General features: G+C 40.2%; 1 protein-coding gene across 1 annotated transcript; it reads right to left on the bottom strand.

The window, feature by feature from the left end:
• Positions 1-56044: 56044 nt before the first annotated feature.
• On the bottom strand, positions 56045-115983 carry ntsr1 (neurotensin receptor 1 (high affinity)). The gene is made up of 4 exons (XM_038723712.1): positions 115207-115983; positions 75178-75379; positions 66394-66478; positions 56045-58979 (listed from the first exon to the last, which is right to left on the bottom strand). Exons 1-4 carry the CDS (start codon positions 115867-115869, stop codon positions 58724-58726), a joined length of 1206 nt encoding a protein of 401 aa, XP_038579640.1. The 5' UTR covers positions 115870-115983; the 3' UTR covers positions 56045-58723.
• Between the last annotated feature and the right edge of the window lie 28196 nt (positions 115984-144179).

Genomic DNA, 144179 nt, shown 5'->3' with positions numbered 1-144179 from the left:
TATCCACTCTCTTAAATTTTAATAATAATTAATGATACAGTTGATGAACTGAGTCTATAACTGATCCTCTTCTTTCTCCTCCTCCTCCTAATAGTATGATATTATTGTATTTAATTTCTTCCTTTTTTATTTACTGTAATAGATAGCGGTGTAATGTGCAGATTTTTAGGCAGTTTAGTTTGCTTTTAAAAAGGTTCCTAAAGCCCAATCCATTTTATTTGTATAGCTCAATATCACATATCACACAAATGTGCCTCAGGAACTTTATAAAGCCTACAGCATACAACACCCTCTTTCCCTAGACCCTTGAAGGGAAGCCACAGAACCCAAGAAACAAAAGTGTAGCTTCCTTTTATTGAAAAACGCTTTCACATTGTGCAGCTGCTATCTACAAATGATTACTTGACGCTGAACCATAAATTATTCATTTACACAATTATACCAAACAAAGAATACTTTTGCAGTTACCCTGCCCAGGGTTACATGGCAAGACAGTGGAGCAACTCAACTCATTTGAAAAACAATAATGAGAAAAAGAAATCCACAAATTGCCACATCTTTAAATATATGAACATGAATAGAATATGGGTAGAATTATGACATTGGTGTGAGGTCGATCTTTAGTCATTTCTTGGCACAATAACTAACCTACCAAACTGCCACCTACAACAGACTGACTGTACAGGACACACACGCCTCTCTCCAACATCAGTCAGCTGTATCACCTGAGGCTTGTACTACTAAGGGAGTTTAATACTCAGATTTAACTCAGGGTTTTAAAGCAAACTCAGAGTTGACAAACTCTGACTCCTACACTGGTGTTAAACGGTACTACGATGGTGAATAAGATGTTAGTTTGTTGAGTCTGTGTAAACTTAACTTAAAATATTTTCCCCAGAAGAATGCCAGATGATAGTGTCAAGATATGAGGAGTGTAAAGAAATGTTAACAACAAAATCTAACACTGTGGTGGCCAACAAATCCAGATTAGGCTTGCTGGCAGTGCATTGAGTAAATTTGTAATTATCTTAACAGTGTTCTTGTTGTAATTCTCTATTTGGTGTTTTATGGACTCTTCTTTTATGTGTAATATGATTAATAGGTCCACTCTAATAAAACCAGCCAGGAGCCAGGGGAGTGGGGTAATCTGAGAAAAAAGTGGTAAATTAAGCGACAAAATGATTACAAATCTACAAGTAAAAAAACACTTGAATATTGTCTGAAATAATAATAATCATGCATTTATGAAAGAAAATAGTGCATTTTTTGTCAAGCAACCACATCATTTTGCAAGGCTGCAACATCACACACACACACCTCTGTGGTCAAATGAATAAGTGGTTTGCAAAGGAATAAGCCATTTATATACATACTGTATACATTTTTACTATCATGCACAAAGTGTTGAATATCTCAAAATGATCCATGCTGCCACTGTCCTCTAAGAAAATATGTTAAAAGTTCTAACAAAGACATGCCTAGTCTTGTTCCTTCTGCCATAACAGCCTTGCTGAATAACAATATGTATGAGTGTACATGCTGTATACTGAGGGTGTGCACATGTGTATGTAAGTGTAACCAATAAGCAACACTGCCACTGTAGATCTGCAGTGTGTTGTGGTGCGGCAGATGAAGGGTACAAATACAAATAACCAGCAAATACAACAGACATTAAAAGCTGGAGAGGATCAACCTTACATAAAAATATCTGCCATTTCCTCACATAGAAAACTTGTAGTGAAGGAAATATGAACACGTCTAGTCAGGCCCACCAATCAATGCCTATGCTGTATATCAAAGAGGTGAGCGTCCGTCACACAAAAAGGCTGGAAACCACAGAAATAATCTATAATTCCACTGTGCCTGGTAGTACACTGAGTATAACATTGTTGAGAAGATATTAAATCAAAGCAATGACAAGAAACAGCAATAATATCCTACATTTCTTCCTAGGGTCAGTGTTTCTGTCACATCTTTTTGACATGTCTTTTTTGCATCATCCTCCCCTTCTTGTTTCATCTCTTTAAAGGGTTTGATGTCATGTTGCATCAGTCTGTGGGTGAGTACATTCAAGTTGGTGTGTCTGACATCAACACCCGAGGTTCTTTTTCATCCCTGCACACCTTTTTAGATGCATCCCACCATGTGATGGCAGGATTCAATTTCATGGCTGATGTGTGTTGGATCGGAGTCAGGGGAACAAATCAGTGATTTTACCTCTGTGTATGGGGGTTAAAGGGGCTATCAAAGGTGTGATGGAAATAGCATACCATTACAACAGATGGACACAGGCTCTCCTACACCAAGTGTCTATTAACCTTCTCTTTCTACTTCCTCATAGTCCCAAGGGGCCTTAAGGGGCTACATAAGAGCATTGAGCTGTGGCAGAATGAAAACAAGTGTCTAGTTTTGCTTCATAAAAAAAAAAGACAAGAATCCTCTTTTAAAATGTTTTGCTCTCACTGGCTTTATTGTTGAAATGAATTCAGAATTTTGTTGCCAGCCGTTTAGACATCAATGGCTGTGTGATGTGTTATTTTGAGGGGGCAGCAAATTTACAATGTTATACAAGCAAGGGGGTAAGCCAGATATCGGTCAGTGAAGCCGACCAAAGTCTGCATAGAGGGCTCCATGTAGGCCCAAAAATGACGTCAAAACCCTGTGGCAACTCGTCGCACATGAGAGATTTAACCGCAGGGCTGATTAATCAGTGACGATCAGACTCAGACAAACACACTGAGCCATGAGACTTCCGTTGGCGCAGTCATACAGCTACCAGAATTATAGTGTTTCTGCCGTTGTTCTACGTCATTAAACCACAGTTATGCGATCATGCGCAGTAGACGCCTGTGCTGACAGGAAGTAGCCCTGTAGTAGTATTTTATTGGTCCAAAACTGGCTTCACTGCTCTCCATTCAAACCAGCGGGGCGGCTTCGTCCAGTAATATACTGTCTATGTATACAAGCTGTACACTCACTACTTTACATTGTAGCAAAGTGTCATTTCTTCAGTGTTGTCTCATGAAATGATCAAATATTTACATAAATGCGAGGAGTATACTCACTTTTGTGAGATACTGTATATGTATCTATGTGTGTGTATGTGTGTGTGTGTGTGTGTGTGTGTGTGTGTGTGTGGGTGTGTATAGATATAATTATTTAGTTATTTAATATACATTTTTATATTATTTCAGTTATTTGTTTATTTTATTTATTAGTTACTTTAGTTTGTGTTTTATTACTATAATTTCCAATATTATTACTATTATTGTTGCTGTTGCTGTCATTATATTATTGTAGTTATTATTTACTCAGTTATTCACTTATCCCACCTCTCTGTTTTGTTGTCACCCTCGACTTATCATCTTTAGAGTGCGGACAAACGGCTGGGGAGCAGCTGGGGTGGGTAGACTCAGAGACACCTTTGGATCTAAAGCGCTTTAGCATTAATGAAAGCTAAATTGACTCTCACAATCATCTGATTCAGCTGTCACATTGGGACTGATAATGTGCAATGAATAAAACTATACTCAGCAAAAAATAAACGTCCTCTCCCTTACAACTGCTTTCTTTTCCAGCAAACTTAACATGTGTTAATATTTTAACTAAGACACAAACTCATAATAAACTAAACAAAGTGTCTCCTTTTAGTGCTTTTATAGGCACCTCACAGTACAGACATTTCAAGTTATTGCCGTGGCAACATCAACAATCCTAATGCTTCCTTGCAGCATGCCTAAGGCCCATTCACGAAGATGAGCAGGGAACCTGGGCATCTTTCTTTTGGTGTTTTTCAGAGTCGGTAGAAAGGTCTCTTTATTGTTCTAAGTTTTTAGAACTGTGACCCTAACATGTTCATTGATTGTTCATGGTTCATCGAACAAGCATGAAAAACATTTTTACACCCTTTACAACAAAGATCTATAAAGTTATTTATTTTTGTACATAATTATCTTTAAAATACAGTGTCTTGAAAAAAGTTCATTTATAAAGAGTTTATTTACATTTCAACAAAAACTGTTTGATTATGTCCTCTCCATTTGGTTTGCAATGTTATGTAAGTATTAAACTGAAAATGCTGAGTACCTACAAGTTCCAGTGCTGGTAAACAGAGCTGAACGGTTGACAAACAATGACATCCTGCGGCAGCTAATAATTCATTATGGTGTATTTCTCAACTTTGATGTGCTACCAAAATAATATACTAATGGTCGAAATTCAATAAAGACTTAACCAACCATTGCACCACCGCGCCACCCATTTATTTACATTTACATATGAATATGTATTTGAAAGCAACACAAATTTCCTGAGAGCCTAAGTGCATCATATTCTTTTGTTCCTTTGTATAAATAAATAATAATAATATAAATTTCCACCATAACTGGATGCAGAAAAGTCAGACATTGGTGCAGTCAAAAATCACCAGAATGCAGGAAATGTTTAACACTCACAATACTGTTGTATCCAAAACCAACCACCAGAGGGCAAAAAGAAAACTCTACAAGCCATTTCAATAAAACATGTTTTCAAAAATGCAAAATAGTAGTAGGCAATAAAATATTATTAATATTCATGATAATAATAATGTTTTGCTATTGCCCTTATCTCTGCTGTCTGTCTCATGTTCACCCATGTCAGCGATGGTTCTGGGGCTGCCAGCAGGATTTTAAAATCAATTCTCTGACATACAGGAAGCCAATGTAAAGACGTCAGAACTGGAGTGATGTGATCCACTTTTTTGGTCTTAGTGAGGACTCAAGCAGCAGCGTTCTGAATCAGCTGCAGCTGTCTGATGGATTTCTTAGGGAGCCCTGTAAAGACACCGTTACAGTAATCGAGTCGACTGAAGTTAAATAAGTTGTCCTCTAATCCTTGAGATATTCTTCAGGTGATAGTAGGCTGACTTTGTAATTGTCTTAATGTGGCTCCTCAAATTCATGTCTGAGTCCATGACTACACCAAGATTTCTGGCTTGATTTGTGGTTCTTACCATTACTAATTGAAGCTGAGCACTGAATTCTAATCGTTCTTCCTTGGCTCCAAAAACAATAGTTTCAGTTTTATCTTTGTTCAATTGAAGAAAATTCTGGCACGTCCAATCATTGACCGGCTCAATACAGTCACTCAGTGCCTGTATGGGATCATTGTCCCCTTGTGATATTGTTATGTAAATCTGTGTGTCATCTGCATAATTATGGTAACATATTTTGTTGTTTTTCATAATCTGAGCCAGTGGAAGCATGTAGATGTTAAACATTAACCACACACTAGGGGCCAGCTGATTATGGCACCTATAGATTTTGAACTGCAGTTTTTTGTCTCCATTTTAATACTATGTGGCCCAATTGTCCAGTGGCCCACCAGGAAAACACCTGGTACTCCCAATGGCTAATCAGCTGTAATGTCCCCTTCAGTGTTGAAACGAAACCTACTCCCTTGCTCTATAGTGAGTAAACTGAGATTTCAGACACTTAAGATTCATCATCATTTTGCACAGTTTAATCAGGAATCAATTACAATTTACTTGCATGCAATGAAATTTATTCTCATAAATAAGGTGAAGAGTAGGACAAATACAGTTAAACTAAATTTAGTTGAGCATAGTTACAAATACTTTGCTCGTCTTTTTTTGTTAAACGCTGACTCTGTGACGGATGCACAACAATTCCAATGTACCGTCTGGTAAAAATGGCAGAAATATATAATCTCAATCTTTTTGAGATTGAGCCATACGCTGTGTGCCAGCGCTGCGATGTGATGCAATACATTTTTGATCTCCTGCTATGTTTTCAGGTGCTGGTCTGCTTATTAGTCCCAGGGTCATAACAAAGCATGGAGAACAAGCTTTTTGTTTTTATGCTCTTCATGCCTGTAATAAATGTCCAGAAAATCTGAGGTCTGCCTCCACATTACAATCTTTTAAATCAGGGCTTAAAACGTTTCTATTTGCTGGTTTTTCTATTTTGTGGATCTCTTGTCTGTATGCATAACACATGGTCTGAACTTGGCTTAATAAAGAGCAAACGTGAGTAAGTGGGAAACAGCTTCTGGACCATTATCAGAGTCAGAATGGTGCACAGTCCAAGATTCAACAAAAAACAACTTTGCTGGGAGGAAAACAGGTTACATAAACTTTTTAGATTTAACTGCTCTTAGTCCATAAACACATTATTACAAAGTCTAGAGGCTTTGATGACAAGAACCAGGTAACATTTTATTTTCAGTGCAGACTTTAGAACAACAAACCTCTCCAGCTAAACAGAGACTCAAGAGGCTTTGGAGCAATGTTTTCTGATTATAATAAGTTTCTGTATTTATAGTTTATTAGAAACAGAGAAACACATTTTATTCAGATGATATTTGTACATATAAAGTACATTATCTGTACTGGATACTCGTTTCAACTGAGTACTCACTGAACCCTAATATATATATATGTTTTATATTTGAAAACACACCCCAAAAAAGGAGCAGGGGGAAATTCTTTCTAATGGCTGCCTACCAGGTAACTGTATTCAGCATAACCTTGACAGGCTTTTCTTCATTAGAGTTATACTTAATGAAAACAAGGACAGCAATACAAATTCCTGTCATACAACATGAAAGTAGACAATGGAAATGCAATAAAATTGTTAAGGATAGAAAATAAAACTGTATGCAATGCTGTAACCACACTAACCTTCAAAATTTGTGGCCTTCTGACTGCCTCTTTAACTTTGACGTCTTGTCATGGAAAATGTGTTTCCATGGTAACACCTCAAAAAGTTTTATATTCCTCAGTGTCCCTGAACAAACCTAAACAGTGGGCTGAATTGCTAATGAGAAGTGAAAGCAGAACTTAATGGTGAACAGGTGCATGTATTAATCTGCCTGTATTTACTCTGTGTGTGTGTGTGTATGTGTGTGTGTGTGTGGACTTACAGAGGGGTCATGTGTGTAAGCACAAGGCATCATTTAGGAGAACAGGTTATGTTTAAAGTCCCAGCAAAGTGATAATCACCCTTAGTCTTTTCTCTCAATTATCAACTCTTTTCAGCTCTTTTCTCCAGCTTATGCATAAGTTCATTCGTCTCAGGTGTTATGGTGTGTGTGTGTGTGTGTCTGTCTGTCCGTCTGTCTCTTCTCTTTAAACTCCCATTGCCATTTTTGCCAACTGAACACAATTTAGGGCTGTTTTCAAGCACTGCTGAGTATACTGTAGACTTGCGTATGAAGTGGTACATGATGTCTTTTTAACAGTAATTGATGTTGTTAATGTGATGTAGTGTGTGTCTGTGTGTGTGGAGGCATATTTGACTTTTGGCAAGATTTACAGAAGCTTTGAGATGGCAAATGTTCTTTCTTTCTTGGGGTTTCTTTCTTTCTTAGGGTTTCTTAGGTGTTAGTTTGTTCTTTTTTAGATATGATGTTTCTTAATGGTCCAGAATTATTTATACATCCGTCAATTGGAACTCTTATATCAGCATCACACTTTTTATGGGCTTTGATTTCATAAACTATAATGGAAATCATGGAGCAACTGAACAACATTGATTTAATATTGGTGGGGAGATAAATTGTAAGCTTTTTAATATAATAATAATAATAATAATCCTTATTTGTAGAGCACTTTTCAAAAACAAGTTACAAAGTGCTTTAACAAGTGTAAAGAATAATACAAAAAACAAGATATGAGCATGAAAAATTAATATAAAATTTGTAAAATACAATAAAATAAAAGGGATAAAATAAAGTTAAATAAGATCGGGAAAGGCTCTCCTATAAAAGTATGTTTTAAGAAGGGACTTAAAAGAGTTCACTGACTCAGCCGACCTGATTTCCTCGGGCAGGCTGTTCCAGAGCCTCGGGGCCCTGACAGCAAACGCTCTGTCCCCTTTAGTTTTCAGTCGAGACTCTGGAACAGACAACAGACCTCTGCCCGAGGATCTCAAGGTACGTGCTGGTGTGTATTGGACTAAAAGTTCAGAAATATAACAAGGCGAGAGGCCATGAAGAGCTTTAAAAGTGATCAATAGAATTTTAAAGTCAATTCTAAAACATACTGGGAGCCAGTGTAATGAAGCTAAAATAGGAGTAATGTGGTCATATTTCTTTGTTCTGGTTAAAAGCCTGGCAGCTGAGTTCTGGACAGTCTGGAGTCGATCAATAGATTTTTGGGTTAAACAGGTGAAAAGGCTGTGGCAATAATCCAGGCGTGATGAGATGAAGGCGTGTAAAATGGTCTTGGTGTCCTTAAAAGTTAACATAGATCGAATTTTTGCTATATTTCTAAGTTGATAAAAACATGATTGAACAAGCTTTGTGGTGTGCTGCTCGAAATTTAAATTACTATCAAACCAAACACCAAGGTTCTTTGCCACAGGCTTAATGTAATTTACTAGGGAACCAGCAGATGGCAGTATTTGATTTGCCATCTGCTGAGACCCGATGACCAGGATTTCTGTTTTGTCTGAGTTCAGCTGGAGGAAATTATTTGACATCCATTTTTTAACTTCACAAAGGCAGTTGTTAAGTGAACTCAGCATTCCAGGGTCTGTGGATCTGACGGGCAAGTATATTTGTGTGTCATCAGCATAAATATGAAAAGAAATGCCATGTTTATGGATAATATGTCCAAGGGGAAGCAGATACAAGGAAAACAAAATGGGTCCTAAGACCGACCCCTGAGGCACACCATATTTAACTGGACAGAATGAGGAGACATAGTTGTTTACAGACACGCAAAACTTCCTATTTGACAGGTAGGATGAAAACCATTCTAGGGCAGTACCAGAGATCCCCACCCAGTGCCTCAGTCTGTCTAACATGATGTTGTGATCAATGGTGTCAAAAGCAGCGCTAAGGTCCAGGAGTACAAGGACTGAGCACATGCCTTCATCAGCAGACATTAAAAGGTCATTGGTGACTTTAAGCAGGGCAGTCTCAGTGCTGTGGTACTTCCTAAAACCAGAATGTAACTTTTCAAATAATTTGTTATTTTCCAGTACAGTGAGCAGCTGTTTGGACACAATTCTTTTTAGAATCTTTGCAATAAAAGGCAGTTTTGAAATTGGTCTAAAATTATGTGGGAGGGAGGGACCTAAACCAGGTTTCTTTAAAGGTGGGTTCACGCAAGCCGTTTTAAAATAATCAGGGACACAACCAATAGATAGGGAGCTGTTAAAAACAGAGATCAAATGGGGCCCTATTACTTTCAGTAAAAACTTTGTAGGTATTACATCAAGTGGGCTGGAGGACACTCTCATTTGTGATACTGTTTTTAAAAGCTCAGACAAGTCGATGGGATAAAACTGGTTAAAACTCTCTTGTTGCTGGTGAGGAACCTCTGAGTAAGAGGCCACGGGGGTAATAGAGGCTCTGATTGACACCACCTTATTGGTAAAATAAGATAAAAACAATTCACAGTCATCATTACTTCCAGCTGAGGCACAAGGAGGGGTTGGGTTTACCAGCTGATCCACAGTCTTAGTAACAGGTGAATCACAGCTAAAAACAATACATCTGTGGTCAGATATGGTCATGTCCACCAATTCCACAGAGGAAATGCTGACACCCAGGGTAAAAACCAAGTCCAGTGTATGACCACGGTTATGGGTTTGCCCTTTGACATGTTGTTTGAAGTTAATAGAAGTGGCCATATTTAAAAAGTTAGTTGCATTAACATTGTTGGGGTCATCAACATGAATATTAAAATCGCCACAAAGAACAATTCTGTCATAATTTAAAACCAGAGTAGATAAAAATTCAGGAAGTTCTGATAAAAATCCTCCAGGCGGTTTTGGGGGCGATAAATTATAACAAATATGATAGGTTGCAGCCCTCCAACTTTAAGAGTGAGTACTTCAAAGGAGTTAAATTCATCAATGCGTACTTGATGACATTTAAAATTTTTCCTATACACGCTCACTAGCCCACCACCACGACCACTGACCCTTGGTTGACTAAAACAATCATATTGAGGCGGACACAGTTCAGCTAGCTGGCTATAGTCATTCATCTGCAACCAGGATTCAGTTAAAAACATAAAATCTAGATTTGCAGACAAGATAAAATCATTTAAGATAAAAGTCTTACTTGAAAGTGATCTCACATTGAAGAGAGCCATTTTAAATGAGTTTGTTCTGGGTGCTGGAGTTGGTGCAGTTGTCCTAATCCTTAAGAGATTACTATTATTTCTGTGTGGGATGTGCACATTTCGGTTTACTGGTCTATGCGTGATGATGACAGGAATAGAAGTCTTTGGAACAGCGCTGGGAGCAGATGGCTTTACATGCCAGCAGGTGGAGACCTGTTGTTTGTGGCAGTGAGGCAGAGTTATGTTCAGTGACCGGTGGTGTGTCCAGGTGTGCTGCATGAATGATTAGTCATTCACGTAAATCGTGTGGACCGCACCACATGCTGTATGTGAGCAGCTAATATTTCTTGGGTGAAGTCCGTCTGTCTTAAAAAGAGACATTCTTTGCCAGAAAATATTAAAATTATCCACATAACACACATGATGAGCCCTGCAGGCGGACTGGAGCCAGTCGTGGAGGCCAAGGAGTCTACTGAAGTGGCCAGCACCGCGAACAACTGTGAGAATGGGACCAGAGATAAAAACGGACTTTCCACACTGCTTTAAAAAGTTAAAAAGACGGTTAAAATCTGATTTTGTCAGCTCAGACTGCTGAAGAGCTGTGTCATTTGTTCCCACATGGACTATCACTCTTCTGATGGAGGACGGGAGCGATGGCATTAGGTCCTGGAGTTTTTTTAAAATGTCAGCTGTGGTGGTAGTGAGTGGTAGCGTTAAAGAAACGGAGGTTTCTGGTTATGGAGTCACCAATTATTAGTGTGGTTGGGGAGAAAAGGGGACAAGGAGATGCCGGTTGTGGCGTTCCAGAGCAGGACTGAGCAGAATCTGCTTCAACACTGTGTGTGGACTGAGGATGGAGTGTGTGAGCTGCCGAGTGTTGTGTTGGAGTAGCAGTAACAGACCTGAGAGAAGGGCTACCCGACGGTGCAGGGTAGAGACGGCCTCCGGAGCGTCTGAGCACAGCCTCCTTCAGGATCCTACGTCGGGAAGCGGAGGTTTTTGACCAGGATGACGGCCGCTGATCAGGCCTGGCGGCAGACCGGGCGGCCCAGTGCAGGAGATGTAGCCGGTGGAGGAGATGCAACAGTGTCGGCAGGCACTTTGCGCAGAAAGAGATCCGTATCAGGGAGACTCGAAGCCGCAGGTGCATCCGCTGGTTGGACCGGTGTGTCGTTAGACAGGGCTGCATAGCGGTTGGAGAGGCCGATGTGCGGAGGAGAGGCAGCCCCATCCGAGCCTCTCTTGCAGCCACGGACCACCACTTCAGCCCAGGTTGACTGATGCTTTGGAGTCGAGCATGAGGAAAGCCTGGGAAGGCTAGCGGGGTCCCAAAACACGGTGTCCTGGATGTTAGCGGTTGCGAGTTAAGTTAAAAGCTTAAGTTAAATAAAAAGGATATAAAAAATGTAACGAAAAAGAGTGGATCGGTTCGGTTTAAGACGGAGCTTCCGACAGGTGGCTACAGACGCGAACGCATGCGCAGAGTGCAGATTACGTCAGCAATTACGTCAGAGATCTTGTGACAAGATGATGCACCTGTTAAGCTGAAATACACAAAACACAAAAATAACTATTCATATTCGTTTCTACATCTTAAGACTAGAAATCTGAATAGGCATCATAATGAAGTGGTCTCTCTATTGGCTAGTGTAGGAAGTAGTTATAATGTAATTGTCTGTAGTGAAACCTAGCTTAATGACACATCATACCTGGAAATTCTTAATCTCGACGATTAAAAGCAGATTAGGTAGACCAGGTGTTGAAGTGTGTCTGCATGTAGATTCAGGACACTCAATATTGAAGATGGTCACTCAGATTCTCTATTTATTGAGATAAATGTAAAAAAATGGTAAAAATGTCACTCTGAACTTTACATCTAAAAACAACATGAAAAGTGGTGCTGTAGATCGGGAAATGTGTTGTAAACCAGAGGTATTTTAAAATTCATCAAAACAAAGAACAAGCTGTATAAGTGTTATATTAAAAATCAAAGTGATGCAAATAAGAAATCATATACGAAATATAGAAATAGGCTTACACATGTAATACGAATGGGTAAGCAAAGTCATTGCACCAAGCTTATAAAGGCTGCTCAAGGTGAAAAAACTATCATGAAAGGTGCTCAATGACAACCCCACATCAAAATAAAATACAATAAAAGAAATGCTAGTAGTGATCTTGGCAGTCTCGCTAATAGCCTTAACAATCACTTTATCTCTATAGGGAAAGACTGCTCCAAATAAATTGGACAACCAAAGGATGCTACTTTCATACAATATCATAAAGGTAATTCAAAGCATTTGACACTATTGACTTTGAAATTCTTCTTCGCAAACTTCAACATTATGGTGTCAGAGGAACAGTGCTCAGCTGGTTTAGAAGTTATATATATATGTATAGAAGGGACCAATATGTTCACAGATCTCAAAATAGAACCATCAAATATGGGGTCCCCCAGGTATATAAATGATTTTGCAAATTCCTCTAGCATTCTACGTAAAGTTTTTCCTGCAAAATATTATAAATGAGGAAATGATTAAGGTGGATATATGGCTTAAATGTAATAAATTATCCCTAAATATAAACAAAACAAATGACATAATATTCTGTTCTAACAGAAATGGACAAAATGTTGACCATGCTTGCATCGAAATAAATCGAATTATTGAAAGAGTGAAGTCCACAAAATTCCTGGGGTACATATTGATGAGCTCTTAAAAAAAAAATATGTTGGCTTATTTTTAAATTGAGACTTATTCTTCCATTCAAAACACTCATAACTCTGTACAAGTCTCTATTTGAGCCTCACCTAAATTACTGTAATTTCATATGGTGTAATACCTTTCCAAGTTACCAAGTGAAATTACAGATCTTACAAGAGAAAGTTATACGTGCCATCTCATGGTCTAAGATAAATGCTCCCATTGATCCTATTTTCTACAACTACAGCCTTCTGAAGCTAACGGAATGTAATATCTTTCATAAAACCTGTATGATGTATAATGTAGTACATATACTTAACTATGGGACCTTATTCCAATTCATTCCACTTCGCATACATATAAGACGAGGAAAAAGGATCTTATAAAGGGTTAAAAACGTAAACTGAAATGCACAAACTTTAGTGTGGTTTGCAGAGGTCCACGAGTACGGAATGAAATTGACTATACCATAAAAATGTCTTTGTCCGCAGCTGCTAGAAATATATGTTCAAGCTACAATTGCTTAACGGCTGGGGACTAAAACTAGATGATAATTCACCTTTTGATTTTGGAATCTGTTTAAAATGTATTTCAAATCTTATCTGTCAAAGTTTCTATTCATTGCACATTTGCCTATTAAATTAATGATAGACTGATGCAAAGATTTCTTATTTCCTTGTCTGTTTGTTTAGGCACCATTGGGAATTTAGGATTATGGTTGTTTAGCTTTTAGGGTTTTTTTTAGGAATATTTTGAATTACTGTAGATTGTATAAGCTCTACTTAATTGTTGTATTTATTTAGATAATATCTTAATATTTTGTATATATAATAAATTATTTGCTTATTGTCTGGGCCCCCATATACAAGCTTGAGATTGTATACCAGGGTGTCCCTATTCACAAATCAGTATTATTTTTTATGATTGTACTTGTAATATAATGTCTTGTTGTTGTGAATAAAGTATGATGATGATTCTGTGATGTGACATCTTTCCCACAGTAATCACAGACAGCAAGGAAAATATGTCAGAAAGACCAGATTAATTGACCTAGGGTAAGTGGACCCAAGATTGGACCCAAGAAGCCTGTTAAGCTTGTCATTCTTGCACGGCATAAATGAAATTTAAAATGACATGGGTGGCAGATTTACTATAAAAATTCTGACTTTTCAAACACTGTGTCAAACAATTTCCTTGATTTCAGACAAAGGTAGACAAAAGTGCCTTCTCATTCAAGCCGGCACCCATCAATTTTGCCGGCTGGTGTAGCAATCCACAGAAAGAAGGGAAACAATCCATGCAGGGAAATCAAGGGATAGTCAAAGAGAGAGAGAGAGAGCTGCAAGCTGCAAACAGCTATTCCTACAGGACTCCCCTTGCTGATTTTTACAGACCAAACTGTTATCTCTAACATAAGCCTGTTTGGCTGCCTAGCTTGCATAATTGATGTGTTTGGCAAATGTAACAGTACTTACACAAATCACAATCAGTCTGAGTGTGGAAAAAGCAACAGAAGGAGGGGACCCAGACGCAAACTCAGCAGGCAACGCAGGCGCAATTCAATGTTTATAATAGTAAATAAAGGAAAACACTGGCTTAATGCAGGGAAAGGCAGACAATGGTGCTGGAAAGGGCTGGAACAATTGAGATGTAGACAAAGACAAACTCACAAAAGACAAGGGAAGCACACAGACTAAGGGTGCTTCTCAAGTCTCTTAATTGCATCTACCTTTCCCTCACTTGCGTCTTTTCCTTGGAAATGAAAATGAAAATGTGCCAGTTGGTGGAGGGACAGCTTTGATGTAACATCACCAGTGACATATTTTGATAATATATTTATTAAAATAGTCCCCAACCCTAATTCAAACATTAAGCAAAATAATGCTTTCCCTGAGGTAACACAGCTGATCTCCTCATTTTCTTGACAACAATAGTTTCTCTGCTGAATAAGTCACGAATGGCATTTCTAGTGTTCTCTGCATACTCAGGTTCTCACATTCTGTTGTGTCATTTTACATCCTTATTTGCAGCTTGGTTAGCTGACACAGTGGAATGTTTATCCTTTTGTTTTGAGGTCCAGTCAAACAGAGAATCTGTAAATGTGTGAGGTCTGCGTGATGACAATGGCCAATGACGTCAAGCTGTGAATCACATTCATGGACACACACACACACACACACACACACACACACACACACACACACACACACACACACACACACACACACACACACACAAAGATATACAGGCCAGACCTAGATAGCATGAGAAAGGACACCTGCTCTCAATTTTCCTCTGTATATTAGCCAGCTGACGGCCAGAAGATCAGAAAAAGGAGCATTAATTCTTCTATAGATCTGTCAGCTGTACAGCTCTGGGCTATAGAAATGATGAATGTGTTGACAATATCAAGTGCTGTCCCTCTATTCAATTTCAGTGTCTGGCCCTTTGCTTGAGGGCTGTTTTAAATCACCAAACTCCACAGAAAGTGGGGGAAATCAGGAGCTCAATGATAGTCTTCATTTTTGCATTTGCATTATTCCAGGCTGCACAGCTCTCTTTTAAGTTGCCAGGAATGGAGTAGGAATAAAAATTGACCTGGGACTTTTGACTCAGACCGGCCCACACAAAACCCCACCTGGAAACACAGCACCACGGTCCACGTCACACTTTAAAATAATTAAAGGTCCAGTGTGTAGGCTTTATAGGCATCTATAGGTAAGGTTACAGATTGCAACCAACTGAATAACCCTTGCCTCACCCTTCCCTTCTAAGTGGGAAACTCAATACCTGATAGCCTAGCTGTAGAGCAGGGAGAGACAAGGAACACACATACAAACACACACACACACACACAATTGCTGGCCACACTGATGGTTGAACAAAAGAGGAGCATCATTTGAAGCATTTTTACTGCTTTAAATGAAAAATGTACAAACTCCCAAGTACGTAAGAGGCTGTTCGCTGTTGAAATTAAACATAAGTAATACTATAAATATCAAATGGTATTACTATTTGGTGATCTTTCTGCATCATACTATATTATTGTAATGTGTGTACAGGACATGTATTTCTTTCTCTCTATATATGAGTATCAATGCAAGATTAGAATTTAAACTGGACTGCACAGCAGCAAATATAGCACCAACATGATTAATTTTAATGGCTTTTCTCCCTTAATTGAATCCTTCTGTGTTGTATAACTTATAAGCTATCCATCCATCCATCTCCATCCGCTTATCCGGGATCGGGTCGCGGGGGGAGCAGCTCCAGCAGGGAACCCCAAACTTCTCTTTCCCGAGCCACATTAACCAGCTCTGACTGGGGGATCCCGAGGCGTTCCCAGGCCAGTGTGGAGATATAATCTCTCCACCTAGTCCTGGGTCTCCCCCGAGGCCTCCTCCCAGCTGGATGTGCCTGGAACACCTCCCTAGGGAGGCGTCCAGGAGACATCCTTACAAGATGCCCAAACCACCTCAACTGGCTCCTTTCAACGCAAAGGAGCAGCGGCTCTACTCTGAGCTCCTCACGGATGGTCAGACTTCTCACCCTATCTCTAAGGGAGACACCAGCCACCCGCCTGAGGAAACCCATTTCGGCCGCTTGTACCCGCGATCTCGTTCTTTCGGTCACAACCCAGCCTTCATGACCATAGGTGAGGGTAGTAGCGAAAATCGACCGGTAGATCGAGAGCTTTGCCTTATGGCTCAGCTCTCTTTTCGCCACAACAGTGCGGTAAAGCGAGTGCATTACCACCCATGCTGCTCCGATTCTCCGGCCAATCTCCTGCTCCAGTCTCCCCTCACTTGTGAACAAGACCCCGAGGTACTTGAACTCCTTCACTTGGAGTAAGGACTCATTCCCTACCTGGAGTTGGCACTCCACCGGTTTCCTGCTGAGAACCATTGCCACAGATTTAGAGGTGCTAATCCTCATCCCAACCGCTTTGCACTCGGCTGCGAACCGATCCAGTGAGAGCTGGAGGTCACGGACCGATGATGCCATCAGGACCACATCATCCGCAAAAAGCAGTGACGAGATCCCAAGCCCCCCGAACCGCAGCCCCTCCTCGCCACGACTACGCCTCGATATCCTGTCCATGAATATCACAAACAGGATAGGTGACAAAGCGCAGCCCTGGCGAAGGCCAACCCTCACCTGGAAAGAGTCCGACTTACTGCCGAGTACTTGGACACAGCTCTCGCTTTGGATGTACAGGGATTGGATAGCCCTGAGAAGGGCCCTCCTCACCACATACTCCCGCAGCACCTCCCACAGTATCTCCCGGAGGACCCGGTCATATGCCTTCTCCAGATCTACAAAGCACATGTAGACTGGATAGGCATACTCCCAAGCCCACTCCAGGATCCTTGTGAGAGTAAAGAGCTGGTCAGTTGTTCCACGACCGGGACGAAAACCGCATTGTTCCTCTTCAATCTGAGGTTCGACAATCGGCCGAACCCTCCGTTCCAGCACCCTGGAATAGACTTTACCGGGGAGGCTGAGAAGTGTGATATCCCTGTAATTGGCACACACTCTCTGGTCCCCCTTTTTGAACAGGGGAACCACCACCCCAGTCTGCCACTCCTTGGGCACTGTAACCGACTTCCACGCAATGTTAAAGAGACGTGTCATCCAAAACAGCCCCTCCACACCCAAAGCTTTTAGCATTTCTGGGCGGATCTCATCAATCCCTGGGGCTTTGCCACTGTGGAGTTGTTTGACTACCTCAGTGACTTCCACCAGGGAAATTGACGAGAATCCCCCATCAGCCTTGAGCTCTGCCTCTACTAAAGAGGGCGTGTCAGTCGGATTTAGGAGTTCCTCAAAGTGTTCCTTCCACCGCCCAATTACCTCCCCAGTTGAGGTCAGCAGGGTCCCATCCTTACTGTACACAGCTTGGACGGTTCCCCGCTTCCCCCTCCTGAGATGGCGGACAGTTCTCCAGAAACACTTTGGTGCTGACCGAAAGTCCTTCTCCATGTCTTCTCCGAACTTCTCCCACACCCGCTGCTTTCCATCTGCCACAGCAGAGGCTGCAGTCCTTCGGGCCTGTCGGTACCTTGCAACCGCCTCTGGAGTCCTCCGAGACAACAAATCTCGGAAGGCCTCCTTCTTCAGTCGGACGGCTTCCCTGACCACTGGTGTCCACCACGGTTTGAGTTGAAGATCTCACGGATAGGGGCCTCCTCCAGACGTTCCCAGTTCACCCGCACTACCCGTTTGGGCTTACCAGGTCTGTCCAGAGTCTTCCCCCACCCCCTGACCCAACTCACCACCAGATGGTGATCAGTTGACAGCTCTGTCCCTCTCTTCACCCGAGTGTCCGAAACATGCGGCCTCAAATCAGATGAAACAATTACAAAAGGGTGCTCTGGTACCATGTACACTTATGAGCATCCTTATGCTCGAACATGGTGTTCGTTATAGACAATCCATGACTAGCACAGAAGTCTAACAACAAACACCCACTCGGGTTCAGATCAGGGGGGCCGTTCCTCCCAATCACGCCTTTCCAGGTATCTCCATCATTGCCCACATGCGCGTTGAAGTCTCCCAGCAGAACTATGGAGTCCCCTACTGGAGCCCCATACAGAACTCCATTCAGGGTCTCCAAGAAGGCCGAATACTCTAAACTGCTATTTGGTGCATATGCACAAACAACAGTCAGAATTTTCCCCCCTAGTACCCGAAGGCGTAGGGAGGCGACCCTATTGTTCACCGGAGTAAACTCCAATGTAGCAGTGCTCAGCCGGGGACTTGTGAGTATCCCCACACCCGCCTTGCGCCTCACACCTTGAGCAACTCCAGAGAAGAATAGTGTCCATCCCCTATCAAGGAGTACGGTTCCAGAACCGAGACTGTGCGTGGAGGTCAGCCCCACCAGATCTAATTGGTAGCGCTCCATCTCCCGCACAAGTTCCGGCTCCTTGCCCCACAGAGAGGTGACGTTCCACGTCCCCAGAGCCAGCCTCTGCTGCCCGGGTCTGGTCCGTCGAGGACCCTGACCTTCACTGCCACCCATGTGGCAGCGCACCCGACCCCTGCGGATCTTCCGATGGATGGTGGGTCCAAAGGATGGAGAGGGGGGTGCCACGTTGCTTCTTCGGGCTGAGCCCGGCCAGGCTCCGTGGCAAACCCGGCCACCAGGCACTCGCCGACGAGCCCTCCCTCTGGGCCTGGCTCCAGACGGGGGCCCCGGGCTTCCTCCGGGCAGGGTCTCTCCTCCTCTTCCTCGATTTGTCATCAAGGGTCTTCGTGAACCATTCTCAGTCTGGCCCCTCACCTGGAACCACTTTGCCTTGGGAGACCCTACCAGGAGCACTAAGCTCCCGACAACACAGCCTCCAGGTTCACCGGGGCACACAAACCTCTCCACCACGATAAGGTGATGGTTCCCGGAGAGGACTTATAAGCTAAACACACAAAATACTTGGAAACTTAGTAAGCAAGCATATTAGAATTTCTGATGAATTAAGTTTATCCCCATTATTTTCTGCCTACCACATCGGCTGCAAGAGCCTGACTGTGTTGTCACTGAACTCAGTTGGCTGTGCACACTGCTGCTCTGGTCCTCCTCTCTGCTCTGGTGCACAGTGTGCTGCTACTAAATGCATGTTTCATTTTTTTTTCAAGATTTTAAAGGTGATTTCCACACATCAAAGTCTGTTTACAGGTGTTGGGGAGTACTACTGGCTATGGGGAAAAAAAGGGGGAGTTGTGTGAAGTCTGATAAATTGCCTCAAGCGATGTCCCTTGAGTCAGCGTCGAGGCTAAAGACAAAAAATCTGGAACCTTTTTTTCAAAACAAAGTGATGAGAAATAGGAGCTGAGTAAGGAGGCAAGGACAGAGAGAAAATACTATATAACAGATTTATGATAAATTCCCAGATAGTTTGACAATATCACCAGTTACATCTCATCAGTTAAGTCTGTGATGATTCCACTGTCAGCATATCAAATTCTTTCTATTCGCCAGTGAAGTTTCCAAATGCAAAAGACAAGCAAGCAGGGTTTCTGCAGGTTTCACCTTAAAACTTTTTCACCTTAAGAATTTAAGACATTTTAAGACCACTATGACTGAAATTTAAGACCTACATCACAACATAAAAAAAAAAGAAACATACAAAGTAAATGCAGTCACAAAATTACTTGCAGAATAAATAAATGTATTCAAATTAGGGTTGAGTGATGTCTACAAAATTGACACTGGATGATGTCAACAATGAAACACCAGGATGGACGATGACATTGATAAGCTACATCATTATCAAGCTGGCATGAGGTGCACCTGCTGCCGCGAAAAAGGATCACGGGTGGAAATATCCAGAAACAAGACGAGTTAACTTACTGCTGATGGAGAAACTCAGGGGAGCAGACAGGGAGAGAGAGACGGAGGCAGGGAAAGCCAGTGTGTTTGCAGTGAGAGACCGGAGGTAAAGGTGTGTGAATGAGTGAGTGCAGGGAGAAGAGAAACCGAGGCAGGTGCAAAGCAGGTACATTTACAAATAATAATAAAAATAAGGTCCATGGGGATTTAAACATGCTTTCACAGGGTATAATGTAAAAAATTAAGATGGTATTTTTGTGTTGGGGGTTTGGCGGTCATCCCCCAAGAAATTTTTTTCCAATAAAGAAATATAAAATTCTACATAATTTTGGGACATTGCTATTACCACATCTGTGAATAATAAGTAGGATAATCTAGAGCAGATTTTGAACTAACTCAACCCCAAAAGCTAAACTTGTAAATACATAATTATAAACCATTAGATCTGGGAAAATTCATGTGATTAGGTTTGATGCTCTCCACAATCATGCCGCAGCACCACGCAGCTTGAATGGCAGGAAAACACTGTTAACATGACCTCAGAATTGTTACAGATAGGATTATTCATGTTTGCCTTTTGTGTCTTAATTTACTGCTTTATACATTTGTAGAAATTAACATAAATAATATGTAATGCAATATGAGAACCACCTCCCTTCTGTATTACAAGCATTTCATTTGTACATCAAAATCTAAAAGACTAATCTCCTCATTAGCTTAAAAGGACTAGTTTGCATCCCTAATTTGCTTTAACGTTACGTAAACGTTTAACTAACCTCAGCTCTTCCGTGGTCACCACCGTCCCTAATGTAATTTAACTATCAAGATGTACAGTACAGGACAACTTATCTTTGCTCCCTTAACTTTCACCGTCACTTTCTGCTCCTCTCACCCTCACATTCACTCGAAGAATGAGGAGAGGGAGACATGCGTTGCCGTAGCTTACTGAAAATCATGTGTGTATGTGTCAGAAATGCTTCGATGACATGTATTTATTATCCATAAGTACATAAATCCGTAACTCCAGCACGATAAACTGTAAGTTAACTTCACTTTGAAGTGCAGCAAAACAAAGGGAGGGTACCATAACCATAGACCTTAACTCAATTTGAGCGTTCCAGAGTGCATCAAAATAAAGGCTTCTCTGGGGCTTTTAGAAGTTATGGCAAAAACAAACCACTATTTTCTCCAAAAAACAACAAAATTGACTCTAGATATTTGTCCAAATGATAAAGCAGATATGTAATGTTCCAAAAATGACAATAACTAATTTTCGACCAAAATCGAAGTTACAGCCTTTTGCTTTTGCACAACAGTATGTCTGTATGTGGGTGTGTTGTGGGGTATGGGCATAACATATTAGTTTGCATATTTTATGTACTACAGTCTTTCCTTAGGTGGCAGAATAACACAGTGGCATTTCTCACTATCTATGCTGATGCACCGTCTTTTTATTCATTTCATTTTGCCTAAAGAGAACTTTTTCAGTAATGTAATGCTCCAACACATAACCAAATATTGTTTTCCCTGCATTTTTCTCTTGTATTCTCAACATGTGTCTCTGCTGCTATTATAACCCATACTGTCTTAATGCATGCAGTTGTACCATACAGTGTTTACTGCAACTATACTATAGTACAGAGTGATATACTGTGCAGTATGTGTTGCACTACATGCCAAGGTACTTTTCATGTGAGTGCCAATTCTAATTCTCTGCTGATAAAAATCATCATAAATGACAATCATAAACATTTTGAAATACCTCTCTCTGGCAGCAAGTTGCGACCTAAACAAGAACAGGTTCTTCCCTACTGCTACAACACTTTTGTGCATGAAATATGAAAAACTTAATAAAACTGTATGGCAAAATGCATAACAAAACAACTGCCTAACATGTACCATTTTTAACACTGAAAGCTAATTCATTACTTTTCTGAATAATTCTCCCAGTTTTCTACTACTGTAAATATTCTCTTAATCTATTACAACTCATACACTAATATTAATATAGGAAAAACACAGCAAACACCCCAAATAACCCAGCATTACCTTCATATTTTAACAACGGCTATCCTGGCACTGAAGGTACCTCTACCCTGTAGATGATATTGCAGTTAGAAGCAGAAAAGGATATAAGTGTTGTCATAATAATAAAAGTAATAATAATAATCAACTTAAACATGTCAGGAGGCACTGAGGCAAATGTAAATGTAAATGCTCCATATTTGTATAGCGCCTTTCTAGTCTTTGCGACCACTCGAAGTGCTTCTACACTGCATCGTATTCACCATTCACACACATTCATACTCTGAGCCTTAGTGCTCAAACAGAAACTAACATTCACACACATTCACACACTGGTGGAACAGCCACCAGGGGCAATTTGGGGTTCAGTATCTTGCCCAAGGACGCTTCGACATGCAGCCTGGAGGAGCCAGGGATTGAACAGCCGATATTTTGATTAACAGTCAACCCACTCTGAGCAACAGCCCCCCGCAAATAAAACCAGACAATTAAAAAATACAAAATTAAATGGAACAAAATATCCAACAATAATTTTAAGTTTAAGTTTTAAGTGATTTAAAAGATTAAGCTGATTTTGCAACCTCAGATCTTCAGTTCCAGATCTGAGGAGCCCTGATTCCAAAGGCTTGGGAACAGCCAGCAGAGGATCTGATGCTGAGCTCTGGCTTATAGGGGATCAGCAATTCAGCAACGTAACAGAGAGCTAAACCATAAAGTGAACTGGTAACTAGTGAAGAGAAACTAAAACAGGGCAATATGATCTAGCCTTCTAGTATTTGTTAAAAGTCAAGCAGCTGCAATTTATATCAGCTGATGGCTTCGCGCTGAAAACAGTGATTTACAATAATCTAACAGAGATAAATTAAATGCATGAATGACCTTCTGGAGCTCAGGAAGAGAGAAAAAAAAATCTCATTAATTGCTCCAAACATAACTTAACGGCCCTTGTAACTTGTTTTTCAAATGAAAGGTCACTGTCAAATATTGCACCAAGGTTTCTGGCTGCAAGTTTGACATTTGTAGAGAGGGTTGGAAATTAAAATGGTTGAAAGGGAACAGAGTTGTGTAGGTGCAATCAATAAATTGTATTAATTTTCAATCAGAATTATCAAAGATAATTTTAAAAAAGCAACCTTTACTAATATTAAAGTTCCTCTGGGGCACAATCCCTTAAGAAGATACAAAGATCGACAATTATTTGTTTGAGTCTGTACTAAAACATATATTTGTCCCTGCTGCTGCCACTTTAACTAACTCAAAAAACTTCTGATCAGGCATAAAGAAGTTGTTTAGTAAATCATTTGTAGACATATTTGGTGTTTAGCTATTGCCAAGTGCAGTGATGAAAGCCTTATGAAAGCTGCTAGCTTTCAGAGTTTGTATTGAGGGCCAGAGATGGAAGGAGGGCCTTAAAATGTAGGATACGGTGGATACAATCACGGAGCAGAGAGAGACAGAAAGAGGCGGTGAGTGTAGGCCTCTCCGAAACTGTTTGCTACTCCCTACCTACTTCTGGTGCGTTCCATTTGACATGGGAAGTCAGAATTTCCTAATTCAAAGTCGGAAATTTCAAAGGGAAAGACCCTTTTTACGACTTGGAAAGTCGGGAGAACCACACTACCACAACTTCGTGATCCAACATGGCTGTTCTGAGTATCAACAGTTAGTGAAAGCTGTAGTTTATACTCTTTACTGTAATGTACTTTCCACTCTGTTTGCGCATTCATGTGGAGGGTCCGCCACATTTAGTGCCATCCGAAACCAATGGGGGCGGAGTGGTAGTGGGTTGTTGAGTGAGCACTGATGCCCCGCCCTCTTATGCTCTGATTGGCTAGTACTTGTCACTCACACACGTCCTTGTGATTGGATGCTAGCTGTTAGGGCTGTCGCTCTTTGTGATTGGTTGTTAGCTCTACAGCAGGCTACTAAGCGTGCTGGGTATGATCATAACCACAGAGCCAACCTCTGTCGCCTGCCGAAAGGTGAATAGTGTAGTCAATAGTGTGAACCTGAGCACTTTCAACGGCTCTGGTGTCAACCGTAGGCTACAAGCTAATCGCAGCACAGTAAGGAAAGACTCATAGCTAGCATCCAATCACAAGGAGGAATGCAAGTGACAAGTAGTCGAAACTCTGGCAGAAATAAAATATTGCCGGCTTGTTGAAGGTGTGTAACACCCTTTGCTGCACTATGGCGGACCTTTCTTTCTAAAGTGAGTTCCGTGTGACTTCGCCGGTTAACATGGATTATTTTTAAATTCCAAAACTGCACTAACATTTCATATCACCATTCACAGGTTAACAATGTAGCCCAAAGGTTGTATTGTCTTTAATAAAAAAAATGCTCTTGTCTGATAGACAGTACAACTGTTGTTTTTATTGAATTATTCATCTCATATGAAAATCTTCAGCCAAAACTAAATAACCTTCTGCGTCACCCTGGTCAGTGGTGGCAATTGTCAGAAGAGGTTCAGTTGGCTCTTACAGCTCATTCACAAAACACACAACTATCGAAATATTCTCTCTGTATGTCGGGTCTTAAGTTCCATCCACTTTTATGGTATAAATTGACTAACCAACCTCTTTCACTGCTCCATGATCAAAGTAATCATAATCTCTATTAAACTGATTTGAAAATCATGGCTAGCATTGTGTAGGATGCGCTATCTTGGCCAACACAGCACATTTCAGTAAAGTACCCTCAAATGATCTGCATCAATCTCTAGCCATGCAAAAAATGTCAGAATTCTGACTTTAATCTCAACTCAAAATAAAATTTCACATGTGGCCCTAATGCTCTTCCGTACCATTGTACCTTTTCAAGTGAAATTTTCAGGATTAAGGGTTAATATTTCAAGGGTTTTTTTTCTGTGTGGATGTAAATGCTCTTTGACTCACTTTGACTTTGCCATTTACTAATAATATAATTTTAATGTTAATTGTTTTTTTTTGAAAATTCTGTCTTATTTAATGCAATTTTACTGCCACTGTGTAAGAAATGTACTATATGAACAAATCATGCTTGTTAAATTACACAGTAAAATGTATTTGTGCTCCACCTTCTGTAAAGTTTTAAAACAGAATGCCTACATCATCAAATATGCTGAGATTAATTAATTTATTAAAATTATTTCACTCTGACAGTCAAACTTATTTAGTTGGACAACATTACTTGATAAATTTAATTCTCTTGTAACCAGAAAAAAATTATTTGTTTAAAAAAAAAACAAGAGATAAAAACAACTTGCTAATCTGGCTCTTATTCTGACTTGGACCAGCTAAGAGGAATTAAAATTATGCTGATCCTACAACTGTGGGACCAAAGCCTGTTTAAATGTAAAAAACGTTCCAGAAAATATGGTTCTTCTTTACTGGGATCTCAGCAGACTATGAGGTCTATTTATTGCATTACCTACAGATAAACACTGCATGTTTATCTGATCTTCCCAGAAATAAGGTCTGGAGTGTTTAGTATAAGCGTCTCAGATGGAATCACACAGTCCTTGACATATGTGGATACACAAATATGACGCACATAAAAGCATAAACATGCTTCATGTTTCACGAAGTATACATAAAATGAATCAGTTAAAATGTAATCTATGCCTACTCAGAGCTATGTCAAGGAAAAAAATAATACATAAACCAAAGCTGACATTACATAATAGCTTTCAGTTGTTAATGCTTATGTGGACTGAAGCTGCTGCCTTAAAGGGAGGTATGTAGAAAATCAACATTTTCTCATATCATGTCTGTAATTCACTGTGGCTTGAGACACATCACACACAGATACACACACACAAAGACACACTGCACCATGGTAAATCAAAATTATTTCAGTATTTTTCTTCGTAGTCAGTGAGAATTTCAAACTCAGTAGGAAGAACAACTTTCTGTGCGTATGTACCAGACCAATGCAGTCCTTTTATGTAAAATTGACTTAGGTAGAATATTTTTTTGATTTAGCTTTTTTTAAACTCTGATCGTTGGAACTGATGTTGCCATTCAGTTTCTATTGAAGGTTAATGGAGACCACTGCTGTGCTCTGTAAATGTCTGTGTCCTACAAGCACAGCTGTGTGTCTATTTCTCTTTCTTCCTCTCTCTCTCCCTTCTCGCTCAAGGCTCTCTGTGCTCAACTTTATGTAAAATTTATTTGACCAGACTTGCGAGTCCTAAATTGTTGCTGCTGTTTTGTGCGCTTTAACTTTTTGTTCATACTGGAAACAGCCATAACCATGGCTTTGGTTCAGCTGTACATGTTAAAGCCTGAGTCTGATCCCAAAACATGGGCAGAACAACTTGAACTGGCTTTGCAACCTAGATTGGAGCAAGACGTTTCAGAGTGATAATTTATTAATTTGTTAAAAATAACATAACATTAACATTTTAAGTCTCTACATCACAGTTATAACTTTATGTTCATTTACTTAAATTTCATATTTAGTTTGAGGGCGTGTAACTGCTAGGCGAGCTTTATCCTGAAAGAAATTCAATTCATTGTGCTGTGTATTACATGTGACGCAGATAGGTTATAGAAGTAATGGCAGAACTACAATTGCGCTGTTTTCAGGCAGTTCAGGAGCAGTGTTTTCTGTGGGAGATGGTAGCTCCGATTGGGGTGGACTTTTTCACTTTGCAAGCCTATTACGTGAACAAGAAAAGAGATATAACACAATAAAAGAAAGATAAAAAGCCAAAAAGCATAATATGACATTTAGTGAATACACACAAATATTTTTACATTTTTCCTGTGGGATTCCTGCAGGATGGGAGTCAGTATCACTATTCATCACAGCACTGGGATGGGACAGGACAGGAAAAAAAGTCAACGGGAGCAGGCAGGACTTCAGTCCGTTTTTATATTCAGATATAAGGTTCCATATGTGTCATTCTTACAGGATTGTAATGGGACAGGAATCTTTTTGTTGGAGTGGGACGCTGCAAGAGTGAAAATCCCCTCCCATGTCACCCTCTAGTGTGTAGTGCTACAACTACAGTTAAAAGAGGTGAGCTATTTGTTAGAGAGGCTCTACATTTTTTACAGTGAAATATGTACCGCTGCCTCACTATTAGTAGTTACTTCTCATGCAGTGAGTTCAGCTATTCAGCCTGGAGTGCCTGATGTGTGGTTGACCTACAGTGAAATACTGGCCTGCTTGGCCAAATACATACCTGCAGGACAGCTGATCAACGTGCAAGTGTTTGAGCATCTAATACACATTCGAATGTGAAACAGCTGTTTGTGAAACCAGACATATACACTGTTCACTTATGTGCATGTAGATTCCTTGCTGCCGTATTTGTGCCGGTGTACATATTTGGTATTTGTCAGATGAAACAAGTATAGTTTGGAATGTAAGAATAAAGACATTGCTCAATGACGTCTTCTAAAAGTTTAGGATTACCCAGTTACCCCACTTAACAGATGATTCAGTCATGCTTTATTTACTCCTGTGAATATATCCATGGCCATGAAATAGAAAATGGACAAATACGGTGACAACATCATTAGATAGGCTATTACGAATGTAACAGATGAGTCACTGCAATCAATCAGGTGTTTACCAAGACAGTGAACTAATAATGAGGCCTTCTTACAATCATGATAACAAAAGATGATACATTTGCAGAAAAACCTTTCAACTGCTGAGTAGTGTAGGGGGGAGGGAATGTACGGTACTTGAAAGATCCAAGGCAATCTTTACGAAGCTCTTGTCTTACAATATGTTAATTTTAAAGATATACCAAGATAGCCATACACTTAAGGAAATACTTGAGAAGATTTTAGTGATGCCATCTAGAAATAGAAATAAATAAGCAGTTGGCAAAGTAATGTTTGCTATTTTCAACATGAAAATAAACAGGGTTATAATGTGTCTTTAGTCAGACTGTATGAGCAAAACAAAACCGCATTAATAGTGAAACCTTTCATTCAGTCAGCTCTGTTCAACAACTCCTCAAGGTGCCAACAGTAGTAGATTTTTGTGTAGCTTTCATTATGTGATATGTCAAATGTAAAATGACTTGAGTTTAGAGAGGCACGTACATTTTAATATAAAGGCACCAGAAATTTGGTGTCTCTTTTGATAACTTGTGTCGTAATATATATGACTCATTGGCTCAGTGTAGAAACAAGCAGAGGCGCTCCTGAGAGCCATAAAGCTCAGCACTTTTGATTAGACTTGATAGCTAAAGAATGAAATTTAGCTGCAGGGAGTAAAGTACATGGCGACTTTTAACATCAGTCAGACAGCCTTGATTTGGCAAGAGGATAAAATCTTAATCCTCTTCCCTGTCTGAGAGTAATGAGATTAGAGAAGCTGAGATGGAGCGTGGTGTGACTGTTAGAATTCCTGGCTAAGATTTAGCTTTTACTCCCCATGAGACTCTCAAACATTTTCATTTCCTTCCGTCACTCATTATATCTCTCGTTTCCTACCAAATGCCCCCCGCCCCATTTCATTCACTCACTCAGTGATTGTAATTTTGTTCCTGTTAGTCCTGTAGGGCTTAATGGCTCAAACCTTTTTTTTGTCTTTGTTGCTTTGCATGCTCATAACAACCCTGGCATGATTGGTTGGAGAAGGTCAGATTAACTGATATAGAGAGAAAAAGAGTTATTCATTCTCTGTTTAGTCCTTTCCAGCGTGGACATTGCATAGAGTGAATGTGTTTAATTAATCAATTTACTTTTAATGTGTTTGGGGTGGGTGTCCTTTTACTAAGCCCCACACCCTTAGTTACCATTGTACTAAATGAGTAGTTAAACCTTGTAGGTAAAATCTGTGTGTGTGGAAATAAACAAACAGCCCAGTTCAAAGCCGATCTGATGGGTCTGTGGGATAAATGGCCTTAAACATGACGCTGGCTGCAAAGTCAAGACACCACCGAGCCAAAGGCTGAGTGTGGTACAGTAGCCAATAATGGCAGCTGTCACCATCAGGAATAGAGACCACAGCAGCCCCATGATCCCAGACAATCTCACTCCAAACTGCAGCACCCACAGGTGACCAGCAATGACTCTCAGCAGAACTATCCTTGCATCTGCATATATTGATATTCTGTTTGTAAAATCAGTATTTAATGGTAGGATCTGATAAGAATTTCTCGTACATTGTAGAAATGATTAAATGATTATGTGAATGTATCTCTACCTGATACAATCACACAGTGTGTGTGTGTGTAGTTTAGGTTGACTGGATTACATGTGCATGTTTTAGCACTTCCCGACAGTCCATTCTGTAGCCTACAGTTACTATCTTAACTTGTAAAATACCTGTGCTTGAATTGCAATGTCACTTTCCAGTGACTGGTAGGCCTTTACAGCTCTGGTCCATTTCTCTTTTTCTTTATCTTAAAGCCCACTGAGCTTTAAACTTAGCTCTCTTTGGCTGCCTGTAAGAAACCAAGTCACAGTGCTCCACCTGCTGCTGATTTTCATTTCAATAACGTCATCAACATTACTAATTTGATGTGAAACTTTTCTCTTGTACATGTTTTACTTTTCTTGAGATATTATGTCTTTCTTCTCATAATATTATAACTTTTTCATCATGTGAACCGGATCGATGTCTGAGTCACACAAGGATCAAGGAGTGAGGAATGATGAAATTAGGGAATCAAGATATACCCAAAGACTGAAATTCCACCGGGGAATTGACTGGGACGTAGCATATGTGTTTTTGTCATTTGTTCATGTCATTTTTGTTCATGTCATTTAGCATACTTATTTTAGACTTGAAAAAAAATCTCAAATATTTTAGGTGGTTGTTTTTTTTTTGTTTAGTGTCTTGAAAGAGTCTAGTAGTTGTTGGTAACCTTGAAAGACGGTCAATGGGGAGTCATTTTCCATAAATACATTTTTTCATTACTGGTATTTTAAATAGTGGTTCTTAACCTGTGGCCATGTGTTTGCTGTAAAGTAAAATGTTGTGTTAGGAACTGCTTCTCCCAGGTTGGAGCAGAGGTGGATGCAGATACAATTTAATGATGGTCTGCACTGATGAGCTGCAGGATAGTAATGACTAGGCTATATGAAAATATTAGGGCATCAAGTATCCATCTTGTTCTTGCCTGAGATGGTGTCCCATAATCAGAGCAGAGTGGTTAGAGAAAGCTCCTGACAGCTTTGCAAATGGAGCATGATTTGCATGTTGATTAAAAACATCAGTACTCCATCAGTGGCCTTTTATGTATTTTTTTTATGTTTTCGCTGCATCTGCCTGTACGTTATATTGCTTCTTTGTTGATATACAACACTTTAGATAATGTTTGTACACATTTAAAGAATTTGGCAGGGCACTATCCAACATGATAAAATCCCCAAACACACCTCCAAGATGACCGCTGCCTTGCTAAAGAAGCTGAGGGTAAAGGTGATGGACTGGCCAAGCATGTCTCCAGACCTAAACCCTATTGAGCATCTGTGGGGCGTCCTCAAATGGAAGGTGGAGGAGCGCAAGGTCTCTAACATCCACCAGCTGCATGATGTCATCATGAAGGAGTGGTAGAGGACTCCAATGGCAACCTGTAGAGCTCTGGTAAACTCCAAATACCCAAGAGCGTTAAGGCAGTGCTGGAAGATAATGGTGGCCACACAAAATATTGACACTTTGGGTATCCTCACTTTTGTTGCCAGCGGTTTAGACATTAATGGCTGTGTGATGTGTTATTTTGGGGGGACAGCAAAAACCTGAAGCCATGCTTTTCTCAAGTTCTCTTTAAGATGCACTTGACTGTCATGTAAAGCTGTATGGTAAAGAGAGACAATGATACCAGAGAAGTAAAAGAGAAATCAAAACAATTGAAAAAGAAATGTTAGATTTTCATGGCCATTATTTGTTAAGCGCACTTGCCACTTGGAAACATTATAACCCACCTTCTGAATGTCCCTTTCTTAATGAGCTGCCACAAAAATACCACATTATAGCATATTCTACAAGCTCCACTTCTCAAAATGTCCTTAAGGGAACTAATTCAGAGCTTGTATTGTTGTTCAAATCTGTCTTTGATCAGTGTAGTATCTCATCTTTTGGGCTCCCTTGATGTCCACCCACACCTAATTCATTTTTCCCCCATTTAATTTTTCTTCTTTCTTTTTCACTCAAGCGAAGTACGAATGCAATATCATTCTAATTAGCAATGAATGATAATGCCAGAAAATTACATTTAAATGCGTGCTTACAAATACCCACAACAGCCACTTATGATGTTATTTGTCTGAGTTACATTTGCGAGTGTGAAATCTGAGCAGCACTCCTCCTACTTGGTTACATGGGCTTTTATAATTCTAATCACTTTGAGAAGTAAGCCCAGTCTGTAGATGCATGTGTGTGTGTGTGTGTGTGTGTGTGTGTGTGTGTGTGATTGTGTGCGTGCAAAAGTGTGTGTGAGTGTGCTGGCCTGCTGTCTTGCGATCTGAGAGAAATGTGATAAATTAACGTACATGCCATTTATAGTGGCAATGCTGCCATGTGACCTGTTATATAACGTCACATAAAAACTTTTTTGGAATTCTGACACCTCTACTCAAATACTGTTTGCATTTTGGCCAGATTGTCAGAGAATTTGTGACATTTCTTCTTAACATAGTTCAACCTATTCTGAATCATAACAACAGAAAAGTTCAAAAGAGACATGCTGCACTTGTAATCAAATAGATTTTTCAGAATTGTGTTTTCCTGTTCCAAACATTTAATGTTGCTTGAAGCCGGGGCAGGCAATTTATTTTAGAGGTATTTTGTTGTATTTCTTGAAATTGTCTTTACATCTCGACAGCAATCAAATGCTCAGACACAAAAATGATAAAAAATCGAGTTTCTGTGGCTTTTGCAGAACTATAATAAGCGGAGCCAAACATTTTATTCGATCTGCAGTCTGCAGAGGTTACAGTGATGTTATTATTTCCTGTGTCAGAACGATTTTCACGGCAGTGTTTTGAGACTGAATGACGTCCACATTCAAACAGACAACCTTCATCTGTTGATGATCAACCCAACCGTTCTGCTTTCTGTAGGTGTAAATATGTTTAAGTTCAACTGTGCAGTCATGACATGAGACAGCAGAATCCATAAATCAGCCCACAAAGTAGTCTAGAGAATGACAAAACATACATACATTTACAATAATAACATTACAGTCTTACATTACATTTGCATTTAGTATGGATCTAGAAGCTAGAAGGTGCATTAGCTTGTTAAAGTTTACTTTAAAGTTTAAAGTTCATTGGGACATTAGTTTGCATTCAACAGTGCAATAAAAACTTTACAGTTTCCTAACTCTACTGAGGTTGTCTGTTCACCAAGTGTACTTGAAAAGAAAACTGCAATAAATGCTTAGTCCACCAAATTATTAGATAAAAAATCCTGACATACCATCCAAGTCTTTGAAAATGATTGAAGCAACAGTGCTTGCTGATAAAGATAATTAAGTTGTCCTCGTGATTGACGCACCACCAGAGACTACTGAGATAGAACATCACAGCTTGACTCTGTGTGTGTGTGTGTGAATATATTTTTGATGTTGTACTGTGCAGTTTCAACATCACTGCTACTGTTGGTTGTTGTTTATACTAAAATATGTTATCTGTTAATTAAGTGAGCAGGGGACTGGAGAGGCAGAACATGCTGACAAAATGTATGATACCATCTCTTGGTAGATAGTCAACAGTGCCTCTTTGGAGGTGTGGGAATTTATGCATCTGTCTGGGCTCAGAGCCAAGGAGTGGATTTCATGTTGCTAGTTCACTGAAAGCTCTTGCTTTCCTGTATTCAACAAAAAATCCAGACATCCATTAACCGTAGGGATTATCTCCCTGCTCCCTGGATGTGCTCTGTTTGTCTTTCCTTTTTGCTCATTTCCTCCTTTCTTTCTCACAACCACTTACCCTATTAGGTTTCTTGGAGAAAATGAGGAAAGGAACAGAGGAAAGTGAATGTGATTAGGAAACAGAGGTTATATCGTTACATGTGTGTTCATATATTCATATATAAATTTGAGCTTGTGTCTGATAGCTTGGGGGGGAAAGCTGCTCTGCAGTCTGGTGGTGGGGCAGCAGAAATTTCTCTTCCAAGAAGGCGGCAGGGTGAACAGGCTGTGGCTGGGTGGGTACTGTCCTTTAGTGTCCTTTGGGCTCTGCGTAGGTACCTCACCAATATCACTGATGATCTTCTGAGCAGTTTCAATCACTGTACACATCCCATGCAAGTTTGAAATGTTTCCAGTCAGGATGCTTTCTATTGCTCCTCTGTAAAAACTTGGCACATGAATTTAGACTTCTCAAGCTTCCTTAAGTTGTTGGAAGTCGTTTCTGAGCTTTCTGCACCAGCGTGGAGATGTGAGGCGACCATGTCAGGTTCTCTGTGCTGCTGATTCCCAGGAACCTGAAACTGTTCACCTGCTCCACCTCAGCACCACTGATGTAGACAGTTATCTCCTTTTTCCTGAAATCAATGATCATGTGACGTCAACTCGGATCTATCAAAATGTTCCTACAATTACAAATAGCATTCCTTCCAAAATCATATACCATACCCAATGACCCGGATGTAATTCTCCATAAAGGTCATTCTAGCTAGCTGCTTTCTGTGGTCACTTTCATATGTACTCACAGTGATTCATATAAAAATCATGTTGATTTGGGATGCTAGGAGGCTGGCCAAGTTTACCCCGATTTAAGTTTAATCGTTCAATCTCTATCTACGTACAACAGAAGTGGAGTGTGCAAAGTAAGCATGACGTATAGCATCACAATGGCTAAACTGATAGGAAATCTGGCAGGGTTAAATATAGCAAAAATATACATTAATATACGTTGTGCCACAAGGTTAAATCTTTGGTGCAATCATGCTCTTTGTGGACATGCCACATCATTTATTGATTTGATATATCTTCTTGTTATGCTAATGACACACTGTATGTCTAGATTAAATTAAAATCTGCCTTAAAGGCTGGTCACACCACCACATGCTCGCTTGTGCTAAAACCCCATTGATCAATGCACTTGTAATGAGAGTGAGAATGACAGATGGATCAGATACGGCAGGCACGGAGAGCAATGTGAGCAGGGAAGAGGAGGTGGGAGTTTCAGGGCTCAAGAGTGGGGGTGCATGTGCACAGGCTGTGGATCAGCCCGCCGCAGACGTGTGCAGAGCTGGTCAGGGGGTGGGCTCCAGTCTGGTCAACGCCGGTCGGCAGGCTCACAGAGGAACAGAGCTGGCTCCAAGGTGTCACAGCCAGTGCTGTGACTCTGGGTTCTTCTATGTGTTTTCCCAGTTTCTCCTGCTCCCCTGTTTGTCCTGAATATGTGTGTGTGTTGTGGGCTAGCTTCATTCTGGGCACCTGACAGAGCTTTTCACCTGATACCAATCATCTCATCATCCCTCTGGTGAAACCTGTCGGCTTTTGGGTCTGCCTACAATGAAACAAAACACAAGGTCTGAACCTCCTGCTCAACCCACTTTGGCAGATCGGACAGGCCCCATTGCACCGCATGCTGCACACACCACAAGCAGAACCCCTCAAAATGAAGCTCTTAGTGACCTTATTCCCAAGTCTAGATGGCTCCAACTCTGAGAAGGATGCACAGACAGATAGGCAGGTCCTTGTAGATATAAGGTAGGTGTTTGCAGTACACTGTTAATTTGAAACTAGCACAATTTGTTTAGGAAATGATAAGCTTTCTTAATGGCATCTTTGGAATCAGGTTTTTGGAATTTGTTCTAATTTGAAATAAATAAAATGAAAAAATCAATGCTCAACCCTACCTGCAAGTAGTCACCTCGTCACCAAATAAAACAGGAATTCTTCTTGCACAAATCACTCAAAAGCAATTGTCATGCTTGGCTAAAATATTAAATCTAAAATGTAAAACAAAATCTCTGTTACTTTTGATTCTATTCCTTAACTTGCAAAAATAAGCCTCAGTTCAGCCTAAAGACTTGACACCACCTGCCAAATGTGGGTAACTTGTTGACGGACATGGAGAGAAAGACACACGTAGTAAGGTTATCAATGTGGTGATCGGCACACGCGCCTGCATCACACACAACACACACCCACCAGTCAGCTTAGGGAATATCTATGCCACAGTTTCAAACCAAACTCACCAGTTGTCCTGAGTGACAGGTGGGTAGCTTGCCAGCAGCGCACTGGCCGGACTTGGCGGGACTGCTGGAGGTATCTTCAGTGTTGCTTGTCTATTAGACAAAGAGGCATCGCTTGGGTTTATTCAAGTGATGTAGTGAAATTTGATCTCAACACCAGCTGGTCCAGAACTCTGCAGCAAGGTTTTTAAGAGAAACTAAAGAAGGATCTGATGTTGGGAGGAGCGTCCGGTCTCCACAAAGACTCACAGAATCCAAATCCGTGTGCATGTTTAAACTTATTTGATTTCTTTGGCTTTCATCTGATTTCATAACCTTTTCTCTGTGGGTCATCCTTTTTTATATTTTGTTTTCTGTCTCTTATATCTCCCTCTTTCTGTAAAATTACAGAGCAGTCTTGTAGTCTATTTAATAAAGTCCCGACCATCCATTTGTGAGAGGCATTTTACTTTCGAAGCTGGTAATAATAATCTGTCAGACCAAATGGAAATGGACCCACTTACTATTCTATGTCCATGTCTATGTTAGTGAAAATTGCATAGATTATTACACAGCTCTGCTTGTGGATGGCCTTCTATGAAGGATAAAAGCTAAGCTTTAGTAAACGGAAAACCTGTTCTCATGGTAATGATTCCTACTTTCATTAAAGCCAAATAACAAATATTTTATTACCTTCTATATAATTTCCCTCAGCTGGAGGCTTCCCAGCTTAGCAGTCTAGAGTATTCGACAGTTTAGAGTGTTCAGTGAGTGTTTGTGTAACGTTTAACCTGAAGGACAATGTGACACTGCACCCTCCAGAATTCAAGTCCTATTATTGACTCTCCACTTCCGCAAGGCAAGGCAAGGCAAGGCAAGGCAAGGCAAAATAAAAACAGGCTGAGGGGTTGACCAAATAATTGAGTTACAATTATTTTGAAAAGAGAATAAACAGAGAAGTACACTTAATCTTGTGTGCACAGCTATTACCCACTTCATACAAACATTCATTTTTCATTCATTGGTTTGATCCTGCCACCCTGCATGCTGTTTATCTTCCTCAATTCACTGATTTATAAATCTGCTTTTGTTGTTTTTTACTGCATGTTTTTGCTCTGCTGGACTGTTTTTGCCTATCATATAGCCTGGTTTGTGAACACAATGCCACACTACAAAATCCATCACACCCAGTCACTGTCTCATTAGTGCCATGTGAATGTGAAGCATACTGCCATAGTGAAGGTCAACCAAGCATTTCATACCCAAGGGTTAGACAAGATGTGGCATGAATGGGCCTCTATAATTGACTGATGGATCATCTGGACCATCTGTTTCTGTCTATCCAACCTTCTTTGCATTGTTTACACAGTTATATGTCTGTTGTTGCTTTGTTTAACTGCACTTGATTGTGATTTATAGCATACTCACTGCCTTCATCTGTTCATTTTTATGAATTTTCTGCAGCTTTAGCGTCACACAAAAAAATCATTGGGTCAAAATGTACCCAGTTTGAGTCAAGATAGCATCAACACAATCCTGTGTTAACTTCAGCTAGGACCCATAGGTAGGAAACCTTTGGGTCACCAATCAAACACATGCCAAAGGGTTGATTTGAGTCAGTGTTAATTTTTATAGGGGCTATGTCTACCAAAATGTTTTTTTCTGAGGCTGAATATTTACTCCATGCTACAAACGCCAGCAGTGTGATGAGGCACTAGGAGTCTATTCTGTTCAAAGGTTTTCTGGTCGCATACAGTTGAAAAATGCAGGTAAAATGCTGGGCTCGTCACTGTCTCTTTTTTCACAGACATACAGTCAGGAGGGGAAGGGGACAAATACCAAAAAAGACTCAAAAACAAGTGTCACACAACCCCTTAGTTTTAGGTTATTTGCACAAACTAAAGAGTATAATAGTTGTGAACTGTTATACAGAGTCCTGACGATGCGTCCAGGCTAGACTCTGTTCAACTAGCTTCTGTTACCCAGTGCAATCTCTCATTCAGCATTTCTTTTAGTGGATTTTTGGGACAAATGAAGCGTGATCCGTGGCTTTCCTTTCCATATTCTATGAAAAATCTGCATCCACCTTAGCACTGGTTAGAAATTGAGATCTTTCCGATTTTCACAAATTTAAACAATTGTTACTTTGTGAGCACTAGAAAAAACAGCTTATTATAACTTTACATAACTTCTGTAACAGATAAAGTAGTTCCAGCTTCCCTTCAGCTCTCTTGTACTGTGCTGAGGCTCTTTTTAAACTTATAATTTTACCTTCCTTTTGCAGATTTGACTGTAAAACTGTCACAAACATTTGTAACAGTATTAAGGTAAAACTTGACAGCTTGTTGTGTCTAACACTGGGTCATGAGTTTGAGTTTGATTTGATGATTGGTGACTCAATGGTTTTCTACCCATGGTTTTACTGGCTGTTTTTTGTTTTGTTTTTCTCTGTGCAGAAGTGCAGGCCGGTGACGCAGATCAATGACGTTACTCTGGCGGCATCGATGGCATTACCTTCCCGTGGAGATTGCTGGGAAATGCAGTCCAGTTGGGAAGGGTTCCATTCGTTCCTCTGCTGCCACAATCTTTCCCTGAGCTGGGGAAGGCACTGGGAAGCATCCCAACCACTCTTGTTAAATATTTTATTGCAGGATTGGTTCAGGGGCTCATAGCTGGCCTGACGAGGTTGCTAAGTGTCATCTGCTGAACGCTACTTTCCGCCCAAGAATCAAGCCATCCTCAATACTCAGGGCCACGAGGGCCCCATATCTGTTTGCTCATTTATTTATGTTATATGTGGCCAGGCCAGGAATGATGAGGCCAAACACACAATAAATTTTATGGGTTTTTATTCTGTGACTGGAAAAGAGAACAGCATTAACATGTAAAGACGAAGGTAGTTGGTGGTTATACAAAACACTGGAATAACTTACTTACTTGTCCTGCTTATTGCATCTGATCTCAATTATGTCATTTAACAATACGCTATAGTACCCCAATACCACAATATGTAAACAGCTGCCATAAACTAGTTTACACTCACTCTTGTAGACTTCAGTTACTTCTGAGCAGGAATTCTAGACCTAAATTCTTAACAACAAAAGCTATTAAACAGTCAAAATCTGGACAACACCAAAATCTGAACATCTAGACTAGACAACAGCCCACTCTAGAAAACAGTCAAGACTAGACAACAGTAGTGGCCTTTTATAAATAGAGAAAAAAAACAATATAAATTAATACATTCACTTAGCCACACAATGCGGAGTTCATAAACTCAAGGTGAAATATTTGAATTTATCATAAAACATAAAATACATTCGTATGCAGAATACAATTTGCCCAACACTTTATATCAGTAACTCACTGTTCTAATGTGCAGTGTGCGCCCTGAGGACACGCCCACACACACACACACCAGGAACTACAAGTATAAAATAAACATTGTTTATTTACAGCTTCAGTATACACTAATATAATAAATAAATAATGTGATTTTGTCTGTTAATACACTTTGTAGTCACTCACGCTGTTGCCGCTGGTCAGAGTCTCCTCCTCTGGTGGCGAAGATACACCCGCATTCACTCGATCGTTAGGAATCAGCTGGGACACCCAGGTCTTAATGCATCTACCTTGGTCCGCTAGCTAGTTCACTCTTCCATCTACCGATCTCAAGGATTATCAATGTGTTTTCCCATGGTTTATGGAGATATCCTCCTTATTGATGAACCAAAATGGACCCACTATGTCATTTAGAGTAACTTGTGTAATAAATGTTTATTATTAAAGATTTTAAGGCAGAATAACACTGCCACCACCTTTGTTTACCTGGTCTGCTGCATTCTGCCTTGAGCCTTCCATGTATGCACATGGATGGGTATGGCTTTTCCACGTAGGTACGTGGAGGGGCAGGGTTCGGAATCATAGTGGGAAATGAATTTAGCCGATAAGAATCAAACAATGCTAACATGCGGCGCTGCGGGCATCTTATTGCTAGTAATGGATAGAGCCACACAGACGCAGTGCAGGCAGCTAGAGCCAAACAAACATGTTGTCAAGGTTCGGACATTTTTCACTGTTTCAGAAGAAGACAGGTCATTGTGCATGGCATCAGTCCTTCCTCCAGTCCTCCTTCCCTCTGTTTCATCTGTGATCAGTGCAGGTAAACTATGTGCCAAATTGAAGCTACATGGCAATCTAAGCTAAACAGTTAGATTACAGCTTTCATTTAACTAGTTGAACATCTAGCTAATTGCCAACCGTTAGTGAGGCGTGCTTTTATAACAGAGGATGAAAGACGTGAACAGAGCAGATTAAATAACACCTTCTACATGTTGTGCTTGTTAAACTACGACAAAGGAAATTGCTTCATAGCAACAAAAATGGCAAAGCCAACAAAACCAGGTTGTCATAAGACAATCAGAAGGACTACGATAAACTATTTACAATCTAAGTTGAATATAGTCACAACCGTTCACTATGTACAATAAACACAGACATAACACACAGTCCTCAGGCAGGTTGGGAATGGCAGAGAGAGGGGGAGAGTTCCTGTCAGTAGGGCTTAAGATGGCTGCTGTCATCCAGGTACCCAATCAGGAGGCTCCAATCAGCTCAACCGGACCAATCTCGTGTGTCCACCTGTTCTCCAGTACCTGCATACACTCACACACACACTCTAATGGAGGAGAACAGCTGACAGTGCCAGGAGAGATAAACAAACAACAAAATATGACCCCAGGGTCATAACACCTCCCCACCCAAGATCAAACATTTTCCTCTTTAGAAAAAGATTTGATTCAATGAGACCTAGAGAGAGCATCAGCCATAACATTTTCTAAACCCTTTTTGTAACGAACCTCAATATTAAAGTCCTGCAGTAATAGGGACCAGCGCATGAGACGCTGGTTGCTATTTTGCATTCGAGTCAAGAACACCAGGGGGTTGTGGCCAGAGAAGACGATGGTTGGCACATGGCTAGACCCAAGGTACACTTCAAAGTGTTGTAATGCTAACAGTAATGATAAGGCCTCCTTCTCAATGGTGCTGTAATGCAGCTAGTGTCTTTTGAACTTTTTGGAAAAGTAGCAAATGGGGTGATCAATGCCTCGCACATCCTACTGCAGGAGCACTGCACCCGCACCAAGCGCACTGGCATCTATTTCCAGCTTAAATGGACGAGTGAAGTTTGGGGCGGCGAGCACAGGCTCACTGCAGAGGAGAACTTTGGCAGCCTCGAAAGCCATCTGACATTCTTCTGACCTCTGGAAAAGAGTTTTGGGACTTGCCAAACTGGTTAAAGGAGCTACCACATCAGCAGCAAGTTTTTGCAGAACGCACGGTAGAACCCAGCCATCCCCAGAAAATGACGGAGCTCACGACGTGTCTGAGGAGCTGGGAAATCTAAGATTGCCTGTACTTTGGCAGTAACTGGGCAGACACGACCTTGAACTACTTGTTTACCTAAGTAGGTAACAACAGCCTTCCCGAACTCACATTTAGCCAGATTGAGTGTAAGGGAAGCAGTGCACAAGCATTCAAAAATCACTCTGAGGGTCCTCATGTGATCAGACCAAGTTGGCGAATAGGCCACGATGTCATCCAAATAAACTTCACAATTTGCAACCCCACATAGGACTGTATTCATCAACCGCTGGAAAGTTGCAGGGGCATTTCTCAGACCGAATGGCATGACTGTATACTGGAGGAAATGATCCGGAGTGACGAAGGCACTTATGTCAGAGGCGCGCTGAGTAAGTGGGACCTGCCAGTAGCCTTTTAGTAGGTCCAATTTGGTGACATATTTTGCTGACCCTACTCGATCCACACAGTCATCCATGCGTGGAAGTGGAAAAGAATCTGGTTTGGTAACAGCATTGACTTTTCGATAATCATTACAAAAACGTGGGGTCTGGTCAGGTTTGGGGACCAGCAGTGAAGGGGAACTCCAGGAACTACTACTGGGGACAGCGAAACCGTGGTCAAGGAGGTACTTTACCTCCTGCTGCATTAATGCACATTTTGTTGGACTTACGCGATATGCATGCTGTTTTATGGGTTGATGATCGCCCACATCAACATCATGACTTAACACATTGGTCTGCATGGGGATGTCCCCAAAAAGAGTTGGATGGGCCTTAATGAACTCACTAAAATCAGCCCTAGCAGAATCAGGCACCAAATGTGTGTCTAAGTCTGTCAATATTTCAGAGTTTCTAAGGCGCACACAGGAAACAGAACTACACCGGTCATCCAGCCCATCATCACTGAGACTGTATGTAACAACTGACACTAAGGCCATAGGTGCAACCACGAGGGGTGAACTAACAGAATTATTACGGTCAACATAGGTTTTAAGCATGTTGACATGACACACATGAGTTTTCCTTCTACGATCAAGGGTCCGGATTACATAATCGGTGTCACTAAGTTTACGATAGACCACATAAGGACCAGAAAACTTTGCTTGCAAACCAGAACCAACGACAGGTAACAGAACTAGTACGCGCTCACCGGACTGAAAGGTATGCACCACAGACTTTTTGTCATAAGTAACTTTAATTTTTGTCTGGGCACTTGAGAGAGTGTCACGGGCAACATCACACGCCCTGGCTTTCTGGATGGTAAGCGCTGGAGGTATTGTGTGTCACATGTAACTCTGCCATAACCTGGGCGAAGATTTTGGACATAAAGTTTGATCCCTGGTCACTTTGGATGCGTTTAGGAAGACCAAAAGTGGAGAAAAACTTAAGAAGTGCTTTCACAATGACACGAGCCTTCAATGAGCGCAATGGAATGGCTTCAGGGTAACGAGTGGCAGAACACATAATGGTGAGGACATACTGGTTACCGGACTATGTTTTAAGTAAAGGACCAACACAGTCAACAATAACGTGCTCTCTTAGCTATTACCCTGATCTTATAATCCACCACGCCACCACGTGGCGTAATATGACGAGTTGCTATGAGTAGGAATATGGCAGTTCTGCAGTTAAGAAAATGTGGTTTCAAAGGACATGGCTGTCTCACAGCATATTGACTTTTTGCGTTGGGTCGTCTTTTAGGTGGCTAAAACATGTTAGCTTAGTGTTTCTCAATGGGGGCAGTACCGCCCCCCAGGGGCTGAAGCCCTGACTTGCACTGTTGGGGATTGTAAACTGAAGTTAACGTGTGTGGAATTATTTGTGAGATTCATGAATAATTCCTGATCTCTGGAGTTGTCGGTTAGTTACGTTTTCCACCGGCATGAGCACCTCGTCTCATCCAGTTCTGTGTCTGTCAGACAGTCTAGGGGATACTTCCAGCGAATCAGAAACATAAGGCAATATAGGGCATACTGTAAAATATTATGAATTCTCTTTAAATAGGTTAATGAAGTTTGTCTCCTAATATTACGACTTTTTTTCTTTACATGTCAGAGAACACAGATATGTGGGAGAGATTCTGAATGTGCAGAAAGTTTTGAACATGAGCAGATAAGTTACAGTGTTTCACATACATTTATTTGTAGTTAAGACTAAATCACGTGTGTTGACTCAGCAGGGATGATATTAAATAAGTTGATCTACAGGAGAAAAATATTTAAAAGTAGTAAAGAATGCCTGAGAGCCTCATTACATTATATTCTATTGTATGTATATATTTAGAATTTTCACTGCCCACCTGAATTTTGTGTTTCCCTTTATATAATAAGACATTTCTACCATAAATTGGTGCAGAAAAGGCAGAAATTGGAGCAGAATTTTCCCCAGAATGCAGGAAATTAAGTGTTCGATGCTCAACATCTTTTGGGGGAGGACCCCCATACCCCCCATTTATTAAGTCCCCCATCCAACAAAACAGTCTTTGACTTCACACACAGTTTCTGGGAGGAAAATTCACTTATTAGTTAAATATAATTACTTTTTACATGGCTTTTTTGTTACCTGGGAAAGTAATTAATATGTTGTTTGTCATTTACTTATGTGTTTTTCCCATGTTTTTAATAACATAGTAACAACAAGAATAAAACAATAATTAACAATATTCAGGGAAAATAGGCAACATTTTTTTTGATGGGGGGCGGTAAGGGACCTGGATAATGGATAGCGGAGCGCTGGCCCAAAAAAGGTTGAAAACCACTGTGTTAGCTGCTGAACCTGTCTAAAGAAGTACATTGCCTAGTTTCCATGCTGGTACGACTTTCTGCTTCTCCAAACTGAGTATGTATCGATCGACATCTATAATGAACTCATACAGATCCCTAACTATCCCTTTGAGTTAAAAAAAACACATGAAAAAGACAAGATGGTGCAACATTGAGTAAAACAGAGAAACTGAAGGAGTTACATTTTGAGGGGGCAGGTAGAGAATGGAAAATACTGGATAAACAGACATTTAACAATTCACTTTTTCAAAAACTCAACTCTTTTACAAACAGAAAATTAGCAATTAGCAATTTTAAACTGACAGAACCGAGAAGGCAAATGTAATGCTACATTAAACAAGAGTCTCAAGCATGCATAATTTAAAGGTGAGCTGAGATCCTATTTTAGTCACTTCTTTGCCCTTTTGATTCTTTGCTACATTTTCAACATTTCCAATCTGTGTTCATGTCTTTACATTTCATGCACACAGTGAGAAAACACAAGCACAAAAAGTATGTAGGAAAACACAGATAGTACACATACAGACTGACAGGTGGTAGAAGCTGCTATTGACCACGTGTCAGATTACAGAGACTGGTGACAGCTTTCACCTGCCATGTTGACACCAAAAATCATGTCACCTCTGTCTACATTTGAAAGTGATTGACTGATTAGTCTTGTTGCAAACAATTATCCCTAAGTGTTCTTTATAAATGGACCTGGCAGGGTAACAAAACAAAAAATTCCCCGAGCACAGCAACAACAATGAGGTGCTGGTAGATAGCAGGATAAGTCTTCAAAAAACAAACTACTGCACACTGATCTGACTTACTACTTTATTTCTGAGCAACGCGTTTCGCCCATTGCTTCTTCAGGCTCACAGTGAAATTACAAAAGTACTTACAGGTGTCCTGGCAGGGCAGCCTGATAACCACAGAGCTGGTCTGTTAATCTTTCTGGTCTGTTCTGTTTGAATTTTGAGGAAGAAATGTCAGAAAGAGCTGTTTTATAAATCTCAAATTACACAAAAAGGCAGTCAGTAATAGATAGGTAGTATCTAGATAGTTTTTGTGCTGCAATTACTATAGGATTAATTCTTACCAAATGTGTAATTATATTTATAGCCCAGTTATAAATGTATATTTCATATGTATATTATGAAAACTGACCCAGGATGTGCACATCTCTGCTGAGATTTCTTGCGACAAGCCACTGTCACTCCATTACTACCATTTCTTTCTTTTTAGCTTTCATTTGTTTAATGCTGTATTCTAGCGGTGGGGTACTGTAATTTTTGGGGAAGGTGCTGATAACTTCAAGAGTAGAGTAACTGTTTTAAACGCATAGATCTACATTTTGTCATCATAACGGTATATACTGTGACTTTCTGTTATTAATCTATTCTGTACACACAACATCTATTTCCTGTCTGTCCTGGGAGAGGGATCCCTCCTCTACTGCTCTTCCTGTCTCAAGATTCAGTTGTGAGCTCAGGCAGTTCCAGACTTTTAGGACCCCAATGTCCTATGTAAGAGTTTAATCATTTATTAACAAAAGTTTACACTTACAGGTCCATTCTATTGACTGATTCAATATAAGATCCATAACTATGTTTTCAGTGGTGTATAAAGACCTTATATAATGACATATTATGTTTTTATTACCTTAGAATGAGTCATTTATATCTACATAACCGCAGGTCCCTCCTTACATGGACGTCGCCATTTTGCACCGTCATGTTTTGCATCGGAGCAATTTTTTCAAGCAGATGGTGGATGAGAATATAAAGCATAATATTTGAAGCCATTGTTACAGTGTTTGGTCTGCTCAGTTGGTAAATAGGAGGACTTGGCCTTGAGGGTTGTGTGTTTGATCCCACCTTGGGGGAATTTTTTTTCCTTCTCTCTTCAACAAATGGATTTTACAGCGACTGATTCTCACATACGGCCTGTGCTGCATTGTTTGTGTTTCGGTGTTTGATGCACATCCATCAACCTACAGATGCTTTTTCTTTTCCCCAGTACCTCCAGGCAGAGGACATTTAGGGGAATCACGTTATCTGACGTCTTTTTCAGAGGGTTGTCAAGCAGGCTACAGGCTCTTTTAATGTCGTTCCGAATTTTTCAAAGTAAAAGCAAAAGATATAAAGCATTGCAGCAGAAAACATCTCCGCGCTGTCTTTCCTGGCAGGCAGCTTGTGGCAGTGGTCCATGACCACAGTTTCCCTTGTTAGTGTTTGGATAAAATGTATTCAATATGTGGTTTATAATGGACTGTGGTGCAGAAACTGTGACAGTGTTTCACACTCTTGTCTTACATTTTCCATGTTATCTGTCAGTGGCCAAGTCACAATAACACATGGTTTTGCTGAATAATTAAGTAAATATAATCTCTTAATATATCTACCTAAAGAAACCTCATTTCTTTACTGGCCACACTCTGCTGTCTCAGAAGACAACACCTTTTGTGAGGTATCAGCCAAACCAGGAACCAGGCTCAACAACACAAAACAGATGAGCAGACAGACCATAATCAAATAAACAACAAAACAGGCAGAGATATTAAACAACCACCAAAGTCCTACAGAGCAGACAGAATCATGACATCCTGAGATTTCTTACAGTTTTAAAGTTATACCAGTGATGCTGAACCTGGGTAGAGGTGAGTTGACATACAGATTTCTAAATCTAAAAAATCAGCTTCCAAGTGTAGAGTTGGCCTGCCCTGACACAATGTATATACTTATTTTTTAGGATATAAATGGTACACCAAATTTTTTATGTATATATGTCAACAACAAAGTGTGTTTTATTGCTCTCATCTTACCCCCAGTAGCCACTAGCACGGCATCACCAACCTAAATTCCCTCATTCAGGTAACGGAGCCTTCTCGTTCACTATAATCAGCAAATGAATGATGACCAGTCCTACCATCATTACGAGGCAGAACATCACAGTCCAAACTTGGAGGATTTGGATTTGAGGACTGTATAGATGATAATAGAGACTTAGTGGACAGCCTATATTAATGAATCATTACATAATGATTAGTTCTTGAATATCTGTGAATCTCTTCATAAATCGTTTCCTCTTATCTCTGAATCAGCCACTTAGTGACACATGCAGGGATTCAAGTAATTTGTTCGTAGGAGGAATGCGGTGTTTTCAAGACTTGAGGCTGTGACTACAAATTGCATACTTTCTGTTTGATGAAACCTCTAAACATTATGCAGTGTGAATTTAGTCATTCGAAAGCAAAACCCCTGCACAAACTCGTGAGGGATTGTGAGAGGTGGGTCTCCGCAATTTTATCACCCAAATTCTGTGTGGGAGTGACATATGCTGATTTCAACTGGGGTGCATTGCTCAGTAATGCATTTGCAATAACTGCTTATGTTCACTACATCAGCAGTTATCTGTGTGTGTGTGTGTGTGTGTGTGTGTGTATGTGTATTTGTTATTTTTTTTGTTTGGAGCTGTTGATGAATGTGTGCATCAATAAAATGGCTTCAGCAACGCTGCCAAGCTAAAAGACATAAATTAATCCTGACAGATGAGCTTCCTCTATCTTGTATTGTTGTGAACACTTGACTTCCTAAAAACTCCGGCTGAAACGATGATCAACATGGCACTTGCTGAGACATTTATTACAATGTATATCATGGACCAGGATAAAGGGAAGGGAGAAAAGATAACAGAAGAAAATCTCTAACAATGTATTCATGACTTGCAGTAACATTGTTTTTCTGTTGATGCTGTACATAGCCACAAAAACAAGTGACCATGAAAAGATGAATGTCTCACTCTCTAGACTGGCAGAAATTCTAAGATCTTTCTAACATGATGCTGAAGTCCTTGGAGGATGTGAAGCTTAAGCACTCTGCTACCAATATTCTGTCTCTACAGATAAACTCCCTTATCTGTCAACTCATGATATATTGAGCCTGCTACATCCATTTCACAACCAGTTTATGTCTTCCAAGAAATGTAATATGGTACTGATATTTTGGTGTTTCAGGGTGGGGAAAGAAAAAGTACCTAATCTTCCATTGATAAAGTTTTCTTTTCTTTCATGTTACTCTGACTTCTTAAGTGGTTTTGTAAGTTTTTAATATTAACAGTTAATGAAATGACCACATGTAATGTGAAAGGGATCGCTTTTAATGGCAAATGCATACAGAATTATTAGCCAACTCTACAGCTTCCCTCCCCTCTAACAGAGCTTTATAGTGTCTTTTATCCCCTTGTTTTGGTTTTCCTGCCTGCACTGTTGTGATTCAAGTGCAGTTCAGTATCGTTGTAGCCACAATAGCCAGCTACTACTTTTGTTATTTAGTTGGCTTCAAATGAGGTTCAACATTCACACAGTTTCTCTGGATTGTCCCTCAATATTAACCTATTTGTCCAACATCGCCCCAGCCTGTGGGAGTACCACTCTAGCCTATAGCTATTACTTGTTGGCCAAATAGTGTTAGGTGACAAAAATACTTATTAAATGGTCATCTGCCCTCTGGGCCCTGCAGGTATTTGTTGTCTTTTCAGCAATATTATGTGAGAGGGTGTGCTTTACTGTCATTATTGGCACTTCAGTGATACTCACGGAACTCCCCCTTAATATTGTGATCATACAACTGTCACCATCATATTAAGATATAATCAAAATGTATTCATATTGTAGGGCAATTTGCTCACTAAATAAAATTCTTGCTAGTTATTTCCATATCCCTGGAAATACATGTAGTCTGATTGATAACTTGAAAACAATCAGTCATGTCAGTCGACTCCTATGTAATGAAGCCTAGTTTACTACTTTACTACTACTACACTACAGCTAGTAGGCTGACCCTCAGTAAAGAGCTAGCAACAAAGATGATTTTTAGTCCTTGTTGTGTCAGCCAGCCAATGTGAGCTAAAGTTAATGCTTTCTAAAGATGTGGGATTTCCCGAACTAAAAAATATCAGACATATAAACAGCTCATTGGGTGGTAATAGCTGCAGGTCAGGCTCAGTGGATTGTACTTGCGTTATCCCAAAAATTATTGTCACCAAATGAGTCAATTGCTGTCAAATGGAAATTGTTTCAACTGTGAACAATATCATAAAGTTGTGGAAATTAAGGAATATGTTGATATAGTCACCATTGGAATGAATGGTATAGTGAAATATCATGTGAAATTGTTTTAAATACAGACAAGTTGAATATAAAAATAGTTAGTATACCAATAGTAAATAACAGTCAATTTCAGTTACCTTACAGCTGCAGGCTGTATGAGGCATTCTTGGCACTCCTGCTCCTTTGAGGCTGTTATAGAGCTTGTGAATAACCTCATCACATCATCGAGCAAGAGATTTTATGTATTGTTACACAAATAGAAGTGGTTGTATAGGCCATTATTTAAACTGTTACACTCATGCACAAAAAAAATTGCAAAAGAAGCTTGTAATATGAGGGAGCTTTAGCTGTGGGAGTGTGTGTGTGTGTGTGTGTGTGTGTGTTTCTGACTTATGGCCTTTGCACAGCAAGTCTGTATTAATAAATTGCTATGTACAGAAACCTCGCACACTGAGTATAATCTGTTTAATTATTTTGTTCATTGTGAAAATTCACACTGGGAGACACAATAGAGTCGTCAAGCAGAGCAAGGGTGATTTTGTGGACACCTGTCTGTCTGCAGCTCCTGCAAGTCCGGATGCTGGTGTTGCTCTGTCTCTCGCTCCGTCTTTCTCATTTCCTGCCTTGAAGGAACCTCCCAAGGCTGTCGCCACTCTCTGCCTGCTCTCCTCTGTCTCCACACTGTCGCTCTCCCCCTCTGTCTGTGTGCTGTCCTCGTGCTCTATTTCATCTTGAGTGTAGGTATAGGCTATCTGAGTGCTGACGCATAAAATTGAACCTGTTCCAAAAACTTTAATGATGGACAAAGGTTTTGGAGTCAGTGTGTAAACATGACTGACACAACGTGATGTCGAATATATTTTTAAACATGCTACAATTTCTGACGAAAAATATGGACATGGTGTGGAAATGCCTTTAGGCTGACTTATGTTGGAAAATACTTAAAATACAATAAGCGAAATACATTATAGTATATATTTGTTTATATGTAGGCAATGTACTTTCTTTATTTTAGGACATCATTGTATTTATTTTAGAATAAGTAAGTAAGAATTAGTGCTGTTTTATTTTTATTTAATAGTAAAAGAAGCAAGTGAAGAAACTGCTCCTTGTGTGAAGACCTACTTGGGTAAAGACCAGCAGGTCTACCTGTGCGAGTCCACTGAGCAAAGCCACCTACAAGTAGTAGAGTAGCTTTTTACAGGCACTCAATCCTTTAAAACAGACATCACCTACATCTGTTTACTTCTCTGTTGGGTCATGTAACTGCCAGTCTGCAGTCAACAAAGCTGACTTTATCACTGCTTATGCAAACACGTTATCTCTCGGGCTACTGATGCTCGGTGAGATCTGGCTCAAACCAGAAAACTGCTACTCCCGCTGCGCTGTCCACCAATTACTCTTTCATCCAAACTGGGCTCTTAATTTCCAACAAATGGAAATTCACACAGCTGCTACCCCTGAATCAATGTGCCTCCTTTGAATATCATGCTGTCTTAGAGTCCGCTCCAGTAAAGGTCTCTGTGATTGTCATATACCGTCCACCAGGTCAAATAAGTAACTTAGACGAGCTAGTCACACTGCTGTCTTCAGTCCCAGAGCACGACTGTCCGTTACTTACATGAACATTCACTTAGAAAAATCAAACTCTGCAGACTTTCTGTCTCTGATTCAGTCCTTTGATCTAACTCAGGTTCTCTGCCCCTCGACCCACAAAGCTGGAAAGGTGCTTGACTTTGTTCTTGTCCGAAATTGTGCCACCGAATGCCTGTCACGCCTCTGCACATGTCTGACCACTATTCCATTCAGTTCACGGTATGCCTACAGGAACAGCCCATTGTTCCAGCATCATATGTCTCACACTGCTGCAACCTCTGCGACCTGTCTCCCACTCACTTTGCCTCAGTGGTAGCTTCCGCTCTACCTCCCCTAAACACATTTTCCTCACTTGAGGTCAGTGATACCGCACAATCTCTGTGCTCTACTCTGAGCTCGTGCCTTGATGGCCTGTGTCCTCTAGCCACCAAGCCTGCTTGCCCGAACCAGTCCCACCCGTGGCTAACTGATACCATCCGTAGGCTGAGTACTGATCTCAGAGCCACTGAAAGGAAATGGTGAAAAATCATAGACCCTACCAACCTTAAGGGCTACCAAATGCTCCTATCCACCTTTTCAACCAGCATCAGTGCTGCCAAAACTGCGCTCTATAATGACAGAATTAGTAGTGCCACTGACTCAAGTAAATTATTTTCCACTTTTAAAGCGCTTCTAAATCCTCCTCCACCACCCACCAACCTGTCTGCCAATATCTTTGCCTTCTTCACAGGTAAAGTGGCGGCTATAACTAGCCAGTTCTCTAAATCACTCAAAATCAACTGCTCTACTCCCGCTCCGGTTGGCTCACACTCTGTGAGCAAGGTCATGTAGCAGTCCTTATACATGTCTCATTCTATCTCCCTCGGGAAATGGTGCAAAAGGCTTGACACCAAGCCTAACATGTAGCAGTCCCGCTACACCTTTTCCTTTGTCTTCCCAGGTCAATGGCACTAAACTCTACTCGTTTATTCCTCTCACGGAGAGTGAAGTATCAAAACTCCTGACCCGCAGCCGTCCTACTACATTCTTACTTCGGGAGCCTTCCCAACCACTTTCAAAAGGGCTCAAGTTACACCTTTACTCAAAAAGCCCTCCCTCAATTAAAGCTAGAACGGGCAGTTTTCAAAAAGGTCTCAGAATTCCTCTCACCAAATGACCTAGAAACAGCTCTTGTGTCTGTAACAGAAGCCCTAAGTTCAGCTAAAGCTGCAGCCCAGTCCTTGGTTCTTATCCTGCTTGAGCTATCGGCTGCATTTGACACAGTCAATCACTGCCATCCGCACTCTCAGCAATGGGCATCTCGGGCAAAGCATTCCTGTGGTTCGAATCCTACCTATTGGGGTGTTCCTACAATGTTTTGCGGCAAGGATAATTCTCTTCCTCCCACTGCCTCACAGGGGTGCCCCAAGGCTCGGTGCTGGGGCCAATCATTCGCTCGCATGGCTTCTCTTACCACTGCTATGGCGACAATACGCAACTCTACATATCCTTCCCACCAGATGACCACCGTCTCGGCACGGATCACGGATTGTCTCTCCGACATATCTGCATGGATAAAGGCTAAACCTCTGTAAGACTGAACTCTTGGTCATTACAGCCAAGCAGTCTATCCACCATAACATCAAACTACAAATTGACTCCTCAACCATCACTCCAACCAGGGTGGTGAGAAACCTGGGTGTCATAATTGATGACCAGCTATCCTTTTCAGACCATGTTGCTGCTGTCTCTCACTCGTGCCGCTTTGCTCTATACAACTTAAGAAAAATCAGGCCTCAACCAATCAAGCTCTTGAAAACTCATCTCTTCCAACAACACTTCCTCTTATAACACCTCTAACCCCTGACCTCTAACATGTACTTCCTGTGCTCTTCTTCTTCTATCCCCTTACAATTCTCTTGTATTGGTTGCACTTTTTTGTTGACTCTTACTTCCCTAGGTATTTACCCTATTGATGCCATACGTGCTATTAGCTCTTGCTAGTATTTATTGCTGCCCTTACTAGTATATATTGCCAGTTGTAGATCTTGTACTGTATTGATGCTTTGTTGATGCTTGTATGTTGTTCATCGCTAAGTAAGTTGCTTTGGATAAAAGCGTAAATGTAATGGAACAATACACAACCATGAATTATGCTAGTGTCAACATCTTAGTTGGCTGTGTCCAAGAAAGGTTAAAATCATGGGCAACTGGACTTGGTTGAAGATACTTGGATAATAGGCTTCAAGTATCTTAAGCCATGTCCAGCTGTCCTTGATTTTAACCTTCCTTGGATAACCATTACCTGGATGACAGATGTAGTTGGCTGTGGTAGCCACAACCAGTTTTTTGGTTTATTCTTCATCTACATATTCTTTGCTGCTAGGAGTACTGCTAACATTCGCTTGCTTAGGCTTCTCAATAACAATATATGTGTATCATTATCACAAATATTTGGTATACCATATATTATTTTGTAAAATTGTTCTATATATTTTTTATATTCTGTTTTTTTCTCCAACCTTTAGTTTTGGCAATTTGTGGAAACCCTGTAGGCCAACAAAAGGTGAACTAGGGAAAAAAAAGAGAAAGAACAGTAAGGAATGTTTGGAGTCTTTTGTCCGTGACCCGGCCATTCTGTCTGACTGCTTTCTCTCCTCTGTACAACTGCAGCTAATGAGAGCGACGGCTCCCTCATCAAAACCTGTGGGAAAGCCATCCCTAAGCTCCTGTGTTGGCTCTAAAAACAATTTGTTGTGCACATTCTCAGGGACTGGATTTGGATACCTCCTGTGTTGGTTTACCTACCTCCAGTGACGGGGCAGTAATATGCTTTTCATACGCTTGACCAAATCTCTCTTTTTCCACTTTACAGTTTATCAGTCTATCTTTCCTTTTTCACAAACTTTGCCTGTTTCTCGTGTTTTATCCTCTCACATGCCTCTTTGTATTTCTCTGACTGAGGCAGTTTTCTGCCAGGCTGTGTGGTTTTCTTCACTGTGAAGAACTCTACCCAGGAGGATGAAGAGAAAAAGGAGAGTCATGGCATTCACTCTGCTAGTGAGGAAAATGAAAAAGAAATCAAGAAATATGGGATGTTGCTGGCTCTACTCACCCCAAATGCATTTTATGACACAATGGGCGGCCTAGTTGGACTGGATCTGTAATTATGATATTTTAAGTATCGTGCAGGACAGGATCATTTATTTACCCACCTCAACTGCACAGTACTTGCATCTAAATCAAAATCCAAAACCTTCACACTATTTATAAAATGATAACATATTTGTTTTTTGGAAATGTTGAGTAATTACTGTAGACTGACAGCACATTATTATTTGGTAAAGTGATAAGCTATTAAATGAGAGAACATATTGTGGACAATCCTGTGAAAGACACACAGCCCCTATAGATGAAAATAACTCTTCTGATGTAAGATTCTGGACTTTTTTAATGAACCTCTCCTTAAAGGGTCATTTTTAAGCCTGGCCCTATGGATTTGGTCCAGTAGATTGCCTCAGCCGGCATCCACAAAATGGGATAGTTGCAACATAATCCTTGGGGCAATTGCGTCTTGAATGACTTACTAACTCAAGTGTCCACCATTGTCTTCCTGCAGCAACACCCCTATCACAAGATTTATAAGCGAGACTACTCCTTGAGTGAGACTTCTATTTCTGGTTAAACAAAAAGTATCTTACTTACTTTTTTGTTCTTTTTAGATTCCTGTGTGCTGCTGTGCCAACTTGAATCTCTCCTATGGAGGATTAATAAAAGACCATCTTATCTTATAAAAGATGGCAATGGCATTTGTCTAATCCTCCATAACACTTCTTGTGTCTGAGCTGAAGAAGAGTCAGATCGTTTCACATCTTCATGTTTCTCCTGAAGGAAGCGTTTTTTGTCTGCCTCTGATTTCTCAAACAGCAGCAGGTGGGGAGGCATTAGCCCTGTGTCTCTTGAAGTGCTCCTTTGTCTTCCCCCACTTCAACATAAATCTGCAAATCTCATCCAAATGTTTTACATGCAGAGACTTACCATTTGAACCTGGATCTGACGTTTTCAGTGTAAGCAAGCACACTTATATTTAAGAAAACTATATATATACATATATGTTTTTTTTTACATACATGAATATAAGAACATTTACTGATCTACAACTGGGGATTAATTAAATGTTAGAAGGGGAAATAAAAGCCTGTGCTACAGCTCTTTTATTTAGTGTGAATTCTCTGTGGTAGTTGGATGGATTTGTATCACTGAACGACAGCACTCGCTCAGCCTCACCGGCTACAATGCATCATCATGAGCGTCACGCCTCAGTGTCTGAGAGACTACAAAGTGCAACACTGCTTACTGCCTGCAAGAATGCTTTGTACTTACATGCCATTTATTCTAACCAGCAGGCCTAATGTGTTAGGGTGTTCCCAGAGCTGTGTGAGTAGGACTAGCCATGCAGGTGACAGACCAAGAATGGACGGATTAAGGTTTCTCCTATCTAACTAAGAAGCAGGTTCTTTGCAGCCCTCAAAGCTTTGATCCACATTTCCTTATATGTAGAATTTCCCCCAGAACTGATCATTTCCAGAGAGCCAGATGGAATGTATGCTGAAGATCAGACGTTAGAATAGTTGGTTAATGGGGAGAAGCAATGAACTCTCCACCCCTCTCCTCCATTGCCTTAGAACTAAATTATAGATTTTTGTAGTGGCACATTTTCTTGTATTTTATACCATCATATGCTCAAGGATGCATGTGTACACATGGTGATATAATACACATTTCTGCAGTTTGCAGACGCATGTTGAATGTAAATCTTACCTTGTTTGTTTATGAGGAACAATTTAAATTAAAAACGAAATCAGTTTGAGACCTAAGGCTAACTAAGGGAAAATAGTTAAAGAGATGGGAAAAAAGAAAGCAAAAGACAACAACATAAAGAGGGAGGTGTTTTTCAGTTGGACCAAATGGTTTCAATTAGAATCCCTGTTGCGATGGATGTAATTGAAAGCTCTTCTCCCACTTTCTCAAAACATCAAGTCATGTGTGTTTGCATGAATGTCAGCCTGCTGTGATAAGCTTCAAACGCAGCCACTTGTATTCCGCAGGTGGTCATTAAAGGATGTATTCTCCCACTCAGAAGTGATACATGGACTGGTTAGTGTTGGGCTGCCATGTGATTAAATTTCCATTTGGCATAATCTTTTTTTCTGGAGTGGCAGAGAATGAGCACCCCAGTGCCTAAGGTGACAGTGGACACCTAAAGTGAGGCACACTGCATTGCTTTCCTCCCCTGCAGCTTGGATCGCGATCACACTGAGACGTTTTTCAGCAGTGACAGGTGCTTTGCTGTTGCTAGGAAACATGTACTCGTCACTTGTGTGCTATGGGACACATATGATAACCATGAACAGTAAGGTTCAGGAAATTAAAAGCAGTAATAACAACTAAAATAGACTTGATTCAGGCTTCCAGATAATATTTCTCCAAGCTGAATGTGATAACAAATAGCTCCAGCTAGTCAGCAACAAGAAGTATGAGGTTTTGCTTCATTGTATTTTTTTGTCTGTGGTTTTGTCGGCCAGGCCTGCTGCTGCTTTCTTCCCATTGGACAGCAGAAAACATCTAATATTCAGACAATACAGTATTTCCAACTCACTCACTAAACCTAAAAGAAACATCAGCTGCAGAAGTTTAAATTTACTGCAGGCTCTGCTATAGGGTTGAGTCCCCAGTAAGACATATGGCTTGTTTGAGGCAACAGGCTTCAGTGCCTAGATGCATGTGCTTTGTGAGTGACATTTCTTTTTTTCAAGCGCATAGCTGGTATTTGTCATGAGTCTACTTTACAAAAGGTCAAACACTGTTCTGCTAAGTGTTGAGTGTGTGTATTTGTGTGTATGTGTGTACTTCTAATTGTTTGTATATCCTTATTTACCCGCGAGAGAGCCTGTGTGGCAGGCATAAGACAGAGGAGAGGCATACTGTAAACAGCAATGTCAGTACATCAGTGTATTATATATTTTCATTCTTTTATTTCTTTTTATAATGAAATGAAATAACATTCTGTTTGAGAAACACTTAAACATGGCTGATCTGAATCATCAGTTAAAATAAGCAAAATATTTATTTGATTTAAATTCAATACACATTCAGGTTATAATATCCATGTACAGGACTGTACAGAAGAGTACAGAAAACTCACTGCAGTTTGAATGGTTTGCAAAATTAAATGAATATACAGTAATTTTCATATATTTCATTCAGTATAGCTGTCTGGTGGATCTGTAGGTTAGAGAATATATAAAGTGGCTAACGAGTGGCCTCCACAGATTAAACAACACAGACACAGTACAGGAACACAAAGCCATAATAGACTATACAAAGCACAGCAAGTAACGGTCACCGATAATAACTATAGAACATTATATTAAACACAACCAGTCATTTAATAAAAATAATATAAAGAGGTTGAGCTCTTTTTTTTTGGCATTTTACTGCTGTGATATACATTGAGAAGGTGGGAGCAGTAAGGATTTTTACAGTACAACAAAAGTAAGTGTAATGCATAAAAGGTAGTAAATACTGAATACACAGAAGTGAAATTGCTGCTGATCTTTTTGCATAACTGTAGCTTTTTGATCTAGTTATTTTCTTTCATTTTTTTTCTTTTTTAGCAATGTCACGTTAAATATGTAAAGAACTTTTGGATGGATTGAAATTGGATGGAATGAAATTTTGTACAGATGTTCTTGGTCCCCAGAGGATGAAGCCTACTGATCTTGGTGATCTGCTGACTTTTCTTCTAGGACCATCATTCAATTTGTCCAACACTATTAATAAATACTTCCAAAACTAATGACATTCCTTTTTAGTTACAGTGAAAATGGGCAACAATTAGTGTCAAACTGTGTGTTGACATTGTTCAACTGAAGTCAGGTATGTCTGTGAAAATTTAGCAACACCCGCGTATGTGTTGTATGTGTGATTAGCGGAACAAAGACTGGAAGATGAGTCCTTCTCAGTGTCCAGGCAGGCTGTCCCTGCAGATTCAGACTGTGTCAAATTAACAAGACATGAGAATACAGGATTTAAATACATGGTCAAAGTGCTTGAGCCCAGTGTAGTCATCCTTGTGTTGCCCTGTATAAATGAGCATAAGCTGCAGCTGTTAAGAAATTATCAACAGGTCAGAGATGGAGCATTACTGACATTTGTGCTATTAAATTTTTTGATTTTTTGAAATGTTACTTTCTGCATTTTTTTGTCTTCCCTGCTGTACCAAAAACGTACTGAACTGTGGCCCCAAAACTGAGGTACATACCAAGCTGTGAATTGTGTGAACCATTACACCTCTTCCTGACAAACATTAAAACAGGCTTTAGAATAAAATGAAAAAGTGGGACAACAGCAGAGAGAAATGAATGATTCATCTGTGACCCTGTTACTGTAACATTACTACAGCTTTTTAAAATAAAATCCATTGTGGTTTGAAATCTGTGAAGGCATGATTCAGAACAGAGTACAAGCTCCATTTTCTTGGCCTTTCAAAATGCTATTGCTGAATCATGGATAAATGATACTCTAATCCTCTTTAGCACTTCTTGCGTGTATGAGCTGAAGAAGCGTCCAGATTGTTTCTCCTGAAGGAAACAGTCCCAAGATCTCTGCCTGCCTCGGATTCCTCAAGCAGCAGCTGGTGGGGAGGCATTAGAGTGGGAGTGCTGTGTTTCCCTGTGCTCCTTTGTCTGACCCCACAGGCATGTCTATGCATCAATTAATTTCCAACAGGTGTTATTTACGCATTGGTCAATGTACAAATGTACAAATTAGTCAAACAATCAATAATATTCTACCCATTATCTCACAGTTTAAAAAGGCCGTTATGGATGCGGAAAACTATTACCAGAAATAATCAGAATCTCTGTCTGCACTATTTACAATCCCTTGGACATTCATATCATAGAGTCTAAGCAATGTGACAAGGGCTCCCTATTAGCTGGACCCTTTGTTCAACAAACATTTTTCTGAAAAACTACTTGAAACAAAGCCAAGAGAGTCAATAGATTGTTTTCTTTCTATACAGCTGTCAATGCAACTTGGATTCAAGAAACAGAACAAAGAGGAGCACGGAGTAGGTACATCAAAGCCAGGTCTATCCACAAATGCTCTCCCAACAAAGGAGGATTACATCAGAACTGTTGTAGTGGTGAAAGTACTGCCAGTATGGCCATACCTAAATAGAAGGAGTTTTACAAGTTGATGCTTAAACTGACTGAAACACTAGAGTCATTTACATGGTACAGCACCAAGCAAGTACAAATGTTTTGTCCAATTAAACATGCACATAGAAATATACTATATAAAAACATTTACATATCAGATCAGATCCCATTTTAAAAGAGGCTCTTTTGTTTATGCCCATCCATCCTTTATGTTTTCTACTCTATATAATCATGTTAAACTAACTAAAGATGCAACACACATGTAATAAAAATGTGCATCTGAAATGAAATGGTTTGGGAGTGGACACTTGACCCCACATAACAATGATGGTGACCACCTACTGGATCGGATTGTGCCTACAGTCTCTTATCCAGTCCCAGATTTTACATGATGAAGTTGGATAAGTAATCACAAGGTGGCAGCGGATGGGTTTTATAATGAGAAAGTGTGTTCCATGGCAGCCCTATCAGTAAGCTGTCTCTTTGATGATGTGGGTGGAGAGGGTGTGGTTGCTGGAGATGCTGATGGAGTGGCGGGTCAGGGGGTGGGAGTGCCTCCTGGATGTATGGCGGCAGGGCAGGCAGAAGTAGCGCAGCGTGGAGAAGAAGATCTGGCGGTAGGTGGCTGACACCAGGTTGTAGAGGATTGGATTGATGGCCGAGCTGACGTAGAACAGGACGTTGGTCAGCATATAGAAATAGTGGTAGAAGTCATACAAGTCGCTGTGAGAAAACAAAGACAGATAGCGTTGTTATGTGTGGTAATATATTTTATAATATATATTAAACATCAGCGCATGATTACTTACACACAGACAGGCATTTTTGGCTTGTGGGAGATAAATGACAAATTACTTTGTATCTTGACATTGTTTTAATATTATTAATTTTCTCTCATGAGTCCAAAGGACACTTTTGTCCCAAAAAAATCTGCAATTAAAAGAAACAAATCTAAAATATCTGGAAAACTGTTTTTATCATTAAAAAAAATACCCGCTCAAATAGAGACGGAGTTTACTGGAATTGTCACAATCGGTTGATTTGCTTGTGTGGGGCAAATTAAATCAGATCTGGAGAGTTCATAACAGAGCACGCCACCATAGCTTATTAGCTGTGTTGCACCACTTACTTTTATGCTCCTCTACCGACGTAGCCTGACTGAGCCACAGCCTTTCTGCTGTGGCCAGGACTTTAGTCGGATGTAAATGATAACAGTAGAAAACTGTTTCTTTCCATTTAAAATGAATTCTGTGTCTAATAAATACTGACCCTGTGGTCATCAAGGTTTTATTGAGTCTACTTTAAAGGATTATTCAGTGACTTTTCATCTTGCTGATTATTTTCAGCCTCACGTAATTTCAAACCCGCTTTATGCACCCGCACACAGGGCACTTTCATTTTGACTTAGGCGACACGTTGAAATTGGTTAAGATGTTGAAGCAAACCTCTCCCTAGGGATCATAAAGGCTAAGGCCAGCCTGTGAAGAATGTACTGTATAATGAAAGTGGAAATCATATCTTGCTTTATTCCACTGGCCAGAATTTTTATGTAAGAGTCGACAGGCTAAGAAGATTTGTTCAACCAACCAGAGAAAGTGACGCCTGGTGAGTACTAATGCTGTCTAAGAGGAAGTGACAATTTTCTTTACATTCGAAGTCCATGTAGAACATATCTAGTATTCAGCTGCCTGAAAAGGATACATAAAATTGGATATTTCTCTGCATGGACAACCATAAAGAGAGCAATACTGCAGCTGGAATTACATGCTTTGTAAAATTTAGCATATTAATTTTAATGGCAATCCAATAAGGAATTGAAATGTCTGATACCATAAAACATGTAATCATTTTATCTTTAACAAGTTATTATATCCAGTTTAAAACAGTATTGTTTGCTCTGCATTGCAATACACAAGTGAGGTTTAAAACTATGTTTTAAACTGACGGCTCTGACAATGTCCCTTTGATTGCTGTTGGACAGGAGAAGGAAGAGGGAGATTATGCTACTCAGCAGGAGAGGAGAGGGACATTAAAGATATAAAGATTATGGGACAGGAGCTGGGAGACGTACAGAGATAGTAAGGTAATTTCTTTGTGAATAATTTGACCAGGAGGGTATGTCACACAAAAACAAGAGGATATACGATACGACAATAAAACACATGCAATAAAATGATAATAAAGAGAAAGCAAAAGGTCATGTGCTATAAGTCATGACACATCAATGTGTCCTAACAAAGTGTAGCTAATCCCGAGTGTCATCTCAGTTACTGGAATCTGGTGTATTGATCTCTCCTGGTCTTGAAATGGACAAGGGTCACTGAAGTGTGCAATGATGTGTGTGTCTGACTGCATACATGGATACCATTAAAGATGAATGAGGATCGGACTGAAAGGGACAACAGGGATAGTCTTGAACATGACCTTTTCATTATATATCCTCAGGTATTTCTGTGAGCTCTGTTTAGCTCATGGCTCATGTGTCATCCTTCATTACATAGTCTTTGCTCAAGTAGCATTTTTGACTTTCATTTAATTACACGCGACGTTGGGCAAACTGGGGACCACAGGTGCAGCATTTTCAAATGTGGCAATTCTGTTCGTCATGCACATCAGTCATTTTCCTCCTGTGGCAGGCTCACTCAGGAACAATCTTGTTGTCATGAATTTACAAGAGTGGATTTCTATTACCAGGAAAGAAAAGCTAAATATTTACCATGACTGCTACAACACTAACTGATACCCCCTAATCCCAATCCACAGCCATTCGCATGCTTCATGCTTTTTGGCACAAAATCAGCAATATTCAGTCAATATGCCCAGAGCCTCCCGTGAAATTATTATTTTCTGTGATTTGCGCATTGCTCCACTGATTTACAATGGAGCCCCATGTCAGTCATTGTCTCACATACAAACACTCCTGAAATTTTTATTTGGGCTAGTCTATACACATACATTAAATGTGTATAGACTCATGAATCAGTTATGAGTTACACGTTAAATTAAACAAGCGGCCCTCATTCACTGGGTTGAAAAACAATCAGGCCTCACTGTGCTCACTGCGGCAGTGCTGAGAGCTACCTGCCCAGACTATGTAAGCAGTAGGTACGTGTCGATTTTTCAGCCGGAACAGAAAGTTAGTATGACACATTAAGAAGAACTTTCACATTTTTTTATGTTCTTTATCCCCCATTATGTTTAAATCACCTACCTACAGCTGCATTTGAAATGTCCATCTTCCTTCGTTCTTTTGCAATTTGAACTGCGAAGACAGCCCTTACCAATCTCTTAGCATATTGGATGAGCCCATTGTCAGCTAGCCATATTTAGCCTATAGATACAAAGATGTTCAAGTGCTAATCTGCCCATCATATTTAGTCTCATCAAATTTATGTCCTGGAGCCGCTTGCACCAGCAGGGCTTTACTAAGCCTGGCCCTAGCTGCTAAGAAGGTCTTAGTTAAGAACAGTCTTTAGAGTTGACCTAACGTCAGTTGCACCAACCAAACTTAAGCCTAGGCTTAACTACGCCAATCTTAGCAATGCGCTTTTACTGGTTTGGTCGGTGCAGAAAATTGAGGTGCCAGAGGCCCGAATATGCCCCTAAAAATCGATACGTGCAAAAGACCCCCACCCCGAGTAGCGGGCGGGACGCAACACAGACGCTTTTTTTTAAAACATGTTCAACTTTTGATAACATCGATGTGCTCATCGATTTCACTTTTCATCAACTGATTAATCACAGCCTGGAAAAAAAAGTTTGAAGTGCTATGGTAAACTTTCAAATGTTGAACTGAGACCAATGTAGGCAATTTTTCTTGCTCAACAAATTAATGAAACATGAAACTGCTGTTTTGCCCAACTGGAATTAATATCATAGCCTACTAGTGAGCTGTATAGTGTACTATTACATAAAATGAAATGTAGTAAAATTTTACTTTTTATCTAATGTCATTATAATAATATAAATACTAATACATTCATTTAAACTAGTTTCTCCTCCATGTTGAGTGAAATAGCCTGTTCAGTGGAAAGATGCAGATTTCCACTGCACAGGATGCCGGTGTGCCAATATGTGCTCCTTCTAGCTTACTGAGAGCAACACCTTCCCCTTGTTCTGTTTTACTTAAGTTACTGTAACACTGTTCAGGAGTCTTGTTTACATAAGGTGTGGGTTGTTTGGATGCTGCTGGTGTATCGTGAATCCGTCCCTGGTTCAAAAACTACACAAGCACCAATCACACTAAAGTTTTTTGTGATGAGTGATCAGTGTGTTAAAAATTTTCAAAACATCTGTTTCAATATTTTAAAACACTTTGACAATATTTTAAGGCCAATGCCGAGTGTCCAGATACAAGGGTCTTCACTTTCAGTACTCCAATGTTTACACACCACAGTTGAACACAAGGAGAAGGAGCACACACGTAGCATAAATATCTTGAACATTTTTCACTGTGCTCCTAAATTTCTTTGTGTGCACCTAATTTTTTTTAATTTTGGAGCACATGTGCTCCTTGGGAAAAAGGTTAGCGTAGAGCCTTGCTGGATGGTGCAACTGGCGTAACTATTAGGTTGGACTTAGAATGCTGAGTTAAGACCAGGCGTAAACCCTGTCGGTGCAACTGGTCCCTGGAGGTTGTGCAGCATTATTTGGTGCTGTTAATATTTTGAACCTGTCTGGCCATGTGATGAAGAGCAACAAAGGGGAGTTGGAGCATCGCAAATTTAACTGAAGGCATTATTTTGTTGTAATTTATATTCTGTTTAAATAATGTGTTGGTCAAATACCAAATGTATAATTCACTCATTAACATGCTTGATATGAATTTGCACTTATTATGAGCCACACCAGTAGTTTAACACCAGTTTGTTATAATAAAACAAATATAAAAAACCATGCATTTTTGTGTTGCGTCATTTTGTAGTGATTGATTGTTAACACATCCAATAATCAATTAAGGGAATTGCCTCTGTCTGTCTCCATAACTGTCTGATAGCTGAGGCTTTCCTTTCCAACTGACTTTGACTGACCTTATTTTATTGCTGCCTTTTACACAAAGAACAGAAATATTTCCAAAATAACAGATATGTAACAAAAGTGAAGGAGGCAGTCCTTTCATACTACAGGAGAAATGATTAATGCCGCTTTTAGGACACCCATGCAGATGCTGTACTCTGGGTTTTCTTGGGCGTCTGTAGCAAAAAACCTACTGAAAGAATAATAATAGTGCCTGTCTCTATATCATACCTCCACTGCAGGTATGATGCAGAAAATACACCAACAAATCAATACAGTATTAGCATAATCCACTGTTAACTGCTGCACACAACCAGTGTTGGATGGCAACTAGTTGCTTAGCGATGTGATACAATAATCATACCAAATTCTCATGAGTAAATAAACAATAAATAATGTTAACTAATTGAATCAAATTCCAGTAATATTAAAGTTGTGTGGCCTACCAGGTAAGCCAAAAATGTGAGTCTCTCTGTGTCATTTTAACAAAAGAAAGATTCCTTGCTCCTTCCTTCCAAAAATGGGAAATTATAAATGTTTAGTTACACACAAATAAACAGTGCATAAAAACTGAAGTCAAACAGAGAAGCTTTAAGCTACAGTAGCAGGTGGATAAGCAATATGTTTTAAGCTCAGTGTTCATCATCAGGCAGCGTTGGAGAGGAACTGAGGAAACCCTATAAATAATAAACATGACATGATCTTATCTGAGACACTTGCTCAAGCTGAATCCAAAAAAATAAATAAATAAAAACATTCATGCAAGTGTAAAGCACAAATAAATTCTCTTTGCAATGAGGGGCTTCCAATCATTTTTACTTTAAAATGTTGTGAAACAGTTCTTGCTATTTTTGCTCAGATGAGCCCTCTTCTTCATCTGAGTCAAAATGATTGTGTGGCCCTCTGCACAGGCGTATTACACGTCTACAACGGAGGTGTAACGTGGGCAGCACTTTAACAGTGCAGCAGCTTCAGAGCCCGATACACAATCACCGTATTTATGTGCATTTGGTGGGAGTGAAAAGTAAGCTGTGTGCACGGCGGTACACTATCACATTTGTGGTCTGATAATTACAATGGCATTGAAGTGTGTCCTCTTCATTGTCTGATATGTAGACATTCTGAACTGAGCTGCATTCATTTTTTTATCTCTGAAAATCTGAACTGTAAGTTATGTTTGTATTATTAATTATATTGAATATAATGTCAGTTAAGAGGGAGAATGTATTTCATGATCATAATTTCAAAAGTTACTTTTTTTTGCATTACAAATCACAGTTTCTCAAACCTAAATGGGATTGAAGGAATAAAGAAACATGGCAGATTGAACAGCTGTACTGTGTCTCTCTGTCACGATTTGAGAAGAAGTGCAAACAGGAGAGAGCCCAAATGCAAGACACTGGAGAGCTAACTGAAGGAGCACAGGTTTTAATTCAAAAACACAAAACTGGCTTACATGCAGTTTGGGTGTAAAACATCCAAACCAATGATCAGGCAGAACACTCCAAACACAACAGAGCATAAACATGCTACAATGACCGGACAGGGACTGAACAGAAACACCAAACATTTATACACCAGGGACTAACGAGCAGGCGGGAGCAACACAGGTGAGAGGGCTCAGGACTAACAGACAGGCAGGCAGAGGGCTTCTGGAGTAACAGACAGAATACAAGTTACTGAACGCTAAACACAGACATTATCAAAATAAGACATAACAGACCAGAATAATATAAATAACTTATTAATCCAGACACAAGCAGATCAGACAGATCACAAATAAACTACAACCAACAGGGAAAATAGACTGAAGCTAGGATTTAACAGAACACAGAGCAGACAATGCTGAAATAATGCAAACACAGAACAAGGAGTAAATCCAAAGACTTAACTAAGACACAGAACTAAAATGCAGGGCTAACAGAACAGAAATAAGGAAAATACCAAAACACCACTAAATACCAACTGACAGATCATAATCAGATAAATAATAACATCAGGTAGAGGAAGCACACTGAGGTAGCAAGCAAACTATAAACTAAGTCTAAACGCAAGGCGTTAGCAACAAAACAAACAGGGGCCAAACTAATAACAGAGTGGCTAAAGGAGACAAGATAACAGAACAACACAGACAAACTCAGACAACAGACTATATAACAACAGATACTGAACTGACCAAATAACCAAAACTCCCAGAGAGCTAAACTAAACAAAGCAGACAGGCACACAGGTGACACTCTCCCTGCATAAAAATAAACAAGGCTTCAATTTTGTCTTCTTGGTAACTACAATTGTGACCAAATAAGTACACAATGGGATCAAGCACCAGCAGTTCAAATTTCTGAGAATTTATCTCATCATACTGAATGACTGCCTCCCAGATGTAGAATATGTAATGACTATTTGGAACGGAATAAGCAGTAAAATATTGTTCATATTTACATTTTCATCATCTGGTGAAAACAACTCTGATTTAATTTCTGGTGTGTCAGGAAGTGCACACACGTTTGATAGACTGAATAGGCAATATTAATTATATTATTAATAATATTACAGTAACCATATGTTTATAGAAGATGTAGGATTTTCTGTTTCCAAATTTCCTTCATATGGAGTAAAAGAAAGAGGCGTTCCCAGCACTAACATTCATTTACCGTAATTGTTTCTGTTTGATTTAATTAGGGACACGATATATAGATTGTAAGGGCTAATCGAGAGAGAGAGAGAGAGAGAGAGAGAGAGAGAGAGAGAGAGAGAGAGAGAGAGAGAGAGAGAGACAGCAGATGGGAGGATGAGAACGTTAGATGAAGGCAATCTAATCAGGAAGATGTATCTGTCCTGCTCCTCTTTGTCAGACGTTCTTAACTGATGACCCTCTAAATGATGGCTATAGTCAATACTTGTGTTTATGTGTGTGTGTGTGTGTGCGATCGCATGGGGTTCTTTGTTTGTGCATATATGAAAGATTGTATAAATGATCATGTGTGTGTGTGTGTATGTGTGTGTGTGTGTGTGTGTGTATTTAATATGGAGCATCGGTGTGTTTCTGCAGAGATCAAGTGAGCAAATAAACTACTGGAGATTTCTTTCGCATGAGAGGCTGAGAAGAATCGTTACTCACTCGGACCAGTAAGAGACGTAGCAAAACATGAGGCGGCGAGCGTGATAGGGCAGCCAGCAGACCACAAAGGCTATGACCACTGCTCCTAGAGAGAGGGAGAGAGATTGCATCAGAAGCCAAACATATATAGTAGACAGACAGGGATCAATATGCACATAAAGCCTAAAACTGATGCATGCTTGAACAAATACTATAAATGTAGATTTGTATTGAGAAAGCACACAGAAAGAATCCTGATATCTTTACATGTTTGATTGAAGAGACATAGCGTTATGCTGTGTATAGGATATTGTCTGTATTTCCCGGTGTCTGGTGTTCCTCCCCTACCTTGTGTTCCTGTTTTCCCCTGTCTGCTTTTGCTGTGTGTTTGTCTGCTTGAGTCTATAGGCATGCCTTCCCTTCCTCTCTCTCTCTCCCAGCTCCTGGCTCCTCTGATACCACACACATGGCCTCAATCCACAAATCATCCCACCCAGTCTACTCACCTGCCTCTCATCATACCTGCAGTGTGTGTCCTGGCTTTCCATTCACCTTGTTGTTCAGCCTAAGTGGTAGTCCTCTGGGCCAAGATTCTGCTTTTGTGTGTTTTTGCCTCATGGTATCTTGTGTTTGTGCTCCAGGATCACTGCCTGCTTCCTATTGTCCTCCTGCCAGTCCCTGTCACTTCCCGTCTAGACTACTGCAACACTCTCATCACCTGTATCCCCACCAAATTCCTGGGGAGGCCCATCTCCCACTTTGAAAACCTCTGCTTTAGCCTATTTGATGTTGTTGTTGTTTGTTGTCCTGTTTGGCATCATGTTGTTTCTAAAAAGGATTTGAGGATATTGGCGATCCTACCACCGCAATGCAGCATGAACTCAACAAATTATGGCAGTGTTCATATGTTGTCTGTGTTATGACTGTGTAAATGTGGTATAACAAATTGTATCAATCAGTTGACATAAAAAAAAAAATCAGATGCTGTTTTTATTTGTTCATATCTGAAGAATGTATTAGTATTAATTTACATTCCGAGTAGATGCCCACATGCATGACAGCATTCCTCATTTAAACAGAACCAAAGTTAAACCAAAATCAATAACACATCAAAAATAGCCCAACTCTCTTTAGCAAGGCAGAATGAGCAGTTTGGGTAGAGAACGGCAGAAATCATTCAAACAGTTGTGTTTCTTTAACAAGATTATCCCGTACCCTGGGGTGCTTCTTTCTTTCTTTTTTCCCCTCTTCTAACATCTGTCACTGCATTTTTATCCATACTCTTGTGATTGGATGACAAGGCGGTACACTCGTCAGAGGACAAACTGTCCTGCAGAGGTTTTACTGTCTTTTCAACCTGAGCTCAGTCCTCCTAGTCTCTACAACACAGAGTCTTCCTCCTCTCATCTGGCTGAAGTTTTGCGCTGACAGCCCAGACACGGGCCGCCTGCTGAGTGCTTGATCTGGGAAGTTGATATGCAGGTCTCTGTTAAGATGTGCGCACAACAATTTTTGATTTCTTTTGCTTGGCCTAAATGAGTCCCATTTTGTCCAGACAGGATCTTCAGGAGCAGCCTTAAGTCAAAGCTGGGCTAACATGGCTCCCCTCCCGGCTCTCTTACCTCTCTTCTGAGCAATCACAGCACCTGCCGCGGTGCCTGGTCCGCTGCTCTTTAATCCAAAAACCCTGTCTTTCATTTCCAATTACTGTATTTCTGTCATAGGTAACACGAGTTTCAGCAATAAAGCCAGAAAAAAACAGATAAAAAACAAAAGTGTAGCAAAGTTTAAAGGAGGTACCAGCTACTACTTCTACAAGTGGAAAAAGTGAGTAATGCTGGCTGCAGAACAGCCTCATCTAGTGTCTATATTAGATTATATCTTTGGAAGCATCTGTAATTGAACTGCAGTCTCTGCAAATGTAAATTAGTGCACGTTACCTGCTGTGTAAGAGGAAACATTCTGAAACTTAGGAAAAACACTATTTCAGTTTGTAGAGTCATTAATCAACTAAACACTGACTATTTAGCTGCCATAGGCTCAAATTAATGAAGACAGGGGCTTTAAATAATTCAACTGCTTCCTGGCCGCAGCCACCTAGCTAGGGAGCAAATATCCACAGGCAATTTATAATGTCATTAAAACCATTACAGATGTTTAAATTAGGGATTCTAACTGAAGTCTAGTGTGGATGTAATCAGCCACAGAGGACAGACAGCGGAGTAGGGAAGTTAGAACAAAGTCAAAGTTCGTCTGTGGTTATTTGTGAAGATCAGCCTCATGTCTCTATAAAAATCCATAGTAGTAGTAGTAGTAGTAGTAGTACTCGCTAGTACTCGCTGTGTTCCATAAAAACGTGTTACCTCTTAGTCACAATATGTTTGAATAGTGAAAGGCAGCCCATGGTGGTAATGGCTACTGCTGTAGTGGCAGCTGGATCCCTAGCAGCTTCTTAAAAGAACCCTGCTATTATCACCAGAATTCAAAGCAACACACGGCAGGTTATAATGACATTTCTAGCCCCACTGAATTGTTTTTAAAAAGTACACTGCAGAAAATGACAAAAAATGTGCACCTCGATGGAAACTACTGGGTGAACAACAACTCAGTTCTCTTAGATGTTGCTAATTTGGTCTTGGACATTGCAGGATGCTCATCCGGTACAACCTTGAAAGGGGCTCTTATCACTGCATCATAAACCAGTTACCCAACTGAGATTTAACTTTTGGTCCCAATTTGAATGCCTGTCAGGATTGAATACATCTTGGTCTAACTATACATTTCCTTTTCTTTTGTCTTGTGGCTCTGTGGTGAAGTACAACTTAGCTATCCTTCAGGCGACACGTGCAGTCAAGAAACACTCAAACAATTTCGCCAGCACTGATTGTTTTCTATTGTGTGGTGGATGTACGAATGTGTGTGTTTGCTGGAATGTCAACATATTTTTAAAAAGGATTTGTTCATCTGTTACCACGAACTGTCAGAACATCAACAGATACAAATGCTGTACAGGAATGCTTAGATACACACATACTGACAGGCAGCAAAGACAGTGGTAGAGGACAGCATCAGAATGGGTTCCAAATGTGTTAATATGTGTGTTTGCGCTACACTCATGTAATCCATCAACAACTCAGGGGCAGACATGGATATAATTTGTCTGGAGTCTATTCCAACATGGCAGTCTTCAGCTCTCTGCCTATTGCTATTAATCATTGTCAGTTGGTCATTTTACACACACACACACACACACACACACACACACACACACACACACACACACACACACACAGACTCACAATCAGATGTCACAGTTCACCTTTCAGTCCCTTCCTGCAGCCACACACTCATCCTCAGCCCTCAGCATTACTCTCAGTCAATGGCAACCAACTGAGGGCTGGATTCACACCAAAAATCAAAGTAAACTTTGCGAGACCTTCGCCACAGCAACATATTGTGACTCATGTATGACTCTCACGTGTCTGATACACTCCTCACAACGTCTAGGCATGCTCCTGATGAGACACAGATGGTGTCACGGGGGATCTCCTCCCAGACCTGGATCAGGGTATCAGTGAGCTTCTGGAAAGTCTGTGGCGCTACTTGTTGGCGTCAGATGCACAGATACATAATATCCCAGAGGTTCTCAATTGGATTCAGGTCTGGGGAATGGGAGGGCCAGTCAGTTGCATCAATGCCTTCAATCACCCAGGAACTGTCTACAAACTGTGGGTACATGAGTCTGGGCATTATCCTGCACCAGGAGGAACCCAGGATTGACTGCACCAGCGTAAGGTCTGACAATCCCTGAAGTTTAACTGACATGATGAATGTGATGATTAAGTGTACCCTTTATTTTTGTTATACCCTTATTATTGTTCTCTACAATGACTTGTTTGGTTTAAACAGTCTACAACCACTATGTAGCCACTTGAAAACAGCTGTTCTATAGTACATAAATGCTGTAACCGTTTAAGCCATACCTGTACCAATGTAAACTATTTTAAAGGGCCCAGTTTTAGCAGCAGAAGAGTATCACCCCTGATTGATTTGTGTGTATGGCTGCTTGCACACTGCCCCGACAAACGCAGTCCAACTCCAACCCAACACCAACTGTTGGATCAGTGTGCGCCGCCAGTCGGTATCAGTCAGATGGAATGTTTAGAGTTTGACTTGTCGAGTTGCGTCGGGTCGAGTCGTAGAAAGTCGGACCAATGTGCGCCGTTTTCCAACAAACTGCAACATTCTGAGAGCGTTCCCTTGACAACTAAGCCTATACTTACATGCGGAACATCAGCGCATACGACTTTCTTTGATGTCAGTGTAGGTTAGCACATCTCTCTCATTGACAACGGACCCGTATGTGAACAATCTGAATCAGAACCTGCGCTGGAGGAAGCGACAGGTGTCGTACCGAAAACTGAACATCCGACGAAAAGTGATTGCCCTCCGTGGGCAAAGCTGAAACACCCTATATCTACAGCTGCTTTTATCTCAGTCATAACGTGAAAATAAGCATCACTTTATGTCCTTGGTAAGCTATGTCTTTGTGAAACGTTCATGTTTCTTGTAATGGAATAATCACAGTTGAAGAGGTTGCAGTTTATCAGGCCTGACAAAACGTTATTATAAGCAATAAAATTAGCCTATTGTTGCAAATGAAATTTGTGTTTGGTAGGCCTATGTTTAATGTACTTGTTTATATTTGGAAAACAGATTGTAGTCATTATTTAACATGATTCAAAGCTGGGTTAGGCTATAAATAAAATAAAAGTATCTTTCTTGCAATTATCCTTATGACATTAATTATGCTTGCTCTGTGCCAACCAGTCCACCTTTTCCCAGTTGAAATATGTAGTTTTTAGTATTGCACTTGCCAAAAAACTGATTCCACCTCCTACCTTGTGACTTAAAGGTTCTCAAAAGGAATTGATTTTAGTCATGATTGTTATATTTGAGTTATGGCTGATTATAGCTCACCAGTCCTTTTAACCTGTTGAAATCCCTTTAAAGGGCCAATGCAAGCAGTAACAGGTAGTTTTCCACTTGCCAAAAAGTGATTGCAGCCTTGACCTTGTGACATAACTAAGAAAAAATAGCCAACAAAAGTCTGAACTGATGCATTAACACAAGGTAAATCGTCAAGAAGAAAAGGAAGATATTTTTTGGCATACAAATTTCGTTGTGTGTTTATATACTGAATGAAAATCAATTAGAACACTGTGCATATACTCCACAATGAACAAACATCCCTGCAGCACAGAATTAGTGTTAAACAGACTAAATGACCACACCACTTTGTGGTGAAAAGAAAACTGTGCGGGGTAGCTATTGTCTTGAAGTCTGGCTATTTCTGGAAAGCATGACTTTCTGTGAACAGCTGTCATTAATGAGTGCAGTACAGTGATTAGTAAAGTCTAAAACTGCCAAATGCTGAAACAGCTGGACAAAGAGTCAAATTATGAAACCCTGGTTTTATAATTGAGATCTATTGGAATCATTATCATCATTATAACACGCACAAACACACACACTGCTAGTCTAATTTGGTTAAAGAAAGACAGAGAGAGGAGGAAGGAATCTGTGCCCCATTCTGGTCTCATTCAACTTTTATAGTTCAGTACAGAAAGTTTGTCTCTTCATTACATCTGTTTGATAAAGATGGTATCACAGTCTAAGTAGTGTGAGAAATCATTTCAAAATCATTTTTCCTTAAGAGAAATTGCCTGGCATTATCACACCAATCAGATTTTCACTAAAGTTCAGCACTACTCTTCGGGCATCAGGACAGATCTCAGCCACATCTGCTGTAACTGGGAGTATTAGAGAGAAAACTGGGCTCTACATTCACCTTGATCCAATTAAGTTTCAAATTCAATCTGTGATATGATGACAGAGGTCAGAACAATGAATGGCGAATCATTATAGACAAACACAGAGTTTTATTATAAATCCCTAATGAAATGCCAGAAATGTCAGAGAGAGAGATCTGTGAGTTCCTCCCTGTCCTTTCATTAAACAGAGAAATGTGCATATTTGTATATGCACAATATAAAAATATCACATATTAAAGTAGAGTTATTCTAAAAGAAAATGCAGAGGTATTGTTGCAGTCCCAAGCTTTTCGTCTTTCAACATCAGGGGCAAGAAGGGTCAGGAAGCATCAGCTAATAAATACCAGGTGTACCAGCTGATTGCTCAGGTGCATCACTTAGGCTGATGTCACAGAATTATATTATTCTATTTGTCCCGATGCTGTCGCTCTGTCTCTCTCATTTCCTTCCTTGTTTTTCTCCACTGAAGGAACCTCCCAAGGCTGTCACAACTCTCTGCTGTGGCTGAGCTGTCTTCATCCTCTATTTCATCCTCATCCTCGTCATCATCATCCCTATGAATATTGCTATCTGACCTGTTGAAATCAAACTTGTTCCATGTTCTTGAATGACAGATGAATGTTTCTGAGTCGCTGTGTAAATGTGATTGACACAACATGACGTTGTGACAGACTTGGAGCCGGTTGCACCAACAGGGCTTTACTAAGCCTGGTTCTAACAGCTAACAAGAAGGTCTTAGTTAAGACCAGTATTTAGAATTGACCTAACGTCAGTTGCACCAACTGAACTTAAGCCTATAGGCCTAACTACGCCTGGTCTTAGCGATGCGAGTTCATGTGAATGGCCACGGAACTATAGCTGTTGCCTAGTAGTGTGCGTTGCTAGGATACGTTGTAAACTATCTTCTGCTATTTTGTTAAATTGCAGCTGTTTCAATGGAGGATCAAAGAAAAAGACAAGGAAATTTTACTGACTGGCAAGCAATCAAACTTAATAACTAACAAGAAGAAACAAACAGCATGGAGACAAATAATGGAGGTGATTAATGATTGCTCTGACTCAGACTGCTTTTGGACAGAGAGTGATGTGAAGAAAAAGTGGAAAGACCTCCTGAGCAAAGCAAAAAAAGATTTGACTGGCGGGCCTCCTCCCCAAAAAACTTCCGTGTATAGTGAAATAACTGTGGATGTTTTCAGAGAGAATTACTGGTTTGGTTGGTGCGGAAAGTGGCAGTACTCTTTGGTGGGTGTGTCACAGGTGTTACCCAATCAGCTGCGAGACGTTTGTAAACACAACGGTGTTAAAAAGGCAGGAAAATGCAGTGCGTTTGCATACTTTACAAGGTGTTCGAGGCACCACTGTTTTTGCTGAAAAAAACGTTTTGCTACGTTTTGTCGGCGCTGAACTCGCCCCTGGACCACCAAGCTCCTCACCTGAATCTCATTCCCTCGTCAGCCACACACCATTTATATTAGTTTACTGCCTTTCTTTCTCTGCAAGATAGTTAAGTTTAGTTTCTGTGTACTTCATGTTACTGTTTTCAAGCCTCTGAGTATCTAAATCCTGTAACCAGCTTTTTTTGATCCTTTGGCTAGTTTATTGGATTTTGTATTTTTGTCTTTTAGGACTTTTCAGCCTGTGTTGGACTGCTGCCATTTGGTTTTGACCCTTTCCTACCTTACCATAAGCCGTTGTACCTCCATTTTGTGTTAAATCTTTGAACTGCATCTTTTTTCTACCTCAGTCATCTGCATTTGGGTCCTTCACATGTTACTGTTACTAAAAACTAAAAACTCTGTTGCATGTTATCTCTCTCAAAACTTTCTTTTCACTTCAGCTTTTTAATGAAGTCAGAGAGAATAAATATTGTCATATCAAAACAAATGTGTATTTATATGCAAATGTTGTGGATTAATACTTGAAAGCAACCAATGTGTTGAATCACTGAAAATCCATTAAAAAATGTCAAGCTCAAACAACCAACAGTCTCATTTAGCATGCTGATTTATTTTTCCAAATTAACTGTCATTCAATGAATAGATAACACTAATGAATACGGTGGTTTTGCAGCATTTACTCAGTTGGAGTGAATGAAGTGCAGATCACTGACAGTTGGATAGAGCAAACAAGTTAATTAACGAAGGGCTTGATATCTTTGAACTGTGTGTGAATGTATTTATGATTGAATTCTGAGTGTGTTGTCTGTTTCTACTGCTGCACGGTGGTGTGGGCTCAAGAGCAGACAGGTTGAGGTCAAGTTAAAAGCCTTTTTACAAGTAGATGTTTAAGGTTGAGGGTCTGGTCACACCAGCTTTTAAAACCAGCTGAATCTCATAATGAAATCAGTTAATTTCAGCGGAATCGGAGTAACTGTGGATGTGCTCGCAGGGCAAGTAAATCCTTCACAGCTTGGAGAACCAAACTGGAGCAGTCTTGCTAAATTCGACAGGCAGCCTGGAACTACTTTACTAACTGACAGTTAACAAACTATAGCTCAAAGAGCTATTGTTACTGACTAAAGCTAGCACGTACTGGCTGGCTGGTGTGTAAGCGGTTAGCTCGCAAGCTACAGTAGTTCACCAACTAGCCCTGTGAGTACTCAATACGTCACCAGACTAGTGGGCTATTTCGCACTGATGTTCAGATGCTGTAACTTTCTGCTGTGAGCTGGGCTTTACAGTTAGTGACATGTAGGCAATCAAACTGTCACATAAGTGGCAAACATACAATACATTGGCATCAGATATATAAAATCAGGAAATGTAAACATAATAGGAATTGATGGACCGCACAAAGGCATCATACCGTAGTGGATCGGGTCGTTACAGTGGCCTTCTCTACTGTATTCATATTAAAAGATTAAATGATGGACTACGATGGAAAATAAATAAATAAATTACCAGATTTCCTTCTGTGTGTGTGTGTGTGTGTGTGTGTGTGTGTGTGTGTGTGTAGGGTGGGTGGCACTTACGGAGAACAAGAACTCCGTGGCGAAGCGACTGAGCACGGTTGGGCTCCATGGTGGCATTCAGGATGGTGGGATTTCCCCCACTGATGCTGACACGGTTGTCTTGCTCTGCCTCGCGGAACATTCGCAGAAGCTGATTGGCTATGACCCCGTTCAGTGCAGATATGGCCACCATGGGTATCACAAAGGACAGAAACGCATTTACCTGTGAGGAAAGGCAAAGGCCGTAAACACTAGTTGGAAAAATAAAACATAATACATAATAAGAATGTTCCTTTCAACAGCTGGTGGTGCAAATTCTCCAGGCAGGTACTCACCACTGCCTAAGAGGGCACAAGGAGATCTATATTACTCAAAAAATAAAGGGAACACTTAATCCTCACAGTATGACATCAACTTCAGGGATATCAATCAAGTGGTCATAAAGTGGTATTAGTTGCAATGGATGGCAACAGCAAGACAACCCTCAAACAGGGAATGGTTTTGCAGGGGGTGGCCACAGACAATCGCTCGTTCCATATTCTTCCTAAGTGATTGTTCCCTAGTTTTGCTAGTGTCCTCGTCACTACCGGTAACACATCTATACTGTATGTGCCATCGCAAGAAGGTTTGCTGTGTCTCCCAGAACAGTCTCAAGAGCATTGAGGAGATACCAGGAGACAGGCCGTTATGCGTGGAGAGCTGAACAGGGCTGTAGAAGGGCATCAACCAAGCAGCTGGACCAGGATCTGCTCCTCTGCGCAAGGAAGAACAGGAGGAGCACTGCCAGAGCCCTAAAAAAATGACCTCCAGCGAGCTACTGGTATGCATGTTTTCACCAAACTGTCACAAATAGACACCTTTAGGGTGGCATGAAGGCCCAACACCCTCTAGTAGGATCTGTGCTCATAGCACAGCACTGTGAATTGGTAGGTCTGCCATTGGTGCCCTGTTTTCTTCACAGATGAGAGCAGGTTCACACTGAGCACATGTGACAGACTTGAAAGAGTCTGGAGACGCTGTGGTGAACTTTATGCTGCCCGCAACATCATGGTCTGAGGAGGCATATCCTTGGAGTGTCCTGGTTTGGGCGGCTATATACAATACATCACAATCTATCCTACAGTTACCAGTAATGAACTTCACATTCAACAGCAGGATGACGATTCGACAGCAGTTTAAACAGCGTATGTGGTCCTTCGGCGCCAGCGAGAAGCATCAGCAAAGTCGGCATAATGTTGAGAGGTTAGGGCACAGAGTTTATCTTATTATTCAGCTTAAGATTCACAGCTTAAGTGTGAATTAACTGCCAGAGGATTTTGGTTTATTTCTTTTGTGTTCCAGGTCTTTGTTTCAGCCGTTTTTAAGTCATTTTGTTCTCAACGGATTATACAATTATTCAGTGGAGTGGAGTCTTCATTGATACAAGTCACATGCTCCATGATTTATTGGCTATCTATTTAAGTCTGTTTCCATTGCTTGCACACTTTTCTTTCTTTTTTGTTGTTCTCGATACATCAACTTTTCTACCTAAAAATGTTTTTGCAATATTTAGACTTTTTGTTCAAAGGTCTGTGTCAATTTATTTACAGTGAAAATGCACATACAACCAGGTGGATGGACATTCACTTATAGACATATGCAACATATATGAGACAGCTGACATATGAGAGGGAGATTGACAGCTTTTGTATGTTTTTTTGGCCAAAAACAAACAAAAAAAAATCCCTGGTTGCAATTACATTTTCTGTTGACTAATAAAACTATAAACGCAACATAATGTTTATGTGTATTTATATGCAGATTTTGCGGATTAATACTTCGCGGCAAGTGCAGAATCATTGAAAAGCCATTAGAAAATGTTGAGTTACACCTAGTGAGAGACAGAGACAGAGATGATGACAGAGTATGAAAAGAGTGGTGGAGAATATCAAGTAAAACAGAAGGAGACTGCCACCAGTGAACTGGGTGACAGTGGGATGATTCATACCTACGAGAGAATATTAGGGGTGCAGCAAAGCAAAGTAAGTGGGCTACTTTGTGTTTTTCAAAACCTTTTTCCAACCAATATAATGCAGTCCTCATTTCATTCAATTAATTTAGCAGACTTATAAATCAATAGTTTTCCGTTTTTGCTTTGTTTTCCCTGGCAAAGGAACGATGAGAACTTATTGACATCCCAGTCATTTTCTAAGCAATTCAAAAGTGCCATCGAGAAACACTCAAAAACACTTGATGAAATTTCATTTTTCATTTTGAGTGCCAACTTTGATCAAATTTGGAATGGAAAGTTTGGTGCAGATCATTTCCTTGACACTGTGCTGCCTCGCTCCTTATAAAACATAAAAGAGAGAGAAGAAAATGAACAGGAAAGATTAATGAGAGAGAAGACTGAAGCAAGAGCGAAAGGGAAAAAAGACGAGAGAGGAGGTGCTGCTAAACATCAGTTTTGACAGCTGACTTTTTACTAGTGCTACTGTGTAACTGAGTGAAGCCTGTATAATAGGTTGGCGAGAGAAAACATGCATGGATGTGTGATGTGTTAATTTGTGTAGATATTTGATTAATCAATGTAACTGCAACTGCTTTTACATCAGTCCTTCCCTAGTTGATTCTCTCTTGACCTACTACACACTCACACAGATGAAGTGCTGTTGTTTTTCCAAGGGATAATCACAGATGAAAAATGTTAATGCCTTTAATGAACAGGCTGTCTGACTTCTGAGGGTTCCCTTGCCTCCTAGACGTTGATGACTGATTAAAGTTGAAAAGGAGAGCAGAAGAAAAGCAGCAATGCAAACACCGGCTCTAGGGTGAAAAGAAACTCCAGCTTGGGAGAAAAGAAAAAAATTTGAAAGGCAGCCAAACTACTGGCAGAGCTAATGTGGATAATTGGGACTGAAGTGTGAGGAAATTGAGATATTAGGCAATAATGATTGGAGGGGAAAGGGTGACACACACTGTGAAAATTAGAACTCAGTGAAAATTAGAACTTAGTGTGTGATATTTAGTCATTTTGATGCATACAGAAAGAAAATCTATTTGTAAGTGTACAAAATCTTAAATGAATAAATTGTAGGTCTACAAAGACTACAGGACTTTGATGGCCCATTTCCTGACTGCTGCTGGGGCTTCAACTGTCTATAATATATAACTCTTATCGAGTGTCAAGAACCTATTTTTCTAATTTACCTCCTTGTCACCATAGATTTACGACTAACTGCTGTCACACCGGAAAAGACACTTGTCTTTTCTGTGGGATGTGACTGAGTCTCCGGCAGCTTCCCACTCTGATAAGAGCACCAATATATTTTAAATTAGATGAGACACATTGTGATTTGCTAAAGTTTGGTGCAGGAAACCCTGTGTGTTCACCATGGAGACAGGTGAAACCACAAGGACATGCTACAAGACAAAATTCTGAACAACAGAACTAATCTCAAGCCACATTGAATTGGGGAACTGCTGGACCTCTATCTGAACTCTAGCTATTTGCAATATAATGATTGTTGATCATTATTGAACAATTGATACAAACAGAAGCATAACTGCAGCAGGGGCTCACCAGTATCCCATATTGTGGCCAAAATCTACATGGAAGAAGTAGAAAGAAGAAGAACAGCACTGAGCCATTGGTTCAGAAGAACAGCACTGAGCCATTGGTTCAGAAGAACAGCACTGAGCCATTGGTACAGATATGTGGATGACACATGGGTCAAAATTAAAACTCAGGAAGTGCACGCCTTCACAGAACACATCCACTTGGTGGACAGTAACTTTGTGCTGTACACACTGAAGAGGACAGGAGCCTGCTAATTGGAGTGTACAGGAAACTAACACACACAAACCAATACTTATACAAACTTACTAATACTTACGAATAGCTTAAGCTAGTGTCATCAGAGCCCTGCATCACCGAGTTGATAACATACCAACAAGTGCCCAAGCACAAGAGAAGGAGCATGTGGCAAAGCTTGTGGATGTGTTTTTTAAACCCAAGAACACGCTAAGACAGATACTGGTCCACCCGAAAGACCACACCCAGAGCAGAGTATTTCTGAGGGCCAGCCGGGCCTCACCGATTAGCATCCAAAAACACAATTTTATTCAGTGATATAGATGAAACTGTATCGTATTTTATGGCGAAAATATTTACTGGCTTTCACTCAATGTCCTCGGCTGCTCTGCCTCAACTCAGTGATTTACAGAGTTTCCCGATGGACAGAAAGCTTTACTTGTTGCTAATGTAACTGCTAACTTCTACTAACTAGCCGACGTTATCTATTTGGCCACTTAGCCATGCAGCTAGTGGTCAATTTAGTTGACTCTGCCCGGACTGGAAGCACGGAGCACAGGGACAGTGTTAGTACAGGAGCTTTGGACCGCCAGGAGGAGGTTTTCGGCAGAGTGGGGACCCAGCAGGGAATGCAGGCAGTGGAACTGATGCATTAGATAATACACATGTCTTTGGTGTGAGAGACTTGGATTTGTTTCCCACTGCCACACAAAACAGAATTTTAAGCTTGATGATTGGATGTTTCTTGCTGAAGTGCACATTGGCAAAAGTGGTTAACATCTCCCCCAATGTTTAATGCACCAAGGCTTGCACTTTTAACTTTTATTTTTATTATTTTTATTTTTACAAACATCCAATGATGTTGTTCATCTTTTGTACTGATGAATTAACTAGGAGAGTTTCATGCAGATCGATGCTGTGAAAGTGCTCCAACTGTGAGACACCTAACATTGTCTTTGGGAAAAATGAATGGGACTTTTACTTACATGGGGCGTCCAAAAAAAGCTCCATAAGCTTTATGAGCAACAGGATGTCCACAGTAAACTCTGCCACTCAGGCTACATTCAGGTTCTCCTAAGAGGTCAGTATGTTTAAACTGAAGTACTTATCAAATGGTCAAACACCTCTATCCTTACACTTTTCCAACATAAGAATTCCTGACAATCCCACAAGCACACCCATCGATTAAGGTTGTTGCATCAGCAGCCTGGAAGGAGGAGCTGAAAAAAGTACTGCCACCTCCTCCGCCTTCCTCACACATATGAGGATTACACTTGATGAGTGGGAGTACAGTGTCATCCTCACCACTGATAGCTACAGTTATATACCATCCATGTTTATGTTTATGTATCACAACTATCATACCTGATGTGGCAAATTACTGTGTCTCCAATGTTGAGAAAACCTGTAGCATACAAGCCATGTTCACTCACCATTCCTCATTGACCGTGACCCTCTAGTTGGATATAATTTTTACCCATGATACCTTCTAAAGGCAGGAGGAGTAATCGATGGGGACAGTAACAGAGTTTCAGGAGTGCTGCCTGAATACTGAAGTATCCTGGTGGATCTCACTACCTGACCATTAGCACTATGTCCATCATCATTACCCCATTATGCTTGTGTGGATGTGCTTTTGGACGTGCACAACAGCCTCCAGCTAAGCTGCTCTGCTATGAAAACTGAAAAAGATCAATAATGTTCACATCATTTATATTCACAAGATCTTGTTGACACTTTAGCGGATCAGTTTTCCACATTAAAGTCATTTTTCTTAGTCATGCTTTTGTAAAGCACACAATAATAATAATAATAATAATACAGCACACAGTAGAACAGTATGGCAGAAGGTCATAAAAAATAAACTGAAAAACACTATAAGCTGAGATTCTTTCATTTAGGGCTGTCCCTGACTATGGATTTACATAGTCAAATCAGAATCATCCTGCCTATAGTCGACTGATACTCAGTCTCTTCAGCACCGCCATCACATGCCATGCGCACTGGCGACCCAGGGTTAGGATTACAATTTTCGATTTATTCACGTACTTTTTTTACATGTTTATTTACAGCATTAAACATTGAAATGTATATTGTAATAGGCTGTATATTAATTTATTGTGAGAAAACTGGTAGTTCTGTGTAAAATCAGATGTTGAGCAAAATGGCATGATCCTTGCTTTGATGTGAGATTGACAGTCGAATCAGGCTCTGCCCATTGAAAAATCAAATCTTTGACTATTCGGGGTCAGCCCATCCTTTCATGCATTAACATTTTAAATGTTTACATTTAATTTAAAGCTCTTATGAAACAGTGAGAAAAGTATTAGTATCAGAAAATACTTCTGTACTCTTACTCAAGTAGTTATTTTGATAACCACTTTTACTTCTGCTTGAGTACTTGTTTTTGCAAAGTAACAGTACTATCGCTTGAGTACAGTTTTTAGTTACTCTACCCACCTATTGTTTTGAGACAGTAGATTTGGACCTTTATAGTTAGCAGGGATTGAACATTATCTAAAGATTGCACCATTTCCACTTGCCAACAGACACCTTCACTTTATTTTTCATCAAAGCAGAACTACAGTAAAGGGGAAAGCATAGGACAGCTATGGTGGCCTACACAGGACAAAAGATGTCGTCGTCTGAGACAGCAGAGAGTAGCCAGTCAAGAAATGAGGTTTCTTTAGATAGATATATAAAGAAATTCTATTTACTTAATTATTCAGTAAAACCATATGTTATTGTGATTTTTGTTACTTGTTGATCAAACAACAGCAACATCAAGAAATGAAGTGTTATGAAATGATGTTCCATACTACTATATTATTTTACTACAGTAATACATTTTGTTTCATCTTGGGAGGGTTGGCTCATCTGGACTAACATACATAACAACGTAAATGCACATCTGGTGCAAGTATGATCTTGGCCACTGACAGATAACATGGAAAATGTAAGCCAAGAGTGTGTAACAGTGTCACTGTTTGTGTACCACAGTTCATTATAAATCACATAATAGACGAGGTTTACAAAGCCATAGTCAGGTGGGGATCAAGGGTCCTCTCCACTTTGTTCAATTAGCAAACTGAGCAAAGTCTAAATACAACGTTGGAGACTAATGTTCCATGAAATTACAATCTAACTGCATATTTTACAACATTGACAAGGAAATTACGTCACTTCTCTCTGTGATTATGGCCCATCACCAAAACCGGCCGCCTGTAATAATATCTGGCCCACGGCAAGATTATGGTGTTTTGATAGCGGTAAAAAATAGATCACGCCAAGAGTCTCCGACCTGTTCCATAACACATTATAACCACCGACTCTGTCTCGTTATAAATACACTTTAGTCACCATTTAGAATTAGTGATATAAAATGGATTAATAGTTTATAGTACTGTTTAATGTTTGCTTTAAGTAAAGTCTTAAAATATCTATCACTGTATAATATATTACAGGTGGACATAATACCTTATGAACTAATTATAAGACCTTATAACACGTCATTGTTTGCTTTAACGTTAAAGTTTCACACATTTTGAGCAGGAAAACAACTTTTATTTATGTTTCTTCACTTTATGAACAATCTGTATGAATTTTGAACATTTTGCAGTTTAGCACAAAAACACAACATAATTACATCAAGGACACTCATTCTCAGGGTGGTGAGAGATTTATAATGAGGCAGAGTCAGTGGTTATAATGTGTTATGGAACATGGTTGGAGATTTTTGGCGCATGTTGATCATTGATATAAACTGGTATTACTATTAGTTATCAAACATTAAATTAAAAGGTCATAATACTTTATGAACTTTGCTATAGCGCCTAATGCATGTTTGTAAGTGATTATAACAACTGTTATAATGTCTTATGGATGCATTATATCATGTTATAAATATATGCATAAGTCATTATAGCGATGACCTTCATAGAAAGTGTTACCTTGTATTTTGCAAACATGTAATATGTTATAATGGTTAGTTTGCTGTCCATGTAGAGTGAACTTGATGTCTGCGTGTTGTTTATATGCTCTGGTAATGATAATCCAACACATCTTTGTAGTCCATGTTGATTCCACATTCTGACTTAAGAGCACATGCACACACAGTGAAGTCGGAAGAACGACTTCACAACTTGGGAAATGGGACCATCCCAAGAGCATATGAACATTAAGCCGTTGTTTGCAATTCGTAACCCTCACCACTAGATGCTACTAAAACTTACACACTGAACCTTTAAATTATCCCGTCTTATGTTCTAATCTGCCATCTGATAGCTTAAAAAACATTGGCCCAATGCAAAACTTATTTGCTGACCCCTGCTGTATAAAATTTCTTCTTCTTAAGAAGAAGAAGAAGAAGAAGAAGAAAATAGTGATGTAAAACGCTCTATGTTGGTTCTTAATGAAGTTCATGTCAGAAAAGTTTGATTCATACAGATAGGCTGAATCAAAAAGACAGGCAACTTTCAAAGCTGCTGTGCATACATCTTTGTACTTTTCTGCGTCCACAAGGCACCAAACCTTTGGAGAGCCCTGGTGGGTTTTCAGGTGAATGTCAATTTGCAACTTAAGAATTTTCATTTCCATCTCTACCTCACCGCACCAGTCTATTTATGATTAGACGGTACTTTTATGCAGCCCTGTCAAAGGCAACAGATGCAGAAGCAGTGTCAATCTGCACTGACGTCATTCAGATGGAAAAGTGCAGCATTCCCTTTCTCTGTAAATGCACAGAAAATGTTCATCTTGACATTACATGGGTTGACAGCACTGATCATGTCAGATACAGTCTTACCTTTTCCTTGCAGTTCACAGTTCAGATGGTTCAGTTTCCAAGTGATGTACTATCCACTCAGTGTCCTGAAGCAGCGAGACATCCTCCCCTCTGGGTTCCATGAACTCTTTGATTTCACCCAAAAGTGATTAACCCGCTGCAAACCTTTCCCCTGCTGAGCCATGGGATTTCAGTGTGTAGTGACAGGTCACCATATTCAGCTGACAGCTTCTCCAACAGAACCTTGAATGATATGTTTTGTTTAGTTTTGGAACGGAGGCTGTTTATGAGCTTCACAACCAGAGTCATTACACGATCAGAGCCCATCACTTTTGCACATATTGCCTGCTGGTAAATGATGCAGTGGAAATGTAGAAATTAACCCTAACCCTTTCAGTCCATTACCTTGTTCTTTGTCATAAATTTGCCTTTTGCCCAAAGCTGCCTTTAACTCACAGGCTTTCAGGCTTTGTCTACCCATAATGAGCTACCTGGCGAGTAGCTAGTATTGAAGGTCTTGTGGAATGTACTAAAGTCTTTTACTGTTGTGAAGAACAACTCTTCCTCCCACTGCTCATTACAGTACTGCTTTTCTGCTATTGTTTCCAGCGTAATGCTAAACTGTTAAAAGCCAAATTAGCTCATCATCATATCTGTGCTAGGTAGACGGCACGGGATGAAGGAGGGAGAAGAGGGAATGCGCAATGTAACGTCAAGCTTTCTCAAAGTAAAAAATTACGTATACATACACAAAATGTTATATGCAATGTTAAACTAGTTATTTTCTACATTCATGCAAGTGTTATTGAATTTTTAGACTGACCAGTGGCTCCCTGAGGGCTACCAGGTGCTCGCGGGCACGTGTTGGCTAACCCTTGAATTAAGATGATATAATGCACGTATTTTTAATCCAGCCTGTTTTACTTATGGGTGAAGCAAAACTATTATTGTACTGCAGCCAATCAGCAGCCACAGAGCTGCTGCCTTTGCTTCGTTTGCTTATTCAGTGACAGTAGCAATAAGTGTTAAAAAAAATAGAGTGCAGCTGGACCTCCTAACATGTGATTGTAAAAATGTAATGTAAAAAAACATTTTTCCATTAACATATTGAGTTTAAAGCAGGGGTTGAGAAATTAGGACAGAAAGTGTTTTTTTTTCTAAGACAAAGGTAGGGTCCAAAGCAAATCTTAATTATGGGGAGGGTTTTGTTATTTAAAAAGTAAAATGTACATGGTGCCTGAGAGGGAGTGATGGCACTGCTGGAGAACAACTGTGAGTTGGAAAGTCGTAATATGAGGAAATATTTCATTTTCTTAGAGTGTTGACAGTGCACAAGCATAGAATGACAAGACGTTGTAGGGATTAATTCCTAATTCGTCATACACTATGTGTATCAACAAGTCTTCTAAACATGTCCAAAGCAACACAAACATTTTCTGAATGGACTTGCTACATCATCACATGCTTATCCCCTTGTGCCTCAAACACAAACTCAAAAACAAAATACAGGCACCACACATTAATAAAAGAACTGGTCAGTCCGTTACATGGTGTGTTAAATGGGGTGATGTGCTGTGCTTTACTATTGTTTACATGTCCCAGTTGATTTAATTTGCATAAAAGAAACCTACTATGCTGGCTTTTTGACTTCCTTTTAGAAAAGCCACACTCTTTGGTGAATTTTTAAGAGTTGATTTGCTATTTGTTGTAACTTCAGATGCTTGGTACAGTTTGTATAATGAAATAATAAAATAAATGGTAAATGTACTGTACTTGTAAAGTGCCTTTCTAGTCTTCCGACATCCATTGATGGCAGAGGCTAAGATGCCAAGTGCTCATCAGAAACAGAAACTAATCATTTACACACACACTCACACACCGATAGCACAGCCATCAGAAGCATTTTGGGGATCATTATTTGAACACTTTGACATGCAGACTGGAGGAGCTAGGGATCAGAACACTGACCTTTTGATTAGTGGACGACCCACTCTACTCTTGATCCATAGCTGCCCGGTCACATCAGAGATTGGCAGAAATGTAGCAGTATTTCTTTGTGAAATATGTGATTCTGGAAGCTTGGTGATTTAGTGACCAGTTGCAAGGGCAAGTTGAAAAACTACGTTAGCTGGTAAGCTAACTACTAAGATGGGTGGTTCTCAAATGTTTTCTGTTATGCCCCTGTAAGAAGCCACAGAGTAGACTTACTTAGGTCTTTTTATGTTGAGACATTTTTCATATTCATGCAACTTTAGTCCCACTCAAAATTCTTCCCCCTGGACATCCATGCCATCTGCCCTAGCTCTGTTTGCTCTCTTACCAGGAGTTTGATGGAGGGTTGACATCAGTTTGTCGGTTTGGAATGGGTTATGTCTGGTTCAGACTACACAGTATTTATGTATTTTAAAGAAAATGCTCTGGGCTCCTATTGTTCAACGTTTGAAACACAACATAAAAACTGTTGAGTCGAATGTGAAATACTAGCCTTTTTGTATCATTGTGAGGGGTCTAATATGCCAATTGTTCACTATGATACACAAAATGCAACAAGAAATATGCTTCCGGGCAACTCCATAGTTGTCTTATTTGCACATTAAGGTCTCTTCCTTCTGCGTCTTAGTCTCGCCCACTGGAGATGCATGGAGAGACGCAAGGAAACCAAGCCAGGAGAGAAAGGACGAGGAAATCTGTTTTTAGAGACATGAGACGTCCTTTCCTCTGAAGCGTCACTAAAGCGACGTCCGTTTCTGATGATGGCGGCAGCTGATCACCGCTGGATCAGCTGTTAGTCAGCTCTAACAGCTGGAGAGACTTTTGATGGAGTTTGTGTCTACATACATGTGCGCTGTGTTGGTACTAATAAAGTGTCACAGTTATCAGTGCAGAACAGCATGATTCTCTGTTACCTGTTTAATAAACACCTGCACATGAATAATTATAGGTTACTGATGTCCTGCTCAGAGGCACAGGATCATTTCTACTGGCACAATGCTGATATTATCTGCATTTATATTTGTTGATTTTGATTGTAAATTCGTTATTGAATAACTCAGAATATGATCATGGTGTCTTGGGATTTATTAGCCTAAATGTTTCAGGGAAATTGTAATGATGTAACTTGTATCAAAGTTGACGCTCAGTTTTTGGCTTTCCGTTTATTTCTTCTTCTGATATCCTTTAACACTACTGCATACATTTTATTTGCTAGTCACATCACTCGTTACCGGCCGATCACTGCGTTCCATCATATCAATCCAACATTTTTTTTTTTTTAGCACAGCTGCGCTTTTATTCATTCTTTCATCAGCTAATTTTACTCGCGGAGCCGGCGGCTACTTTCATTAGGTACTGGTGCAGTTTAGTGACTTGTCCGACTCCTTACGTGTGCTATGTTTTATCGTCGTCTATTTGGACTAAACACAGGACTGACCCACCTCTCATGTGACTCAATAGGAATGACGATAAATGATGTAAAACATGTTTCTTGTTGACAGACTCTCCGACTCTCTCTGACTTTAACTGTCTCCATAATAAAATTTGATGGGAGAAATAACAGAAAGAAACATCTTTCTAATAAATAAATAAAGTTGTGTGTGGGGTAGGGTCGGGCCGATAGATTCCATTGTCCATCGGCGAGCTGACCAGCTGCAGTAGTGCATGGATCACGCGTAAAATTCATCCATCCAGAGGTAACATCCTATTGTATGTATCGATAGGGAACGGGGCGTTAGGGACAGGAGATAGCGGAGTGACTGGGCACGTTGCGGACGGTCGGTGATCGTTCCCTCTGGTTGGATGAAACACGATCTACTGGCATTTCCTTGTGTCTGGGTCATTCCAGCATACTGTAGCTGTTTCTGCTGGGATTTCCCAAAACAGTTTTCTTTTTTTTGAAGATTAGAAAATTCAGCGCATGCCTTTTTCAATGAGATGTTACGTAATGATGCAGCACTAGACCCAACAATTACTGAAGATGAGCAGTAATGAGAACAACATAGACAAACACAGACATGACTGCAACATACACACAAAGCCAATACCCCACCTGCCCCTGGTATAGTGTGTTTTGATCACAGTGCTTCACGCCTTCTGCAGATGTTGCCACCACACAGCTCAGCTTTCACCTTCTATCAGTTTGACAACTCTCATGGGAGACGGCGGATGTTAGGTCGTTGTTAACAGAGTTGCTTTCATAGCTGTGAGCTGTCCATATGGATAAGTCCATGTTAATATTTATCTATCGGTTAGAATGTCTTGAATGGACTGTGAATACCTTGAGAAATGAGGCCAGGGCTAGAGCTAGACTTTTCTAATTGTGGAAACAGCTGAACTCATATACCCAACAATGGTATATGTCTAGTCTATTAAATTTAAATATAACCATTGTAATTTCAGTAAAATTAAAAAAGCTTGAAATAGGAACATAGTGTGGACACATGTAAAAACAAAACAACCATTACCATAACAACAATGGGAATTAATGTATAGCATTTTGTCTGAAATGTGTCTCACCATAACTGTTTGCTCCATGTTCTCTATAGTCACATGGTCAATCATATTAAGTTTATGCAGAAGGCAATAACAATATGATAAACAGACAATAAACAACATGTACACAATGTCTCAGATCAAGAGCAAATAGTGAAGAAGAATTTCCCTCTGCAATTGCTTTTTTATTTTACTCGCGGAGCCGGCGGCTACTTTCATTAGGTACTGGTGCAGTTTAGTGACTTGTCCGACTCCTTACGTGTGCTATGTTTTATCGTCGTCTATTTGGACTAAACACAGGACTGACCCACCTCTCATGTGACTCAATAGGAATGACGATAAATGATGTAAAACATGTTTCTTGTTGACAGACTCTCCGACTCTCTCTGACTTTAACTGTCTCCATAATAAAATTTGATGGGAGAAATAACAGAAAGAAACATCTTTCTAATAAATAAATAAAGTTGTGTGTGGGGTAGGGTCGGGCCGATAGATTCCATTGTCCATCGGCGAGCTGACCAGCTGCAGTAGTGCATGGATCACGCGTAAAATTCATCCATCCAGAGGTAACATCCTATTGTATGTATCGATAGGGAACGGGGCGTTAGGGACAGGAGATAGCGGAGTGACTGGGCACGTTGCGGACGGTCGGTGATCGTTCCCTCTGGTTGGATGAAACACGATCTACTGGCATTTCCTTGTGTCTGGGTCATTCCAGCATACTGTAGCTGTTTCTGCTGGGATTTCCCAAAACAGTTTTCTTTTTTTTGAAGATTAGAAAATTCAGCGCATGCCTTTTTCAATGAGATGTTACGTAATGATGCAGCACTAGACCCAACAATTACTGAAGATGAGCAGTAATGAGAACAACATAGACAAACACAGACATGACTGCAACATACACACAAAGCCAATACCCCACCTGCCCCTGGTATAGTGTGTTTTGATCACAGTGCTTCACGCCTTCTGCAGATGTTGCCACCACACAGCTCAGCTTTCACCTTCTATCAGTTTGACAACTCTCATGGGAGACGGCGGATGTTAGGTCGTTGTTAACAGAGTTGCTTTCATAGCTGTGAGCTGTCCATATGGATAAGTCCATGTTAATATTTATCTATCGGTTAGAATGTCTTGAATGGACTGTGAATACCTTGAGAAATGAGGCCAGGGCTAGAGCTAGACTTTTCTAATTGTGGAAACAGCTGAACTCATATACCCAACAATGGTATATGTCTAGTCTATTAAATTTAAATATAACCATTGTAATTTCAGTAAAATTAAAAAAGCTTGAAATAGGAACATAGTGTGGACACATGTAAAAACAAAACAACCATTACCATAACAACAATGGGAATTAATGTATAGCATTTTGTCTGAAATGTGTCTCACCATAACTGTTTGCTCCATGTTCTCTATAGTCACATGGTCAATCATATTAAGTTTATGCAGAAGGCAATAACAATATGATAAACAGACAATAAACAACATGTACACAATGTCTCAGATCAAGAGCAAATAGTGAAGAAGAATTTCCCTCTGCAATTGCTTTTTTATTTACAGCACAGTGCTGTACAATGGTGAATAAAATACAGAGAGGAGTAATCCAGAAAGAATCTCCACAAACTTTTGGTTTGTATGGATCAGAGGTGGACTGGCAATCTGGCATACCGGTCAAATGCCTGGTGGGCCGACGCACCTTTGAGGTGTTAGCGGAGCAGGGTGACAAAGTGACAGGGCCGAGGGAGAGCGCAGGAGGAGAGAGGAGGTGAAGCGGAAAGCATGGTGTAGCTCAACCTGTAGGGAAGTAGCAGGGAGGGAGTGTCATTTAAACTGAGGACTCTGGGGACATGTAGGCTACCCACCACTTTTTAAAAGCATTTGTTAAAAATATTCTGAAAAATAGCTTGCACCAAGTAATGTTAATTAAGAAATAAAAATTCTATGAAAAAGGTTTATTTGCACAATAAGCCTGCATTGCAATGTAAATAAACCTGACGGCCAAAAATGCCATGGCCGATTTTTTGTTCATCACCAAACATCTACAAAAACTAGTGCACAAAGATGTGCAGATTAATTTTCATCGATCAGTTTCTGGTTTGACTACACCTTAAAACATATCTGAAACATCACATTTGTTAGGACTGTATGTATGTTACATCCATACAGTTTATCCACTTTAATATTCATCGCTGATAAGTAGAAAAGTCTGCTCACTAATTCATTTGCTCCGGCTGTTTGGGTTTATTGACACAATCGTTGCCTGACAAGTGCCACGGGAAGGCAGCTGCTATCTAGTGTTAGCTACCCAGCAGAAAGGGTCAGATTGAACAAAGTAGAATCCACACATTTTAGTTGACAAGAGCTGTGGCGTCACTTCTCCTAACAAGAGCATATAGCTCTTCAACCACCAATCGAGAGCACAGATCAGTCTGCAATCCTTTTTCATTGTGTCCCTCTCATGGTTGCGACTGTTAAATTTATTTCAGGATTGCCATAGCCAGACAGCCATGTGGAGTTAAAACAGTCCCATAAACTGCGGCATGTGTGTGTAAAGTGTGACTACTCATGTCACAGTTTACTGTTGTGACTCAAGACAGCTGGCCAGCTACCATCTGTTTTACTTTTTCACATGATGTAACCTTTATGTGCACATTACTCTGCACATTTTCTGACTTATATTTTTATCTTTGGTAACTGTCTACATTATTTGTCTACATTATTTGTCATGGTCATCCAGCCACACACCTGGCAGACCTTGTGTAAGTTAATGTACAGTTGCACATGACAGTGCCATTGTCCTCTTGAGAAAGTGTGCCAATTTTGTTATTTTATTAAAGTGCATACAGGTCAACTCTTCATTTTTTCTTTCTTCAGACAAATAATCAATTTCTTGGCATTGCAGTGACATTCATCTTTGTACAACAGAGACAAAGTAACCAACACAAGACACACACTCCCACAAGCTCTGCCTGCCATTTAAAATAATGTCTTACTTCGTTTCTGCCATAGAAAAATAAGTCCAAAAGTATAATTTAGTTTTCTACTTCTACTGTCATATTCAATTAAAGTATCTTAAATGACTGATGTTGTTTACTAGTAGCTCATTCTGTATGCCATTTATTCTGTAACCACATATTGTGTCACATAGTGTATGGAATCATTGCTCAATAACACAATTTCAGTGACAAGTCAATTGGATAAAAGGACATGCTGTGCATTCCTTAGAAATGTTTTATATCCTTGCTTACATCATTCTACCTGAACATTTTTATCCAAAATCTCCACAGTTATATAATGGCCATCATTTCTTTCTTTGTCATCCTCTAACTCTTTTTCCTTTTACACATTCAGGTGCTGGCGAGGCAATGAAACAGCTGTAGTCTTCAGCTCATCATCTAGATTTTCTCAGTCTTCTTCCTTAGAAAGTCCGTTCTCTACTCACACTGATTGTAGCCCAGTTAAGTTAACAGTAGGATGTTACTTTCTTTCTCTCTCAATGAAAATATGTACGTCAGCAGTGGTGTTCTCTTTAAAAAGTCTAAAGTGCATACAGCAATACATTTTTAGAACTGTTGCATCTGCTCAAGTTTTGTTGTAGACTTTTCTAGGGAAACAACAATATTTAAAGGTTCAGTGTTTAAATTTTAGTGACATCTAGTGGTGAGAATTGCGAATTGCACCCCCCTCCCCTATCCAAGCGGGTAGCATAGCTAGCTAGATGTCATTTATGAGATAGCAGAGAGTATAGCCAGTACAAGAAATCAGGTTTCTTTAGATAGATACATTAAGAAATTATATTTACTTAATTATTCAGTAAAACCATATGTTTTTTGAATATTATTATTACTTGTTCATTAATAAACAACAGCTACATCGAGAAATGAAGTGCTAGATGATGTCTCATACTCCTGTAATACAGTATTTTACATATTGGGAGGGTTGGTGCATCTGGACCAACATACCAAAGTAAATGAAGAACATCTCAAAACATCACATCTAGTGCATCAAGTATGACCACTGACAGATAACAGGACAATGTAAGCCTCAATACATGAAGTTTACAAAGGCATTGGCTGTTGAGGATCAAGCCCCCTCTCACTTTGCTTAATTAGATAGCAATCTGCAAATCTTGTGAAAAATGTAATTTTTTATTTTTTAAAATACAACAGAAACACAAAGTAGTACTGACAGCCATAATTTCAGCTTGTGGTAAAACAGTGCAACATTTTTAATGGGCATTTAGCATGTGAAAGTACAAATTACACATTTGTGTGCACAGTGGCGAAGCAATATCCAACAAAACAGAAATGGAAAGTATTCATTATTGGTCACTTGATAGGCACACGGTCTTGTTATATATCACCATTAGCAGTAAAAAGAAATACATGTTTTTTTCTACCAGCGCGGTATAAGCTGGTTGATCTGAGCTTCATGGTGGAAGCTGCCTTTTAGTGCCAATTAGTCATCAGCTGATTGTCTCACCAATGTATCAAAACCAAAACAGAGTGCTGGAGAGAGAAAGTAACTACATAAAACTAATCCAACAACATATTTTTTCGATCAGGGCAGTAAAGGTTTAGCTGTGTGATCTGAGTTTCCAGCTGTAAGATACCGTTTTATTGCCATTTAGTGACCAGCTGATTGTCTCACCACCGTAACCGACAAAGCCAAAACAGAGCACTGGAGAGAGAGAGTAACTACATGAAACTAATCCAACTACATATTTTACACCACAAGCCAAATCCAGCGCTGGAGAATAAACCAATCCAACTAACCGTACATGATTTTTCTACCAGGGCAGTAAAAGTTTAGCTGGCTGATGCTTCCATGCTCTAAGCTAAAGTTATGGTTTTAGGTTTTATTGCCAATCAATGTTACTGATCAGCTGATTGTCTTGCTAACGTAAACGGCAAAGCCAACCCACAGGCTGGAGAATAAGTAGGCGACATGAAATTAATGCAACTACATATTTCACACCAGGGGAAACACCTCACGTCTCTCGGTGATTATGGCCAGCTTCAAGCTAAAGCTAGCAAACAATCGTTTAGCATAGCTAAAGTCTGACAAACTTAAGTTAATTACCTGTCCAGCAGAAAACAGACAACTTCAGCACCGCTTTGAAAACATCTGTCCCACATTATAGCCTTCCATTTGGGAAAATCCACAACATCCGTGATTTCTGCCGCCAGCTGTTTGTATCTGTCCCGACTGCGTCTGGCTTCATGGTATAAAGATCCACAGGCTGTCGGCTCTCGTGCTAAATAACACGTGTGTACTCGTTAATTTGTCCAAATGTCACTTCTCTTCTTACTTCTAATAAACCAAAAGACTACTCAGAGACTGTGTATTATTATTATTGTACTGTTCTATATTGTTTGCAGAGTATATGTTGCTATGTTTTGTCTCCCCCTAGTGGTATGTTAAAGAGTGCATGTTATCAGCTATTGTTTACTGAATGGCACCTTTTGATGAGGTCATCAGGAAGCGCTTAGGAATGTCTCCAGACAGGCATTCTTTCTGATTTGTAATAATTCGAAGTTCATCTGCTCACGTTTAAGCCAGAAACGAGCATCGTTGGTACGCAAATGTTCTTTAAAATATCATCTATCGCTTCACAGGGATATTTTCATGCCAGTTGAATCGATTGAGCATTTATTTTTCTACATGTTAGCCTATGCTGGTTGCTGAACAAGCTGGATAGCCCAGACTAACCTCATAGCTAAATACCTTTAAATAACTATTTCATTGTGTTGAATTAATAAGTTAATTTACATGTGTATTATGTGAACAATGTGAAGGTTCAACGAAACAACTTATAGCAGCCATTTGTTCATGTCTCTTTTTTAGTTTTACCCTATCTCTGGTTAACAATAAAGAAGTGAACGATTCACCTTCGTCCGCCGTGGTGATTAGAGGAGTTAAACTGCCTGTCAACTAGCACAAGGGGTTGTAAAAAGGACAGAACAATTATGTTTATTCCCTCTTCTTCTTCTATGTATGTATTCAATGTAGTGATGGGCATCTACACTGCCGGACGTAAACATGCACAAGAAGAACGATGTGATGACGAAATGCGCTATAGCGCTGTTCCTTGTCAGCTATAGTAGAAACATGACGACCACCATAGAAGAGGGTGTCCGCGGTTATGAAGATAAAAAATTACCCATTCTAAGGTAATAAAAACACAATGGTTCATTATGTAAGCTCTTTATACGGCATTGAAAACACAGTTATGGATTTTATATTGCATTTCTGTCAATAGACCCTCAGAAATATTACACACTGAACCTTTAATTGGATCTTTACACAAAGAGAGTGACATAAAAACTTCCAGAGACAGACAAACTAATCATCTGGATAAAAAATTGAGCCTCACGGCCTCATTACTCTCACAAGTCTATTTCTGTTTACATACTATATCTGTTTACACTCTCTAAGCAAAATTCTGCAAAAGGGCCCTTTACCTGATCCATGTAAACCATTTGCCATTGCTACACAGTCACACCTGTCACCTCAGTACTACAATTTTCCCTCCTTTTAAACAGTTAGGTCCATTTGCTGGTCTAAAAATAAGTAGACCTCTACAGTACAGAATGTGGTATAAGAAAACAATATTTTTTTAAGAGGATGAGAGAATATTACTAATATTACTGCTGGCTGATGATCCAGCATCTCCTCTACTGTCAAACGTAAGCATAGCGCCTGTGAATTATAGATAACAATACTATTATTAATTTTATTAGTTGCATCATCATCTGCATTAAAGAGCAGAGGGGCCACGATGCACCAGCCACATCACCAAACGTCAGACTTTTAAATGTGAACATAAAAGCATTTTATCATCTTGTGTATCATCTACTGTTTATATTCTTCCCAGACACAAATTTAAAAAATGCCCTAGAATGTTCTGGGCGTAAACTATACAGCCTATTAATTTACTTAATTTAATTTATATGTTACTATAATTTAATACACATTTAATTATCTGTTAAGTTATGTTAAGTCATGTGTGTAGCATGAAGGGACTACCAACTTTTCATTATACAACCTTGTGATATACAGTGACAAATACATAACCTTGTATCAGGCCCATTCAAACGGGCTCCCCCAGATTTCCTTTTATACATTTTCAAATATAAAATACAATTCATTCTGTGGCTTGGATGAATAGACTGAAAACATAGACTCTATTATTATTTTTGATGTCTTTAATTTGGCATTTTGGCTGTCGCCATGTTGCTTTTTTGGAAACCTGCTTTGACCATATGTGGACGAGAGGGTGGAGCTAGTTATCTTGGCTAGTAAGGTGCATCTGTAATTCACGTTAACTGTGATTTTAATTGGTATGTGAAACAGCTGACTCTTTTGAGTGTCTTTTAGTGCAACTGAATGCTGGACAAGAAGTTTGTAGGTGACCAAAATGTTATAATTAAATTTCAACTGAAAACACACTGTGGAAAGGGTCAGAGTTCTTAGACGGATATACCAACATGGTAGCAACTTCAATTACAAAGCAGCCCTTAAGTATACTTGGCTTTCTTGTCTATTTTACTCTAAATGGGACCATACTTTACAAATTCTTGCTATATTGAAAAAAACTTAAAACTAGTGATTGAGACCATAAACTTATTAGGAAAGTGTTTACTGGGTAATAAATCAAGTGATAGTAGGGTCATTTTGTCATTGCTATAAATTGGATTTCTTTATCCAACCAATGGAGTCGCCCCCTGCAGGCCATTAGAAAGAAAGCAGATTTAAGTCACTTCCGCATTGGCTTCACTTTTCAGACCCATAGTATTATAACTATAGTAGTAGTTAGTATTTACTGAGAGATATGCATCTATATTGCCCAGTATTCCCAGCAAATCAACATTTTCAATTCAATATTTGATCATTACTCAGTGCCAATTCATTGCTGTCGATCTTGCATCCGTCCATAGTTCTAACCTCAAATCTAGATTGAGAGTTGACTACATTATCATTGTCTCATTTTAAATGAAATGTGCCAATATATTGATTGGACTGGTCCCAACAGACGTTGCTGCTGGAACACCCAGGTTCAGCTGTTGTTTGCTGACATCAAACTTGGAGAAAACACAATTTTTCCTGATATTGCTGATATCCGCAATTCACTGTAATTGGGTTTTGTTTTCACTTTTTTCATGACATTTCCGCCTCATCCTCTCATCAAAGTTGTAAACATTGAAACATGTTTTGACACAAGGGGGAGGGCAACTTTCCAGTGAAGACCAACAGAGAAAAGCAAGCATTAGAGAAGAGGAACAGATGAGTGTTATATATTGCCCCCTGGGTAATGCAGTTTATTTAGGGCCATTATGAATTGCCCAGAGAACATGATGTGCAAAGGGCAGAGAAGAGTACTGTAAGCCAGCCTGTGAGAAGTGCTGGTGATGAAGAAAAGGTCATCGTACACCATAGTAAAATGTACAAGTGCCAGTATTGTGTACTGGTGAGTAGCAGCCCACTTCAAGCACTGATTAAGGGGGAAGCAGGACATGCTGCCTCATTAGGTCCGTCCTGTATCAAAAGCAAAAACACATCCCACTTCAAAAAACGAAAAAATAAACGTTCCATGCTCCGTCATTGTGTAATAATGCCGTGTCATGTCTCTGCTGCTGAAAGTGTTCTCACCAATCATTGCGGTGCTGCTGTTGACCGGTGGAGCACAAGGAATGCAGCAGGCAGAGCCCAGCCGAAATGACATCTGTTGTTTTCGTCTTTCTCTGACGCCAATCACATAGTATCCACCATGGAATGAAAATGTGGCCAGAATACAGCCATCCGGGCTGAAGGGAGCCTTGATTAGAACCATGTAAATGTTAAACAGAAGAGGAATAGAGCTTTGGGGAACTCATTTTTGTCATAGTTTAAAACAAGATAAAAATTCAGGGAGCTCCATCAAAAAGAAGCCAGCTGGTTTAGTGGGGTGATAAATAGCAGCAATTATGACTGGGAGTGGGCCACCAAGTTTAAACAAGATTACTTCAAGGGAAGAACAATCAATGCAAGCTATTTGGGTGCATTTGAAATGCTTTCTATAGACAGTAACAAGGTGACCACCATGACCACATTCCTTATGGGGGCTAAAACAGAGGTGCACAATTCAGCAAGCTGGCTGTGATGACCAGAATGTAACCAGCATTCTGTCAAAAACATAAAATCTAAATCAGTATAAGATATAAAATCAGTTTTGGAGCCGAGCCATGGATAGGTAGGATCATTGTACATTACCGAAGTGGAGCAGTCAGTGGAGTGTGATGAGATGGCCGCATTTCAGTTTTCGCAGTCAGAGGAGTCCAGAATCGCAAGGTGTTTTGCCTGGGCTGTGGCAACGGTGGAAAACTACAAGATGAGCTTATCTTTCTCGCTGAGCTTCATACAAGACAACCTTTCAGGATCCTTGGACTGGAGAGGGTAATGGAACTGCCACTTTCACTGTCCATGATGATAACTATGGCTATGACAAAGATGGCGATACAGATAATAATTAGCAACGAGAACCCGTGAGTAGCAGTCCCCCTAATCAATTTGTTGTCCTTAAAGATGATCCAGCACTCTTTCCGAATCATCTGTCAGACAAAGAGCGCTGCTCAACAGTGCAGAGACCACAACAAGACAAGGACAGAGTTTTACAAAGAAATCTATAGGGGCCTAATTTGCAAACAGTGCCTATTTGGAAACAGAGAAAAGAGCACTCTGCTAAGTGCAGATGGGTTCAATAACTAGAAATATCTTTCAGCTCACTTGAGACAGCATGAGAAGTCTGCTGAACACATCACACATATGGATTTCTGGCGCAGTCTTTCATAGAAACTACAAACAAACACAACTATTGACCAGTTGAACCAAGATCTACTTGCTCTGGATGTAAACCGTTGGAAAGAAATTTTTAGAAGATTAATTACAATTGTGAACCTTCTGGCAGAGCGTAATCTTGCTTTTCCTGGCCACTCAGACAGGTTGTTTAAGTCTGGCAATGGAAATTTCCTTAAGCAATTAGAACTGATGGCTCAGTTTAACCCAGTCATGCGAGGAGAATTCAGGCAAAAGAGCTCAGTGACACTTATTTAAGCAAGCATATGAGCACTTTGTTGGTTTACTTCAGGCACTTGACACAAAAGGAAAAGGCTTATGTGAGTCATTTTTAGGGCACCTATAATCACTAGGTTTGGACCTTTCCAACTGTCGAGGTCAGTCCTGTGATAATGGGAGTAACATGCAGGGTAAAAAGCAGGGAGTCCAAAAGAGAGTGCTGGAAATGAAACAGCAATGCGTTATGTGTTGTTGTTGGTGATGAAGCCAAGTCATCTGTGACATCCATCAGCTTCCTTCGCCTGTTACAGCGACTTCACACTCTGTTCATCTCCTCAGTTCACCACTGGACCATTCTCACACAACATGTTAAGAACTTTACACTGAAGGCACTGTCAACAACCAGGTGGGAATGAAGGATTTGAAGCTGTTAAAGCTGTTTGCTACCAGCTGTCTGAAATTATGAAGGCATTGACTGCTTTAAAAGGAGTACGCCACAGAGAATAATAAATAAAGTGAGCAAGATCCTGCAGAGCCCCAAAGTTTCAGTCGAGACAGTGATCATGTATCCATCAAATTGTCCCTCGAATCTTAAGCGTACTTTTGAAAAAAAGAGATAAATTGCGAAATAGGTGCGTTTCCATCAGCTGGTTTGGAGCGAAAAAAGCAGGCTACGGTAACCGTAGTTACGTCAGTAGTTGACGTTACACATGGCTGTAATAAACAAGACGTAGGGGTTCCAAACCAGAAACAAAACCAGTTGCATGAACCTGATGGCCATTGATCTTAGAAATATGGAGAGAGGTCCTCAGAAATGTTTTTCAAGCAGGCAAGTTGCTATCAGCCATGTCTCGGTACGTTATGGGAATATCCGGTGTTATGCCGAGTTTTGCATGCCTGCTAAGAATTGCACGCCTCCAAATAATGCTTTTAAATTATTATTTTATTATTAATTATAATAATATAATAATATATCAATGGTGATAAATGATTCAAAATTGAAATTTTATGAATGTTTAGAGTCATTAATATTTTATGACACTCAGCAGAAGTATCATTAATTGAGATTCAGCAAAAATATGCGGTGATAACCCTGTTTGATCAGTGTGCACAGCAAAGTATCTGAAAAGGACCTTTAAGAAGTGAATGCATAATTCGGCAGAACAGATGATGAAGGCTACCTGCCCAGATTTGCATCCACCTCTTTTCTCAGCACAAAAGAGCGTTACCAGCCGCGAGGTGCATGAAATTCTCGGGGGCATGCAGAGCGGCCAAGACGCCGCCAGCAGAAACAGCTGATCAGTCGTGAGTTACAAGATCGCTACGTCAAAACTTATTCGGGAAAAGTGTTTCCATCTCCCATTTAGCTCATTAACTCTTTTTCGACAAAGGCAAAAACAACCTCAAGCGAGCGTAAAAACTTTTTGTCATTTTTTTCCATTTCCATCAATCTTTTCTAATGCGATACTTCAAAATGCACATTAAAAACGCTGATGGAAAAACGGCTAGTGAGGGAAGAAATCAGCGATCGACAGAAATCCTTCAGGAATTTCGCGATCATGGATTCAACTCTGCCAAAACAGATGCCAGGCAGATAGGCTAGAATTGCCCAAAGTTGTGTCAGAGAAGAACAGCTAGGCAGTTTGAGTATGAAGGAATAGAGCAAACTCAGTTACCTGTAGAACAGCTCTTCCAAAGAGTTTTTTCTGCTTCTTATAGATAGAGCCCTTGTCACATGAAAGGGGAGATTTTCACACATGGAAACCTTCTATGAGCTGTATGGATTTCTATGCTCCATTCACGTAATGAGAGACACTGACAAGTGAGGGAAGCTGGATGAATGCTGTCACAGACTGGATCAGAGAATGGACATGACATTGATGCAGAGGACCTGAAGCTTGAAGTAAAGGGTGCAGTTAGATCCTTCCTGACAGGAGAATATCCTTGACATCTGTCCAAATTTGAGTTTAGCTCTCAGACTTTTTCTCACTGTCCCAGTGACAGTAGCTACAGGTGAGAGAAGTTTCTCCTCACTGAAACTCATTAAAATGTACCTCAGGTCAACTATGTCACAGGACAGGCTGTATGAAACTTGCCGTTCTCTCCATTGAGCATGAAGTCAGCATGTCACTGGATATGAAATTAGTGATCACAAGATTTGCTGAGGCAAACTTTTGTATGGCCATCTAAACTGTGCCTCCCAGCTGTACACAATATAGCCTCATGGCATTTGACATACCACAACTTCTGAGAATCCATGAAAGAGATCTATCAGTTCTGATTATTAGATCCAACTATTCAGTGACTGCCCAAGATTACCTCCATATCCGTTTCCCACCCACCAAACCTGAGTTGATTATGGAGAGAAAGCAAGGCAAGGGAGAGGAAGAGAAAGACAGAGACAAAGAGAAAAGGTGTATTGTTTTGTGTATCCATAATTGACCTCTAATTGTTGTCTTAATATATATATCATCTTCTCACTTTAGGAGCACAATATAGAAGACAGAAGACCATTGCAGTGTGAATAACAGTGTTATGTGTGATTAAACATTACTAGTTACTTTTTTTTTCAAGTAATGCCTTACTTTACTAGATTACTCACTGCTGAAAATAAGTGGTTACATTACTTTTGGATTACTGCGTAACATCAGCTGTGATGCACAATAAAAATATAAAGTTACAGCTCATATATGCTCAGATCAACACAAATCCTTATTATAATGACAACATACACAGGATCTCTCTTTTATGCTCTCTAATACTACGAGAAGAACAAGGCAAGAGGACAGTACTATAGTACTTACAGCACTTAGAACTTTAATTGGACATTTCATTGGAAACATTTATTTTTTAAATAATGAATTTCATTACAATACATCACAACTTAAAATAGGTTGTCCTTCCAACCATCTAGTGCAAATATTAATTTGTTGAAAATAATATCTATAAAAAAATAAGACACTGGCCGTCATCAAAATATCAGATGATGCTGAGACTTCAAAGGAAAAACGTATATGAAATGTACTTTGAACTGTGCATTTAACAGACCAAACCCACACAACAAACTTACTGTAGCTCACTAGCCGAACTATGGCTTTAAAGTAGATTTTTCCCTCTTACTGGGCATGCTTATCATAGTGGTTATACCTCATGGGCAGGAGTCTCTCTCAAGTCGTTTGTCAGACAACCTGTTCCTTCTCAGAGTCAGCACAAGACTGCCCAGGCTAAAGAGCCTTACCACAGGCGCACTGGAGGGAATCGCTGTTCTTTCGCTGAACAATATGAAGTAATACCTCCACCCCTCGAAAGACGTCTTTAGCAGCACTGCCATTTCTGCGTCCTCATGAACTGGCGCTAAAGTCAAGTTAGGTCAGAAAAGTGTTACACGCACGAAAAGGGACGTTTGATTTATTTTTCTCTCCTCCCGTTATGTGGATAGTTCAAAAACCAGTTTGCAAGTAACGCGATGATTTTGTTATTAGTTATCAACAGTAATGCGATACATTACTGCGTTACAGACAAAAGTAATCTGGTTACAGTTACCCCCAACACTTGTGAAAACTTGTGAAAAGTTACAAGTAGGTCTTTTTTAGATAAATAAGGATTGAAAAGGGGGAGAAGGGTTATGAAGGGCCATATGCCTGTGTTTGCCTTAGTCCTCAAAATGACTAAATCCGCCCCTGCCTATAATCATTAGTGACGTATCTGGATTGATGTGATGACTGACTGCAGTTTTTCGGGAGACCTTTTGGCAGAATATCAAGGCAGTAAGAGTCCTCCAGGTTTTTATGGTTGATCAAATTGTGTCATGCTATTTGAATTGATTTTAAGTGGGCATGGAAAAAACACCCTGTACCAGATATAGAGGCACTGACTGCCTGCATAATTTTTAATATTTGGTTAGTGAAGAAGAAGGCAAATTCATTTCATGCCCTGGTAGATAGAAGTTGAGAGGCTAATGACAGGAGCATGTTCATTATTATTGTTTTTGGCAATGATTTCAGAAGGACTGCCTTGTATTTCTCAATTCCAAATTATAAATGTGAAGTCTCTCTTTATAGATGTTGTTTTTTTCCTTTCTCCTTAGTGGGTGCGATTGAATCAAAAACATTTGCAATTTTACAAGTCAAATTATCTACAAGCTCACTGATGGAGACCCAAGAGAGCATGGGTGTGGAAGAGAAAACCTGAATATTTCAATGGTGTTTTCAGTGATATATGCTGGGTAGAAAGAGCATGTCAAAACTGGCTTAGGACTTAATGCCAATGGTGTAAGTGGACACCGAGGCGTGAGGCAAGGGGCTTGGGGTAACTTTGGTCCCAGCAGGGACCAGGGGTCTCATTTATAAAACTGTGCGTATACGAAATGTGACGCATGTGAGCGAGCTCAATGTACGACCCTTCAAACGCCCATAGTATGGTCAGTGAAACACCCCTCATTAATATTAATACTTACTGACAGCAGGAAGAAAAGGAGGCAGAAATGCTACAAAACAAAAAGTGTGACACTGACGTTCCTTTTGGTGAAGCTTAAGCATGTTGTTTGGTGGGTAAAAAACCCATTTTCACGCAACGCTTGTCCACCGGAGGAAAGGGGGCACCACCCCATTCATAACCGGTCTGCAGGACGGACATCCCACTTGAGTAGTGACGATGCTGGCTGGAGGGGGACATACACACGCAAGACGGGATGACCCAAGTAATAAGTTGGATTCTCCCGTTTGAAAAAAGATTAAACCAAATGCATTCCACTTGTGTCTGAACATTTATTTAGGCTACACAAACAGCCCACTCACTAAACAAGGCTGCCGATGAGTTAAAAGAAATATGAATTGTTGTAAATGACATAAAATAGAGTTATATTTCCATAATATGTTTTTACAATAAGCGCATCACATCCACACGCTGGCACACAGCGTTAGGCTCAAATACCATAAGGCAACGAACATCTGATAACAATAGGCAATATGAAACTATGCTCTCGTATTTGCTCGACTGCCACATTGAAAACGGCATTAATTTAAATGTAATCTGTCCTCCTGTTCACTTTATTTATGAGAATGAATTACACTGCATACAAGTATTATTTAATATGATTCCTATATTAAACTGTATAACATATTTGAGGCGTTCTTTTGCAGAAACAGACATCTGCGTTTGCGTTTATTATCCTAAATCTGGATCTTTCTGTGTGCGCTGCAAATGATCTTAAATTGTGTGTTTTTTTGCGCACTGCAGGAAAAGTTAATCAAACGGGTGTTTATTCAGAAAGGCTTTAAGCCTATAATACTCAGAGGTAATATTTCGATTTCTTTACACAATAGTAGGCCTATTCATTTCAAAGCGTTTCATCCTCCTGCCATGTGAGTCGCTGTTTCTCATTTCTCCTCTTGGTTCAGAGTTTACTTAGAGGACCGCACATTCTCCTGTCCTGTTTGTTTTTTATAGATCACAACCTTTGCTTGGGAAGTGGTGTATGCAAGTTTCCAGCCCTGTTTTGTATAAATGAGACCCCAGCTCTTTCATCTGGTCAGTGACTGGATGGAGTTTTTTGGGGGGGGTTAAGAAGGTGAATCCTCAAGTGTTTGTTACAGAGGAGACTCTTTCAGTTCCGATGTCTCCCATGATCAAACAAGGTTTCTGCTGTGCTGTTTTATGTCTTCTTTTAGTTTTGATTGCTCTTGTGTCTTGTCCTTGGCAGAGGGAACAGATTAGTGACGCAGGCAGTAAAATAGGTTTGAGATGAACAATTTTACTCCTGACTTGTTAAGGCGAAGTCAACCTGCTATAAAAAGATAAATGTGGTTCTAGAAAAAGTTGAATTGTCAATAAAGAGCCCTGAATGTACGGTACATGCAGTTGAGAGCCATGTGTCCGGTGTCAACAATCTGCTGAACCGCTCACCTCTTCTGACTGGTGGTCAGCATTCAGAGAGATGCCTGTGTTCAAAAATGCCCCACTTCAGACTGTTTTACCATTTTTAACATCATTGATCTCTATGTGCAGTCTAATGTTTTTCATATTTGGATGTGCAAGATAGGCAGGATTCTTTCTGCGAATTCAGAGATCTTATCCTTGGGAAAGTATTTTGTATGTATGTATTGTATGTATGTATCTGTATATGTATTTTTGTGTTCTTGCTGCTTCTTACATCTTTTATAGCAAGGTCACCCATATCGAGAGTTAGCAGTCCAATCCCTAGTTTTCCCTGTAGCCGTTTACTTTCTGATATACTTTCCTTACACTGCTGTGTGAAGGTGAGAGGTTATCCGGGTCATCGGATGGAGATCCAGGGTGCTGCAACAGTGGTGCAGATCTGTTCTCCAGTTGCACATTCACTTGCTAGGGAGGTTTGTCGCTAACTCTTCCATTCGCAGTGGTCCGTGGCTGTTTCCTATTAAGAACAGGGGTTGAAGAGGCGCTCTGCCTGGATGATACTGCAGGTCAGCCAGTCGCATCACAAATCTCAGGGAGCTTGGCCCTGCCTTTAACTCGTCCTAGAATTTTCCAGGAAAATTATTTACCATTAGGCTTTGAAACACATGACTACCAGGGAAAACTACCACTTTTATATTTATTAACCGGTACGCAGGCCTCCTTCAGCACTGCAATAAGAAGGTGTGGAAAAATCTTCTGAACCCTTGGGTTAGGTAACTGGTTGACACTCCTTTGGCAGCAATGGCCTCAACCAAACATTTCTTGTAGTTGCAGATCACACCTGAACAACAGTCAGAAGGAACGTTAGACCATCCCTCTTTACAAAATTTTTTCAGTTCAGCAATATTCCTGGGGTGTCTGATGTGAATGGCTCGGGTTGAGGTCAGGAGTGGGCCACTCTAGAAGGCATATATTCTTCTGCTGAAGCCATTCTTTTGTTGATTTACTTCCGTGCTTTGGGTCGTTTTATTTGGGTCCTATTGCATTACCCATCTTCTGTTGACCTTCAATTGGCAGACAGATGGCCTTACATTTTCCTGCAAATTTTTTTGATAAACTTTGGAATTAACTTTTGTAACCATTCTGAGGCAGGGAAGCAGCCCAAAACCATGATTCCCCCTCCACCATACTTCACAGTTGGGAGGAGGTTTGATGTTGGTGTGCTGTGCCTTTTTCCTCCACATATAAGGTTGTGAGTTTCTTCTAAACAACTCATCTGACCACAGAATATTTTGCCAGTAGTGCTAGAACATCCAGGTGCATTTTTGCAAACTTCAGATGTGCAGCAATGTTTTTTGACAGCAATGGTTTCCCCCATGGTGTCCTCCCATGAACTCCATTCTTGTTCAGTGTTTTATGTATCATAGAGTCGTCAACAGAGATGTTAGCATGTTCAAGAGATTTCTGTAAGTCTTCAGCTGACACTCTAGAATCCTTCTATACCTGAGCATTCTGCAATGTGTTCGTGCAGTCATCTTTGCAGGACGGCCACTCTAAGGGAGAGTAGCAACAGTGTTGAACTTTCGCCATTTATAGACAATGTGCATGAGCATCAAGGCTTTTAGAGGTACTTTTGTAACCCTTTCCAGCTTCATGTAAGTCAGCAATTCTTAATCTTAGGTCTTCTGAGAGCTCTTTTGTCCGAGGCATGGTTCATCAGGCGATGCATCATGAGAAAAGCAAATTTAAAATTGGTGTATTGGTGTTTGTTTTTTATAGGGCAAGGAAGCTCTAACCAACACCTACAATCTTGTCTCATTGATTGGACTCCAAGTAGCTTTTAGAAAAGTCATTAGCCTAGAGGTTCACATAACTTTCCACCATGCATTGTGAATGTTTGCATGCATTTGCTGTGTGTATCTAGGTCACTCAATATTTTGGCTTTTTTATTGCCAAGAAAGTGCCTTAGTTTCCTAAAGTTTGCATGACAACCAAAACAATGGACTTTGTGTCGTTGTCCTTTTATGATATATTTTTCTAGCATTAGTGAGTGTTTGCAAGCTTGTTTACAACTAGTAGACAGCGTATTTATCCTCTTTTCTGGCACACTGCTCTCATAATTGCCATGACCTGGTTCTTAATATCTACATAAACATCTATCTCACTTTCAACAGGGAATAATCCAAATATTTGCATCATGGTGACATTGTTTAGACAAAGGTCTCTGCACAGGCTACATGCCATGTGTCATGTGGTGTTTTATAATCGCACGCAGAAACATCATTGATGTAAGCGCTTCTGGCTCTTGTCTAGTGTCATCTATAAAATCCACACAGTGGAGAACCCCAACATGATTTTACAATAACCTGCAATACCTGACCTTCTTACAGGGCTAGCTGGTGAACTACTGTAGCTGTCAAGCCAGTCACAATAGCTTCTCGGATTTCTATTTTCTTGTGCTGTTTACTCCCTGCATCTTTCTGTCATTCAATAAAACATTTTATTGAAGAAGGGGAAAGTTTTCACTTGCTAACAGTTAGCAACATTACGATCACTAGCAGGATAATACGTTTACACATAATATAATAATTCATTCTTATTATAACATTAACATATACATATAAAAACCTTAGTCTTAGTTTTATGGGGGTTATGTTCGGGACTATTTAGTGCCCAGGACAAGCAGATTGTGTAAAAGAAGTGAACTTGGCCTACGGGTTTTAAAAGTCAAGCCAATGTGGAACTGTTGGGGGTGACTCCACTGGCTACAAAAAAAGTCTGATTGCATTGACGTCCATAAGCAATAACTCTACTTCTAACTTGATTTATTGCCTCAGTACACACTTTCCTAATGAGTTTATAATCACAGTTGCAAGTGTCAAGTCATCTTTAATACAGCATAATTCCTTAACTCCTTAAGTTAATTATTGTCCCATTCAGAGTTAAATAGCTGGGTATGCTTTAGGGAGTTGCTACCATGGCAAACTGTCAATCAGGATAGAGGCGTAGCAATGCATCTCTCTCACCAGCTCCACCCTCTTGTCCAAATATGATCACTTTTAGCTCCAAAAAACCAAGATGGTCAAGGCCAAGTTGCCAAACTTTACGGTTTCAAAACGTTAGCCCCCAAACCAATAGCTGACTTTACGGTGGCTACGTCCACTTGGTTTCTAGTCTACACCGACTGACATACTGAGTTACCTGATTTTGACTGCTGAATATTATTATCAGGCTACCTCGTTGTCGATTACTGCTGGGTGGGAGGTCTTTTAGAGCGGTTGTCATAAAGTACCTCCATTGTGGAACAATAGAGACAAATATTTAAACCTGCAGGGGCTCCAAGGCAGCACAGCATGTTACTTGAGTGAATGTAGTAGTAGAGATTTGTGTGTGAGGCCAGGAGTTCAGCTACTGCTGCTGTGAGCATGTAAACATAACAGAGACTCTGTTCTGCCTGTGATCCATAGAGGCCTGGACTTGTTTCTTTTGAAGAGGAAAAACAAACAGAGGGTGACCGGACATACTGTAGCCAGGAAGGAAAAATACTTACAGTTACTTAATAGATTTACATGTAAGACAACATAGTGTTTTAGCAGAAGCCCCTAGTTGTTGTTTTAAGTTTTCAAGATGTTTATTTACTCACTAGGCAGAGTTAGTAGACTATTTGTGATCAAGACGCACCAACTCCTTTGGACTGATGGGTAATCAGTAATCATGAGAAAGTACATGCAACACTTTAAAGTCAGTAAATCACTACTATGTTTACTCCGAGAGCATACTGTATCTGTGTAATTACTGTTAAGCAACATGTCACTATGTATGGTTGCAGGTTGAATTTTGTGGGAAATGTGCTGCATTGCCTCATGACAAAAGAGAGGGTTGGTTTTGACACAAATCAGGAAGAATGTGCTACTCTTCTAGTTCAGTTTGAGGTTAAGCTTTCAGAATTTCAGGCAATGGCAGGTGGTGAAATGAATCAAGGTTTGATGAAAAAAAATCAGCTCTGACATGCAAACACATGGAGGGTGAGTGATAGGGACATGCTCTGTGTGACAGCAGGAAGCAAAGAGTTTAATATAAGTGTAAATATCCAATGTGTAACACAGCGGTGTCAGTATGCAACATAATGGACAGTTAAGTATGGACATGGACTTGACATCGGTACTGCAAATATCACTGTCTATCAAATCATGTGCCATTGATTACGTTAGGGTCAATTCATTGTTTTTGCTACGAACCTCAGATGGAAGCCGAGGGTGAGGAGGTTAGTACAATTAATAATTGTTCCAGGGCAAAAGAAAAAGAGGAAACAGGAGTAAGTTTGCAAAGAAAAGGGTAATTTATTTACAATAATTACCAAAAAGTGTCTCTTAACACTCAATAAACAGAAAACAACTCCCAAAAGGGAAGCCAGCAACAAGGGTATTTTTAAAGGGAACTAAGGTAATTGATAAACCCAAACGCAAAAGTAATGATAGCAAACTAGCAAACTAGCACACAAGCACATGGTGCAAAACACAAACGGTAAATCACTACACTCAACCGCAGGACTCCCACTGTTGCCACTGCCGGTTACTTTCTCTGCCAACTGCCACACGCTCGCCGCAGACTCCAAACACTCGGTAACACTGTCTCTTTTGCTGTAGACCACCATAGATCACACTCAGAGCAGCTTCCTTCTCCAGCCCTTATACTCTCCACTGATTAGGAGTGTGGAATCAGCCACGCTCCTCAGCCTGCTGGCTGCAGCATTGGGGCGGGACAAGGTCCTGCTTAGGGCAGAGAGGAAAAACACACAAACACAACACCCCACAGGTCGTAACAGTTTTAACATCAAAATAAAAAGTTGAAAGAATGCAATCTTCTTTTAAAAAACAAAAGAGATGCAATTTTAATCGTATGTTACATCATTTACAGTGTCTGAACAAGCTGTAGCAACTAAAGGTTTGAGTCAGTCAAATGTTGATTTCACAGCAAATTTACTCTGCTGTAGTTAATTCAATTCAGTGGGGCTTTATTGGCATGGGAAACAGATATTTACATTGCCAAGTGGGAAATAAAAACATATACATAAACAGTAGAATTGTGCTATACCTGTGTGCATGTTAAAGGTTGTTATTAAGTGCCTAGCAGTACAGCTGGGGAGGCTGTGTCTAGTGAGTATAGTGTATGGTATAGTGTATATGTGTGTGTGATGTATGGGTTTATAATTACTGCATGTGTGTGTGTGGCTTGTTAGTCCTAAAATCCTGTAGCCTCAAACACCTCGCAAAACCACTTAGAAATATATACTTTTTAAAACTGAAAAAGGTCACCTTACAGTTTCAAACTGTCTGATATATATAGGGTCGGTCCATTTGGCGATTGGATCGCTTATCAACGATTGAAGGGAAGATCAGCAAATGGTTTTTCATACACTAACTCTACTAACTTGGTGTCAGAACTATGACATAATGATGACATAAAAGCAGTCTCTAGAATCTGCACCACTCTGCAGTGTTTCCCATTCACTGATTTATTTGTGGCGACACTACAAGCCTCAATATCAACGCTGACCGCCACATACTATTTAATGAGTAAAATAATAATTCACTGTGTGGCTGTGCGCTGCACATATATTCACACAGCACCTCCGCTTGCTCTCTCTCTTTCTCTCTCACACACACAAACACATTGACACAAAGCCGTGTGTTTATAGAAAACCTAATGCAGTTAACTCTGAGAAGTTAGTCTTTTTATATTTTCTTAACACAACGCTGTCAATGTCAGAGACAGATATGTTAACGTTAGAATACAGCTGGGTTGTCAACTTCGACAACCCAGCTGTACATAGCCAATTGCACCCTCCTTCTCCACGCCGCATGTGCCCGCGCGGTGCCACAGTTACACGGTAATTCTGTGTGAAACACTGTACTGTGCTTTTACAGATGTTTCTGGTGGTTTCTCTTAAAGCTAATAGGCCTTTTTCTTCCATGTTAGCATTTCACTGACTTGCTGCAACGTAACACCGCCCCCCGGCGATCAGATCGCCAATCGGTGATCTCAAGTAGCCATGATCAGATGATATGAAAATACAGACGATCGTCCAACCCTAATATACATATATATATCAAACATAAAGAACTCACAAGCTCTGACAATGAGAACATTTATTAATGTGCTAATATGAAAAATACTCCTAGCCCTACTAATAATGCATGGACTGCTTTTAATTCTATAAGTTGATCCATCCGAAGACAATTACCCTGTAAAATGGACTATATTGCATCATGAAGATGTAAACAGTTTTCAAATAGTCAAACACAAATACCTGTGTCTAACAGGAGGAAGGAAAGTCCTTCTCTGGATGAATCACTCGGTTTTGCAATTCAAACTCATCCTCCTGCACAACAACATGACCCTGTACAACCCAAGTAGAGACTCCTGCATAGCATGAGGCCACTCCAGCACAGCAAACAAACTCAAAGTGTAGTAAATTCGTATTGAAGAAGCAGCAATTTATTTAATATTCTAACATGTAGCTCTAATTTAGCTTGGTTTAACACTAAGCCGTGTCTCTGGATCAGTCAAGAGATAATGTAAAAAAACTGGCTAATAAATAAAACAGATAAAGTACAGAAAATGAGAAGCAACGACTTTATATGTGAAACATTTATTACATACACAACTAATAACTACTAGATACACAAATTAATGGATAAATGTAGCCATCAGTGTTATGAATACAGCAATGAAAAATGGACAATGATTGCATACCAGTGACCAGTGGATAACTATGGCATTGACCAGTGAAATCATCTTTATGCACTGTTCAGCAACTGAGAGGTTATTTGAGGAGCATGAGTAAATACATATATATATATATATATATATATATAAAATAATGAGAATACCAAATAAAATCCATACATGTCAGTATGAATACATTTAAGACAGCGCACACAGGTGTGAGATTTCACTTCCCACTTTACATCTTCTTTCTGTAGAAGTGGATTTTGGTAACTAGTCCTGGTTAGTTCAGTTCTACATCAAAATCAACGTGTTGAAATAAAACTGGTTTGTTTATGTTCAGAAGAAAGTGAAGACAGGATGATTGGGGGACAGATATTTTACACAAGACAAATGACACTTGACTCTTGATTCTAGATTCTAATTCATGACACCAGTTGATATCTACTGGAAACTGACTGAAAGTATTTCACGGTGCTGATATTTTTCTCTTGTTGAGTCAATAATAAACAAAAAATACTTTTTTTTTTAAGTGTGTGTAGTGTGTAAAAACTTCTACAACTGTCAAATAAATGTAATGGTTTAAAAGTACAATATTTTCCACTTAAATGCAGTGCAGTACAAACATCAGAAGCACAAAATGGAAATACTACAAGTACAAGTACCCCAAAATTGTACCATAGTCATTTTATCCATGGTATGATACCATAATTAGACTAGGGTCACATATAAGGATTATTTTCATTTATTCATCATCAATTAATCTACCAGTTATATTCTCAATATATATTCATTCATTATTCATTCATTCTATAAAATGCAAGTTGTAAAAAATTGCCAGCTACAAGTTACTCAGAATTCGCATTGGGCGAAAGGCGGGGTACACCCTGGACAGGTCGCCAGTCCATCAGAGGGCCACACATAGACGAACAACCATACTCACACCTAAGGACAATTTAGGGTCACCAATCAACCTAGTCCGCATGTCCTTAGATTGTGGGAGGAAGCCGGAGCACCCACGCAGACACGAAAGGAACATGCAAACTCCACACAGAAAGGCCGGGGCAACCGGGGTTTGAACCCACGACCTTCTTGCTGTGAGGCGACAGTGCTAACCACTGCACCACCGTGCCGCCCAAAATTGTATTTTATGATATAGTATTATAAAAAGTAAAACTTATTACTGTGTATTAAAAGTTACGTTACTTGTTACATTAACTTGTTACTCAACTTTTTAACTAATAGCATATTCATAAAACTAGCGAGGAGTATGTTTTTGTACAAAACATATGTTTCTTAACCATTCACTGATAAAGAAATGAAAATAAAGCCAATCCCGACTTTTGAACTATAGGCCTACTGTTTTATACAAAACACAAAATGATGCTTAAAGCCACTCTCTCCCAATGAGTGCATGCATCACTGGCAGTAGTGAACGGAGTTTCTTTCAAGTTTCACATTGCTGTGCTGCTTTAGCAGATGCTTCATTAAATTAGATGCAGAATTGTTCGCAGTCTAAAGCTTTATGTTGGTTGCATAAATTTACAATGGACGAAAATGTTCTTTGGACCTTAGACTGTGACACACAATGGCAATGCTTACAGCTGTCAAAAGAACTCTTATCTCTCTGGTTCTCCATTCTTCATTTAGCTTTTTGGCTAGCTGCCGACTTTAACAACATAATGTCCGGCAGTCGCGCATTCACGTCAAGAACAACAAAATGGCGTTCTGGTAACACAGCGTTACTTGGATTAATAACTGTAATAACACTACTGTTAGTAATCCATTGCCTACCTGTTCCTTGGAAAAGTAATGTTACAGTAATGTTACCTGGACTGCCCAAGTAACATTGCTATAATATTATCATCATTATTATTATTATTATTATTATTACTGCCCAACACTGCAGAGCACAGGGTGGCAACGTTAGATGTCTTATTCATTGTGAATTCTTTCCATTTTGCATGAAAGAATTTGTTAAGATTAACTGATTAACAAAATGCTCTTGGTTGAATAACTGATAACAATTAATCATAGCACCAGTAAATCACACAGATAAGATAAAATATACTTTTTTGATCATATGCAGGCAGATTGAAGGACACAGCTTTACGAAGATACAGATATGTAGTGTCTGTATTTTCCAGTTATAATCCTTTACATAAAGTCAATATGGTTGGCAGTTCTTCAGCTGACCGACTGCAATCTTTCTTAAAAAATGCAAAAGAAGATAAGTGATATTCTGTATTTTATATATTTTAAATATTGCAGGGAGTAATAGAACAAGAAAGAGCAACCACAGTGAGCAGCAAGATGACCAACTCCACTGTGCTCCACTGTTGTGTGGAAAACTACTTGCAGCATCAGACCACAGTTGCTCATGGCAAGATTTAAAAAAAAAGATTGACAAATTGCTTTATTTAAACAGTGTAAGTATACTTGGCTGCACTGTAAACAGATACACCAGCTCCTCTTCTGATGTATTTCTGACAAAGTAGCTGATTAAACAGTGTTTGCTGCCCCCATAATTCTGAGTTGTTGTTACCACCAGTAACCAGGGGGCTGTCACCAAATCAGCCAGGACTGAAATCTTAAGAGTGTAACTGAAATACATTTTGCAACCCAAGAGAGTCAGCCTTTAAAGGTTTTAAGAAGTTAAAATAGTGTTCAGATGTTCTGCATTATTTATGCATTTTGAGTACAGTTTCACTCACAGCACTGCAGATGAATTTAAGCCTGCTGGCGAACTGCAGGGGGTATTGAACTTCTAACCCAGGCAGTGTTAGTACGATGCTCCTATTAATCTACACAGTGACCAGCCCACTTCTTCTCCCCCCTCGCTCTCTGACTTCCTCATCTTCCCCTTTCACTTCAGTTTTCTTCTCCTCCCTCTGACATCCTCATCTTTCCCTTTTTCACTTGACTTTTCTCACACACACCTTCTCTCCACTGGGTGTCATTCAGTGTTGTCAAAACAGGCAAACCCTCCATAGCAGCAGGGCGCATACTGAACCAGCTTATATTAGATTTTCTACACATGCACCACACAGTATATTCACAAATCTGCACACTCGAAACGATGTTATTGGAGCAATTTGATTGTTTCCTCCTTTTCAGTGTACGTCATTATGTCACTAGACTCAACTGTCCCAAATTATTTATTGTCCTGCTCTTTACATTAAGTGGAAACGATAACACTTGTATTTGATTTCCATATGGTAAGACCTCTTGTGTGGGAAAATGTTTCTACACTGATGCAGACTATTTGCTGTAGCCTGGCTCATGAATGCATCGGAAGATGACAACTGTTAGCCTTGGCACTGCTTCAGTTAGTTTTTGTGGCGCAGGAGTGATGAATAGAGGAGTTAAAAGACACAGAAGGAAGATGAGACGGACAAACAAAAGACAAGAAGAACAGATGAGAGCTGTGTGGTGTAGAAAAGCAGGAGAGAGTAAAACCAGACACAGCAGACACTGCAGCTGATGATAGTGATGATGTTGATCATGATGATTACACAAAAGCTTAAGACAGACACTCACTGGATACGTACCAGCTGATGTCACATTCACTTTTGCTTTTGTCTAATGCCAAGTGTCTGTTAGCTACACAATATCCCTCCCCTAATCATTTCCAATTCTCTCAAAACGCAAATCACAACACTTCTGATTCAAGTATGTGCATTTTAATCAAAGCCGGGGAAATTGGCCTACTCATTTAAGACCTCACACTGTACAAACTGAGGGAGGAGGTATGTAATTTCTGACTACCATCTTTGTTTGGATTAGCAAACCGAGTCAGAACTTTGTAAACTTCATCTAGATGGTTAGACGGGTCTTTGAGCGTTCTGGAAAAACCTTCAGAACAATGGTCAGTGTTGTCAAACCAAATTTTGGATTCAGAATACATCACATCTGTTGTGAGAGTCTGTCTTGATCATTTCCTGGCAGAAATGAATAATTAACTGGAATCACTGACAACCCTATGGCTAAATAAATTTTAATATTCAGAATTAAAGACTAAGTAGCTTAATAAAATCAACGTCTTTTTTGTGTCGGCTAGTTTCTTTTTGTGTTTACCAGTGAAAATCAACAGATACGCACAAAGGGTGATTTTGGAAACACATCTGTGCGTAAAACCGTGTTGGGCACACATGTATGTACACTATAGAAAAAACACCACTTACACCAAACTCATGCACTACTTGAAGCTGGAAACTCCAGAGTCATATTAATATTTTACACCCGATGTGTAAAGAGCAACTATGGAAAACGTCTGCGGGCAAAGCAAATACACAAAACAGCGATAAAACACGTTTCCGACACCCACCTGAAGCACTGTCTTAATGGTGACAGGGGAGACGATCGCGGTGCATATCTTCTCGCCTTTACGCATCACCTGGCCCATGATGAAGAGCATCGGCGTGGCAAGAGCGAAGGACGCGATCCACATGGCGCTGATGAGCTTCTTGGTGCGGCTGCGGGACATGATGCTCTTGGCTTTGAACGGGTGGCAAATGGCCATGTAGCGCTCCACGCTCAGGCTGGCGATGTTGAGCGCGGTGGCGTACGAGCAGCTGTCCCGGAGGAAGTAGTAACCCCTGCAGACGGCGTCCCCGAACACCCACGGGTGGTGGAACCAGATGAAGTTGTAGAGCTCGATGGGCATGGAGAGGACGAGGATCAGCAGGTCGGAGACAGCGAGGCTAGCCAGGTGGTAGTGCACGGTGCTCTGGAGGTTCTGCAGAGTCTTTTTGGTCAGCAGGGTGTACAGTGTGATGGAGTTCCCCAGAGAGCCGACAGCGAACAAGGCCATGTAGATGACTGTGACTATCACCCTGGAGTAAACGTCCGTGTTGACTTCCAAGTCTTCCTCCTCCGTGTTGGAAGCGACGGTGGTGTTCTGAAATGGAAACTGTGAGTTATTCCCCAAAAGTCGCTGCGCTAGCTCGCCCAAGTCGCGCCCTAACAGCGTGGAGTTTATGAAGTCCATAATGCCTCTATGTCTGACACCATGGACACAGAAAGTATGATTGTTTAAACGGAGTCATTTGTTGGGTTTTCAGACATGTTCTATCGGAGTAAAACGGGTTCAGTCTCTTGAAAGTCAGAGAGCAGCTTTTATATTTGGCATGACAGGAGGCGTGCTCCATCTGCTGCGATGACGCACAGCTATTCAGTGAGAGGAGCCCTTGCCATTTTGTCCGTTCTTGTTTCACCTTGGAAACCAAAAATAACGTTAAGGACCAGTCACTCGAAAATCAAGGGCATTTAATTTTAAATACACTTTCTGAGAAACACTTTTTGTTTTGTATGTGCCACTGTCAACCAGAACTCTATTTCTCCCTTACTGAATGTGTGTGCATGAGATTCGTTCCTCATCTCTAACTCAGACACAAAAGTGCTAATAAATAATGTTAGGTGACAGCTGGACACCCCGCTAGAGTGTATCTGATTGTGTTAGAGGAATCAGTTAGGATTGTGTCTTCAGTAATGATCCAGTCTCAGTGGAGAAATTTTATCACTGGGCAGGCAGAGAGGAAATGTTAGCTATCTAATGGTTACTTCACAACATCTGCCACTGCTGAGACCAATGTAGCAAAACATGCCTCCTCTATCTGACACACACACACACACACACACACACACACACACCTCTTTACACACAGTGGTACATCTCAAGAAGTGAATGTGCTGTTATACATTCAATAATTTTAATGGAGCTCATTATTTATCATGTGTGTTACATGTATGGGCACACACTTATTGTAACACATTAAAGCATGTGGGCGGTTATGTGCTGCAGTATAACACTGTTTCTCTCCTGAAGGATTCTCCTTGGCATCAACAAGCTGGTGATATTCTTTAGACTGTGAGGAAAAGCCCTTGTACTTAAATAGGAAATGTCTTCATGTCTTCGGCCCCAGAGCCAGAGTCAAATGTGTTTGGCTGACAGGATGTCACAAAAAGAAGAAAACATATAGCATTACTGATTATAACTGTCAGGCCAGTTTGGCCTCTTCACAGTTACAGTTAAGAATAATTAGGTGTACCGTACTGTAACTCTGTAGTACCTGTAATTATGATGTTTACTGTGAGACAGGATGTCTTTTTTATCAATGTTTTTTTCCTTATCTCATCTAAGGGGTCAGTGAGGTGGAGGACAGTTAGGTGAGAAGACACAAATAAATTCACACATTGGATATATTTTCCTTTTTAAGTCAATTGAAGAGTTAGCTGTTTATGATCTTTTCCCTTTAGATTTTAGTGATAATCTAGGTCAACCAATATCTTTTTTAGATATTAAGAACTCATGATCTGATTATTTGCCATGCATTCTGCATCATTTTGCAGAAACAAACATCATGTGTTGATGCTTGTGAGAGTCTGTCTTGATCATTTCCTGGCAGAAGTGAATAATGAACTGGAATCATATGGCTAAATAAATTTTAATTTTCAGAATTAAAATCAACTCTTTTTTGTGTCGCTAGTTTCTTTTTGTGTTTTCCAGTGAAAATCAACAGATTTTCAAATTACAAAAGGTAATTTTGGTAAAATCTGAAATAAACATAATATTAAAAACATATTTTTGGAAATGTTTTACTTGGTTGCAAATAACATAAATCATAACATTATGATATTTTTTACAACTCATTTTCCACTTCTGCCTGCATAAGGGTTAACTAAATAAGACAACAACAGGAGGGAATTTGCATGGCATCCCCGCAAAACTAGATGAAGACCTATCAGGTAAAGTTATGTATAATTTTAAGTAAAGTTAAATAGGCTACAGCTGTTTAGCACACAGAAGCCGTTGCCATGGTTACTATCCATAGAGCACCTGCCGTTTACTAGTGGAGCGCTCGTCTCTCTTTCTGATCATCAGAGCAGATACCTCGCGGGGCCAAGCGACTATGTTCTGATTTTAAGAACGTTCCTAAGACCGACATCTTCCCCAATACTAATCAGCATGCAGTGTGTACAATCTACTTTGCTATGGCATTTGATTGCTTTTATTTATCTACTTCTCCCACACACTGCATCCAGCGTAGTCTGCCGAAGCCTCCCTCCGCTGCTTGTTTGGGTGGGTGATTTGCTGGCTGTAATAAATAATAATGATAATAAAAACTGTTAACTTGCACTAAAATAATTGTTGGATTTAATTAATTAATGCAATATAAAATAATGATGTTTGAGTGGGCATGAGTTCGAAAAGCAACAAGAGGAAAGAAACTGAATAAACAACGCTGTCGGTTATGTCTGATACATATCATACAGGCAAACAGGCCATTTGTTTCTCTCTAACAGAGTTATAACTCTTATCAGCTGGATTGTCAGCTGTTTGTATATGTTGCTGAATTTCAGTATCAACTCTGTATATTTCTGTTTTAAGGATGATCGCACATTTATGTGATCATCTTACATTTCCTGTTTTTCAGGATTATACCGAGAGTGACATTTTAAAACCAGGATGTTAGAAGATAATAAACTGTTCATCTGGATGTTTAGCGTATAGCTAATGCTGCAGAATGTGTATTCTATGATGAACCATAACATAATACCTATAAAGGCCTGTTGATGATGGTAACTTTTTTATTATGATGACATCACACAGTGACTGTGGAGGCCTTTGGAGTACAGTGAACTCACTGTCATGTTCTAGAAACCAGTTTGAGATGATTTGAGCTTTGTGACGTGGTGCATTATCCTGCAGGAAGTACCCATCAGGAGATGGGTACACTGTGGTCATAAGGGATGGACGTACTCAGCAACAATACTCAGGTAGGCTGTCGCTTTTAAACGTTGCTCAATTGGCACAAGGGGCCCAAAGTGTGTCAAGAAAATATCCCCCACACTATTACACCACCACCACCAGCCTGAACCATTGATACAAGACAGGAGGGATCCATGCTTTTATGTTGTTTACGCCAAATTCTGACCCTTCCATCTGAATGTTGTAGCTGAAATTGAGTGATCAGACCAGGCAACGTTTTTCCAATCTTATATTGTCCAATTTTGGTGAGCCTGTGTAAATTTTAGCCTCAGTTTCCTGTTCTTAGCTGACAGGTGTGGCACTCTAAACTCTAAATCAACTGTGGAATCTGTACACATAAAGTTTTCTCTTGTGTATCAGGAGCTAACTTGGTGTAAGCAACCTAGTCAGTCAACACGAAAGTCATACAGTTTTAAGGTTAAGTGTGCATCTATTCTCTGTATGTGCCTTTCTGCGTGTTTGGGAAACAAACATTTCAGTAGTGTTAAATAAAATTTGTATTTTCTTCAGGAAATAAAGGAAAGTTTATTTTTCAGCAGTTGGGCTGTTGTTAGGGTTTGAAACAAGATTAAAAATTAATCTAGCACCGTGAAATATAAATGGCAGAAAAACATTCATGAACTAAGCAGCGAGCAAAAGGTTTTTACCTGACAGAAGCAATGTAAAACAAATGGTTCTTTGGTCAAAAGACTGAAGATCTATCTAATCTGAATGCCTGGTTCAGTACATATACCGTTAATATACTATACTGTACATCTGAAAGAAAAACCCAGAATGAAAGGGTAATGAGCCAAAGGCTATTTTACTTACAAACAGAAACAACACACTTTTTGTTCATCACTGTGGTTCCAAAAAATAAAAATAGGGTATATTAATTTATTTGTATTGCACAGTCTTCTCTTGTTCAGCACATACACAGATTTTGTTTCGGTTTGTTTTAAGATCGGATCAACACAGTAAACAGAACATTCCAACATTTACCACAATGCAAATTGATAGGTATTCTGTATTCATACAGAAATACCACAATAAATGCAGGAACACCAGCATACAGGCTGTGGCTTTTCTCCAGACATGTTCAGGCCATAGGTTCAGGCTCTGTTACTTCAATGTTCCCGTGTCAGAGGCAGATCAACACCGGCGCCGTACCTTTCATTAAGCGCAGCAAGCCGCCTATTGACTCAATACTCCCGAAAAAAGGCAGAGTGACAGCGGCTCTAGACAGACGGGGAGAACAGACAGAGCTGGAAACTCAGGTAAACTCCCACTGCAACGTTACAGTAGTAGTTACTATCTATGAATCTGTCACCGGAGGCTCACAGCACAGCTACATGTATTGGATGATAATTAAATGGTTAGTGAGCTGGAATGGATATTATAATGAGAATGTGTCAAACTTTATAATAGTTAGACCGCAGTAAGTAACTTTACTGTAACTAGTGATAGTGGATGGCTCTTCCTCTTTGTTATTGTGACAGTTTTGTTGCAGTGTTTTATGTTATGTGGGTCACGTTAGTTACAGCGACTGAGAGGTGGAGAAGCTTTGTACTTGAGTATTGGTAAAACCACAATAAACATAAACTGAATGTTACGAAGAACACAGCGACAGGTCCGAGCCACTGTAGCGTTTGCTGGCTGCCAAGGCTCCATCCCTATAGGTTACCTTTAGTAAACAATTCGCTCCACATATGCTTTTTGCCGTTACATCCTTACAGGATAGTTACATGGGTGGCGTTAGTTGGTGAAGTAATGTGGAAAGCGATATAACTTTGCACCGGATAACATTAACAACTGCTCGGTGTTAGCCGGCAAGCTAAAGTGACTTTCTCTGTGTTTCTCCAGCTTTACTAATGCTCACTTTGTTCTTACTTGACATCATCTGAACCTGTTTGGTCTGATGGGCTTCAGCACATAAGCCTTTATTGTTGTTTTGTATCCTTACCTGGAGCCTGTGTTTTGCTGTGAGCTGGTTGTTTTATGGTGTGGACTGTGGACTGTGGACAATATTTAAAAGTCAAAGTAAACAGAAGGAGAGAAGGCCTTTCCACGTCAGTCCACCCCATCAGCACAATGAGGACTCCAGGTCTGTGCAGCTCTTTGGCACCAGGTGGGACATCTGATCCACAGTGTGACTCTGGGAGGAAAATGTGTAATAAATTCTTCAGGTGATAAAAAATATAAAGTAAATACAGATGATTCTTTAATGAATAGAATATTGTGTTAAGTTAATTTTCTAACATAATTAAATTCAAAAAGTGAATCTTTGACATATTCTAGATTCATTACACAAAGCGAAGCATTTCAAACTTTATGTTTTTATCTTGATCATTACGTTTTTTTAGCTCATGGAAATAAAAACTCCACTATCTCAAAATGTATTAAAATTTTAGAATAAATACATTTCTGTATTAGAAATTATACAGAAATGTCAACTGGAGAACAGCTCTCTAATCAGCTAATTAACTCAAAACACCTGCAAAGGTTTCTGAAGCCTTTAATCTCTGTCTGATTCTGATGCTCACAATGAACTTTTCCTCAGTATTCTAATTTTTTGAGATGCTCTTCTAAAAGATGCCTCAATGTTTTAATGTTGATAGCACTATTACGTCACATACGTGAGAGAAAATGGAACAAGGGAGACAGTCTTTAAATGTTTTTGTGTTGTCCTTTTAAGACTTTTTTTTAAAGAATTTTTTATCAGCTGTCAAATGTCCAGTAGCCAAGACTAGCAATGTTATTTTAGACTCAAATTTTAAGCTTTGAGTAGCAGATGTGGAGGCATCAGAACCTCAACAAGAATCTTTTGACAAATATTAAAAGTACCTTTCTCTCTCAAGTGTCCTATTCCAGACAATAATCCCACACAGCCCGACCGACAGCAGCAATGTTTAGCAATTAAGTAACGTGATAGCAGCCATGGCTAATGTTTTAAAAGTTATACTGCTGCCATCATGTAACTAAGGACTCCGCTAGCTTATTACATTTATTACAAGTAAGTTAACATACTGAGGTGACGTCCAAATAAACGACTTGTAACCGCTCATAACCAACAGTATGTAAAAGGGTTAATTGATTTGCTTGAAATTGTTCGTTTGAGCTGTAAAGTTAAGTAAAATTAAGGTAATTAATAACTGATTCATAGTTAACTGTTAACGTTGGTCTCTACAAAATCTAACGTTAGTGTTGCAAAATAACGTTACCCCATTTATATATTAAAAAGAATTTAAAGCCTTGTGAAGTAGACACATATGTGAGTTATTTTAATATTTTCTGGTGTCTACCTTGACTGTAGCTGGTAATGTCCATAAACTGGTAACAACACGGCCGCAGGTTCCAACCTCCACCGTACAGCACCGCAGAGTAGCATGTAGCATTAGCTCCTTAGCCCGAGCTAATTCAGTCACGTTGAGCTAGGCGGGAGTGGTTTCAGCAACACACCTCTGCTCTACCTCCATTTTTGGTTATCTGGGAGTGACGTGCGGTGACACGCTGCCAAGATAGCGCCAGCCAGCTCTGCCAATTTTGAACTTAAAAAAGGCTCTTCAGAAACCGGAGAAACAGGTGACGTCACGGACGCTATGTCCATTTTTATATACAGTCTATGGTACAGTTGTGGTTACAATACTTGCTTTCTATTGCTTTTATTTTATATAATTCTTTATTAATTTATGCACCAATATACCAAAGAAAATAACTTATAAGTTTGATCTTGGCAATAAATCCGATTCTGAGCATTTTATTTTGGGTGAAAAAGCCTGGCTGTTATTTTGGAGCTGTGCAGGCGGCCTCTTTGCTGGGGGTATTGCACAATCCTACGATAGTCATTTCCGGTTAGTGCAGAACAGCAGTGTTTGATTTGAAAGAACACTACCCTGTCAAAAATTACACACTAAGCAAGTAAGTACATAGTGTACGCAGTGTACTGCATGTTAGTATACTCAAGGAAGTACCCGAATTGAGACACAGCACTTGTTTGTCTTAAGGTTAAGGAGGCACATTGTAACCAATTTTGAATTAGTGATGGGAAAAGTCATTCTTTTGACAGACTCGAGTCATCAGATCTCGTTTATTAAAATGAACTAATCTTTTTGTGTGTGATTTTTTTCATTTGAACTAGGCTGAGCCTTCTAGTGGGCGATTAAAAAACAGCGCAGTTCTCAAACACGGAAGGCTGCCTTGCTTGCTTTAATTGACAAAGTATAATGCACAAATTCACCTCTTGATCTTTCTCTGTCATTGTTCTTTAGAGCCCTATGGGGCCACAACCAAATTCAAACTATGTCAAAACCACAGAAATATGTTGTCAATATTCAACTGCCACTACTCCGGCTAAATCCATCCATTTTCACAATCTTTGAGTATACAACCAGACCAGCCATATGTACATTTGGGAGAACAAGTATTTGATACACTGCTGATTGTGCAGGTTTTCTTTGTAAGTAGGAAAACCTGCAAAATCAGCAGTGTATCAAATACTTGTTCTCCCCACTGTATGTAATTTTCAGTGTAAATGCTCTGTATTTGTATAGCACCTTTCTAGTCTTTTCGACCACTCAAAGCGCTTTTACACTACATCGCATTCATCATTCACACACATTCATGCACTGAGCCTAAGTGCTCAAACAGAAAATAACATTCACACACATTCATACACTGGTGAAACAGCCACCAGGGGCAATTCAGGGTTCAGTATCTTGCCCAAGGATACTTGGATGACATGCAGCCTGGAAGGAGCCGGGGATTGAACCGCCGACCTTCCGATCATTATATCTCTAAAGTGCTCATTCATACAGTAGACAGACTAGATGAATAAAACACACTTTTATTAAAATTCAACGCAGAATAAGCCACATCAGGTCTGGATTCTGCTGACAGAGAGAAACAAACATGAGCACATCACTCTCAAACACTGACAGGTTGTTCACTTAGTCAAGAGCTGTGAAACAACAGCACGGCTCTGTTGATAAATAAAAAGGAAAAGTTACGTTGCATTCTCTGGCGGACCTGGATCAGCTGTTAGCTGTAAACACACCACAGGGCTAATGTTAATGTTGCTATGTGGTTGTATTTTAATGTTTTATTGACTGGGTCCGTTTGTTTTGGAGAGGAGACTACCTTGGAGTTAATTCGGCTCCCAGTAGAACCCTGCCAGGGCACTGAAGTGGAGCGGACCCAGAACAACTCTCATCAGCTGTTAGCTGTAAACACTAGCAAAGTTACTGTTAAAACTATAGCACAACATCACTGCACTGTAATAACGTTATGCTTTATTAAATGTCACATAATTAACAAATTAGATATATAATGTCAGTCCAGTGACTGTTACCTGACAACTGACCTGCCTCTCATTCTCTGGCGCTGACAGTAACTCAGCCTGCTGAATGAACAAAAGGACCCATGTAAGTGGTGAAAGATTAATTCATTCCTGCTCCACAGTAGCCGAGCTTTCATGTGACAAATGAACGACTCAAACCCAGAGACCCACAGTTGAGAGTCATAAACTAATAAATACTGTTTCCTGTGCTGACTGAGCCCATGCAGCTGCCATGTGACGAGTGAACGTAAGAGTCCAAGACTATTCACGCATGCGTGAAAATTAACAAATTACTCCCTCAGACTTCTCCTTCTCTTGTATCGTATACAAAATTAGGTCAAATGAACAAAACGTTCTTTGAACGACAACACCATATGGAATATGATTTGGCCTTGACGACGTGATCGAACCATAGTTAGTAGTGACAGTCTCAATAATCCTCAGTCTCATTCTATTACCTTAGAATGAGCCATTTCTATCTACATAACCGCGGGTCCCCCCTTCCATGGAGGTTGCCATGTTGTGTCGCCATGTTTCTGGACAACGACAAACTACATTGAATTCATACAAAGAAGAAGAAGAAGAGGAAATCATCATAATAATAAACAGTCTCTGAGTAGTCTTCTGCTTTATTAGAAGTAAGAAGAGAAGTGAAAATTGGACAAATGAAGGAGCACACGTATTATTTAGTATGAGCCGACAGCCTGTGGATCTTCAGACGATGAAGCCATGCAGAGTCAGGAGTTGGGACAGATACAGACAAATGACGGCAGAAATCACGGTGGTGTGGATTTTCCCAAATGGAAGGCTCTGATGCTCTGGGAGAAACGTTTTCAAAGCAGCGCTGAAGTTGTCTGTTTTCTGCTAATTAAGAAAATCGGATTTTAGCGATGCAAATGAAAACTGTTGTTTGATAGCTTTAGCTGGAAGATGGACATAATCGCAGAGAGAAGTGATGTGTTTCCCGTCAGTGGTGTAAAATATGTAGGTGAGTTAATTTCATGTAGCCTAGTTCTACTCCATCGTGTGGTTTGGCTTTGCTGGTTATTTTAGCGAGACAATCAGCTGATCAGTAATTTGCAATAAAACAGTAGCATTGGCTTAGTGCATGGAAGCGATCAGCCAGCTAAACCTTTACTGCCATGGTAGGAAAAAAAAAAAGTTTGATTCATTTCATATAGTTTTTCTCCAGCGCTGTGCTTTAAAATATGTAGATGTATTAATTTCATGTAGTTACTATCTCTCCATCACACATAGGAAGCGATTTGTGCTGCGTTCCCCTCAGGGACAATAAAGTATATCTTAATCTTAATCAGCATCTTGATATGCCACACTTGTGAGGTGGATGAATTATCTCGGCAAAGGAGAAGTGCTCACTAACACAGATTTTGACAGTTATGTGAACAATATTTCAGAGAAATCGGCCTTTTGTGTACATAGCGAAAGTCTTAGATCTTTGAGTTCAACTCATGATGAATGGGGGGCAAAAACAAAAGTGTTGCATTTAGAATTTTGTTCAGTGTAGTATGTGTTATGTAGGTAGGTTATAGGTAACGCTGGGAGGGGAATAACAGCAAGCTCACGTTTCCTAAAAATAAACATTGTTACTGTGTGCGGCTGTTATCTGTCAGTGGTCATATTTGATGTACTACGTGTGATAGTTTTTGAGATGTTCTGTATTTACTTTGATATGTTAGTCCAGATAAGGGGTGCAATTCATTGTAATTCGCAACCCTCACCACTAGATATCACTAAAAGTTACGCATTGAACCTTTAAGTGGTGAAAATATTCAATAACACTACTCTATTATACAATACAGTAAATAAAGTGCTTTGAAAAACTGTACATTATCAGAACTGAACATGTAGAAAGGCTGTGATAACACTTGTGACAGTTCCTGTCCTGAATAATGCATAGGGGTTCTTCACATGCCTCACACATGAAAGAAGTCCTTTTTTATTTTTTGAGTCAAACAGATAACATATTGTTTTTGAAAGCAATTTTGAACAATTGAATTGAACAGTTAAGTGTTAAAAATAAAAACCATGTATAAGGTATTTTACTTGTGTAAAAAACAAACAAAAGACTGTACATCATCAGACTTAAACACACAGAAAGGCACTCATATACATATACATACATATACACAGGCAACCCTAGCTGTGATAAGACTTGTGACAGTTCCTGTCCAGAATGACAGAGGGGGCAGTTGGCATGCGTTACACATGAATGGAGTGCATTTCCCACACAGCCTACATTTCTCGCGCCCCTGTGTGGGGTTTGTTTTGAGCCAACTGTACTAGAAATGGCAACAGGTAAATGCTGGTAGCTCTCCTGTGCTGGTTGTAAGGACACCTCACACAGCTCTGCCAACAACTGTTCTTGGAAGGCCTGGTGTGTCATGAGCAAGAGGAGCCTCTTGGCTGCTATACAGTTGCTTGTACAGCTGTTACGCCTTGCTGTTTGTGATGGCAATGTCAATGAAATGGTGCAGCACCGTCATCTACAACTTCCTGCTTTTTTTCCATGAGGAATAGTAGCCAATCAATTTATCTGACGGGTCAACTACCCCCATGAAGCGAGTAATTTTTTTTGCAGCTGTAGGAACTGGAACATCCAACAGCTTGTACAAACTGTTGGATTTGCGTACTCTTTTCACAATGTCCCCTGAGTATGCAGTGTGCAGAGTGGTGCACACATATCCCTTTCTGATTGAACTTACTGGTCTCTGTGGAGATTTCATCGTCAACGCATTAACTTTGGTGTTTGGGACACTAATTCTTGTGTCCCTGTAGGTTCCACACCCCATGTCAAAGGTGCTGGAAGAGTAGTTGTCTGGTATAAGAAATATCAAAGTAAATGTGATATCCAGATACCAAGAACTTCTTTCTGACCAGCGACATCACAGCTTCAAATGAAAGTCTGTTACTACTTACCATGTTGGACTTCCCTGTATAAATGTTGAAATCCACTGTGTAGCCACTATTATCACACAACACTAAAAGCTTTATTCCCTACTTTGTTGGCTTATTTTTGATGTACTGCATCAGACTGATTCTGGCTTTGATGGCTACCATACGCTCAGCCACAGAAAGGGTTTTGGCAGGCTACACGTAAACTGTCAAATAGAGGCTGTATTCTATGACAGCCATAGTGATTTGTTTCTTTTTTTCTGTCATTGGCAGCATCTTCTGCAGGGTCACCTCAAGTGCATAGTCCATGTGATGCTGAGGAACCGGTCTCTGGACATGACCATTTGAGGGTAGGGAACATGGATTTGACATCCCAGAAATCTCTGTGCTTTGAAAGCTTTGGAATTCCCAGTTATAGTGTGAGGCCACTGGATTTGCACAATTCTTCTTCAGTGATTTTAGTCCACTTAAATTTTTTCCCTGCAGCAATATTTCTTGCTGCTTTTTTATTAGTGTTGTTACACAGTGTTTTGATAGTGGCAGGGGTGGCTGCACACCTGGCTTTCTTTTGGACAGTAAAGGTAGCAGTGTTGCCCACAGAATGACAGTGTGACTGTGGCGGGGGGGGGGGCTAGTCTATATTGACTATATTGTCTATATTGACTACCACCTATATACACCAGGCTAGCCTCAAAAGCTTAGCTCTCCTTATTAGCTAGGCTCCTTTCATGCTTGCTAATAACTTTAGCTGGGTCTCCAACATTGACAGAGAGAGAAAGAGAGGGACGGGTGAGTGAGAAAGAGAGAGGGAAGATGTGCTGCACCGCTCTGCAATCAAAAATATTTTAAAGAGGCCTAGTAAAAAAAATCGAAATCATCAATCAGTCCTCACCTTGGGACCTTTGGCTCTAACTTCTGTAGCCCCTGGTCTTAGTCCTCCGACCATAACCTCGCTAACCTAAGTACTAGCTCCGCGTCCATGTACTTCTTTATTCTATGTAGTTGTGCATGCATAATGTTATGTCTGTGTGTGTGTAAATGTGCTTGCACTTGTAAATGTGCATGTGTATGTATGAGAAAGAAATGTCTAAGAAACAGAATGCGATGATAAAAAGTATATAAATATATAAATAAAGAGACACAATAGAGTAGCGTGTACAGCAAACGGAAGTCAAATATCCCAGCTTGTGACGTCACCACATGCACATACAGTGCACAGAAAGTGATGATGTCTTTGGAACCTCAAATGTATAGAACATGTGGGTGCTCTTGTCAGTTTAAAAGGGTTATGGGTTTTGTCATAGAAAAGCGTCTAAACATATTTAATTTTTATGGGTAAGGGGTTTATGGTCTAAAGTACCATTCTCAGGATCATTATCATTTAAACATATCAGTATCTAGTCCCACTGAGCATGCATCTGCGTACATTCTGCATGTTTGTCCATGTGTTTCAGCTTTCACTGCATGAATACAGATGGGACACCCGCTGCTGTCAAGTGTCATGACCTGGCTTACGGTTCAGATACAGAAGGTGGAGTCACACATGCAGTTAGAAACAAAAGTCTAAACGATTTATTAAAGTACACTATTTACATAAATTAAGCAATATTATGTGGAAATCATGTAATTCATGGATGAGTGAGGAATGTTGTAGGAGCTGTTATGTCCTCATGTGGCTGAAGTCCAGAAGTGAGGAGGAGTAACAAATGAACCGGGCCAAGAGAGACAAAAAACAGATAATATGCAACCAAGATGCAAATATTATAATACCCACAAATGAAAGACTCATTATCAGTAACACAAAACTACTTCCTTAAAAGAAAATGCATAATATTTTAAAATTAGGCGGCTACTTACAATAAATACGTACATAACTAAACAATAAAAAAGAGCACACATACACCCTCCCTCCACAAACAGAACAAAACATGAGCACACAGCTCCACACACAGTTTCAAACAACTCCACAGCTCTCCATGCAACTAAAACGGTCATCTGACCCAGTGGTCCCCACACCAGGTCTTCTCTAATCCTAACCTGATTAAAGAGTGGGGCAGCTGTGTACACCAACCTGTTGCAGAGGGGGAAGGGCAGCACCTGAAGGAGCACAGGAAAGAAAGAGCTGCACACTGAAAAAAACACAAGACCCATGGCTATACGAGCAGTAACAAGCTGAGAGAGAGATAATAATTGCAGAAAAATGTATGTAAATACTCCTTTCTTGACATAGTTGAATGTGCTGACAACAAAATCACACAAATTATCAATGGAAATCAAATTTATCAACCCATGGAGGTCTGGATTTGGAGTCACACTCAAAATCAAAGTGGAAAACCACACTACAGGCCGATCCAACTTTGATGTAATGTCCTTAAAACAAGTCAAAATGAGGCTCAGTAGTGTGTGTGGCCTCCACGTGCCTGTATGACCTCCCTAAAACGCCTGGGCATGCTCCTGATGAGGTGGCGGATGGTCTCCTGAGGGATCTCCTCCCAGACCTGGACTAAAGCATCCGCCAACTCCTGGACAGTCTGTGGTGCAACGTGGCGTTGGTGGATGGAGCGAGACAGATGTGCTCAGTTGGATTCAGGTCTGGGGAACGGGCGGGCCGGTCCATAGCATCAATGCCTTCCTCTTGCAGGAACTGCTGACACACTCCAGCCACATGAGGTCTAGCGTTGTCTTGCATTAGGAGGAACCCAGGGCCAACCGCACCAGCATATGGTCTCACAAGGGGTCTGAGGATCTCATCTCGGTACCTAATGGCAGTCAGGCTACCTCTGGCGAGCGCATGGAGGGCTGTGTGGCCCCCCAAAGAAATGCCACCCCACACCATTACTGACCCACCGCCAAACCGGTCATGCTGGAGGATGTTGCAGGCAGCAGAACGTTCTCCACGGCGTCTCCAGACTCTGTCACGTCTGTCACATGTGCTCAGTGTGAACCTGCTTTCATCTGTGAAGAGCACAGGGCGCCAGTGGCGAATTTGCCAATCTTGGTGTTCTCTGGCAAATGCCAAACGTCCTGCACGGTGTTGGGCTGTAAATACAACCCCCACCTGTGGACGTCGGGCCCTCATACCACCCTCATGGAGTCCGTTTCTGACCGTTTGAGCAGACACATGCACATTTGTGGCCTGCTGGAGGTCATTTTGCAGGGCTCTGGCAGTGCTCCTCCTGCTCCTCCTTGCACAAAGGCGGAGGTAGCGGTCCTGCTGCTGGGTTGTTGCCCTCCTACGGCGCTTTTCCCGACGTACTGGCCTGTCTCCTTTAGCGCCTCCATGCTCTGGACACTACGCTGACAGACACAGCAAACCTTCTTGCCACAGCTTGAATTGATGTGCCATCCTGGATGAGCTGCACTACCTGAGCCACTTGTGTGGGTTGTAGACCCCGTCTCATGCTACCACTAGAGTGAAAGCACCGCCAGCATTCAAAAGTGCACGTGGACAACACACCACCGCTGTACTCAGTGTTAATGATGAGAAGTAGGATATTAATACACACCACTTCATAAAATATGTTTAGATTTCATCCTGACTTGTTTCACTGCGGTTGCAATGAAGTTCTGAACACAACAGCATTATGTTCAGACAGCAAGCCCTGCAGCCTCTGTGATTTTAGAGGGGAATCTTAATTAACGGGATAGTTTCGTAGATGGAGCCCATCTGTAGTCTATAATTGAATTCTCCTAAGTGTTTTTTACATATTTCGATAGACTATTTTACATGTCCAAAAAACAGGGAGCCAGGTTGAGGGTTAGGCTAATAAAATCCTAGATGAAAGTGTGAAATTTACATTTACGGAAATTCCCTGAAATTAATGTCATAAAAAAATCACTCTGGTGTTTTCTTCTGAATACTGCCAATCCAAGGCAATGTCTCAAAGGTGCATGATAGTGATTGTGGGCTAAACTCAGGAGTATTTCCTCATTGCTAAATCCGATTGCAGTTTAATATAACTTTCCAATGCATGCATAGCCTACTACACAACAAACGTGTGTGTGATGTTGCAGCCTTGCAAAGTGAAGTTTCTCTCATAAATGTGTGACTATAATGTCAGAGAATATTCAAGTTCTTTTTTACTTTAATCTTCTGTCTCAGATTATTCCCCCTCTCCGTTGACTCCTTTTTTTACAATGGAACTCATTTGCAATTGTACCTCTACATCTTAATCATATTACACATAAAATAAGAGCCCATAAAATACATTTGAACGATTGAGATTGAGATTTGAACGACAATTAGGCTACAAATTTACTCAATGCAATGCCAACAAGCCTCCCTGGCTTTGTCGTCTGTCAGATTTAGCCATTAACATGTCTTTACATTCATAATTCCCTGACACTACCAACGTGCATTCCTCTGGAGAAATACGGAGCATGCGCCGTTGCAAAAAAGCTCTGCCTGCATGGCCAAACACACCCCTTTTATGCAAACACGCACCACCTCTGATTAAGTTAACACCGGGTTAACACGGACTCAATTAACCAACATCTTATCCACTGTCGTAGTACCATTTAACTCCAATGTAGGCGGTCAGAGTTTGTCAACCCTGAGTTTGGCTGATAACCCCGAGTTAACTCTGAGTAGGTTGAACTCCCTTCGTAGTACAGGCCACTGATCTTCAGCCATGTCACAACAATAGACAAACACAGTCTGCAATTATTACTATTTAATTATTACCACACAAACAATTGTGTTTTTATCGACCATACTGTGTAAACATTCACAGTTGTTTATATGTGACTTTCTGCTTTGTCTCACATTGTTGAACCTAAACATTTTTCTACTTAGAAGAAAAATAAAATCTATTGTCATTGAAAATAATGCACTTTCAAATGTCATGTTTTCCAATTTGTTGAGGTACTCAAAGACAGCATAACTGAAACATCCACCACTTTGACATGACGTTTGGAGATGAATTCATTAAGGACTGAATGTACGCAAGAACTGAGATACAACAGTGTCGCACAGAATGAGCACTTCTACTCTGATATATTCACTATGAAAAGCTTTTGTACCTTGAGTAGAATTTTGAGGACTTTAACTGTGGATATGCTAATTTGAATAGGAAGGAAATTTTTACAATATTTGAAGATATTGAATATATATTGAAAGAAAGTCAAACTGTCACAAAAGGTTAAGCTATTTTAATCACTGAGATGATATCTGACTCTTTATATTCATTATGTATGCAACATTTTCACAAAAAGAGGAGAGGCAAAGCTGTGAAATACTGAGCCTCCTGTCTGAGAGGCCGGTGACCTCCAGGCCTCATAAATGTCAGGAACACAAGGCCAATAATAACACATTCATCCCAGTGCTACTGTCCGTGGGGAGACCGTGACACTGAAACAGTGTAGCATGCCCATAGTCTGCCAACGTCTACTTATCACTGAGTGGGGGTGGGTGATTGGGGGTGATAGCAGCACAATACATAGAACATTAGAGCCTGAACATTGGGTCCATATTTCATCTGTTGATTCTATTATTTTATTCAATGTAGAAAACAGCAAAAAAAAAAAAAATCAATATTTCTTTGTCTTTTTTGTAAGCGTCAAATGAAAAAAATGTTTGAGGTCCCTTGGCTTTTCCTCTAGCGCCACTATTAAGTTTACTTATGTGATTTTTAAGTGAAATTTCAACTATTGGATGGATAGCCATGGAATTTGGTAAAAACACTGATCTTCCACAGGGTGAACTTTTAATCTACCGCCATCGTCAGGTCAAAACTTTATTTTGTCCAATACTTTTTTAGTGAAATATTTGACTTGACTTTCAGATGAGATTTACCACTTTGAGATGAACACAAGGAAAAAACAGACATTTTTGAAATGCAAAGAATGGAACAACAAATTCTTGATCCATTTTTTATTTTCCTATTTTAATATAAAATATCATGTGATTATTTTCAGATATTTTATTATAATGTGCATTGAATTATTTACTGCTACGTCTCCCATCCAAATGGACCAATTTGCTTTACAATGCTAAAATAAAATTACACTATTTAATGTGTAGCATTATACAAGTTAAATATTAGTAAAATATGTATTTTATTTTTTTTATGTATTTAAAACTTTGCAGAATAAAAGAGTAACATCTTTCTGTTTTGATGAACAAAACAGAAAGATGTACGAGGCTTGCAGTTGAAATTGTTGTGGAGAAGATACAATAGGGAAATCCGCCTTAGCACCCTGACATGATGGGCTCCCTATTACCCTGTGGAGAGGAAGGGAAGAAGGCGAAAGGGGTGGAGGGAGGGGTTTGCAGAATGAGTGAGCAAAGAAGATGAGATGGATTGAGAGGGTATTGATGAAAATGCCGGGAATTACCTAATTGATGTTTGGTCCTGCTCCTGAAACTCTGCTTACTTCACTAGCAAGGACTAATCCATCAACAGATACAATTAAATGATTTATTGATGAACAAAGCAGAAATGTGTACAAGGCTTGCAGTTGCTGAATAGATACGGACCCCCAAAAACTTCCAGTTATTTTAGAAAACATCGGGCTGATCTGAGATGGAAATGTATGTAGCGTGTATGCTTCAGAGGACCAGCGGTGCATAATCTGTATCAGATGCTTGGGAATGACGTTGCAGGAGGCTGAGGTAGTAGCTCAAATCCTGAAGGAGTGACCGGAGTAATGGAGTGAACGGGAGAAATGCATTTTTTTTCCTCATCCTCAAAAATCCTCCTCAGTAATATGAGGTGAGCGCTGGCCAGCTCTGCAGGAGACGATCAACAGCTGGATGAAGAGACAGCCATCGGGTGCAAACATGACGCAGAATTTCACACTACTCAATATCAACAAAGGCAAAAAAAGCACACAGTTCCTCTCTTCTGGAAGCAGAAACTGAGAAGTGGCTGTAGATCAGCTCATCACAGGCGTGCTTGCAGGTGTTATGAGCTATATGAGCTGGGCAATTAGCTTTCAAAATGCGAGTGTTGGCACTGCTCAATAACTGGTAAACAGAGTGGTGTTCTGCAAATTATACATTGGCATTATCCATGGCATAGGCTGTGAAGTGTTTTATTTCCAGTTCCCGCTTTTTCAGAACTTGATGAATACCATTTGGAGTTTCATCACTATCTTCATAAAAGTCAAGTAACTTGCACTGCACTATATCAAACACAGAAAAATATCTCATGCACACTGGAAACATTTTTCTGTTCCCCGTGTTTGAGGTGTTGGTGGCAACCGAGTAAAACACAGGCTCACCTTCAATTGGGGAAGATCGTTCAGGATATCCCGCGCAGTCATTGGTCCTAAAACATTCGTTGTGATCATCTCAGCTTTCGTTCTTCCCAAGTGCATCTTCTTCACAACATTTGAGTCATGACACAACTTACTGTTTAGCTTGATAAGATAGTCGGTGCTGTTGTAGCAGAGTCCATGTTTGACAGTGTGATACACGTACGAAGCTTCACTTGCCACTATTTTGTCCGTTTCCACAGTAGCTGCCCCGAAGAATGCACTAATATCGCTTGTCCCTTTAGCTAGTGTGGCCTTCTTGTGCATTTCAGTGGAAGGATGTTGAGTCAAGTTATTCTCACCTCCATGGCCAACTGAAAATTCACTGTGACATAAAGTACAGAAGGCTTTTAGTGGTTAGATCAGTGTAGTAGTCAATAAACGTGACAAGAGGTGTCACGTATGGGACAAATCAATTTGGCCTAATATAAGGGACATCCTAATACGGGACAGTTGGCAACCCTACCTCCTCTCTACCAGCAGCAGCAGAGGGAGGAGGAGAGGAGGGACTGAGTTGTTGATTCTTTCTAAACCTCACTCAGTATGTCGATGTCAGGAAGATGATTTATTTTACTGTTAGATTTGTTTCCAGTGAGATATTAGTGACTTACTGTTGCTGCTCTTAAAAGGTATTTTATTTGTCACATACACATACATGTAGCAAAATCCATCCTCTGCATTTAACCTATCCCTGAAGGGAGCAGTGGGCAGCTACTGTACAATGGGAGCCAACTCCAGATTGAAATGCAGTGCCAGTTCAAACGGCACTGACTGGAAAATCTACCTAACATGTTTTTGATGGTGGGGGAAACTGGAGGACATTCAGGAACATTTCACCTTAAAAATCCTCCACCTCATAACAAACAGCCTACCCTGCTTCAGAGAGGTGCTTCATACAATTTTGATTGCCACTCTTCAGAAAATGCCTAAAGACAAAATAATTCCATTTTACAGAACAGACAATACAGCAAAGATTTTAAAGCTATCATGTCAGCATGTCATGCCCATAGTTCCATCAACACCAGCACTCTTCCAGGTGACACAATCACACCCGTCATGGCATTGGGATGCCAGCACGCCCAGCCATACACTTCTAGTAACCACACCACCCCACCGCTGGCTTGTCGTTTACAGTCGTTTCAAACTAAAGAGCCCTCTGCCGCACACTCCCAGTCATCGCTAACCTGACTGCGTCAGATGATTTGTGACATAGAAAGTCATAGTTAGAAACCGTTTTGAAAGGGCAGGCACTTCTGTGCCGTTATTTGCTCATCATTCAATTTAGAATTATCTTCAGTTCTGACATAAACAATGCTATGAGCACGTATGCTAACCTCTTTAGCATCTTTGTTTTGAGCAATCAATCACTTTCACACACATCATCACACACGCCCAGCATTTGGGCACACAAGTACTTTCTAATAGAATGCCTATTGGTGCATACAAACCTTAGTGCGGACTGCTTAGCATGGTTTAGCAACTGCGGCAGCTTGCTCTAGCTGGAGCTCCAGGTACCGTGATGCCAGCACTCCCAGCAGTCCTTTTCCAGCAACAACAGCAACCAGCTCTAGTCGGGATATTAGAGCACTTTATTACTCCATGACCTAAGCCCTTTTTGGTCCGTTTTCTCTATTTTTACATTTGGGCTTATAAACCATATGTAATGGAGATGGAACACCATGTGTTTGGTATCTATGGATTCAGAAGACCCATAGCTAACATAATCATAAATGCAATGTGCTTATAAAGGAAGCATGAGAAAAAAGAATGCACAATAAACTAGAGGATTTCATAAACAAAAATTGGATTTTTGTGATTTATTAATGAAAATCCCACCTTATACATCATTACTGAACAGTTTTTGAACTACAAACATATTTATCCAACGCTTTGTGTTACATCCACATGCAGGTTTTCTATAAAATGTGCCCAGAACAATGAAATAATGCAGGCTTTTGTGTTTTTGTCATGCATCCCCCTGACCTAACCAAGGCATCTCTAAGAAAATGCACAGGGGCTCCTGGCATCCCCCACAGGGGGTCTTGTAATAGGCTCTGCTTGCCTTGCAGAGTGCTCACAGTACTTCATAACATCTGCAGTCCTGTGTGCATGGTTTGTGAGTCCACAGGGGCAATGGACACAGGTGTCTGGTCAGTCTTCTGGTCTGCAGCCACCGTAGTCTAAATGGATGTGTTTCCAAAGTCAACCCAGATGATGATGCAGACAATGTGCTTGAAATATGCTGTAATAATGTAGAAAGAGAGCGCAATTACACAGTGAAACTAAACTGTAAGCTTCTTTCTGTGTCAAAATTCAAGGGAGGAACACAACATCAACTCCTCTATAATCTCATGTAATCTCACTGCACTATACTCATAACTGGAGTTGTAATATGTACATTGATTTCATTGGCCTGTTATACAGTGGAGTTTTACAGCAAGGAGCTATGAGCTATGTAAACAACCGATATGGCCGTTTTCAGTGGAGTCTGAGGATAACTGCAAAAAAGACCACATCTCTATCAAATTGTTTTAAAGGTAAGAAAACATATGTTAAACATTGTATTATTGGGCAGATTCGCCCAATCCGTATGCCTTTTTTTCCACCAATCACCGGCTGAAAGATTCCTCGAAGGGTACCTCTACACGAAAACATCCACCTGCTCCAGAGATCTTACTCCCAAAGAGTTTGTGTACACTTTTTCTCTTCACTATTTCCTACCTGCCAGCAGGAAACAATTACATGGCCGTTATTCTAGATCTGGCCCCAAGTGCATGGTTCTACCAAAATACACACCCACGCCACTTCCAAACACAGCATGCTTCAGCAGTTCAATTTGGACACATACTGCTGTTCCTTTGTTGCCCACGCAACTCTACCATGCTCCCGTCATACCCTATCCCACCCATCTTTCCGACTCCAATCCCACCCTGCCAAGCCACATCAAGCACTCTGATTTTCTCTGACCTCCGGGCTCCACAGTATGCAGAGAAAACAGCGTGTCATTTCCACAGTTCCATTTTCTAGGGGTCATTCGACAAAATCTGTTTCACACTGCAATCTGAATCAAAGGTTTAACCAAATCAGCCTTCTGATCTCCAATTCCTTTTTGCCCCACTCTGCACTAATTGCCAACATCTTTTCCTCCTAGGCCACCTCAGATTCTCCCTATGCATTATTCCTTAAGGGTGAGGCTTTATCTCTCACTTGCTATCAGTCGGTTCTTCCGTTCTGTCGCCCTGGACAGTTAAACTGTGTCGAACTGCATATTTGGCTCAATCCTTGCCAAACAGATTGGGATCAACTTCTTCTACCACGAACAACTGTTATTCGGGCCAGCTTACACCCATCTATTACTTGCTGCTGAGATTTATCTGTGCTTTTTCCACAACGTGGGGTGTGTTTTTGACACGCTTATTAGAAAGCTAGAGAAAACAAAGCTCTGCATCACAGATGTTTACGAGGAGGTTGGGGAAATTCAAAGCAAAGATGCTTCAGCGGAAAGAAGACAGCTTTTTTGGATACCAGACCAATCAGCTGATGGACAAACAAGTGTCAGCACAGAGATCAAAGCAGCAAAAAGACTTTCCAAAGTTCTATGACTCTGTTATTGCATACACTTAAAAATGGTTTGATTTCTTATCAGAAAATGTGATGATGAAACTGAAACCGATTGGCCTACATGAGGAGCTCTCCTTCACTAACCTGGAGCAGGCGGTGGTTGCCCTCAAAATGACTGAGACAGTGAGTATGGACCAACACTATGAAGAGTTTTGTGCTAGCAGGGAAATAAAGAAAGCCCCACTGGATACCACAAAATCCACCAGTGAGAAGTGGGTCGCCGTTTTCCAAAACATAGGGAAAGTCAACTTGATGAACGTGTTCAGGATAGTCTCATTTGTCCTAAGTGTGCCAGGCTCAAATGCCTTGTAGAGAGGATTTTCTCTCTGATGACCATTAAATAGTCAGACTTGAGGAACAAATGCAGCTCAGAGCTGATCAAAAATTTACTTCAAATATCTGTGAACTGTGACTTCTCATGTTTTCTGGCTGCTTAAAATGACAAAAGACTGCTTGAATCAGTCAAGAGCAGCCAAAAATATCCATGGAAAAAGTAGAAGATGTTTTATTGTGGCAAGTTTTGTATTCCAACTTACATATGCATTCTTCTTTTTGATTTCTTTGCAAAACTACAGCATCCAAGAGATGTTATGTTAAGTTTGTCATGTACATGAAGGGGATAACTTTCTGAACTACAGTGTTTTGTCTTATACTGATAATAATGGTTGTTTTTAGTTTATCATTTGTACATGAAAGGAATAACTTTTTCTAGACTGCAGTGGAAGATTCACAAGTGTATAGTCTTATACTGATAGTAAAGGTAACAGGTAATGGTTCAATTAAAGGACTGTGTTAAAGGTACCTGCTGTAAATAAACCATTATTAAACCTACCGTATGTTGCCATGGCAGTAGTTATGTATAAATATTTTATGAAGAGGTTAACTATAATTATGACAAATTGCTTTTAACATACACTGTATATGCACACAAAACCATACTCACAGTGCTACGGCAGGACACAATTTGTCCCTTATTTATATTATTATATATATTATATTTCATAGTGGTGATCGGTACAGCCCATATGAAACGATATAGCTCACTCTTTAGCTACTTTCCATACACTATACATTTGTTTTTGTTTGTAGTTTACTTTTTTTGTCACACAGTATATATTAATTATGTGCTGGGACACATGGAGGTTGCTTCGGGCCAGATGTGGCCCGCGGCCGCCAATTCAATAGGGCTGTTGTAGACTTCTCATTCAGAGGGGGGCCACAAGGGGGTCCAAGGTCTGTATTACAGGGGCACTGGTCCCTGTTGGCTCCCCCCTAAACCGCCACAGATCTAAGTAACAGCAATAGACACAGTCTGCTTAAACTAATATCACACATAAAATTCCAAAGGGGTCACATACTTTTTCCTGCTACTGTTATCATCCACAGAGTAATCACTCTGTAATGTCATAGGGATCACTGTCCATTCCTGTGCCTTTTACCTTTTCAAGACTGTTTTCTTACCAATATCATAGTTCTCACCTTTAATAAAACCACCTACTTCCGGGTTTGTTTGCAACTGAGATTATTTCACAGTGTTTACCTAGAAGGTGAATATCTCTTGAGTCATAAACACTATCTACAGAGTTTTGTTATGCTCCTGGTGTCTCTTGGCTGAGCATGACTTGTGAGTAAATTTTGAGCAATTAATGCTCCAGTACCCCGAGTCACCGTATTGCCTCTGTCTTTATGTTTCTGCTTCTTGTCTCCCGCTCTGTGTGTTAATGAGGTTACTGTCTCTGTTGTTTGCTCAGTGCTAAAATTTGTTGCACTTTGCCCTCGTGGTGAGTGTAATTATATTACCGGCAAGTGTCAAGACTCATATTAGAATGTATACCTTGTATGTAATTACATTAACATTTTATGTTACTTGTGTTGTGGAAGAGGCAGATGATTACATCTATCAAGATGCTCAGTGAAATACCACCCCTGTGTGTTCTTGTCAACAACACTGGGCCCATGCTGGCAACGCACTCTGCACAGACAGACAAACATGAGAAGATACAGAGAGGGATGGAATAGATTGAAGTCATGAAGGTGAAGCAGGTAATTTAGACACTGCTCATCCTAGCTCCAAACAAATTTAATATGGAAAATAAGCATTTCTTTAAGGCAGTGATTTCTTTCTAATTAGGCGAGAAGCAGGTACAGTTGACATTGAAAAGGAGAAACTTAATCATACACTGGTAAATAACAATCCTGAGATAGATACAAACAGTAGATTTCTACTGATTGATCCTCTCTGTATTTAAATATTTTGCTAAAGCGGGTAAGACAAACTGCTTGGAATAATAAAAAGCTTTATTTATATACCTGAAACAAGAAAACACTCATTAAAATACAAATGCATGAAGCAGTAGTCAATAAAAACAATCAACAGGCCACTGAAAGGATACTTGAGGGTGTCATTATACTTTCATCAGCTCAAAAGGTCTTTGTGCTTCGCAAACATGGGGGAACATGGCCATTAACCCAGTAGGACCCTGATGCAGGAGAGGAGAATTATCTGGTCTGGCAAGAACAACAGAGGCCTTCCAGGCTGATCCCTTAGTTATAGGGATGGGTATTGCTACTCAAAACACTTTTTGGTATTGACCGAAACAGCCCAGTATCGAGTAGAATGGAAATGTCTCCAGTCAAACCAGGACTTCAATCAATACCTAGGCCTACTTTTTGTAACCAAATCGTGGCAAAAATGACAATTTGTATAGTTTTTCTTGCAGCCAAACATGCAAACAACATGCCTAAAGATAGAGAAGAGCACGCTTTTTTTCCCCTTATGTGCCTGCACCATAAACTGTGTAAAAAAATCCATGCATGATTTTAACAGCCGACACACCTTTGGCTTCACTCTCAGGCATGTTCGTCACTGTTGCAAGTTTATCACCACAAGCTTGGCTTTCCGTTGGTTTCATATTCTGGTATCATTTAACACTTCTCTGTAAATTTTTTTTGCTATTCACATCATTTGTCACTGATCGTTCTATCACATCAATTAAACGCTCTTGTGGTGCAACAGCGATCAGCGGCTGCAGCTGTGGCTGCTTCAGGTGTAGTTGGTTTAATCAGCTGGACGTGCAGATTGTCTTTTCCTCTGTGAGTCTTTAGTGTAGTTTAGTGGCTTGTTTAAACAGACGCCTCTCTCGTTTTATACTTGACGTTTTGCGACCAATAAAGGAAAAACCACTGGCAGAGATCTTTTAATTAAGTCTATTGATCACGAGTTAACAAAATAATTTCCTGTTGTTTACTTTCAACACACGTATCAAAATTTGGTCACTTTCTCATTCAAAAATAAAAAAATTTGCAAGCTCTATTCTTTCTCCATATAATACTACCCGTGAGGATGAACTAATTAAGATGAGGAGGATCTGATACAATTTCCCAATACTTTTATGTAACAGGTATTTGAAACAAGAAAAAAGTCAAATAGACAACCTTGCTTGTCCATAACAACAATAAAAATAATAATAGACTACCAATCAACTACTATGGCTTCAACAGTTGGCATTTTATGCAAGGTATTGAATGAAGTACTCTATTGGTTTCGGTATCACAAGGGTACTGGTTGTGGTACTGGTATCGTAAAAATTTTAAACGATACCCAACCCTACTTAGTTATGTTGCTATAGCTTTAGACTGCCAGGGAACTTCCCATGATGCACTGAGCTTCTCTCTCCTCCTCTTCCTCTCCATCTGGATGCATTCTTATTCCATTCACTGCATGAATAGTGGAATTTTCGGTAGTTAATGGCCGTGTGCAGGACAGAACAGGAGAGACCAAACAATCCTATTAAGACCGCACATACTTCAAAATAGGCTAACATAACTCAGGCTGATGTGACTACTGTGGGCCAGAAGAAACAGTAGAGCATGTTGTAAGAAGCATAAGGAAGACAGAAGGCAGCTGGTTCAAATCCTGAGAATGATAAAAGTACAGTTTATTGTTTTTCAGTATCTCCAACTGACTGCATTATTACACCATTGTGTATATATACACAAGGTGCGGACGTAGGAGAGGCCCATGCTGTGGGTGGGCGTAGACTAAAATTCTCACTGCCGCGCAAGTGCGCCCAATAGCGATAGCTTTAGAGGGCTGCGCCTATACTCATAGAATCCGGGTTACAGTACGTAACCCCCGTTCTTGGTATCTTGCTGTTTCGTCCCTTTAATCTAGGTAATTGGTGGGAGGAGTTGATACCTGGTGTGAGATGTAACACAGCTGAGCAGGTGTATCTTTGACAATAATGAATGAATAAAATCTGAACATATGCATATTTGCCACTATTATTAAAATGGCATTACTACCTGCAGCACCAACTATACTGGAGGCAAGTTCAAATTCGCAATTAAACGTCCTCGTTGTTCGAACATTATCGTTGCCGACAGGAGGAGAATACTGCAAGCAATCCTTCTGGTCCTCCGTTTCAGGAGAAACCAAAGATGTATGTGGCAGTGTGCATCTATTGTGGTCGTCTGTTTGAAAAGATGATCCGTCACAGGAGATTTATAATTGTGTCCTTATTTCAATAATTTCCGTTTGTTTCCGGTTCACACGTCAACCGCCAAACGTCCTGTAAATAGTCTGAAAGTCCGAACCATCCCAAAAATGCTTTCACACAAAAAACAAACCCAACCATGGTTAAGTTTGATCCGACCAAGGTCCGAACCAAAGTTCATGTTTTGATCAATTTTTATACATTCGGTTAGTTTTGGTTTGGTTTCACACTATAATTCTTTGACCGCACTAAAGGACTTTACATGACAGACCTGCGTCCCGTTGTCATCTACGTTGGCTGCGTCTCCCTGTACTTGACATTGATTGGTTTATTAAACAGTTCAGCGGGGATCTTTGACAAGAATGAATCAATAAAAGATATGTACATATGCATATTTGCCACTACATTGTTATTATGGTATTAGGCTACTACCTGCAGCACCAATTATATTGAAGGCTAGTTCAAATTTGCAATTAAACATCCTTGTTGAGAGATGGGTGGCAGTGTGATACTATAGGCCTAGTGGCTGTCTGTATCACAAGATTAGCTGTCATGGGAGATTTATAATTGTGTCCTTATTTCAATAATTTCTCTGTGCATGTATTTGTTTCCGGTTTAAGCGGCAACCGCCGAACTTCCTGTAAATAGTCTGAAAGTCCGAACCATCCAAAAAATGCTTTCACCCCAGAACGAACCTAACCATGGTTCAGGTTAATCCGGACCGAGACTACCTCTTTTGGTCGGACCAAATTACGTCTGTTTGGTCCGGAGGAGGTTTCACACCTGCAATTTTGGTTCGGACCAAACTGAAAAGTCCGAAAGTCCAGACCAAACATAGTAGGTGTGAAAGCCCCCGTAATTGATGTCATGGCCTGAATGCGACAGGCTGCAATGGCTGGAAATAGTATTCTGTATATAGGAATGAGACAACACTTTGGGACTTTTTATTTGACATTTTTTACTTTCTACAGGGCCAAGAACGCCTTCCAGGCTATTGCCTGAGTGTCAAATATCAATTTACTATTATTACTTTTTATCGTCAACAGCATCATCAAGCAAAAATTTTAAGGAATCGAATGAATAAACTAGGTGTATAACATAGCCTATGTTTGCATTCCTCTAATGTCATGTATTTTATGAACATCTGAAATCCTTGTTAATGTTGTGTTTCTTTGCAAATTAGGGCATACCAGCAACCCCAATATGCTAGCCAGAACACCCATGTGCCAGTCCTCAGGATGTACATGGATGTGGAGCGGGACATGAGGACTGACTTAAGGGTACCAAGGCTTGTCTTTTCAACATTTTGCACCAAAACAAGGAACATGCATATTATTTAGAGGTCCTGTCATGGGTAAAAGGTAGAGTGCAGTCAGAGAACAGAGATGTGGACCCAGATGCAGTTCAAATTAAAGGTGTATTTAAACAAATAAGGCAGGCTTGTGCTGGGAGCTCAGCAGCAATTGTCCAAACAAAACACAAGCTAAAGGGAAAAATCCAAAAACACGCCAAAGGCTGAATCCAAAAAGGCATAGGGACAAGAAGAAACACTCCACATACAACACAAGGACTGAAGACAACTGAGGACAATAAATACACTGGTAAACGAGCATGGAGTGAAGCACAGCTGAAATACATCAGGTAATCAATCACAGGGACAAAGCTAGACAAGGTCACCAGGTACAGAGGATTACCAAAATAAAACAGGAAGTAAGGTTCAAAGGAACACACAAGGACAGATCTACCAAAGTAAAACACAAAACGTGGAAAGACAGCAAAATCAGGGCGCGGACTGAGACGGGACCAAACAGGAGACAAGACTACACTAAAACATGGAGATATAAGGAGACTAAGGTCTAGGACACAGACCATACTGATAAAACACAGAAGTACACAGATCAGGAAAACACCAAAGCACAGGACTAAGG

This window comes from Micropterus salmoides, unplaced genomic scaffold (genome assembly GCF_014851395.1).
Source record: "Micropterus salmoides isolate LMB-PRFRI ecotype aquatic unplaced genomic scaffold, ASM1485139v1 Ms_hic_scaffold_16, whole genome shotgun sequence".
Classification (NCBI taxonomy): Eukaryota; Metazoa; Chordata; class Actinopteri; order Centrarchiformes; family Centrarchidae; genus Micropterus; species Micropterus salmoides.
Note: the sequence above shows the minus strand (reverse complement) of the source record. Positions and strands in the feature narration are given on the sequence as shown.

Bases quoted from the DNA above. Each gene is read 5' to 3' on its own strand.
- ntsr1 (XM_038723712.1), bottom strand. From the start codon at position 115,869: ATGGACTTCATAAACTCCACGCTGTTAGGGCGCGACTTGGGCGAGCTA. The intron at 75,380-115,206 runs GTGGGTGTCGGA...CTTTCCTCACAG, and splicing joins CCATTAAGACAGTGCTTCAG to GTAAATGCGTTTCTGTCCTT. The intron at 66,479-75,177 runs GTAAGTGCCACC...CCCTCTCTCTAG, and splicing joins CCACGGAGTTCTTGTTCTCC to GAGCAGTGGTCATAGCCTTT.